The sequence below is a fragment of the Ipomoea nil genome, unplaced genomic scaffold (assembly GCF_001879475.1).
Source record: "Ipomoea nil cultivar Tokyo-kokei standard unplaced genomic scaffold, Asagao_1.1 scaffold3169, whole genome shotgun sequence".
Classification (NCBI taxonomy): domain Eukaryota; kingdom Viridiplantae; phylum Streptophyta; class Magnoliopsida; order Solanales; family Convolvulaceae; genus Ipomoea; species Ipomoea nil.
The window spans coordinates 2,375,857-2,516,053 of record NW_017619597.1 but is presented as its reverse complement, the minus strand read 5'-3'; the positions used below and the strand labels follow the sequence as shown (position 1 = coordinate 2,516,053).

At 34.8% G+C, this 140,197-nt stretch overlaps 11 protein-coding genes and 1 long non-coding RNA gene across 21 annotated transcripts in view; 9 read left to right on the top strand and 3 right to left on the bottom strand.

Moving 5' to 3' along the window:
- Positions 1–18,267: 18,267 nt before the first annotated feature.
- Positions 18,268–19,918, top strand: LOC109167725 (naringenin,2-oxoglutarate 3-dioxygenase-like). The gene is made up of 3 exons (XM_019316833.1): positions 18,268–18,667; positions 18,754–19,182; positions 19,588–19,918. Exons 1-3 carry the CDS (start codon positions 18,296–18,298, stop codon positions 19,786–19,788), a joined length of 1,002 nt encoding a protein of 333 aa, XP_019172378.1. The 5' UTR covers positions 18,268–18,295; the 3' UTR covers positions 19,789–19,918.
- Positions 19,919–23,609: 3,691 nt separating this feature from the next.
- Positions 23,610–25,382, top strand: LOC109167724 (naringenin,2-oxoglutarate 3-dioxygenase-like). The gene is made up of 3 exons (XM_019316832.1): positions 23,610–24,011; positions 24,086–24,514; positions 24,867–25,382. The coding sequence occupies exons 1-3, from the start codon at positions 23,649–23,651 to the stop codon at positions 25,173–25,175; spliced, it is 1,101 nt and encodes a 366-aa protein (XP_019172377.1). The 5' UTR covers positions 23,610–23,648; the 3' UTR covers positions 25,176–25,382.
- Positions 25,383–54,272: 28,890 nt separating this feature from the next.
- On the top strand, positions 54,273–58,993 carry LOC109167476 (calcium-dependent protein kinase 18-like). Of its 2 annotated transcripts, XM_019316481.1 has the most exons (13): positions 54,273–54,437; positions 54,569–55,021; positions 55,501–55,631; positions 55,740–55,781; positions 55,909–56,020; positions 56,109–56,187; positions 56,346–56,515; positions 56,617–56,743; positions 56,891–57,006; positions 57,106–57,213; positions 57,295–57,357; positions 57,636–57,809; positions 58,295–58,993. In XM_019316481.1, the coding sequence occupies exons 2-13, from the start codon at positions 54,617–54,619 to the stop codon at positions 58,439–58,441; spliced, it is 1,674 nt and encodes a 557-aa protein (XP_019172026.1). In that variant the 5' UTR covers positions 54,273–54,437; positions 54,569–54,616; the 3' UTR covers positions 58,442–58,993. The 2 variants fall into 2 exon arrangements, with proteins under 2 accessions (XP_019172026.1, XP_019172027.1); XM_019316482.1 differs by lacking the exon at positions 54,273–54,437 and having other exon boundaries at positions 54,448–55,021.
- Positions 58,994–60,253: 1,260 nt separating this feature from the next.
- On the top strand, positions 60,254–66,152 carry LOC109167702 (DNA-(apurinic or apyrimidinic site) lyase 2). 2 transcript variants are annotated; one of them, XM_019316793.1, is made up of 11 exons: positions 60,260–60,528; positions 61,104–61,193; positions 61,319–61,331; positions 61,577–61,637; positions 61,737–61,852; positions 61,960–62,040; positions 62,218–62,415; positions 63,763–63,914; positions 64,429–65,048; positions 65,434–65,576; positions 65,852–66,152. In XM_019316793.1, exons 1-10 carry the CDS (start codon positions 60,306–60,308, stop codon positions 65,506–65,508), a joined length of 1,629 nt encoding a protein of 542 aa, XP_019172338.1. In that variant the 5' UTR covers positions 60,260–60,305; the 3' UTR covers positions 65,509–65,576; positions 65,852–66,152. The 2 variants fall into 2 exon arrangements, with proteins under 2 accessions (XP_019172337.1, XP_019172338.1); XM_019316792.1 differs by having other exon boundaries at positions 60,254–60,528; positions 61,104–61,331; positions 61,552–61,637.
- Positions 66,153–69,411: 3,259 nt separating this feature from the next.
- Positions 69,412–70,148, top strand: LOC109167703 (chaperone protein dnaJ 11, chloroplastic-like). The gene has a single exon (XM_019316794.1). It carries the CDS (start codon positions 69,459–69,461, stop codon positions 70,008–70,010), a length of 552 nt encoding a protein of 183 aa, XP_019172339.1. The 5' UTR covers positions 69,412–69,458; the 3' UTR covers positions 70,011–70,148.
- A 28,096-nt stretch (positions 70,149–98,244) lies between these two features.
- Positions 98,245–101,438, top strand: LOC109167727. The gene is made up of 2 exons (XM_019316837.1): positions 98,245–100,436; positions 101,110–101,438. Exon 1 carries the CDS (start codon positions 98,491–98,493, stop codon positions 100,408–100,410), a length of 1,920 nt encoding a protein of 639 aa, XP_019172382.1. The 5' UTR covers positions 98,245–98,490; the 3' UTR covers positions 100,411–100,436; positions 101,110–101,438.
- A 1,083-nt stretch (positions 101,439–102,521) lies between these two features.
- On the top strand, positions 102,522–104,347 carry LOC109167728 (ferredoxin--NADP reductase, chloroplastic-like). Of its 3 annotated transcripts, none has more exons than XM_019316840.1 (6): positions 102,522–102,750; positions 103,017–103,102; positions 103,220–103,316; positions 103,412–103,489; positions 103,866–103,923; positions 104,021–104,347. In XM_019316840.1, the coding sequence occupies exons 3-6, from the start codon at positions 103,278–103,280 to the stop codon at positions 104,068–104,070; spliced, it is 225 nt and encodes a 74-aa protein (XP_019172385.1). In that variant the 5' UTR covers positions 102,522–102,750; positions 103,017–103,102; positions 103,220–103,277; the 3' UTR covers positions 104,071–104,347. The 3 variants fall into 3 exon arrangements, with proteins under 3 accessions (XP_019172385.1, XP_019172383.1, XP_019172384.1); XM_019316838.1 differs by having other exon boundaries at positions 103,215–103,316; XM_019316839.1 differs by having other exon boundaries at positions 102,522–102,757; positions 103,215–103,316.
- Positions 104,348–106,159: 1,812 nt separating this feature from the next.
- On the top strand, positions 106,160–107,212 carry LOC109167705 (cold shock domain-containing protein 3-like). The gene has a single exon (XM_019316797.1). It carries the CDS (start codon positions 106,292–106,294, stop codon positions 107,012–107,014), a length of 723 nt encoding a protein of 240 aa, XP_019172342.1. The 5' UTR covers positions 106,160–106,291; the 3' UTR covers positions 107,015–107,212.
- A 4,641-nt stretch (positions 107,213–111,853) lies between these two features.
- LOC109167704 (thaumatin-like protein 1b) lies at positions 111,854–113,990 on the top strand. The gene is made up of 2 exons (XM_019316796.1): positions 111,854–112,919; positions 113,498–113,990. The coding sequence occupies exons 1-2, from the start codon at positions 112,138–112,140 to the stop codon at positions 113,643–113,645; spliced, it is 930 nt and encodes a 309-aa protein (XP_019172341.1). The 5' UTR covers positions 111,854–112,137; the 3' UTR covers positions 113,646–113,990.
- A 188-nt stretch (positions 113,991–114,178) lies between these two features.
- On the bottom strand, positions 114,179–116,955 carry LOC109167706. Of its 4 annotated transcripts, none has more exons than XR_002051898.1 (4): positions 116,797–116,955; positions 116,500–116,600; positions 115,568–116,302; positions 114,179–114,587 (listed from the first exon to the last, which is right to left on the bottom strand). It is a non-coding gene; the product is annotated as an uncharacterized LOC109167706 (long non-coding RNA). The 4 variants fall into 4 exon arrangements; XR_002051900.1 differs by having other exon boundaries at positions 116,801–116,955; XR_002051899.1 differs by having other exon boundaries at positions 115,564–116,302; positions 116,500–116,955.
- Positions 116,956–118,725: 1,770 nt separating this feature from the next.
- On the bottom strand, positions 118,726–120,771 carry LOC109167474 (protein NUCLEAR FUSION DEFECTIVE 4-like). Its single transcript, XM_019316479.1, has 3 exons — positions 120,319–120,771; positions 119,304–120,094; positions 118,726–119,235 (listed from the first exon to the last, which is right to left on the bottom strand). Exons 1-3 carry the CDS (start codon positions 120,634–120,636, stop codon positions 118,749–118,751), a joined length of 1,596 nt encoding a protein of 531 aa, XP_019172024.1. The 5' UTR covers positions 120,637–120,771; the 3' UTR covers positions 118,726–118,748.
- An 18,370-nt stretch (positions 120,772–139,141) lies between these two features.
- LOC109167718 (ribosomal RNA small subunit methyltransferase B) overlaps positions 139,142–140,197 on the bottom strand; it is a 3,693-nt gene continuing 2,637 nt past the window's right edge. For 2 of the 3 annotated variants that reach the window (XM_019316812.1, XM_019316815.1), the window contains exons 6-9: positions 140,170–140,197; positions 139,938–140,005; positions 139,774–139,835; positions 139,142–139,682 (exon numbers count right to left, since the gene is read on the bottom strand). The exon at positions 140,170–140,197 is cut by the window's right edge and continues 104 nt beyond it. In XM_019316812.1, the coding sequence (XP_019172357.1) occupies positions 139,549–139,682; positions 139,774–139,835; positions 139,938–140,005; positions 140,170–140,197 (292 nt within the window). In that variant the 3' untranslated portion in view covers positions 139,142–139,548. The remainder of the gene's footprint in view (positions 139,683–139,773; positions 139,836–139,937; positions 140,006–140,169) is intronic. The other variant, XM_019316814.1, reaches the window with a different exon arrangement.

Below are 140,197 nucleotides of genomic sequence, written 5' to 3'. Positions count from 1 at the left end.
AGATTGATAGATGTAATTCCACTTTTAAATCTTTTATACAATATTCCTCTTTGCTTATAGTATTATTGTGACATTATCATTTTTATTTCCTGATCTATCAACAAACCAGTTTTAATGTCGTTAAATACAAGAAATTTTCGGTATTTAATTATGGATTTTTTTAAAAATTAAACATAAAAATATAGAAGGCCAGGTATACTCACTTTGTATTTAAAAAAAAAGGATCAAAATGTCATTGTATTTAACGGCATTTCAACGATTTTGTTGGCGGAGGACAAAAAATGGTCATGTCACAATAATATTAGGACCAAAATGAAATATTCTGATAAAAATAAATAAAAGTGGACTGTCACCTATAAATGTAGGACGAAAAATGAAATGACTCCTCCCTATAATATGTGAAAAGGTTTGTTTATATAAATATACTATAAGGGTAGTGAGCCAGTAACTAATTTGTTCAAATTAAATAGAAATTCTATACGAGTAGTGAGTTAGTAATTAATTTATTAAAGTGAATAAAGTTAAGTCAAGTTATAAAAAGTTAGGTAAACTTTATCTTAGTGTAAAAACTTGCAAACCACAAACTACACTAGAAAGATCATGCACAACAAGTTTGACCGAATAAGTGTTGACAATAATTAAACTCATGACATTTAAATACGATAATTATGTTTTACCCACGTACTCGATCACTGTTTTGAGGGTAAGTTATGAAAATTTTAACTGATAAAATTAATTAAAACATATATAATATAGTAATGAAATTGATACTTTTATTTATAATAATTTATTAATAGTGAGAAAGCAGTATATGCATAAAATGTTTAAGTGGGGAAAGATAGAGCTTGGGCAGGAGCATTCCAAGAATGTTGATTATATTTACCCCAAAATTAAATTTTAAAAATACACAAATATTAATTCCATTTTTGGTTTAATTATATATGGTGGGCAGGGAGCAGAACATAGCTGGCAAAGTGAGGGTTCCAGACAATTTACACTCACTCCAATCTTTAAAACAATGCAATCTGGACTTGGCCAAGTAAAGATTAGCAGGTACAGATATTACAGGAATCTCTACAACTTGCAATTCAATACACAGCTTTAACAGCTGGCACATGCTTAAATTTCTTTTCGTATATTAAATACCGTAAGATAGGATCATAGAAGAACGTAAGAGCATCTACATCAGTAGATAATATGGGGAGATTGCAATATTAATTCATCCACTTCAAATTTATAACTGATGTAGGGGAGAATTATTCTGGGGAGAATTCATCTGCAAAAACAAAAATAATGTCAAAAAAAGAAAAAAAAAAAAAAAGAAACAAGCTGATGTGCGCGTCTTGCGCACAGCAGCAGCCCTCACGGGCTCGTCACGCGCGCCTTTTTTTTTTTATTTTTTTTTTGAATTAATTTCACTTTTGGTCCCACGACTTTTGATGTTCTATCACTTTTGGTGCACAACTTTAAAATTTTTTAATTTTGGTGCCTAACTTTGTTATTTTTATCAGTTTTGGTCCTTTCGGCCAAATTGACAGCGAAATGTTGTTGGATTTTATATTTTTAGGGGTAAAATCGTCATCATAAGGAAGCATCTTCAATATCTAAACAAAATCACTTAAAATCATATCTATAGGTGTTTGATCGATGAGAATAATGGGGAAGACGGGCAGAAACCAGACAGATCTATGGGATTTATAGTTTCGACCATTGGCAAACTCTTTTTTTCCTCTTAATATGATTTTTCTTTTGTTTAAATATTGAAGATCTTTAAATTGGATGACGATTTTGTCCCTAAAATATAAAATCCGGAAATATTTTACCATCAATTTGGTTGGAAGGACCAAAACTGATAAAAATAACAAAATTAGGCACCAAAAGTGAAAAAATTTAAAGTTGTGCACCAAAAGTGATAAGAACTCAAAAGTCGTGGGACCAAAAGTGAAATTAATTCTTTTTTTTTTTTTATTTTTGTCTTTTTGAGTTTTGTTTTTTTTTTTCTCTCCCTTTCCCACATTCTCTTTCCTAATCACTCTTACATTATCCCACCATTCTCCCCAATCAATGTGGATGCTAGGGTGAGTAATTTGGTTCGATTTTTTTGAACTCAATCGTACTAAACTAGTTTGGTTCAGTAATATATTAAACAATTGAACGCTAATGAATTTTTGTATATTAAATATTTCGGTAAAAAATTGAATCCAACTAAAGTATCATTTGATTTTTTCTTTTCTTTTTTAGAAAATAAATAAAATAATAATAATAATGATAATGACGAGGACAATAATAATAATAATAATAATAATAATAATAATAATAATAATAATAATAATAATAAAGAAGTAAATTCAAGTCCATTGTTGCATGCTCTATCGTTCAACTCCTATTCGATCTCAATGGTATCTCTCTTAAATATTACCCCGTATTTCTTTATGACTTATTCCCTAATGTGCACTTTTGCTTTTGCTACAATTGTTCTTTGCCTCACAATTATCTCTAGCTTGAGTTATTATTACAATATTCGGTATTTTCCTTAGTTTCATGTTTATATGAAATTAATATACTTCAACATCATTCTAATTTTGATTTCCAGTGCACTGAAAATATATTTTACCAAGCTAGCAATGATGGATTGTGTCCAAAAAGTAACTATACCGTATTTGACACTTAATTCTCCAAATATTCTTCCAAAAAGCTGAACCCCAACTCTAAGGGCCCCCCACACCCCGACCCGACAGAGTATTCAAAGTGAGCCAATAGAAGAGTTGGTGGGGAAAAAGCCAACTGATGTTTGGTAATTACTAATTAGTACTTAGTAGTGTGTTTGAATTTTGGATTGCTATTTTGTTATATAATGTTTAGACTTTGGATTTGGACTATTGAATATGTATTGTTTGGAAAAATATGAAATGTTAAAAATTGGGGTTCAATTCTTAAATCGAACCAAATACCGATCCGAACTAATTATGAAATGAAACTGAACTTTTTTCAAATCGAAATGAATTATTATGTTAAATTGGATGGTATCATTTTTTTTTTAATACCAAAACCGAAAAAACTGAATCGAATCTTAAAATGTCCACCCCTAAGAGAATGCACACCCATATGTCGACGTGGTCATGTGAAATTACAAAATGCACTAAAAACATGTACACTTTATGATATGTAAAAGTTCTATTCAAAAAATTTCTCATACATGCTTAGTTCAGGAGTTCATTTTGGTATATTAATTAAATAACAGGAGAACGCACACTCATATGTCGACGAGTATCATGTGAAATTACAAAATGCACTAAAAAACGTGAGCACTTTATGATATGTAAAAGTTCAATTCAAGAATGTGTCTATACATGCTTATTTCGATCAGTAGTTCACTAAGCAATATTTGGAAGAAGATACTAAGATTCGCCTACTGTCTGTTGAGCCATTGAGTTACCGTGATTTACACCTTGTCCCACAAGAATGAGTGCGCTTTGTAATTTTGCGTGATACACTTCTAAAATTTTGTATATGTGATTCACTTTTACGTTCATATGTCAAAGTTACTAATAAAAGAGTAAATGTCAGCCAAGGTCCTCCGAGTTTGGTGGTTTCGCACCTTTAGTCCTAAACTTTCAAATAGACCACTTGTCGTCCTCCGAGTTTTGAAATTGACCTGCGGCCTTAATCCTTCCGGTAACAAATTTCGTCTTGGCCATGAAAAGTAAGAGCAAAACAGTCTTTTTATTTCAACCCCAACCAAAAAAAATCATTTCCCTCAGAAATTAAACATAATCTCCTCCTATTTCTCATCACCTCCTTTCATATCTTTCCCACCTTTGGAAACCTCATCACCTCTTCTTTCTCAACTTTTTGTTTGGCAGTGTACAGTTGTGGAAGAGGTGACCCTTTATCACTTGAAGGCCACTCATTAGGACCTGCCATGGGATTTACACTACCCCCATATGACTTCAAGTACATCTCAATGAAGAAATGAGAGGAGATTAGGTTTAATTTTTGAGGAAAATGATTTGTTTTGGCTGGGGTTGAAATAAAAGACTATTTTGCCTTTACTTTTCACGGTCAAGACGAAATATGTTAACGGAAGGACTACAACAGGTCAATTTCGAAACTCGTAGGATCACAAGTGATCGATTTGAAAGTTTGGGACTAAAGGTGACGAATCCACCAAATTTGGAGGACCTTGACTGTCATTTACTCTGATAAAAATAAGGTATTATATGCATTGGTCATAATATGAATCATGTTCCACAAAATCCTTTGTTCTTTTATAATTGCCATTAATAATGAAAAAAAGTATAATTTAATTAAAATTTAAGAATTTTTTTATTGTGTTAGTATCAATTACTATCATGTATAAAATTAATGTTAATAGTGTACGATATTATTAACACAATAAATTAAGAAAAATATTTCATGGATTTTCAAAAACTTATTCCTAACATTATGGCCTCCGATTAAATTGAGCAATCAAAACATATCAAATCATAAGGAGTAGAAAAATGAAAGTATATGTATAATTGCTCATAAATTAATACATTCAAATAGAAAACTATAATAAGATTGGACTAGTCAAGTTTAAATTTATTGTCTAAAAACGTGTACAAGTCATCATTCAACTGCACACTTTGAATTGGGTGACACATATATCATAGGTCTATGATATATGGAGCAAGCTGTGATGTCAGTAATAATTTTAATAATAATAATTATTATTATTATTAAGACAACAGCAGAGTTTCAGAAGTATCCGAGGTATAAAGAAGAAGCAGCATTGACTTGCACTTTATATTTTATATGTATTATTTAATTAACAGAAATTTAAGCAAGATTTAGTATGCATTTAATATCCGTGCTTCATGGTTACAATGATTCAGCAGTGTTGATTGGTCCACAAATAAAACAAAGTTTGTGTGATTAATCGAGTTTTGATTAGTTCACTGTCAATGGGAGAGGATTATTAATAAGTCTCAACTACCTTTTTTTTTTTTTTTTTTTTTTTTTTTTTTTTTTTTTAATGAAACAAATTAGACAGTGGAACTTTAAACATAATACTCTCTGTTGGGTTGAGCTTCTCTCCTATGTGGTAAATAGCTCATTTGGGACCAAGCCTATTCCACTGCAATATTTGTTAGCTTGATGGAAAAGTTTGCTGACAATTATTTGGGTTGGAGAATGGGTTATTGGGTAGAAGTTAAAGAGTGGATGTTGGGATGAAGTTGTTGGGCAGAAGTTTGCTTGGGATGAACTTGGGAGGAGATTTCCTAAGGGAACTTGGGAAGAGGTTTCCTAAGGTTTATGTGAGGAGATTTCCTAAGGAACTTGGGAAGAGGTTTCCTAAGGTTTATGGGAGGAGATTTCCTAAGGTTTATGGGAGGAAGTTGAGGAATTAATTAACTTTCTTCATTTCCCAAGGTGGTTGCCTGCATCTATAAAAGGAGGGAGAATTCATTGTTTCCTCACCACTACACCAGACACTTCTACATATTACACATATTCCTTTTGTATTTTTCGACAGAAACAGTAGGCCAAAAAGAAAGAAAAATTCAATTTTCTTTCTTTCTCTTTGCACGACCGTATGCAGCAGTTGAAGGAGCAACATCTATTTCTTCTTCTTTTTGTGCTACTTTGTCGTGGGTTTGCCTAGCTTCTTTGGTGGCACGGCGGCGGCGTGTGTCGACAGGTTTTGTCGCACGTCTGATGGATTTGTCGTGAGGTTTGCCGAAGATCTTTGGGGTACTTTTCTTCATCAAATATTTGTAGAGGTCAGTGTTTGTTCCAGGCATCATCGTTTTGGGTAAGCTCGTAATATTTGTATTCTTTTCACCTTGTTCGTGGTGGTTGAATATTTTTGAGTACGAGTTGGTATCCCTTTTAGGCCTATGAACGTGATATATTGTATTTGGCCTAGATGTTGTATTTGATGATTTTTAGGGTGTTTGGCTCGGGTGGTAGCCAGCAACTTTGTATCCCAGATTTGTTATAGTGGAATATTGTGTTGGTGGTGGTCCGTGGTTTTTTTCCGTGATTTTGGGGTTTTCCACGTAAATCTTGTGTCCCTCCCGTTGTTATTTATTTTGGGCTATTGTGTTATCTCGTATTTGTGGACCATGTCGGGTTCTGTGATTTTCATTGTCACAGGAAGTGGGATTTTTCCCAACACTCTCTTTGTCTCATTTTATGTGTTTCATTCTGGTAACAAGATAAAATTATTTAAAAAATAAGTAAAAATAAAAGAATCGATTTGACTAGTAAATAGTAAAACAAAATAGGTAAAATAAGACAAAGGAGGTAACAAATTAGTTACTATGCGCGACTCTTCTCATACAAGACCTCAGTCTTATTTTATACTCCCTTCGTCCCATTTTATGTGTCTAGTTCGACTAACGAGGCTTGACTGGAGTTATTTTTAATTCAAATTTTCATGATATTAAGTTTAGTATTAATATACAAAATTTATATATTTAGAAACTACACTAAAAGTACTAGGCAAAAGGGTCAAATAGACCCATGTACTAACATTGATTGTTCATCTAACACCATGAATTAAAATATGGTCCATCTAAGCTATTATACTCCCAATTATTTATCATTTAGCATTTTTAGCAAGTTTCTAACAAGTAACCCATCTAATTTGCTTACATGGAAAAATAAAATAAAAATTAAACAAAATGCTGACATGTTATTTTTTTTTTTTCATCTAACTTGCTGCTTTTGTCACTTATTTCGGCAGAAAAATTTAAATTTTTTTTTAATGTATTTCCAGATTATGTTGATTTCTGATATGGCTTGAAAGATTCCAACTCCTCCCCTGTTGCGAGTGTTGAGCGTGAAAACACGTAGGGGGTATTGTAAGCGGAATGCATCCATGCTGCTGTTACCATAAATTTGCCCTGCAAAATGTATATTTTTGTCGTGGAGGGGTACCTCATTGCCTTTAGAAACATGACCCGCTTCCCTTGGGGACATAGACAATCTCATTTCTTCGCTGTCTATCCCTTTCTCTTTCTAGTGCTGCACATTATACCTCATAATGCGAAGTTCCTTAGTTTATACTTAAGTCATATTGTGGCTGTAGCTAGTAAACGCAAGCATGTCCTTTTCGTATCTACACTCCAAGAAAGTCAAGTAATTAAGTTACACCTCAAACATTAAATCAATAGTCGTGTTAGTTATTATACCTCAAATGAAGAGCAATATACAGATCATCGTTGTCGATCCCTTAGTCTATTAACCAGTTTTTTTCCAAGCTCCTCAATCTCAGGTGTGTACCGAAGAGTCTCATAAACACACCATCCAAAACTAAAATAAAAACCAATGGCAATAAATGAGTTCAAAAACCACAAAAGCTATAACATACTTATTTCACAACCGATGGGAAAAATAAATTCACTGTTTTTGGAAAATTTGTAGAAGAAATCAACAAAAAAAAATTGTTAAAAAAGTGACAAAAGAATGACATGTCATCATTTTGTTTTATTTTATTTCTCCATGTAAGCAAATTAGATAGGTTACTTGTTAGAAACTTCCTAAGAATGATATATGAAAAATAATTGGGAGTATAATAGCTTAGATGGACCATATTTTAATTCATGGTACTAGATGAACAATCACTGTTAATACATGGGGGTAATTATGTTGTGCATCCGTACGTATGCACCCTGCATGGTGCATACGGATGCAAAAACGACGTCGTTTTGCATAAAACGCGCGCCCTACTTTAAAAAAAAAAAGAATTAGTTTCGATTCCCAGCAACAACATTATGTTATTCACTTAAAAGATAGTTTCTAATTAAAACACTTGGTTCAAGTTTTACTCAGATTGACTTTTTTGGGTCAAAAATTGGTAAATGTACCCGAAACTTATGATTTTCAAAATAGGATATTTCTTAGTATTGAATTTATTTAAAAACTTGATTTAAAATATTTAATTCATACACCATTTTTGGAAAGGTGAAAATAAATATTTTGAAATTTATTAAATAGAATTTAAGAAAAATATTTTTGGGTTTTCACACTCTAGGGGTGGCATACCTTAGCGGACTGGTTTTGGCTAAATGTTGCGGGGGAGGGGGTTCTCCACTAGCGACAAGACGACTCAGGCCAGTTTCGGCTGGCTCTAGCAGACCGCGTGGAGGTTGATCGGTAGAGGGGCGAGGGGTGCGGGTGCACGGGGGCGAGGGTCACAGGGTCTCCATGAATTGTTAGCGTGGAACTTGATTGTGTATTCAATGTGGTGTGTGAAGGATGGTTTGGCAGGAAAACTTTGCACAAGACACATTATATGGTTGGGCCGGGGATGACAGGGCATTGTGATCCATGCACTTATCCACCACAGGCGGTGGCTCTATTAGTATTATAAAAGGGTCGGGGAGGGGGGATAATGTCCAGTTCAGGCCATCATCAACTCTTTTCCTCTTCTCTTTGACTTCTCTCTTAGTCAGCAGAGTAGTGTGCCAATAGCTTCCGCTATTCAATAGCAGTAGTCCACCACCCGCATTTGCCGAGTATGCCACTTTTAGCTGTTAGATACAGAAATACTCTGCATGGGAATTTGGTGACTAAGAAGGGAAAACCGACTCACTCTCTGGGAAGACCGAGTTTATTAAAAGGAGGGAAAATCGACTCTTTGAAAAGGAGAGCCTTGTATACTTATAGGACTTTTTTCCCTTGAATTATTTAAGTAGCAGATTTTTCCCCTGATATGTTAAATGGACATATTTATTCATTTTTTTCTCCAACAAATTATGACCACGATTTGGTTCAAATCGAACAGACATTATAGCAACAAAATCGAAAGGTTCTGATTACAATTTAGAACCGGAACATGATATTTAGAGTTTATTAAAATCACGATTCGGAACGGCCGATTCATGTTCCGAACGGAAAAAATAAAAAACATTAATTGTTGAATTTAGACTATTTTTAAAATAAAATTAAAAATTTAAAAGAAAGTTTGAACCAGCAGTTCAAACTAAATCCGAAACCATTAACCGGCGGTTCAAAATCAAAATCAAATCGCGGTCCCAAGCACCTTGTGCTCGCATGTAGTAACCTCTCCCATGTGGGAGGTCATGAGATCGAGCCTCAGTGAAGGCGTTGTTGACTCTTTGTGCTTCATTAGGTCAAGAAAGTATGTTTGAACAGATACTACAATGTAATAGAGTCAGTAGCATTCAAAAAAAAAAAATCAAATCGCGGTCATATATACGTATTTGTGAGAATCAAAATAAATGCGAAAAAAAAAAACATACACTATTTACAAATATCGTAATTCTAATTTTAAGCTAATGCTAGTAGTTGTTTCGATTCGAACCGTTGGTTCACAGTTCAGGATCTAATTTTTTCGGTTCATAATTTTAATAAACTGAAATTCAAATATTGGGTTCTGATTCTGAATCATAACCGAAAACTTTCGATTCGATTGCTATAGTGTCCAGTTCAATTCGAACCGGACCGTGGTCATCCCTACATATAAGCAATAATTTGTTAGAAAAAATAAATAAAATGTTTATTTTAATGGTAGAAATGTCTATATAATATATCATATCTGGGGAAAAAACTATCACTTTTAAAATAATTAATGGGACAAATGTGGATATATAAATAATTCAAGAGAAAAAGGTGCTACAAGCCTATAATTCAAGAAGAAAATATGTCATTTTTCCTTTTTTTTTTTTTTTTACCCTATTTAATACATACACCTTCCCCCATCTACCAACATTTATTTGTGCGCCCCCATCTACCGACATTTATTTTTGGGCAGATTTTACCAACACCGCAACACGGGTCTGCTTTGCTTTGTTTATTTTTGAAAGAAAAAAGGTTTTCTTTGAGCACCACACAGACCCACACTAATACGAAAGTTCATTTGGGAAGAGAAGAAAAGAAATAGCTCTCTACAGATCTTCATCTTCAGTTAACCAAAACATCCTTTTCATTCATTTTGTATTGTGGTCCCTCTCTTATATAACAGATGTAAGAATACATTTTTTTTTTTTTTTAAATAATTGAGTAGAGTCGGACTTCAGAAGTTTGTTTTATATACTGATTTGAATTTTATTTTGTTTGAGTTAATGAATTTGTTATAAATATTGGCCGTGTTGAACAGATATCCGCTAAGCGTTTACATATAATAATCCAGATTTGGGAAGAAGGAACAAAAATCCAACCATGTATGAGATAATATAAGGTTCTACACATTCTATTTTATGCCGTGCAGACAGTTTACTATACAACCAATTACTTCCAGAGTATAATCTATATCTATATATATATAAAAGTAAAATCCTCCTAACAAATTTTCCCCCCAAAACTTTTGTAGTAAAGTTTATTTGGTAAGTAAATGTCAAATGGAAATTAAATAAAATCTATTAATTGTTATATTACATAATTGGTAATATTATGTATGGTATTATATTCTATAATACAATTGAAAATATTATTATTCAAGTATAATAAAAATCTTATGAAATAATGTAAGCATAATAAAATAAAAATAATTATAATAATAATAATAATAATAATATAAAAATCATGTAAATTTTCCCCCAAAACTTAGCGGCATTTATATAATATCTTAATTTTTTAATTTAATTAATTATCAAAATATTGAAATTATATATTATATATTATTCATTTATGTGTAGACATACTTATTACTGTATATAAAGTAAATTAGGTAAATATATTCTTCAAATATAAATTAAGTATCTATATATAATTTTTTGGTAAGCAAATGTAAAATGGTAACTCTAATTTTAATTGGTAATTGGTAATATAATAAAAACCATAAATGTTACCCTTAATCATATCTAAACACCTATATATACATCACATTCTCTTCAATACAAACAGTACCAAGATATAATAAAAACCATAAATGTTACCCTTAATCATATCTAAACACCTATATATACATCACATTCTCTTCAATACAAACAGTACCAAGTTACAAAGAACCTAAGGGAATATTCTCTGCAACTGCATAGCAATGGTGTAGAGAACAGGGACCTTCAAGAAGAGGAGGAACAAGACCCATATTCTCTGCGTATCCAGAAGAGCTGTTGCACTACACCTACACATTTTGGTAAATCTCTGTATCCTTTTTCAACTCTTTTTTTTTTTTTAATAAAGAATAGAAAATCATATATACCATTGGTGAAATTTAAAATCTATCTACATATATTATATAAACTATGATTATATTGATCATATATATCATCTTCTTCATCATCAATCTGGACGAGTTTGCTCAACCCATTTAAAGGTATTTCTCTAATACCTTATCTCAATCCATTAAAAGTTGTTTATTATTGGACTCTGGGCAGGATTAAATAAGGCACTATTCATAGTGATAGAAAAAAAACTGACCATCTGATTATTAGTGGACTCTGAGCAACTAGATCTGCAGGTCATTTGCATGAGAGGGGACATCATTGAATGAGTTTGGACTATTAATATTTTTTTTCCTGATGTGACGGTCCTTCCAGCACCAATAGGAGTAACACAAGGATTTGGAGCCATGGCAATGTGTTGAGGATCATGAGTAGTGCTCCTTGACAAAAGCCTAAAGCAACAGCATATGAATATGATAGAGATTTAATTATTTTAATTTTTATTTGATAAAGATTATTCTCTAACCAAACAATTAGTAATATTTACGATTTATTGAACCAACCTTCATATTTTTGGTCAAATGAGTACACATGATGGAATATATGTTCATTGCACGGAATCTTAATATTCATTGAGTTTCTAAATCGTATATTGCATAAGAATTATTTTACCATAATATGAATTGTAACCAATTTAATAAATCTAAATATTAACAAGTATGTATGGTAATTTTATGTATGTTAATATTATTTCATATGGACGTAATATCATAATATGATTTATAATCAATTTAAGAAATCTATATTGATAACCAGTTCAAGTATGTATGGTAATTGTATGCATGGTATTAAAAATAATAATTACATATGGTATTATGTATAGTAATATTAGGTATGATATTTATTATGTAATGCGTAGTATTAAATAGGTTGTACATTTATTCTTTTCATATTCTCATATGGACGTAAATCCATAATATGGTATATAACCAATAACCAATGTAGTGTGTGTGTGTGTGTATATATATATATATATATATATATATATATATATATATATAATTTTTCACTCTTTATTATAAAATAATAATTCAATAAAAGTTTTATATAAGTAAATAATCTGTAATATTTATCTTAAGTACAATTTGTCAAATTAATCAGTTTTAATTTGATAATGATTATTTTCTAACCAAACAATTGGTAATATTTACGATTTATTGAACCAATTCATATATGTTTTTTTCCATCCAGACTAATTTTAATGGTCAAATTAATAATAAATTTTATTAGTTATTAATAAGCATAATATTAATTTATTATGCATAATTATTGTATAAAAATAAATTACCGTTCAAATGAGTACACAAGATAATATACATGTTCATTGCACGGAATCTTAATATTAATTGAGTTGTCAAATCGTATATTGCATAAGAATTATTCTTACCTTACTATATACAATTACAAATTTATTCCGAAATTCTGAAAATTAATAAGTTAGAAATCTAATTTTAAGTATGTATTTCCTGTTTTTTTATTTTTAATTTATACAACTAATTTATTAATTTATATACACAATTTTTTGCTGCTTTTAATAAAATAATTCACTACATTTTTTTTCAGTAAGTAATTCCTCTAAGCAAATAATCCGTAATATTCCCTGATATACTTTACACAATTTAATCATTTTTTATTTTTATAATTTCTAATTTATTAAATAATATGTATATATATATATATATATATATATATATATATATAAAATTTAATATAGATATAATTAGATAAAGCTTATTTTGTGACCAAACAATTGGTAATATTTATGATTTATTGAACCAATTCGTAAATGAGTCAATCTATACTATAATTAAAAAAAAAAAAATCCTATTTACTTAATTTCCCACCCAAACAATAGTAAATAGTAAAGATAAATTTTAAAAAAAGAATGGAAAAAAGAACATAAATATTTCACAATAATATTCTACATCATCTGTTAAAATTAGGTAAACTGAAAAAATAACTGAATATTAATAATTGACTGAAAATTAAAAATGAAAAAAGGAACATAAATTAGATTAATTGAAAAAGGAAATAAATATTTATAATTGACTAAAAATAAAAAATGATCCATAATTGACTAAAATGGAAAAGGAAAATGGTCAAATTATTACATTTTAATTTTTTACAATAATATTACACAATATAGTACATCAAATCATAATTATGTCATAAATCTTTCACAATTTTAAAAATGGAACATAAATATTTCAATAATAATATTTTACATCATCAAGTAAACGTAAATTAAAAATGAAAAGGAAATATTTAAATAACAATATTCTACATCATCAATAATAAAGGCATATTCTAATCAATAATAAAGTTAAATTAAAAATGCAATGAAAATTAAAAATGAAACGGAAATATTTTAATAATAATATTCTACATCATCAATTAAAAATGGAACGAAAATTGGGTAAAATATCACTACATCTGATATTCTAATTGGCTAATTGACCAATTGACTGAAAATAAAAAAGAATAATTTGCTGAAAATGAATATGATATTACTAATTAACTGAAAATATAAAATGAAATGAAATATTAATAGTTGACTGCAAATAAAAAATGATCTATAATTAACTAATATGAAAAAAATAAATGGTTAGGTCATTGCATTTTAATTAAAAATTGATGGAAACTAAAATTTGACGGAAATATTTCAACAATAATATTCTACATCATAGATAATAAAGGCATATTTTAAACAATAATAAAAAATTAAAAATGCAACGGAAATATTTCAATAATAATATTATACATAATCAATTAAAACTCGAACGAAAATTAGGTAAAAATATCATTGCATATGATATTCTAATTGACTAATTGATTAAAAATAAAAAAGAATAATTGGCTGAAAATGAATATGATATTACAAATTGACTTAAAATATAAAAAAATCCCTAATTGACTAATATTCTACCATTATATATTTTCACTCGAGTCACCCATCATGATAGACTGAAGGTGTTAGCTATAGACGATGATGGACAAGATTGTGTTGCTACTACCAATGTCGAAAGATGTTTCAATAATGTGTACATACAATCGTTGACATTTTTTTTAAATGACAAATTTGCTATATATCTAGACAAAAAAATATATATCTTCCATACAAATGAATTAAGATAGTAATTCATTCCTATAACTGAGTTGCTTGAGAATGAGCACATTTGACTAATTTATAAAAAAAAAAAAATACTAAACAATGATAAATAAAATCTCCAAAATTACAGCACCGCATGCGTACATCTACACATTAGCTATTAATTTGAGCAATCATTTGCTCAAATTTAAGCAATGATAACATCAAAACACATAAATAATCCAAACCATATGTTCAATTGCACTATATAATATTTGATGTTATAATTTAAATAATTATATATTGATCCAAATATTCTTAATATATTACAACAAATCCATTCTGTGCATCGAACGGGTGAAAATACTATTATTCTAATAATTTTTCTTTCCTTCTTTCGTGTAATTACTATGCTAATGTATTTAAATATTGAAAGAGAATTCTATAAAAAGGATCCTTAACTCACTAAAATTCTATATTATTCTTAAAAACAAAACCCCCATTTCTTACTTACCCGCCCAAACAATAAAAAAAAAAATACCAATTAATAATACTAATAATAATTAGTAAAAAAGTTAGTAGTAAAATAGAAAAAAAAAATCCTTAATCCTTAATTCACAAAAAATAGAAAAGGAAACGGGATTCACTAATTAATTAAAACTAACAATAATCAGTAAAAAAAAGATCCTTAATTCACTAAAAATGAAAATATAAACGGAATTTTTTGATTATGACTAATAATAATTGGTAAAATAGGAAAATAAAAAATGTGTCTTAATTCAATAAAAATGAAAAAAGAAACGTAAGAGTGTGAAAAAAAGGTCATAATAAGGATAATAGTAAAAAAAAAAAAAATTATACCAAAAATTAGAATAATAAAAAAAGTTTCTTAATTCACGAGAAATAGAAAAGGAAATGGAATTCACTGATTAATTAATAGTAATAATAATCAGTCAGAAAATTAGCAGTAAAATATGAAGAAAAAAAAAGATCATTACTTCACTAAAAATGGAAAAATAAACGAAATTTACTGATTAATACTAATAATAATCAGTAAAATTGAAAATAAAAAAGGATTCTTAATTCAATGAAAATGAAAGATTTTTTTTTAAAAAAGGGGTCATAATAAAAATAACAGTAAAAACAATCCTACAAAAAAAAATTAAAAAAAAAAGATTCATAATTTACGAAAAATAGAAAATGAAATGGAATTCACTGAATAATTAATACTAATAATAATCAGTAAAATTAAAAGTTAGCATTAAAATAGAAAAATATAAAAGGATCTTTAATTCACTAAAAATAGAAAAAGAAACGAAAGTCACTGATTAATACTAATAATACTCCGTTAAATAGGAAAATATAAAAAAATTCTCAATCTATACCATTATTAAAAAGAAAATCCTTCTTCCTTACTTTCACACCCAAACAATAGAAAAAGAAAAAAAATCTATAATATAATTAAAAACAAAATTCTATTTACTTGATTTATCGCCCAAACAATAGTAAATAGTAAAGGTAAATTTAAAAAAAAAAAGGATGAAAAAAAAAAGAACAAAAATATTTCACAATAATATTCTATATTATCAATTAAAAATGGAATGGAAATTAGGTAAATAAATAAGTATCTATTCAAACATATTTTCTTAACCAACAGCTTCATTAAGGCTTGATCTCATGACTTTTCACATAAGAAAGGTCACTACATACCATCTGAGCACAAGGTGCTTGGCAACAAACATTAGGTTAATTGAAAAAGGAAATAAATATTAACAATTGTTTGAAAATAAGAAAATATTCATAATTGACTAAAACAGAAAAAAAATGGTCAGATCATTGCATTTTAATTTTTCACAATAATATTACACAGTATAATACATCAAATCACAAGTATGTCATAAATTTTACACAATTTTAAACAATAGAATGGAAATATTTCAATAATAATATTCTACACTATCAAGTAAAGGTAAATTAAAAATGAAAAGAAAATACTTCAATAATAATATTCTACATCATCAATACTAAAGCCATATTTTAAACAATATTAAAGGTAAATTAAAAATGTAGCGAAAATTAAAAATGAAATGGAAATATTTCAATAACAATATTCTAAACCATCAATTAAAAATGAAATGAAAATTTAGTAAAAATATCATTGCATTTGATATTTTAGTTCGCTAATTGATTAATTGACTAAAAATAAAAGAGAAGTAATTGGATGAAAATAAATACGATATTACTAATGGATTGAAAATTTAAAAGGAAATGAATATTAATAATTGACTGCAAATAAAAAAATTATTCATAATTGACTAATATGAAAAAAATAAATGGTTAGATCATTGCATTTTAATTAAAATGGAAGGAAAACTAAAATTGAACGCCAATATTTCAATAATAATATTCTACATCATAAATAGTAAGTGCATATTTTAAACAATAGTAAAGGTAAATTACAAATGGAACAGAAATATTTCAATAATAATATTATACATCCTCAATTAAAAATGGAACACAAATTAGGTAAAAATATCACTCCATGTAATATTCTAATTGACTAAAAATACAAAAGAATAATTGACTGAAAATGAATATGATATTACTAATTTATTTAAAATATAAAAGGATCGCTAATTGACTAATATTATACCATTATATATTTTCACCGAGTCACCCATCCTGATCAATTGAAGGTGTTAGCTCTAGACGATGATGGACAAGATTGTGTTGCTACTACCAATGTCGTCTACAAAGAGGTTTCAACAATGTGTAAATAAAATCGTTGATATTATATTTTTTAAATGACAAAATTGTTATATGTATAGACAAAAAAAATATCCTCCATACAAATGAATTAAGATAACAATTCATTCATATAACTGAGTTGCTAGAGAACGAACACATTTGTATAATTTATAAAAAAAAATACTAAACAATGATTAAAAAAAAAAAAATCTCCAAAGTTATAACACTACATGCATACATCTACATATTAGCTATTAATTTGAGCAATTATTTGCTTAAATTCATACAATGATAATATAAAAACACATAAATGATCCAACCCGTATATTCAATTGAATTATATAATATTTGATGTTCTAATTTAAATAATTATATATCGATCAAAATATTCTTAATATATTACAACAAATCTATTCCGTGCATCGCACGGGCGCAAATACTAGTAAAACAAAATAGAATTTGTGTTATTATTATTATTATTGCTTTGGTTCCAGCAATAATACATATTAAACATTTTGAGAGTAAAGACTAGAAATCCTGTCTAAATATACGAAATTAATTAGTTTTTTTTTTTTTTTAAATCACAAGGTGTCTTGAGCAGGCCTGCCTGGAGGCACTTTTGTTTGAATGATTAGAGAAACTAAGGGTGTGTTTGGTTGACGGGTTTTGCTCACATGAATGGGTATGAAAGTGATTGTTATTGTTTGATTGATAAGTTTTAACACTACTATGGGTTTGAAATACCCCATTACTTGAAAATCCTATAACCAAATAAAATAAGGGTTTCATTCCCTTATTCATTCTCATGCACTACTATAACCCTACTACCAAACATGTTAAATACTTTCACCAAAACCCATTACGATTACCCAAGTATTTGATACCCATTCCGATTCTGATTCCGATTCCTGTGTACGAACCAAACACACCCTAACTGTAGTTACTATATGGGGATGAATTTTTCATTAATGGAATATTCCAAACCAATAGTAGTGTTCTAAAAACCTGCTAACCAAACAATGACAATGACTTTCATACTCATTCCTGAATCCTAAATCTTCAACCAAACACACCGTTACATTAATTACGTACTGCTCGAAAAGATTGAGGTGGTAGTTGAGTTGAATGGCGAGTGCTACTGCCACGTTCATGCACTACCATCCATGAAAGCCATGCAACCAGTTTACTACACTACGACAGTACGTACACCTTTATATACCGCGGGAGACTCTTAGCTCCCTCCATAGCCAGAACAAAAACATACAAAATAAAAGCAATTAAGATGGCGACGACGTTGTCAACCTTAATGGCGCTAGCAGGGGAGACGGCTCTTCTGCAATCGAGCTTCGTGAGGGACGAAGACGAGCGTCCCAAAGTGGGTTATAACGAGTTCAGTGACGAGATTCCGGTGATATCTTTAAAGGGCATTGACGACGACGTCCATGGCCGGCGAGTACAAATTCGCGACGAGATTGTGAAGGCGTGTGAAGATTGGGGGATCTTTCAGGTGGTTGATCATGGGGTTGACGCCGGGATGATCGGAGAAATGTCCCGCCTTTCTAAGGACTTCTTCTCCTTGCCGCCGGAGGAAAAGCTCCGGTTTGACGTTTCCGGCGGCCAGAAAGACGGCTTCCGAGTTTCCAGCCATCTCCAGGTACTTCCTTTTTTTCTTTCTGATACATTTATGTTACGTTTCAGCTTCCATCTCACTAATCCTAAATAAATTTTTTTCAAGTGTAGGGTGAAGCAGTGAAAAATTGGCGAGAATTCATGACGTATAGCTCATACCCGGTGAGGGCAAGGGACTATTCAAGGTGGCCGGACAAGCCAGAAGGGTTGAGGGCAGTAACGGAAAAGTACAGTGAAAAGTTGATGGACTTGGCATGCAAACTGCTGGAGGTTTTATCAGAGGCAATGGGATTGGAGAAGGAAGCATTGAGCAAAGCCTGTGTGGAAATGGACCAAAAACTGGTGGTCAATTTCTACCCAAAATGCCCCCAGCCTGACCTAACCCTTGGCCTAAACCGCCACACAGACCCTGGAACCATCACCCTTTTGTTGCAGGATCAAGTTGGCGGTCTCCAAGCCACCAAAGATGGTGGCAAAACATGGATCACTGTTAAGCCAGTTGATGGTGCTTTTGTTGTTAACCTCGGTGACCACGGCTACGTAAGTCACTGCTAGAAATTATCGAATTTCTGACCACCTGAAAGTGAAATGGTAGAAAATAGAAACAAAGGTTTTTTCTGATACCTAAAGTGGTCGAACAAAACTTTTGACTTAATTTAAGATCACACTTACATGTGGTCGAAAATTTCATAATTTCCAGCAGTGAATAATCACATTTTACAAAGCCCGGCCTTAGTGTTGTGACCATGGTGGTAAATTGTAGATAAAGACACAGGATCAAACTTGACTACAGTACAATCGTTCTCTAGAACCACTAAATTAGTATAGTTTACACTCCACTATGCTGTCGGGCCAGAGAACCTAGACCCTAGGCTAGGGAATTTGTGGGCAAAGTATGTTTCATTATATTGATAACTAATTAGGTTTGTTGATTTGGGCATGCAGTTTCTGAGTAATGGGAGGTTCAAGAATGGGGACCATCGAGCGGTGGTGAACTCAAAATGCAGCCGGGTGTCTATAGCGACGCTTCAGTATCCGACGCCGGAGGCGAAGGTGTACCCATTGAAGGTTCGGGAAGGGGAGAAGGCGATTCTGGAAGAGCCCATCACGTTTGCAGAGATGTACAAGAGGAAGATGAGCAACTGAGCAAGGATGAGGGATGTGGAGCTTGGAAGGAGCAGCAATAGCAACTGATCGTAAAGGCTGCTGCAGATACCAACTTAATTGGAAACTAAACCTATTGAATAAAGGAAAATACTTGGTTTATTCCCTCTCACATGTGTTTGATGTTGACATCTTTCTTTGAATCCATATAATGAAAATGATCAATCCTAGTTTGTCACCCCAAGGAGTATAAGTAAGGGAGTAGAATTTGGAAATTAGTATTTGCACAGGCACAATCATATAAGTAAAAAAAATATATATTAAATGCTCAAAACATAAGTAAATAAAAGTAAAAATATATGCTCATATTAAACAGAAATAAATATTACAAATTATTAAAAATACTATTTTCATCCGTGCGATGCACGGTATGGATTTGTTATAATATATTAAGAATATTTGAATTGATATATAATTATATAAATTATAACATCAAATATTATATAGTGTGCAATTGAAGATATCTTTTGGATCGATTATGTTTTTTATGTTATCCTTGCTTGAATTCCAGCAAATAATTACTGAATTAATAGTTAATATGTAGATGTATGCATGCCGTGCTGAAATTTTGGAGATTTCAGTTATATGAATCAATTGCTATCCTAATAATTCATTTGTATGGAAAATATTTTTTTTGCTCCGGAGCACAGCAGGAGATCCTTCATGCGAGGTAACAATTGGATCTTGTCCTCATAGCAACACTTTGTGTATTGTGACAATCCAAGCGTAACATTTTGATTTGAGCGCTCTTGCCGCTAAAATAAAGCCCCACAATAATTACATGAATGAGCGACATCTCCAAGGTCAAAATATCAATCTGGTAACGTAAACAATTTAAAGTTAACGCATATTATTTATGTTTTGACTAAAATGAACATAGCAAACTTTTGTATTTATAAAAGAAACAATAGACACCATATTCGATACTTTTAGTCGAGACCTGTACGAATTTCATGTTTAAATTTCTCTCATTTTCAATGAATTAAGGATCCTTTTTTATTTTGTTATTTTACTGTTGTTGTTGTTATTATTATTATTTAGTTAAATTCATATCTTTATTATTATTAATTAGTAATTTTTAGTAGAATTTTCCCTTTTTAATGATTAATTACAATTAATAAAGGATCTTTTTTTAAAAAATTTTTTTTAGTCAATTAGTAATATGCGTTTCTTTTTCCAATTTACATAATTTTCATGCCTTTTTTTTTATTAATGATCTAGAATATTATTGTGAAAGATTTATGATATAATTGTGATTAGCTTGTCTTCAATCTTAATCAAATATTAGTTCACGCTGATCTAACTATTTCCTTTTATTTTCAGTCAATTAGAGATTTTTTATTTTTTTATTTTATTTTCAGTCAATTAGTAAATGAAATGTTTTAAATTTAAGAATAGCCTAACTAGGTTTCTGACTAAGAAATAACATAGACATTTTATTGAAAGAGTATAAATGGTAGTACTCGAATTACCTTTATTCTGCTGAGCATATTGTTTCCTCTTCGATCCTATAAGTGTTGAACTTGTAAGTTTCTTCATATCTCTGGGTAGAGAGGTGTCCTTAAGCTTGAGTAGCAAATTTGAAAGAAGTAGGCTTTTGAAAAGAGAATAATCGGGCCTTCTTTAATAGTGGTAGATATATAATTGAATTTTATTGGAATATAGTAACAGTTTTATGTGGCCCATTAATGTTGTTCGTCATTAATTAAGAACATTTCTAATTAATCATATTTAGGATGGTTGAGAATTTGTTCCTGATTGAGGTTAAAACTAAGAAAGGTATTATCTATCCTACAGTTAACACTCAAACAATTGGGCCGGGTGGTGAGGATGTTGTGCTGGGCTACTTGATATGTAACTTTTGGCTTTTAGTAGCATATATCATTTTTTTAGCTTCTTCATTATGTTTGAATTCAAGGAATTGTTAAACAACTTAACGTTCGAACTAAGTTGTCTTTATTTGTTTTCGTTAATTTTATAAGAAATGGGAACACCACTTTTGCAATTAGTCTGCAAGAGCTCGGCAAGTTACCTTTGCAGAACTACTTTAGGTATGTAGTATTGTCTATATATGTTAGTTCATATAACACTATTTTATATATAGATTTTTTTTTTTTTTTGTATGTTTTAATAAGATGTTCAAGTTACATTTGCAGGATGTGAACTATTAGCATATAGCATGTCCTATATGAACCTGCAGACAATAATCATTTCATAAGGTATATATGTATTACTATACATAGAAAACTGTGAGAGTCAACTGAAGATGGCGAAAGGTATGCGAACTCTTTACTTAATGTTATGACAAGTTATATAATTGCAAGCTTATAATTACTTAGGCCTGAAACAAATGCATAATTCTTATTCTTTGCAACCATTTAAGTTTAAGAATAACAAATAGCCATAAAATTTAAGTGTAGTAAATCTAATTTTGTTATATAAAGATACCTACACAGATAGTACATTTTATACTACACAATTAAATCAAGTCTTTTCAGCAATCAATAGATATTATGTTGTCAAGAGTAACAACAATAAATGGTTGCTATATCTAATGTACTGAAATGCCAGTAAAGCTCACATATCCAGTCAAGCACATTTACAGAAACACTAACACTTTAAGGCTTATATATCAATCTCAAACATGATGTCTTTCTAAACATAACACTTGTAAGTCATTGACAAGTACAAATTATTTCTTATACATAATGGCTTGCATCAAGGTTAATTCATAGTGTTTACCCTTGTTGAATATATGAATATACTTTTACATATGTTTTTTGAGAGTATCACTTAACATGATTTTCTCCAAACAATGGATCAAAAGAAGACAAACAGAAAAAAGACACTTAATAACATTCACCCGTGACACATCAAAGGAGCCTTATACGGCTTTTCCTCGTCTTGGGGGATAAGTTGGAGGCTGAGAGGAAAAAAAGACTCTATTAGTGAACGATGATCACGTTGATAGAATTGTTCACTATTCAAATTACACTAACATTTAATTAAATAATTTTTTGGAAGAATAATGTAATATATTTGGGGAAGGGATTAGGTGCATTGGAGGCTTCCCGTACGGTTGTGCGGGTGGACGCACGTTAAGCATTAATCTGATGCACTTAAAGTACACAACACACGCACATTAAGCACAGAAACCTCACGCATGTTAAGCACAAACCTTACACATTTTAAGTACAAATCTCACGCATATTAAGCACAAGCCTCACGCATGTTAATCACAAAAACACACGCACCTTAAGTTTCAAAAACAACTCACATTAAGTACACACTCACGCACATTAAGTACAAAACTCACGCACCTTAAGCACACGACTCACGCACATTAAGCTCAAAACTCACGCACATTAACCATAAAACTCATGCACTTTAAAGTTCAACAAAAACTCACATTAAGTACACACTCACACACAAGACTCACGCACATCAAGTACAAAACTCACACACATTAAACATTACACACTCACGCACATCAAGTACAAAACTCACGCATATTAAACACAAGACTCACACACATTACCTACAAACGTGCACATTAATCACCTGCACAACCACACGGAAACGTCTGTCTGTATATATATACTTTGTCAACATATTGAATATATTTGAGTAACCTTAAAGTTAATTAAATTAATTACGCACTAGAAAAGACTGAGGTGGTAGTTGAGTTGAACGGCGAGTGCAACTCCCACGTTCATGCAATACTATCTATCTCACAATAGCCACTACCAAACTCAACCAACCAGTTCAGTAGAGTACTGTACAGCTTTATATAGCGCGGGCGACCCTCCCTCCATAGCCAAGAAAAACAAAATTAAAGCAAGATGACGACGTTGTCAACCTTAACGGCGCTAGCAGGGGAGACGGCTCTGCGATCGAGCTTCGTGAGGGACGAAGACGAGCGTCCCAAAGTGGGTTATAACGAGTTCAGTGACGAGATTCCGGTGATATCTTTGAAGGGCATTGACGACGTCCTTGGCCGGCGAGTCCAAATCCGCAAGGAGATTGTGAAGGCGTGTGAAGATTGGGGGATCTTTCAGGTGGTTGATCATGGGGTTGATGCCGGGCTGATCGGAGAAATGACCCGCCTTTCTAAAGACTTCTTCTCCTTGCCGCCGGAGGAAAAGCTCCTGTTTGACATGTCCGGCGGCAAGAAAGGCGGCTTCATCGTTTCCAGCCATCTCCAGGTACTCTTTTTTTTTTTTTTTTCTGTAACGCACCATGAAAGTTTTCTGAAAGGTTAAATTTTTGAAAAGTGTAGGGTGAAGCAGTGAAGGATTGGCGAGAAATCGTGACGTATTTCTCATACCCAGTGAGAGCAAGGGATTATTCAAGGTGGCCCGACAAGCCAGAAGGGTGGAGGGCAGTAACGGAAAAGTACAGTGAAAAGTTGATGGACTTGGCATGCAAACTGCTGGAGGTTTTATCAGAGGCAATGGGATTGGAGAAGGAAGCATTGAGCAAAGCCTGTGTGGAATTGGACCAAAAACTGGTGGTCAATTTCTACCCAAAATGCCCCGAGCCTGACCTAACCCTCGGCCTAAAACGCCACACAGACCCTGGAACCATCACCCTTCTGTTGCAGGATCAAGTTGGCGGTCTCCAAGCCACCAAAGATGGTGGCAAAACATGGATCACTGTTCAGCCAGTCGATGGCGCTTTTGTTGTTAACCTCGGCGACCACGGCCACGTAAGTAAAACCCTAAGCAGTTAGTTAGATTGCACATTAATGACTATATGTTCACACGTCCCCTCATGTATGTATGCGGTGGGTCCTAAGCTGATAGTTAAATTGCATGGCTATATGCAAGTTTGCACATTAATGACTATATGCTCACACGCCCTCATGTGTGCAGTGGGTTTTAAGCAATACGTAAACCGTAGTAACTTACCTTTGGTGCTCTGATACCAAATTGAAGCATGTGCTCCATCTCAACTAAAAGCCTAAACACACATTAATGCTATATGCTCATAGTCATAGATTGTAGATTGTATATATGTTTCATTGATAATTAATTAGGTAGGTTTGTTGATTTGGACAGTTTCTGAGTAATGGGAGGTTCAAGAATGCGGACCATCAAGCGGTGGTGAACTCAGAACACAGCCGGATGTCTATAGCGACGTTTCAGAATCCGGCGCCGGAGGCGAAGGTGTACCCGTTGAAGGTGAGGGAAGGGGAGAAGCCCATTCTGGAAGAGCCCATCACGTTTGCAGAGATGTACAGGAGGAAGATGAGCAAGGATCTGGAGCTTGCCAGGATCAAGAAGTTTGCAAAGGAGCAGCAAATGATAAAGGCGGCTGCTGGAGATACCAACTTGGAAACTAAACCTATTGATCAAATTCTTGCTTAATAATTCATATAAATTCGGCTGCTATTTCCATCTGTTAACTAATTATATATGCAGTAAGGACACTCAGTATATATATATATATATATATATATGCAAAAACTCTGTGTTCTTTGAGAAATAAGATTTCCTCCCAAAATCACACTTCATTGATTTTATGTGGAGGGTTTGGTTAATGAGTCTTTTGATAAACCCCTGTGGTTGGCGCGACTAATTGTACACTCCGCATTTGTCATTAATTGGGTCAATACGGTGTGAATCGAAATTAGTCAGAATTTGATATCGGCACTAAAAAACGAGTCTTTGATTAAAATTATTTACAATTAATATATGGTCCAAATGGAAATTAGTCAAAGTATGAGTCACGGTTACTCAGTATATACATTTAAAAATTACATTATTAAACATAAAAAATAAAATTTAAATGTTAATTGAATTAAGCAAAGAAGAAAGAATAGTAAGACAAGATAAAATTTAAAAGAGGTAGTATCATTTTCCATCACCTAATAGACTAGAATAGTCAAATTATTCTTTGGACTCGGGTCCAAAGATATATAATGTACATATTAAATTTTCATAATTTAGTTTTTAAAATTTTAAAATTTGTGATGATCATGTTAAAATTGTATTTACAAATTCTCAAAACTTATAAACACAATTTATATTATAAATGCTAACAATTTCAATATTAAAAATACACAATTTAAGATCAAAATTCACTTTGCAAGATGGACCTTCCCTATTTTTCCAAACCCCAATTGAAAGACCTGTTGATGGGCCTAGGACAATGAAGCTCAGTCCAAGAGATGCTCAAGTCCATTGTGAAAAATGTTATTTGGAAAAATAGGAACCAAGAACATGGGCAAATTATTGTGCGACCATAATCTCAACATCCTTATAAGATATCTCTATACGAATAGTTATGCTGTGCATCTGTATGCACCATGCATGCAAAAACGACGTCGTTTTATTAAAAACGCGCGTCTCCCCTTTAAAAAAAAATCCAGGTTCGATTCCTAGTAACAACATTATTTTGTTCATTCATTATGGAATTTTAGTTCATGGATTATGGAATTATAGTTCATCGATTATGGAACTATAGTTCATCGATTCTGGAATTATAGTTCATCGATTCTGAAATTTTAGTTCATAGATTCTGGAATTTTAGTTCATTCATTCTGAAAATTTTAGTTCATAGATTAGATTATGGAATTATAGTTCATCAATTATGGAATTATAGTTCATCGATTATGGAATTATAGTTCATCGATTATGGAATTATAGTTTCAAACCTTTTTTTTTTTTTTAAGGGGAGACGCGCGTTTTATAAAAACGACGTCGTTTTTGCATCCGTATGCACCATGCTTGGTGCATACGGATGCACAGCATAATTTGCCTCTCTATACAATGATAATAAAATTAATAAGAGCAAAATTTAATATCAACACTTTGAAATAGTGTCTTTTACTTTTATTCCTAGTATGTTTAAACAACACTTTGAAATAGTGTCTTTTATTTTTATTCCTAGATCAGTGAACAAGTTCGCTCGTACTTTTGCTAGAGGTGCTCATTAAGAGTCTGGTCCTTCTTGTTGGGTTCATTCTTATTCGCATTGTATTGCTCAATTGATTTAATAAAGTGATATGCTTTTCCTTTCAAAAAAATAATAATAATAAGAGCAAAATTAGTCAATCATGTAATACTTTCTTCCCAACTTTCATGAAAAACAAAATACTATCCCATCCCCAAAGAAAACTTTTTTTTTCTCAAAACTAAAGAAAATATTTTCCTGTAAAAAAAATTCCATGAAGCTAACAAAAGAAAATTTTATGCTATTTTCTTCAAATTAAAAAAAAAAAAAAAAAAAAAAAAACTTTTTCTTAAGTGAGACTTGACATTTTTTATCCACTAATAAACTAATGTTTTGGGATATGATGAACTCTTCCTAGCTTGAGTTTGAGCAGGCCGGTATGATAGTGTTATTGTTGAAAGGGAAAGGTAAGTGCGGAGCCAATGAAAAGAACATATATAACATCATGATGTGCTTGCTTCAGTGGAGTTTAGCTAGTACGCCCTATTATATTATTGAAACTAAGTAATTAAAGTTTATGTATGGTGTAGTAGTAAGTAGTTTATATTTCTCACATTTTTCAGCTGCTTTAATTTCTTTCAATTTCCCTAGCTATCTTGCATGAATCTCATTTAATGGTTTCTAGAAACAACTTCTTTTTTCTTTGATGGGATGGAGGGGCCGGTTAGCCTCAAAAAATTAGTAAAATCTTCTTATTATAGTCACGTTTTTTGTGTCTTTTTCCATAATGTCTCCAAGACCTTCGGGAGTTAGTTTGATCTAAGATCTTTGTACCACACTCGCTATGCTGTCCCAAGTTAGCAAGAAAATCAGTACACTAATTCCCTTCTCGTAAGATATACTAAAAACATAGAAATAGATATAGAGATAGATACTTGCTGGCATCTCAAAGTTTACATCTAACTAGCTAATACTAATCATAGTAAAAGAGAAGAAAAAAATAAGCTAAGGCGGCTGGGTTTGTCATAGAATAATGAGTTCCATATTTGGCTGGCATGGCGCGCAATTCACATGGATCCTTAATCCAACATTGGAGTTGTTAACATACGTTGTTTTTTTTTTTTTTTTTTTTGAAATTTTTTATTTAATTGCATTCAAGTGAAATCTTCTTTCTAGTTTCTAATTTCTAGGCACGAATTGGAGGTTTACACTTTACACATTAGTGCGAATCCACCGTCCACGTGCGTGCAGTAGCGCACGTTATTTTTCTGCGCATCTTGCCACCAAAAGTTTGGCGATTGTGCGTTCATATTACATTATTATTACGGAGCATTATTATTGTTGAGAATGAAAATCACACCCCTAAACTTTAGATCGACAGATTTTAAGTTTCAATAAAAAAAAACGTATTTTAAATTCTCAATTGAAGAACTGACACACTTTAAGTACAAAAATTACGCACTTTAAAAAAGAAAATCACACACTTAAAATTTTAGACCGACGCAATTTAAGTTTCAACAAAAAACGCAAATTAAGTTCTCAACTAAAGAACTGACGCACCTTAATAAAGAAAATCATCACCGCATTTTTTTAATCTGTATTCAATTTAGATGGTCCTTTTAATGATATCAACGACTGTCATTCAAATGCATCTTTCACCTGGACACAATATTCGCATGTGATCTCTATTATATATATATATATATATATATATATATATATATATAGAAGAATGCTCATATGTGGTCATGTCATTAGGTGTGGTCGTGTGGTCGTATCTGTGTCGTTGATTGAATCAGTTTAATCTAACGGCAGTCGTAATTTTGAGGATTTTCGCGCATTTTGATAAGTGGGGGTGTTATGGTAATTACAGTGGCCATTTATAGCGGGCGGGTTCCAGAATACACCAATAGTGTAATAAAACACACCACAGTGAAACACACCAATGGTGTATTCCCGTGTTATGGCAATTACAGTGGCCATTTATAGCGGCCGGGTTCCAGAATACACCAACAGTGTTAACAACATGCACCAATAGTGTAATAAAACAGATAACAATGTAATTTTTTATATTCCGGTATTTTATGACGAGTTTACCCTTGCAGTTCGCTGGGTAGGAGAATGTGCGCGAAAATACTGAAAAAATCTTGATTAATATGATTCATTGGATCTATATAATCTAATGGCGTATAATTGACCATATGACCGCTCCTAACAACATGGCCACATGTGATCACCCCTATATATATATATATATATATATATATATATATATATATATATATATATATATATATACTCAGTGAAATTATTCAATTAAAACTTTTTTTTCTACATATAATTAACTCAATGAAATAATACAATGGCAACTACAGTCGATGTATTTTACCCTCGTAGAATTGCATGGCGCTTGATTAGAAGGAAGGAATTAAGGGGAAAGGAATTATAATTCGGTGGGAAAAGAATAAAGTAAAAAAATTTAAATTAGATTATTTTATAGGGATGAATTGAATTATTAGAAATGAGAAGGGAATAAGTAGTATAAAGTCATTTTCCTCCCTTTTCCCTTTCCTTTCCCCATTAAATTACAATAGGAGGGTATGAATTATTGTAATTCAACAAAATGAAGAATTATAATTCGGTGGAATTGCAATTCTCTTTAACCAAACACTGTAATTCGAATGATTAAAGAATTAAGTTGTAATTAAATTACAATTATATCTAACCAAACAACTCATTAGTTCAGTAGATTGAGAAAGTAGTTATGAACAGATACTACATTGTAATAGAATCAGTAGCATTAAAAAAAAAAAAAAAAAAAAAAAAAACAACTCATTAGTTCGAGCGTTTAATCGTCATGACATTCATCTTTAAAATAATAATAATAATAATAATAATAATAATAATAATAATAATAATAATAATAATAATAATAAAGGGAAAATGGCACTTTTTCCCCCTATGTTATATACTTATAGCACTTTTTCCCCCTTAATTATTTAAGTGGCTCTTTTTCCCCCTGAAATGTTAAATGGACATATTTACCCTTAAAATAAATATTTCATTTATTTTTATTCTCCAATAAATTATTACTATAATTTGGTTCAAACCAGATACTATAGTAACCAAACCAAAATATTTCAATTACAATTTATAATCAAAACGTGATATTTAGAGTTTATTAAAATCGCAAACTGGAATGGCCGGTTCATGTTCCGAACTGAAAAAATAAAATACATTTATTGTTGAATTTAAACTATTTTAAAATAAAAAATAAAATTTTAAAATAAAGACGGTTCAAAATCGCGAACGGGATCCGGAACCGCCGGTTCATGATCCAGTTTTTTTTTATTCTTAAATTTAATAAATTGAAATCCAAATATTGGGTTCTAGATCTGAATCATAACTGAAAACTTTTAATTCGATTGCTATAGTGTCTGGTTCAGTTCGAACCGAACCGTGGTAATCGCTACATATACGCAATAATTTGTTGGAGAAGTAAAATAAATAAAATGTTTACTTTAAGGGTAGAAATGTCAATTTAATATATTAGGGGGGAAAACCATCACTTTTAAAATAATTAAGGGGGCTAATGTGCTTACATAAATAATTGAGGGGGAAAAAGTGCTATAAGTACATAACATAGGGGGAAAAAGTGCCATTTTCCCAATAAAAAATAAATAAATAAATAAATAACATCATGACTTTCACTCTGTGAGTCTGTGGTGTCTTTTTCGTTGTGTGAAGTGCGGGGTCCATTTCAGGTTCCCGTTGGCATGTAGCGGCTGCAGAAATCCACTATAATTCAACATCATTAATGTTTCCAGATAATTTTAGCACTTAACTTCTAGCAAACTAGACCAATCGTTATACCCTGCATCAGAGCGCATATAGTACTAGGCGTTTTGCGCCTCCCAAAATGACGTTGTTTTGGTAAGTTACATAAAGAATTGACGTGATTATGTGTATTTGTTTATACAATGTGTAATTTGTTTATACCATTATGTACATTTTTTATACAATTATGTACATCTAAAATAGGAAATTTATGTGTATTTTGTTAAGAGTTTATTGCATTATGTTAAAAGTTTGTGTATTATGTATTATGTATTATGTATTATGTTAGATTATGTGTATTATCTTTTTAAAAAAAGTATGTGTATTTTGTTATACAATTATGTACATTCATGTATACAATTGTGTATACATTCTAGTATAAAATTATGTACATTTTTTAACATTGAGATTTTTTTTTAAAGAAAATTAACCGTCAACACAGGATAGCGAAATTTTAAAAAAAAAATAAAAAAAAAATAAATTCTGAAACAACGTCGTTTTGCATAAGGGCGCACAATGCAATGCGCACCCTGGTGCACGATATAAATTGCCAAACTAGACCTCCTTCGTGTCCTACGGGCTGGGTTACCTAAATTTATTATTATTATTATTATTATTATTATTATTATTGTTATTATTATTATTATTATTATTATTATTATTATGGTTGCAGTAGGCGCTAGGCGCCAGTCGGGCAGTAAAGTAGCGCCTAGCAGCTAGAGACCCTAGACGGCTTAAGCGGCTAACTAAAAGAAGAAAATATAGTACACGTGTGTGAGTGCATATATATATATATATATATATATATATATATATATATATATTGCAACAGTGATTATTATTATTATTATTATTATTATTATTATTATTATTATTATTATGAGAAAAGACTAACAATAAAACAAATTTAAAAATCACAAGAAACGTGAATGACTATATGATCATGTTAATAATACATGCAACCAGTCATTAATAGTAATCAAAAAATTATTAAAAACATATATACTGTTAACAAGTAAAACTTCTACTGTATATTTTAATTTTATTGAAGAACAAAAATGAAAGAGATACAAATTTTGACTATTTTTTTTTTTAATTTATCAGAACATGTCACATTAAGTAGAGCGTATAAATAAAATGGAAAAAAAAAGTCAAAAATGTATGTAATATTATTTATATTATGAAGGTTGAGATATATATATATATAGATGTTTGTAGTAGGTAACCATCTAGTATGTGAATTAATTTGTTGTGCTTCATGATATAACTTACGGGTGTGTTTGATTCATGAAATGTTAAATTATATCTTAGATATATGTTAAATTGTTGGGGATGTTAGATTACTCGGAATATAATATTAAATTCTCGTTTTTGGTTAAAATTTAGGTATGTAATATAAACATGTTTGGTTTAAAAGTTATCTTATATGTTATAATTATTGTTTTACATGCATACTTTAATACCATTATCTTATTTTCATGTATTTCAATAAACTATAAATTAAAATAAATAAATGAGACAATGGTAACATATATAAGCACATGATTTAAATACCACTCTTGACTCTTCTATAATTACCATCCATCAACCATGCTGAGTCAAACCTAAATTAAACCTCTTGCTAGCCTCACGAATAGATACCCCGGCTGTTAGATATATTAAATATATTTAATATATCTAACATTTGGTATCAGAGCCAGTCAACCTTTCAACTCCGAGATATTGTTCGTAGTGAAATATGGCTACAAATTTCAATATTGTATGGACGGGTCCCAAATTGGACGGGAAACTCGATTACAATTATTGGCAAATTATGATGTCCACACATTTGCAAGCTCAAAATCTTTGGAGCTTTGTTGATCCCGGTCTACCCGAAGGAGCTGATGCAGCCGCTATACGGCGAGATAAATTGGCCTTGGGTCAGATTCACCAAGGTGTTCATTATTCCATTTTTGGGCAATTAGCTCGTGCTCAAACAGCAAAACAAGCTTGGGACATCTTAAAGGTGTCACACAAAGGAGTCGATCGGGCACAGAAGTCTAAGTTGCAGTCGTTGAGAAGGTTGTACGATAATTGTGAGATGACCTCTACAGAAACAATAGATATGTATTTCACTCGTCTTATTGATATGGTGAATAAGATGAGGTTATACGGAGATATGATTGAAGATGGTGCAGTGGTTGAAAAAGTTCTTCGAACTATGCCGATGAAGTATGACCATGTGGTGGCTTCAATCACAGAGTCACACAAAACCGAGCTCTTATCAATTGCAGAGCTGAAAGGTATGGTAGAAAGTCATATTGACAGGATTGCGTCAAAATCGGAACCACTAGCAGAAGAAGCTTTGAAGAGTCAAGTCACCCTTAATGTGACTGGCACTAATCAAAGAGGTGGAGGATCTGGTAGAGGTCGTGGAAGAGGAAGAGGAGGTTCTAGTGGAAGAGGTCGTGGTAACTTCAACCAAGGAGGAGGACGTGGTAACTCCAACCAAGGAAGAGGTGGAGGTAATACCAAACAAGGTAAATTTCCATTTCATTGCTACAATCGTGGCAAGTATGGGCACAAGATTGCAGATTGTTGGTATAATGAGGACAACAATCGTGGAAATCAAGCAAACATTGCTGAAAATACTGCTGAAAAGTCTGGTGAGAATTCTGAAACCTTACTTTTGGCCAGTGATAGTTTTTCTGCTGATAAGAACATATGGTTCTTGGATACTGGGTGTAGTAACCATATGTGTGGGAAGAAAGAATTGTTTTCCGAACTAGATGAATCAGTCCGGTCTGAAGTAACGTTTGGCAATAAGTCAAAGGTGCCAATTTTGGGAAAAGGTAAAATCTCTATTCAGTTGAAGGATGGTACTCACAATTTTATATCCGATGTGTTCTATGTTCCTGAACTACACCAAAATTTGTTGAGTTTGGGTCAGTTGTCAGAAAAAGGATATAAGATACATATTGCTCAAGGGTGTTGTACCATTGAAGATGCTAAAGGAGTTTTGATTGCAAAGGTAAATATGTCCCAAAATCGACTATTTCCTTTGAAAATTAAGCATACTCTCCTTGATTGCTTTTATTCTGAAGTTTGTGATGATAATTGGTTATGGCATATGCGGTTTGGGCATTTTCATTTCTCTGGATTAAACTATCTTGCGAGAAAGGAACTTGTTTCTGATTTACTTGTTGTGAATGTCCCTGATCGTATCTGTGAGATTTGTGTGATTGGGAAGAAGCATAGAGATCCCTTTCCCGTGGGCAAGTCAAGGAGAGCTACAAAACAGTTGGAGATTATTCACTCAGACCTGTGTTCGTTGGAGGTTCCCTCACATGGAGGTTGTAAGTACTTTATTACTTTCATTGATGATTTCAGTAGAAAAACATGGGTTTACTTTCTGAAGCATGTGATGTTTTCAAACAATTTAAGGCTTTTGTTGAAAAGCAAAGTGGTTATGAAATTAAAATTTTGAGAACTGATAGAGGTACAGAATATATTGCCTGTGATGATTTTCTGAAGAAAAAGGGTATCCAACACCAGATGACAGCTAGATACACTCCACAACAAAACGGAGTGGCTGAGAGGAAGAATAGGTCTATCATGGATATGGTAAGGTGCATGTTGAAATCCAAGAATCTGCCTAAGCCTTTTTGGGCAGAAGCTGTTGCTTGTGCTGTCTATGTGTTGAATAGGTGTCCAACTAAAAGCGTCCGTGATAAGACACCCGAAGAAGCGTGGAGTGGGAGAAAACCCTCTATCAAATATCTCAAGGTTTTTGGATATTTGGCATATGCACATGTACCAAATCCGTTGAGAAAGAAGTTGGATGATAAAGGTGAGAAGTGCATATTCATTGGTTATAGTGACGCTTCAAAGGCTTATAAACTCTACAATCCTGAAACTAAAAAGGTTGTTATAAGTCGTGATGTCACTTTTGATGAATATGGTGCCTGGGATTGGTTAGCTAAAGATGAAAGTTCAGTTGTTATTCCTGTTGTTGAAAATATTGTTGATGAGCAACCGATTCCAAATCATGTCCAGTCTCCTTCACAGCCAGAGTCGTCAGTTCGGCGATCTCAGCGCGAGCGCCACTTACCGGCTCGCTTGCAAGATTATGTTTTGGGTCATGATAGTGACCTGTCTGATGAAGAGATTGTTCAATTTGCTCTCTTTGCAGATTGTGATCCTTTATCCGTTGAGGAGGCTGCTACAGAAACTCATTGGCTTAAGGCAATGGATGAGGAGATACGTGCCATTGAGAAGAATGGTACTTGGAAGTTAACAGATTTACCTCCTGGAAAGAAGCCAATTGGAGTGAAGTGTGTTTACAGAACGAAATACAAGTCAGTATATCCAACTTGAAGACGAAGACATTTCTTAAATTGAAGAAGGAAATTGGGATGACCAATATATCCAACTTGGTTTAAAGGAGGCAATGTTATAATAATAATGCTATTATTATTATTAGTAATATATTAAACCAAGTAGTTAGCAGTTAATTTGTTAAAAAATAAAAGGAGGTGTGTGAACGTGGATGCATGCATAGCACTACGTGAAATGGAGTACATGGAATCATGGCCTCTAATTACTTCCTAAACTTTAGCATTGTTGCTTTTCTCTTTCACTATAAATATGTGGCTTTTGTTTATTCATAATCATCAAGTGAACTAATAAACATTTACTTCTATTCCTCTCTCTCTCCTCAATATATATAAATATAATATATATACATATTATATTTAATATATATTATAGATATATTATATTATATTTAATATATATTATATTAAATATATTATATTTAATATATCTAACACCGGCCCCTCCAACTCTAGGAAGATGGCACAATGATCCAAAGAGAGTGTGAGGATATTATGAACCATTACGTCTTCTTACAAGTCGTAGCACCTTTATAAGTTAACATGATGTAATAAAAAAATATAAAATATATAATTAAGAGAATAATTATATATATATATATATATATATATATATATATATATATATATATATATTGGTTCTTATGAGAACTGGTCTTCCCGTGCGGTCAATGCAGCATACACCATTAAGTATGCATAAATGCATCATACAGTGTTCGAGAATACACCAAAATGAAATGCCAAAAGATGCACCACACAGAAAAAAATACACCACACATAATGGTGTATTTTTGAACACTGTGTGGTGCATACCTAATGGTGTATGCCACACTGACCGCACGGGAATACCTGTTCTCACAGGAATCTAACCCTATATATATATATATATATATATATATATATATATATATATATATATATATATATATATATGTAGAAGTTCCCGTGCGGTTGTGCTGGTGATTAATGTGCGCAAGTTTTGTACTTAATGTGCGTGAGTATTGTGCTTAAGGTGCGTGAGGTTTGTGTTTAATGTGCGTGAATGTGTAATACTTAATGTGCGTGAGTTTTGTACTTAAGGTGCGTGAGTCTTGTGCCTAATGTGCGTGAGTTTTGTGCTTAATGTGCGTGAGTGTGTACTTAATGTGAGTTGTTGTTGAAACTTTAAAGTGCATGATTTTTGTGCTTAATGTGCGTGAGTTTTGTGTTTAAGGTGCGTGAGTCTTGTACTTAAGGTGCGTGAGTTTTGTACTTAATGTGCGTGAGTGTGTACTTAATGTGAATTGTTGTTAAAACTTAAGGTGCGTGTGTTTTTGTGCTTAAGGTGCGTGAGTTTTGTGCTTAAGGTGCGTGGAGGTTGTGCTTGAGATGCGTGACTTTTGTGCTTAAGGTGCATGAGTTTGTGTTCTGAATGTATTTTGTTTGTGTGTTTAATGTGCGTGTGTTGTGTACTTAAAGTGCGCCAGTGTAATGCTTAATGTGCGTCCACCCGCACAACCGCACGGGAAGCACCACCCGCATCTGATCCCTTCCCTATATATAAAGGTAATTAACAAAAAATATATTTTCTAATAATTAGAATTCAAAGGACAAAAATAGTAAAAATGCATGGGAATGTTAAATTAGAGCAATACCAATAGCAAACTTTTGGTGGTTTTTGGAATAGTAAAAAATCAATGGATTGATTTTTAACAAATGGGAGGGGTGATTTTTTGAGTATTTGTCTTCTACAAATGTGAGTTTTTTGTGGGCACAGAAGAGAGAGAAAGGAAGGCGAAAACTACTAGAAAATTCGCGTGTGGCACAAATCTTGCGTCAGTCGGGTACATGAAGTGCATTTTTATTATTATTAGTGTATTATAATTAAGATGTTATAAATATAATAATGTGTGTAATACAATTCTGTCACAAGTAGTAATATGGATGCCAATGATGTAATAATTGTATGTATCAATGCTATTATTAGGTATCCCGAAACAAAATGAAAGAGATAGCAAAAAGCTGATTAATGGATTGTTTAGCCGAGTACGTCAAGTAGTCTATTAATAAGGCAACAAATTAAACATACCATAACATCGTAGTGGTCCATCTTACACTTAATAGATATTTTGAGTTTCATCACAAGTTTTAGAGAAAATTTCAATTTTGATCCACTGACTATTGGGGTTGTGTTAATTGCAACACTTGACTTTCAAAAATGTTTATTTAGTACCTTGACTATGTAATTTCTATCAATTTTGGTCACGCCGGCCAAATCTCACCGGAAAAATTTAATAGGTCAATTTATGAGGGTATTTTAATAATTTTACTCATCTTTTTTCTTCTCCAACGAGCTCCTCAATTTCCGGCGCTTTCCGGCGACGACTTCTTTCTTCTACGATGTGCTTCTCTCCAAACCGCCGGAAAAGGAAGAACTGTAGCAGCTGCTCCAAATCATGTTTCTCGAATATCTGTTTCTCCAAAATCATCTCCACCATTGACCCTTTGAAATCTTCATACGGGTCCTTCGATGTCTTCACGATCGGAAAGCTATCCATCACCTTCCCCTCCACGCTACATAGTATCAGCTGCTTGAACATCGACAACCTCGCCGGCACCTCGCCATTCGACAACGCCGAAGACCTGAATGTTCTAGAAGCTTCGCCAATTCGATTTTCATAGCCGGAGGAGGAGGACGCGGTGGTACACTGTCCTATGGCGAGGGAGGTTTTCGGCAGGAGCGTTGGGGCTGATGCTCCAGTCGGTGGTTTTGGGATTCATGTCCATTGCAGTGGAGCTTCTGGCACGTCAGCTGGCCAACGTGAAAATGTTGTGGGGTGGTGTTAACTTTATTTTGGCCATTGGTTTAGCCTCTACAGTAGCCGTCACCAAAGCCGCATCACACTCCAGAAGTCAAGCAGCTGATAAATTGACCTTTTCCGGCCGTTTGGAGAGAAGACATCGTAGAAGAAAGAAGTCGTCGCCGAAAAGCGCCGGAAATTGGGGAGCTCGTTGGAGAAGAAAAATATGAGTAAAATTACTAAAATACCCTTATAAATTGACCTATTAAATTTTTCCGGTGAGATTTGGACGGCAATTTGGGCGGCGTGACCAAAATTGATAGAAATTACATAGTCAAGGTACTAAATTAACATTTTTGAAAGTCAAGTGTTGCAATTAACACAACCCCAGTATTCAGTGGACCAAAATTGAAATTTTCTCCAAGTTTTAAGTAGTCCATCTTTAAAATACAATTGATAGATATTTTAAGTTTCATTACAAATTTTTCAACCAGGCAATTAAAATTATACACTAAGACTTATTTTATTCGTGATGAGTACAATTTTAGTATAGATATTTTTAGTGAGTTTGTGTATTTAATAATAACAACTGTTTATAATTCAAAATTATAATCGTTTTTTTTTTTTTACTTATAGTTTAAAAGTTTATTGGACCATTTTCCTTAAACTTTATATATGTCAATTATAGTGCATATATGTTTGATGGAATATATGATGACTTTTATATTAATACTAGTCTTTTTTATGCGTGATGCGTAAAAACATTTGCATAATATTTATACTTTTAAAAATAACTAACAAATCATTACTAATTAAAATCTATATGAAATTGAATTTATTTATTATAGTAATCCAATATATAATGCCTTTAAATATTGTTATCATTAAATTTGATACTGCTAATTATACGTAAGCAATATGAAATAACTCGAGACCAATTAAAGCAAGTAAACGTCTTTATTGATCACGGTAAAGGCCCTAAGTACAATCTACTTGGTTGCTCTGAGTACCGACTGACTGCGGTCGGGATTCTCTAGCAACAACCTATCGATCGTCCAAAAGTCCTCTACACTGTAGCTACTGTGGGTATTTATAGCCGTTATGCCGGGGACAAGTCTCCAGCCGTTCGGCATGTCCTCCACGTAGCCACCACGTGTCACCCTTCCGGGTGCCCTGCCTGTCGTCGTGAAGAGCCGCCACGTGTCCTTCGTCAGCTCTCTCGCCAAAGGGCTACCGCTCGGTGGTTGACATCGTCGTTCGGGCAACTCCCGGTCGGACCCCGACCGGGTTCTTCACAAGGAGCCCGACCTGTTACCTGCAAAGACAAAGAGAAAAGGACAAAGGCTTCTCGGTCGCGGTGAAGCCATGTCGGTCGGGATATTCCCTACCAAGAGCCCCCCAGCCCGGGCCTTTTTGATCGTCCGGGAAAAAATGGGCCGGGATGAAGAAGCCCAACCGTCGGCCACTAAACCGACCGGCCAGCTGTCATTCCCCTCCTCGCCACGTGTCGGCCACTGCCGGCCTCTGCGACTGCAACCGTCACCTCGGAGTCAGTGCTGGTCGTGTCACGCAAGTGGATGATTTTCCCGCCTAAACACTCTCCTATAAATAGGCCCCTGAGGCCTTCATTTGAACTTTCCTCAACCTTCTGAAGCAATCGGTACCCTCAGAGAGTCCCGAGCATCAGTTCAGCGAACCAGTCGAGCAAAGCCAAGCTTCAAGTTCTCTCCCTCGAGCAAAGTACCAGCAATCGGTAAGCTCTTGATCCCTCAGCTTTTTACTTTGTTTTTAGCTTTGCGTAGGAGTAGGATAGGACTAACTTTGAGCTAACCTCCCGACCCTGTACTAACCCCGACCGACCTTTAGGTAGAAAACATGTCGGATTCGGACAGCCAGAACGTCTCGATCGCAGACTATGACGACGCAATCGAGCACAGCAGCGAGGAGGTGGACATCACGTCCTACTCCCTAGAGGTCGAACAACGCCCACAGCCCATTCCCGACCGAGCCCCCGAGCCAGCAGGGTCATCAGGTTCGTTAGGGACTTCGGGGTCGAGTTCCAGTGGGTCGGGGAGCGAGGCAACGTCCACGAGCGGACGAAGCCTCCCGGACGAAGGCGTTAGGGAAACGCCTACGAGGGTAATAGGGGATTACCCTCGAGCCGAGCCTGAGGGCGGAGACCGGGCCAACAAAGCCGAAGCGGATGAAGAGGACCCGACCGGGCCGGCGCCACCGGGCGGGGACGGGTTTGAATTCCTCAACAGCGAGAGCGTTGGAGGCCAGAAGAGCTTGCTGACAAAAGGAGAAGCAAGCAAAATTGCGGCAACTCTTGCTGGTCGGGTCGAGTTCGATACCAGCAGACAGCTCGGAAATATCATCGAGCGGCACCAGGGGAAATGGATCGGGCTGCATTACGATTCGCTAATGGCCCCGATCACATTCCCCTTTTCCAGCCTCCTTACAGCATTCTTGGGCTACTACCAAGTTATGCCCGGGCAGATTTGCCCGAACGCGCATCGGATTATCGCATGTTTTCCCCAGATCTGCAATCGGCACGACGTATCTTGTACGATGGAGCTCTTCAACTTTGTCTACCAAGTGAAGGTGCTGGCGGCCGCGTATGGGGGTGGATTTCTGATGATACAATCCCGAGCGGATAGATGCTCGATCGAAGGGCTGCCCGGGAACAACCGGGGGTGGAAGAACCGGATCTTCTCAGTGAAGTATGATCCGTAGATCCTCCCGGTCGAGAGGGTCTGGAGCCAGCGTTTCCGGAAACAAGTCATCCCAAGCGAGACCCAGGCCCTTATAGACGCCGTCTCTAAAATCTCGGGCGAAATCTACGAGTATCGAATCTTCAAGACGCCCGAGTCCCTCGAAGCGGCTGACTTGCCCGAGCCTGTATATAATATACCCGATAAATACAAGCCCGAGCCCCGGGGCGTCACGATCGCAAAGATGCCCGCCCGGGGCAAACGAAAGGGCAAAGGTGCGACGTTAGCCCTTTTCACCGATCTCAAAAGTCCGGCTGAGCCTTTAGCTCGACCTAACCTACTTTGTTTTGTTTTGCAGGAATGACCGGTTTCGGAGATGAGGATGTCCCGGTGCGCCCGGTGGCCAAGATCTCCCTTGGCAAAAAGAAGGGCCAAGCCAAGCCGGCCGGGGAAAAGGAGATCCCGGTTGCCCGACCCATTGGGGCGTCGACCATCACCACGACCGAAGGCTTCGTGGTGGACGCCTCAGAGGTCCTGGTCTCCCGAGTGGCGGTCGGGAAGGGGAAAGAGAAGGTGGCAGAGAAGACCACCTCAGAGACCGGGGCCTTGAAGCGGCGCCGGGAACAACACAGCCCGACCCCGTCGGGCGGGGGCAGCAGAGGCGGATCTTCGATCCTTGCTCGGATCGGGAACGCCGGGTCGGCCAAGGAGGACTTCTCCAAGCTGACCCCGAGCCAGGTAGCCGAGAAGATCGGCTACGACTTAGCTGAGGTAAGTGTATTTTCCTTCTTCTGAATTTTCTCGAAGTACCACTGTCCGGCTAACACGGTCGTTCATACGTGCAGATCTCCCGGGCGGCCCAGTTTCTTCAACAACGGGCCCTTCAGGCCAACGAAGCTGAGGCCTTGAAGAAGGTCGCCAACCGGCGGCTACAGGAGATCCGGGATCTGGAGGCTCAGCTAAAGAAGGTCAAAGCTGAGCGGGACCTCTCCGAGCAGGTCGCCCAACAGGCGATCGGGGAGGCAGCCGAGCTCAAGGCTCGCCAGAACGACTCGGATAAGCTCGCCCAGCATCTTTTCCAAGACACCAAATCGGGCGCTCGCTTTCTCCAGTCCGTTCGAGGCACAGAGGTCGGGGAGAAGCTGATATGGACGTTTGGCCGGTGGGCTTACAAAACCGGTCAGCGGAAAATGCGTGATCAGACCAAGAAGATCATGGAGCAAGCCCTTGAAGGGGATGATCTGCAGTTGGTCTTGACCACCCTCCCCGATGAAGTAGCCGACCCGGGGCCAGCGCCTTTTGATCCAAAGGATCGGGCCGTGGCGAGTGGGGCTGAAGCCGGCCCGAGCGGGGAGGAAACGCCGAGGAAGGGCGATGCCGAGGCGAAGAAGTAGAGTAGTTTTTAATTCTGCTTCTTTTGTAAGTGACATCAATCGGGAGCCCGGTCCCGAATTTGTACCGGGCACCCCTTTAAATCAATGAAATTCATCTTTTGTTAAACTTGCGTCGCTCGTCCCTCTTTCTGTATCTTTATTTTTGTTCATGCACAGGCCGACCCTTAATGCTCGACCTCATGGCCTTTTGGCCCGGTCCTGCATTACTCGACCCGCTCGACGTTCGAGATTTCGACGTCCAACTGGCCAACCTGATCGGGTTTACCCGATCTTTAGGCCTTGACGAAATATCTCCAACTGGCCAACTGGCCAAGCCTCTACGTCTGGGATATCTCCGAACAACGGACTTAAGTCAACGTCATATTGGCCAACACGATCAGGTTTACCCGATCTTCAGGCCTTGACGAAATTTTGAAAAACAGGTAAGCCCCCGATAGCCGAGTTTTCCCGAGCGAGGGGCCTACGGACACTAAGCCCCCGATAGCCGAGTTTTCCCGAGCGAGGGGCCTACGGACACTCCCTTATCCCAGCCCCCACACTATTGTGCTCTCATGGCACGAGTGAGTGCAATAGTGGACAAGAGGTGAACAGATCGGGGAATTATGCTGTGTGCTCCTGGCTTCCCCGATCAGTGGCGTGACTTGCATGTCCGCCGATGTGGAGCGCATTTGACCGGATGATAGATACGCACCGAAGGTAGAGAAAATAACCGACCGGGCCGCCGCATGCAAACGGTCAAGCAATCACCGATCGTATATACATTAAAACCTTCCCGCTCGCAGGCGGTTAAACAAATATTTACAATCATAAAGCTTAATTACAACCGACGACCGGGACCTACTCGCAGGACAAGCCCCCATTTCGTCAAAAGTTACAAAAAATAGGCTTAATGCCTAAACATAACGAGGTGCTCGGAATTCCAAGTCCCCTCGATTACCCGACCGGTTGTCGTCTCCAGTCGGTACGTGCCCGGCCGTATGACCGCGCTAATGATATACGGCCCTTCCCAGTTTTGAGCTAGCTTTCCGCCCTCTAAAGGTTGACTGGCCTCCCTTCGTCGCAGAACATAATCTCCAACCTGAAAATAACGAGGGTTGACCCGAACGTCTTTAGAACTCTTAACACGCTTCTGGTATTCGGCCATACGCCGAGCGGCTAGCTCTCTTTTTTCTTCGACCGCATCGAGGTCTACGGCCATCGCATGCTCATTCTCCTCCGCATTGTAAGTTCTCTCTCGATCGGTCGGGATCCAAGCTTCGATCGGGAGTCGAGCTTCGGCTCCATAAACCAGGGCGAAGGGGGTCTCTAAAGTAGCTTCTCTCGGGGTCGTCCGATAAGTCCACAGCACATATGGCAACTCATCGGCCCAACTACGACCAGCCGAATGTAGCTTCTTTTTCAAACCTTCCAAGATCGTCCGGTTAGCATTCTCCACTTGTCCGTTTCCCTGCGGGTAAGCCACCGACGATCGGATGTGAGTCGTCCCGATCGTGGCCAAAAAGTTCTGGAAGTACTGGCTTACGAACTGGCGGCCATTGTCACTGATGAGATGTACGGGCACGCCAAAGCGGGAAACCACATTTCACCAGAGAAAACGAGCACATTGCTGAGAGGTGATCGTGGCTAAGGGCTCGGCTTCTATCCACTTGGAGAAATAATCAACGGCGACAATCACGAACCTTCTTCGACCAGAGAGCTGAGGGAAGGGGCCCAAGATATCCACCCCCCACCTAGCGAAAGGAATTGCGGTCGAGACTGGTTGATAGAAGGTTGCTGGTCGTCCAGGCATCCGGGCGTACAGTTGGCACGTCTCACATTCCCGAGCTAACTTTTCACAGTCTAGCTGGAGGGACGGCCAATAGTACCCGATCAGCATGATACGACGGGCAAGCGATCGGCCTCCTTGATGCGAAGAGCAAATTCCCGAGTGAAGTTCCTTCATGACTAAATCGGCCTCAAATGCGGTCAAGCAACGCATGAGAGGGCCTCCATACGATCACCTGCAGAGACGGCCATTCAAGACTTGGAACCTCGGGGCTCTCAACTTGGCCTTTTGAGCACGCTGAGGGTCGTCTGGAAGTCGACCGTGCTCGAGGAACTCCTTCAGATCGGTGATCCAATTGTCTTCTGCCGATTGGATTGGATTGACCGGTAGACGATGGATGCTATGTCTCGGGATCACCAAAATCCGAGCTATCTTCGACATGTGTTCCGGGGCGTCTTGAGCCAATTTAGATAAGATATCCGCGTCGGCGTTGTCCAATCGAGGTATATGACGGACGGTATACCCCCGGAACTGAGCAAGCTTCTCCATGGCAAGGTCTCGGTATAGCTGCAAACGCTCTCCATTGACTTCATAATCCCCGAGAACTTGCCCGACCACGAGTGCGGAATCCGTTTGAGCCCGGATGTATTCAGCCCCCAAATCCCGAGCACACTGTAAGCCATTAACAAAGGCTTCGTATTCGGCTTCATTATTGGTCGGGTGGAACTGATACATGAGAGCAAAATAAACCTTGAATCCTTCCGGGCTCGTGACCACCACCCCTCCTCCTGCTCCTTTCTTGCTACTCGACCCGTCAGTAGCCAACGACCACCACTCAGCCTCGGGATCCGCTACCTCGGGGGGTTGGGTATCCCGGGCGGTGCACTCGACCAAGAAATCAGCAAGGGCCTGACCTTTGATAGCTGGTCTTGGTCGGTATTCGATCGCGTATTGTGTCAGCATTAACGCCCACTTGACTAGGCGGCCGGATGATGAAGCGGTTCGGAGGACTGGCCCGATCGGCTGATCGGTCAACACGCGAATTGCTCGACCTTGGAAGTAGGGAGCCAACTTCTTCGCGGCAATGTATAAGGCGTAGACGACCTTCTCTAGCCGGGAGTACCGGAGCTCGGGACCATGTAGCGCGTGGCTTACATAGTACACCGGTCGCTGGACCCCTTCCGGATCGGTTCGGCACAACACTGCGCTTACTGCGCGATCGGACACGGCGAGGTACACGTCTAGCTCTTCTCCGAGCTCAGGCTTTGAGAGCACGATCAGTGACATGAGATATTCCTTCAGCTCATCAAAAGCCGCTCGGCACTCTTCGTCCCAGACGAATCTATTAACCTTCCGCAATACCTTGAAAAAAGGTAAAGCGCGCTCGGCTAGCTTGGAGAGGAACCGACTGAGGGTTGCCAACCGGCCGGTCAATTGCTGGACTTCCCGAACGGTGGAAGGTGGTTGCATGTCCAGAATCGCTTTTACTTTGGCCGGGTTGGGCTCAATTCCTCTCTTGGTCATCATATAGCCGAGGAACTTGCCGGTCTGAACCGCGAATGTGCACTTGGTCGGGTTCAGCCGCAACTGGTACTTCCTCATGATCTGGAAGCACTCCTGGAGATCCCGGGTGTGGTCGGATCGGTCCCGACTCTTGACCAGCATGTCATCGATGTAAGCTTCCATCGTTCGGCCCAATAGATCGGCAAAGAGCATGTTGACCATCCTCTGGTAGGTCGCCCCTGCGTTCCGGAGACCGAACGGCATCACTCGGTAACAATACAGCCCGTCCGGGGTCACGAAGGCTGTCTTGCTCTCATCTTCATGGTGCATCATGATCTGATGGTATCCCTTGAAGGCATCCATGAAGCTCATTAATTCAGCCCCCGCCGTCTCGTCGACCATCTGGTGAATGCTCGGTAAAGGATATGGGTCGAGCGGACAGGCCTTGTTGAGGTCCGTAAAATCAATGCACATCCTCCATGCTGGGGGCTTAGGAATAAGAACGATATTTGCCACCCACTTGGGATAAACCACCGGACGGATATGCTCGATCGCCGCCATCTTTTTGACCTCTTCTCTAACAAATTCGCGGCGATCGGAGGAAAGGTGTCGCGTTTTCTGCACAACCGGCTTGGCTGCGGGGTCAACAGCCAGTTTGTGACAGATGACCGATCGATCAATCCCGGGCATGTCTTCAGGCCCCCACGCAAAGATATCAGCATACTCCCGGAGTATGGCCAAAACTTCCGCTCGAAGCTCGGGGGTGAGGGCTCGGCCAATCTTGATCTTCCTATCCGGGCGGTCCTCGGACAGGGGAACTTCTTCTATTTCTTCGGAAGGCTCAGGTTGTTCCTTCCGATCCTTAGCCTCCTCCTTGGCTATGGTGTTCACCCGGGAAGACGGACCGGAGTCGCGTCTATTAACCGCTCGGGTGTAACATTTCCGGGCGGATTGGACATCGCCACGGACCACACCGACCCCATTAGGAGTGGGGAATTTCATGCATAAGTGGGGCATAGAAATTATCCCACCGATCTTCATAATGGCGGGTCGGCCCAAGATAATGTTGTGGACGCAATGGAGGTTGACCACAACAAATTCTAGCTCCGTTTGGATCGACTTTGGAGGTGCGCCGATCTCGACCGGGAGCATTATTTTTCCCTCGGGGTAAATGAGAGCCCCGGTAAATCCTGACAGTGGTACACCGACCGGAGTCAGCTCCTTCCTGTCGAGGCCAAGCTTCTCAAAGACGTCCAAGTATAGGACGTTCACACTGCTGCCCGTATCAACCATAACCCTCTGGACGTCTGTCCCCTTAACGTCGATCGTGACCACGAGCGCCTCCATGCCGTGGTCACTGCTGCTAGGTTGGTCTTCAAGGGTGAAGGTTATGGGCTCCATCTTCTGCCTCTTCCCGGTCTCCCGGGAATCCACTATAGCGACCGGGCAATTAGTCCGCGGTCGGGAAGCATCTTCCAGTCCGCCAAAAATGACATGGATGGTAGGCTTTCCGGACGGGCGGCTACCAGACGGAGGGTCAGGGTCCCGTCGGTCATCATGACGATCATCCCTTCGATCGTCTCTTCGGTCCTGACCTGGTTGATCGGAGCGGTGATGAGAACGCCTGTGATCTCTCCGATCGGTATTCCTCTTATTGTCTTCTCTCTTCCCCACGCACTTGTCCAATTTTCCCATGTTAAGCAGATCTTCCAACAATTGGCGTAAGTGGGTACACTCCTCGGTGTCATGCCCGACGCATCGATGGTAAGCACAGTGCTTACTCTTGTCAAGGCCGTCTCGATCGGGATGGGGGAGTTTGATGAGATTGCAGGACTGGGCGTACTGCATGGCCTCCGCTTCGGATCGGTTCAAGGCCGTAAACTCGCCAGGCCTGGTGCGGGATCGGGGATTGTCATCTCCCGACCGATGTTCCGCCCGGCCGGCCGGTTTACGGGACGAATAGCCGACCTCCTGCAAGCGCTTTACGGCGTTCGCCTCGCCGGCGTTGGCATAGTCTGTGACCCTCCGAAGGGCCTCCTCGTAACTGGTCGGGGGGTGTAAGATGAAGTCTTGATACAAATGTCCCGCCCGGAGAGATATGTGAAGCATATGGGTGGCGGTCGCGTCGTCCATAGGCTCGACTTCCCCGACCGCTGCCTTCCACTTGACGAGGAAATCGGTCAGGCTTTCCCCTTCTAGCTGCTTGGCCTTTTCAAGATACATGTAGGACTTTCTCACCACTTTGGAAGTAATGAACTTCCTCACAAACTTGATCGCCAAGGTATCAAATCTGTCGATCGAGCCCGGTTGTAAGGTCCGAAACCATTCTGCTGCTCGACCGGTGAGCGTAGAGTAGAATGCCCTACACATTACGGCGTCTGAAACGCCCTTCATCATCATGTTGCTGTAAAAATCATTCACATGGGCTTCAGGGTCTGCCCGTCCGTCATAACTCTTCTCTCCAGAGACCTTCAAGTCGAGCGGGTAAGGCTGGGCCATTACCGCTGCTGTGAAAGGCGTCTGGTGCAGGGTCGATTGGTTGACCGGGGGTGTTGCAGGGTACGCATTCCTGAGCTGCGCAACTTCCGCCTGGAGGTTATAGAGCAATCCTCGGGTTTCGTTGAGCTCGGCGGCTTGAGCGGCTTGGGCTGTATCCCGAGCGCGTCGCCGTCGGTGAGATCTCGACCCGCTATACCCAGATGAAGCCTCCTGACTAGCCTCCTGCATCTGTATGTCTTCTTGCCCGCGGTTCGGGTCTTGGGGTCCCAAACGCTGGCGCATCTCCGGTCGAAGACGATCAAAACCCGCCGCCCGGGCAGTTTCTTCAGGGTCCTCCGCTTGGACGGCCTGAACTGGTGCCTCCATCGCATCAGCACCCCCCGACCCCAACCGCGAATGAGCCGAGCGTCGAGCCCGAGATGCGGACTGACGCTGCGGCTCTACCTGTGCGGTCGGTTGTACTGGAGGGGCGGCGGCTGGAGCTGTATAAGCAGGCGTATATGGTGGATAACCAACCGGGGGAGTGTAGCACATCGATTGGCCTGGCCAATACCCGTACGGCGGAGGTGGGACCGGGTACGGATACTGGCCGGGATACATCATCGGCTGCTGCTGGTATGGCTGACCGGGTGTTGGGTATCCCGGTTGTATGTAATTCACCGGCTGTTGGGCGGCCGGGTATGCATTTGATGGATGCGGTGGTGAGAGGTTGGGGTTTAGATCGACCGTCTGACCTTGCTGTTGGGTAGCGTGATGGTCAGATGAGCTCGCCACATCTGCTTGGTCGTCGGCGAAGTTGTTATATGCCCACGGATACATCGTTGCGAAGAGGCCGAGTGCTCGTCAAGACGTAGCTTTGTTGCCTTCGTGTCCCCATAGACGGCGCCAAAATGATACTGCTAATTATACGTAAGCAATATGAAATAACTCGAGACCAATTAAAGCAAGTAAACGTCTTTATTGATCACGGTAAAGGCCCTAAGTACAATCTACTTGGTTGCTCTGAGTACCGACTGACTGCGGTCGGGATTCTCTAGCAACAACCTATCGATCGTCCAAAAGTCCTCTACACTGTAGCTACTGTGGGTATTTATAGCCGTTATGCCGGGGACAAGTCTCCAGCCGTTCGGCATGTCCTCCACGTAGCCACCACGTGTCACCCTTCCGGGTGCCCTGCCTGTCGTCGTGAAGAGCCGCCACGTGTCCTTCGTCAGCTCTCTCGCCAAAGGGCTACCGAATCGGTGGTTGACATCGTCGTTCGGGCAACTCCCGGTCGGACCCCGACCGGGTTCTTCACAAGGAGCCCGACCTGTTACCTGCAAAGACAAAGAGAAAAGGACAAAGGCTTCTCGGTCGCGGTGAAGCCATGTCGGTCGGGATATTCCCTACCAAAATTAAAAAATATAATAAAATATATTGTGGATGCATGTGCATGGTAACAATAATAGAAAAGATAACGGAAGTTATAACGGTAGGGGTATATTTGTCCAAAAAATTATATAGTACAACTCTAAAAGTACAATATACAAAATGATAGTACTAAAAATATAGACATAAATTAGAGATATAACTTTGATTGAGACTTATTATGTTTTTAGATATATCAATTAATAGCTTTCACAAATTATTATTGATGAGCTGTATATATGTTGAGTGATTTGAACATACGATGGTGTGGTGGCACTCAAGCACAGGGAGCTACTGCAAGTGTGAATAATATCTAAAAGTAATGTGAATCATATCTATGTTCAAAAAAAAAAAAAAAAAAAAAAAGTAATGTGAATCATATCTAAAAGAGTGGTCCTAATTGGGTGCAGTAAAATATTTTGGTTAAACGTGCCTATCATGCTTTTACACATAAGGTCCCCTTTGGTTCGGAAAATATTTGAGGAAAAATAGAATTGAAATTTCCATGAAACATAGATTATTGAGAAAATTAGTTACATTATTTAGTTGGTAGAAAGTAAATTGCTGGGAATATCGATTCTATTATTTGATTGAGTTTAGAATTGTAAAGAATAAGAAGTATAAAGACAATTATACTACTACATAATAATAACAAGGAATAAGGATCAAATAGGCCATCGAACTGCACACAATAATGCAATTAGGTCACTGAACCTAAAAAAGTTACAATTAGATCCCTAAACTAACCATTTTTATGCAATTAGTCTAATTTGTAAGTTTTCTAGGTTGCTAGCATGTCACGTTTAATTTAAAATATTTATTATTTAAAATTTAAAAAAAAACTCCCGCCATGGATTCGTCTCTATGGCCGGAGACGTCTTCGTAGAAAACAAAATACCAAGGGGGACCATAAAAAAATATTTTCTTTATTTTTGAGGAAAATATTTTCCATGAACCAAACAAAGGAAAATCATTTAAGGAAAACATTTAATTTTTATTTGAAAAATATTTTTCATTAACCAATGAAAGAGAAATTTTCAAATGGTAATACTTTTTTTTGTTTGGAGTACTATTGACCGTGTTATCAAATGGTAATACTTATTAATATTTTGATTTTGAAAATATCTTTTCACAACATTTTCTCACGCAAATGTATAACATGCGATTATTATGAATGGCAATTTCTCTTGACTTGTGGACTTGTGGTACTCTCTCATATTTTTGTATTCTTTTTTTTTTTTTTATAATAATAGTATTTGAGAAGATTATTTGTATTATATTTGGATATTATATGTACTAGTAATTCACTCACGCGATGCATGTGAAAAAATGATGTTATTATAAATATAAATAAAAAAAATAGAAAAAATTAAAAATATTTTAAATTATTTAGTATAATAATATTTTTGAGCTTTCATCGGTCAAGTATTTATTATTTTTATAAAATACAAAATTACAATTAAAATTAAAATTAAAATTTTGTATGGTTAATATAATCTCTAATTATATACATATTCAAATAAACTTATAGAGAGAATTTACATAATTACATTGATTTATTTTTAATTGTATTTCATCTATATTATAATTTTCACAATACAAATAATAACTAAGATAATTACATTTAGAAAGTAAATTTTAAATTTTGTATGAGTAAATTTAAAATAAATGTAATTCTTTGTTATGGAGGAGAAAAAAATAGCTATTTTATTTTTCAAATGTTGTGCTTTTTTTTTTTTAATAGTAAAGGATGTTGTGGCTATTTTATAATAATAATAAGGATAGAGATAATAATTGTAACAATAATTACTCACCAAAATAATAATTGTAACATTAATTACTTCACAAACCATATAGCTTTATTATATATATATATATATATATATATATATATATATATATTAGCATTTTGTGATTGGTGTTCTTATTTGCATAAAAGATGTTTGCAATTTGTATTTGATATTTCAGTTGTGATGGAATAATAGAAATAGAATTGGTTGAACATAGGTTAACCCAAAGTTTTGAGAGAATAATTGCCCAACGGAAGTCCCCAGCTAAATACTCGAATAAAAGTCAACGAGTACGAAAAATATTAGAAGTGATTAATTATAAATGGGCGATAAGCGGCAAGTAGCTCTAATAAAGGTTAACTAGTCAAAGTTTAGGGCATAATTGCATATAGGTAATGATGATTCACTATGTTGAAAAATAAATTATTTAAAATATTGATTATATTGTTTGATTTGTGGAAATTAAGTTATATGTTGAGAATAATTAGTACTCCGTATAAAGATTCAAATGCCCTTTCATAATGCTAGGAGAGGAGAAAGGGGGAAAAGTAGGAGAGAAAATTAAACTTACACTCTCAAAGTAGCATGCCAATTTCAGAACCAAATAATAAGAATTTTTCAGAAACCTTTCAACCAAATGTCATGACTAGCTCCCAAGCATTCCGAGTTGTGACCTAAACCTATCAGATTGTCATTGACAATTTAATGAATATTTAAATATTTTAAATTAATAATTTAATATTTAAAATTTTTATTTAAATATTAAAAATTATACTAATTTAACTAAAAATTGACATTGTCTTCAAAAATTTTCATCACGACAGAAATGAAGAGATATTCATTTTTCCTACGGAAAATTTGATGAGATTTCAAGGATAAGGATGCAGAGTAATGGAGTATACTCCCCTTCCAATTGCTATCCCAAATGTGACTTAAATGACTTATTTTGGTTTCCAATGAACAAAAAATTGATAAAAGGGACAATATATAATGCGTTAAGGATTTTAAATCATGCATTAAATATTTTAAAAAATGAAAGTTAATGATCAAATATGGAAGTGACATCTAACATCAGTGGTGGGGTTCAATGTGAATAAAAAAATCGTGAAATTTTTTATTGGCTATTCACTTCCAATAGGGATAAAATGGACAACGGTAACTGTATAGAAATTATTTCTAAAGTGAACAGATCCCTTACTGTGCATCAGTATTTAGTCTTGTATATTGAGTCATTAAATCATAATGATTTAACATTATTTTAAATGTTCTGTCAAGTTGGAATATGATGTGCTCTCGAAATTGAGGATTCAATTTTTGAGAAGAAGAAAAAGTACAAATGTTCAGCAGCCAAAGGAATATTGAGGGTGTTGCTATTTGCATCACCCTTTGGTCAAAAGTAAGTATAAAGTATCTTTAAATTGTAAAAAGGTGAAAACTTTCAATAATTACATAGGTGGTGTAAATAGTCAAATGGGAGTTCATTTTGCTATTTGCACCACCTTGGTCAAACCTCATTTATGAGGTGTAATTAATAATTTTTTAATTCAAAATTTAATTAAGAGAAAATGATATTTTCCGCCCTAAGTTATATACTTATAGTACTTTTTACTCCTGAATTATTCATGTTAGCATATTAACCCCCTATTCTAAAGTGACGATTTATATTAAATTTACATTTCTACGCTTAATGTAAATATTTTATTTATTTTTCTTCTCTAACAAATTATTGCGTATACGTAGGGTTGGCCACGGCTCCGTTCTAACTGAACTGGACACTATAGCAATCGAATTAAAAATTTCCGGTTAAGAGAAAATTGTACACTTTTTCCCTATGAGTTATATGATTATAACACTTTTTTCCTCTAAGTTATTTGTTTATCCACATTTGCTCCCTCAATTATATTAACAGTGATAGATTTTCTCCATTTTATGTTAGGTGAACATTTTTACTCTTAAAACTAAATATTTCATTTATTTTTGGAAAAATAGCACTTTTTTCCGCTGAGTTATATACTTATAGCACTTTTTCCCCCTGAATTATTCAAGTAGCTATTTTCACCCCTAAAATGTTAAATGGACATTTTTACCCTTAAAATAAATATTTTATTTATTTTTCTTCTCCAACAAATTATGATTATGATTCGGTTCAAACCGAACAGACACTGGCAACTAAACTGAAATATTCTAATTACATTTTAGAATCGAAACCTGATATTAAGAGTTTATTAAAATCACGAACTGGAACGGCAGGTTCATGTTTCAAACTGAAAAAATAAAATACATTTATTGTTGAATTTAGATAATTTTAAAAATATAAAAAAAATTAAAATAAAGACAGTTCAAAATCGCGAACCGGATCCAGAACTGCCGGTTCACGGTTCAGGATCCAATTTTTTTGATTCATAATTTTAATAAACAGAAATCCCAACATTGGGTTCTGTATATGAATCATAACCGGAAACTTTCAATTTGATTGCTATAGTGTACGGTTCAGTTCGAATCGAATCGTGATCATCCCTATGAATAAGCAATAATTTGTTGGAGAAGAAAAAATAAATAAAATGTTTACTTTAAGGGTAGAAATGTCAATTTAATATATCAGGGGGAGAAATCACCACTTTAAAAATAATTTAGGGGGCTAATGTGCTTACATGAAAAACTCAGGGGAAAATGTGCTATAATCATATAATTTAGGGGGAAAAAGTGTCATTTTCTCTTTATTTTTTATTCTCCAACAAATTATTGTTTATATGTACGGATGATTATGGTTCGCTTCGAACACTTTTTTATTTTATTGCCAATTCAAAATTTATTTATTATAAATTCTATTTCTTATTTTTAAAATAATATAAATTCAATAATTATTGTATTTTATTTTATTTCATTTTTTCGGTTCTGAATCGTAAGTATAAGAAAATAAACCTTCACAATTAGTTATATTTGTTCTATATTTTCTTAAATATTTTTAACCCAAAGAATCTAAGCTTCATTCTCAAAGTTCAGACCTATGACCATTTATTTGAAATGGTAATTAAAATGTTATCATATTACATGATAGTTAGCTTAAGCATATTATATATAATAATCATATAAAAACTAATTACTGTTAAATCAAAATAATTGTAAATTACTAGTATATTTTGGGGTAAGATTACTAATATATATGTCCTCTAATGAAATATCATCATATTACTAGGCTGTGATCATACTCGTTGACTTCTCAATGGTCAAGTCATTTGTTTCTCCCCTTTTTTGTTTCTTTTTTGGAAAGATTTCCCCCTTCTCTTTTCCCATTTGCTGTCGTGGCTAAAGCTTCTATATTTATTATTATTATTTTTAATTTGCAAATTACTGAGTACAAAATACTTTATATTCTAAATTTAAATATCATAATTTTACTTCGATATATTCTGAAAATTTTATAATGTAACTATAGTATGCACGGGATACCTTAAATTACAACAACACTAAAACAGACAAAGAAATACTCCGTAGTAAATTTCTTGAAAAAAAAAAAAAAAAAAGAAAAAAAAAACATTGTATCTCTCTCATCTTCTTCCAAAAGTCTTTTTTGACCTCCGGCGCCACCTTCAATCTTTACCCCGTCTTCATCCTTTCTGCTCCAAGCTTTCCTCTCTTAAATCTCATTATTATTGGTTTCGAAATTTCTCTGTGAGTATATTAGTATGCATATGAATTCGATTGCCGCTTAAAAATAAAACAAAAAAATTAATCTTTGCATATGATCATTCCTGATAATTTCTTGGGTTATCTGATAATTGTGAATCTTGTGATCCCTAAAGGAATCTGAAGAAAAGTTTGGAGCTTTATAGTTATAGACCTTTGGGGAAATGGGTAACTGCTTTAGCAAAAAATCCAGTGGCTCCAATAGCAATAACAACTCCTCCTCCTCCTCCTCCGCCAATGCCGCCTCGAGAAACGGCAAGACGACCACAAAGCCGCCGTCTACCGCCACTGTCACATCGAGGAAACAAGATTTTTCGAATTATCTTTCACAAAAGGCCAAAGAAGCATCATCCAACAAAGCCAGAAATTCGAATGTGAAGGTCAGTTCCAAGAAGCATAGTGGGGTTATTCCTTGTGGGAAAAGAACAGATTTTGGGTATGATAAGAATTTTGATAAGATGTATTTGATGGGCAAGTTGTTGGGACATGGTCAATTCGGGTACACCTATGTTGCCACAGACAAATCCACCGGAGAATGCGTTGCTGTTAAGAAAATTGAAAAGAACAAGGTAATCTGTTTTCCTTAATGTTTTCCCCTTTTTGTGTGTGTGTGTGTGATTTGATCTCCTCTCCCTGTATTGGAAATGGGATTTCTGTTCTTTTGGTGGTATTTTTAATGTTATTCTTTAATTTACCTTTAGAAATTCCATGTTCATTTACATTCTTGCCCACAATTTATCGCACAGGAACCAATTGAGCTGTCTGTACGGACAATCAATTTACATTCTTAGTTATTGATATGGAATCCAGCAAGTCCCTGAAATATAATGTAGTGCCATTTTCAGAAGAATATGTTTTTTGTTTGTAATATGAATTGAGATGCTACTAATTACCGTACTTGTTATATTGGTAGAAATGTGAAGGTAGAAGCATGGCTTGTGATTTCTGATCAGTTACAATTCTGGCTTGTGAATTGCATTGTTTTAAAGTCTGTAACTTTCCAGCTACCTTGGTTGCAATTATCATAACGAGTCCTGATTCACGACAGATGCACCTTCCCATTGCGGTTGAAGATGTCAGGCGAGAAGTTAAGATATTAAGGGCCTTAACTGGTCACGAGAACGTGGTTCAGTTTCATAATGCATTTGAGGATGACAATTTCGTGTATATTGTTATGGAGTAAGTGACCTTTTTTGGACCTCTTTTTTTTTTTTTTTTTTTTTTTTTCTATGTTTCTTGATTTGGAAAGTATGTGGCTTATTCTTGAAATTCTTTTATATCTTTTAGGTTATGTGAAGGTGGAGAACTACTGGATCGTATCTTGGCCAAGTAAGTATTCCTCAACTTTCGGGACAATAAACTATCCACGGGTTGCAGTCTGAGCTCTAGAACATGAATTCCCGAGTGAGCATAATTGTATAGGTATAGGACTTAACAATATTTTTTCTGTGATCAGGAAAGATAGCCGTTATTGTGAAAAAGATGCTGCAGTTATTGTAAGACAGATGGTAAAAGTTGCAGCAGAGTGTCATTTACACGGTATGGTACATCGAGATATGAAACCAGAGGTATGGACGATAAGTTTCGGTTCTTTCGACTGGATCCTGCTGCATATTCTGCTTCGTTTACAATTTTACGTGCATTTCTTTGATGTAGAATTTTCTTTTCAAATCAACGAGAGAGGATTCTTCATTGAAGGCAGTTGATTTCGGTCTTTCAGACTTCATAAGACCAGGTGATTAGATGTCGAAACTCGAAATCATATACTCCGTAGTATTTTTTATCATTCTAGTTTACATTCGTTTAGCTCTTGAAGTCGTCAAATCATATAGGATCTAGATTTTATCACTTCCGTAATCGAAGTTTGAACTTCACGAGGAGTAATGAATGCAGGAAAGAAGTTTCAAGATATTGTCGGGAGTGCATATTATGTTGCTCCAGAGGTCTTGAAGCGTAAATCGGGCCCCGAGTCAGATGTATGGAGCATTGGCGTAATAACCTACATTTTGCTTTCTGGTCGGCGACCCTTTTGGGACAAAACGGAAGATGGCATATTCAAGGAGGTGAGTTTCCGAGGCTCTATCCTGAGATTTTCTTTGCCCTTTTTGCCCTTTCATGTACTCTATAGTATTCTCGGGTATATTCTAATATATGTGTGTTATAGGTTCTAAGAAACAAACCTGATTTCCGTCGCAAGCCATGGCCAAGCATAAGTAACAGTGCTAAAGATTTCGTTAAGAAAATACTGGTGAAGGATCCTTACGCTAGACTTACTGCTGCTCAGGCCCTTTGTAAGTATTACTATTACGATCACTGGGCTGTCGATATGAAGGTTAATGAGAAGCAAAGATCTTTTCGACATTTTTTTTATCCATTCTATCGTTTTTTAGGTCTTATTTTATTTTTATAATGTCATGAATCCGATGATTCTTTTGCAGCACATCCGTGGGTGCGAGAGGGAGGCATTGCATCGGACATCCCTCTTGACATTTCTGTTCTGTCCAACATGCGACAATTTGTTAAATACAGTCGTCTAAAACAGATTGCTTTAAGGGTAAGTTTATACTTGCTCCATACGAGCTTTCCGTGAATCAAAATGCTCGTTTTATTTATGGTACTTATTTTTTTTACGGGTTGATGCATTATATTCCAGGCATTAGCGACCACACTTGATCAAGAAGAGTTGTCTGATCTCAGAGATCAATTTGAGGCTATTGATGTGGATAAGAATGGCGTCATTACACTGGAAGAAATGAGGCTGGTATGTTTTTACAGTCACGTAGATTCTTGTGGTTGTTGAAAATACGCGAATATTTTACGTGCGTGTACGACTTTAATGCAGGCACTTGGTAAGGATATTCCGTGGAAAATGAAAGAGTCGCGTGTTCTTGAGATTCTTCAAGCGGTATGTTCAGTAGCATTATTTTTGTTGAGCATATAACTATTAATGTGCAATCCAACTATCAGCTTAGGCTTTTAGTTGAGATGGAGTACATGCTTCAATTTGGTATCAGAGTCATGCCAAAGGTCATGCATTCGATTGAATCTCAGCGCCACCCGATAAAAAGAAAGAGACTACTGCTTCAATTATTTTCAGCAGTTTCAGACCCGCTTATTGGGTTTCAATCTCTCCTTGTGCTTTTATAGTTAATTCCTGATCAATACTAGCTATATGATTGGCAGATTGACAGCAACACCGATGGACTCGTGGATTTTGAAGAGTTTGTTGCTGCCACTTTGCATGTGAATCAGATGGAGGAACATAATACCGAAAAATGGCACCAAAGATCGCAGGCTGCTTTTGAGAAATTTGATATTGACAGAGATGGATATATCACTCCAGATGAACTTAAATTGGTAAGTTTTACGATCCTGTCCTGCTGAAGTGAGTCAAGTGACTAATGAGTAATGACCTCACACAACACGCGAAGAACATCTCGATCAATACATAGATTTAATTACTTCGAACTTTTTAAAAGCATGCCAATCATAATGTGAAATATGCATCTTTCCCTAGCCGGCAAAGGACCACAAGGAAGTAAACCAGCCTAGATTGCTCACAGTTGACCAGGTCGAATCAAGAAGGCCAATAGGCCGCTCCTGCTGGGAGTCAAAACTTGTAAATTTTAACCTTGTGGTTACTAAGTCAACAGCATGACCAATTCGGCTAAGGTTGCCCGAGGGTGTCTGTGTTAGGTCACTCCTACTGAAAGTTGAACTTGTAACCTTATAGTTACAGAGTTAACAGTCTGACCAACTTAGCTGAGGTTGCCCGCCCCCGAAATATGCATCTTGAGTTGCTGGTAGATGGCTGTGGTTTACACAATACTAATGTCTTGCAGCACACGGGCATACGAGGCTCCATAAACCCGCTTCTGGACGAAGCAGACATAGATCGAGATGGGAAGATAAGCTTGACAGAATTCCGCAAGCTCTTAAGAAGTGCAAGCCTGAGCTCTTCCTCCCCATCTGTAAGACACAGACATTAGAAGTGCATGTTAAACTTCCCAGCAAAGATTTTTTCGTCGTCGTCCAAAGATCATCATCGTATAATGGTTGTTAACTGCTTCAGTTGGCTGGCTCCAACAGATAGCGGCGTAGCCATAACTGCCCCCATTCTTATGCTGCTCAATATGGAACCACTGAGGGTGCAGTTGCCAGCCTGCCTTATCCAAATCAACGACCAACAGCATTTGTATATTTCGCGGAGCTCCTTGTATTAACTGTTTATGTGAACCTATTGGTTTATGTGAACCTTGGTGGACTTGTTGGGAAAAGTTATGGTCAAATGACAACTATAAAAGTTGGCTCTATTTGGCATTAAACAACAAGTGAGAGAAATCACTGCATACTACCACATCCCATCAAGCTTTAAATTGACTGATAATCAGGTGTAGGCCCCTGTTTGATAAATGGCTATTAGCTATTAGTTGATTGAGTTGATTAGAGGGTCTAATTAGTTGGTAACATTAGCTTATTGTGAAAATGTGTTTGGTAAATTAGTTGTTAGCTGATAGCTGTTTGGTATAATTTCTTTTCTCACAAAATTAATTGAAAATGTTGATTTGAGTAGTTTTTTGAATTTTAGCATTTTAGAGTTACAAAAAACTAATTAACCTAATACTTATATTGATTTTTAACCAAGTCAAAAAGTGAATGGTGGTCAAATAAGTCAAAATTGACTTATATGTTAACTATTTTACCAAACAGGGCCGTAGTAATTTTATCTCCTAGTCCAACAAAATTTATCACTGAAAATATTATCAATATCGATATTGATTGAAGCTATAAAAAAAAAAAAATATATATATATATATATATATATATATATATATATATATATATAATTATTATGTGGTATAATTCATACTCATTTTTTTTTACTACTATTGACTTTGTTACAATGCAGTATCTACTCATAACTACTTTCACAACTTATTAAAGCACAAATAGTCAGTATCGCCCCACAACCAACTATATAAGAGAGCAATTTGGTGTCAGACCACAATGTCTTTTTAAACTAAAATTCATACTCTTTATATTATAAGTGGGAAGAGAAGGAGAGAAAATAAGAATAAAAAGGTAGTGTTTAAACAGACCCACTACCCGTATCAAAAATATGAATTGAACTCTCGAACTTAAAAACATATCAAAATAATCATTGAACTTGTAAAGGAAAATATAATTAAGACTTTTTAAATAAGTTACCTAAGGTAACATAATAAACAGTGTTGACATGTCAACCATGTATACATTTAACATTGATGTTATATCTATCTGTTATATTAATCTCGTTAACTAATATTTTCACATTTGAAGTAGAAGTAACGTAATAATCGTGCCAACTATTATGTAATGTGATTACTTATCATTCTAAATGAATAGTCACAGGGGCATTCACCAACCTTCTCATCTCCAAGACGGACGAGGATGAGAAGGAGAAATTATTACAAATTAATTTAAAAAAATCATCTAAAGAAGGAAAAGATGAAATCGGAATATGATCTCTTTAGCTAAACACCTATGCCTTATATTTTATTTTTGGTTTTAGTTTATAAATTTAAAAAAATTATATGTTAATGCCATGTAGTGTACCAAATCAACCATTACTCATTTAACATGAAAGTAACTTTGTAAAAATGACATTATTTCATTTTCTTTTCAAGTTCAAAGTTTTAGAGCTTAAATATTGATTTTGGAATATTTGAAAGGTCTATTTGACCCTTTACCACAACCTGGAATTTGCTTCCCGGAAAAAGTGAAGGAAGGATTTGAGCGCAGTGGCAAAAACGAAACGAGTTAGCGAGTGGACTCAGCACTGCGTTGCTGCTGGAACTCCGAATGAATGAATGAATGAAGATAGTGACGTACAACGTGAACGGCCTAAGGCCTCGAGTCTCACAGTTCGGTTCTCTTCCCGGCCTTCTCGATTCGCTCGACGCTGATATCATCTGCTTCCAGGAGACGAAACTATCGAGACAAGACCTGCGAGCCGACTTGGTTAGGGCTGAAGGCTACGAGTCCTTCTTCTCTTGCACTCGCACTTCCGATAAGGGCCGCTCCGCTGGCTATTCCGGTTTGTTTTTTCCACCTCTAGCTCCCTTCCTCGTCTATATTCACCATTTGCCTAAATTTCATTCCGTTTCTTCAATTTTACATTGTTCATCTTTCAAATTTTGTGCTAGACTTCACTGGTTATGCGATTTTGCGCCTTTAAAAGAGATTAGCTTATAGACCATTTGCTGTTGGCATGTAAACCGATCACTGTATTGAACAATCATTAAGTAGTTTATTAAGCTCAAATTGCTGTTGAAATTGAAGCTTCTAAGGTTTTTAGGTTGCTATGCAAGTCAGACAGAATATATTGATGGTAGTATTTGTCAATCTGTATTTAACTAGATTATTTTAGATCATAAACTAGATAATATACTTTTTACAGGTTTCACAAAGATTATTCTCAAAAGAAGATCATAAATTTTTTATAAGATTTAAAAAAAAAAAAAAAAAAAAAAGCTTATTTAAGCTGATAACACAGGAATAATGTGAGTTGGTTATGGATTATTCAGACAATGGTCAAAATTCCTAATCAGGAGCTCTTCCTAAGTAGCACAACATAGATGAGTAAGTTTGTTATTGTAATGGTTTAAGCAGGTGTTGCTACATTTTGCCGTGTAAAATCTGCAATTTCGAGCAATGAAGTGGCCTTACCCATTGGTGCAGAGGAGGGATTTACAGGACTTCTTAAGGCTTCTCAGGGATGTGGATCTAGAAAAGATAACAGTTCTCTGATTGCACAAGGCCTTGAGGGATTTTCTAGGGATGAACTTCTTAAAGTCGATAGTGAGGGGCGTTGTATAATCACAGATCATGGGCATTTTGGTAGGTAACATGCACTATTTGATATGCAAGGATTTGTCATCTAGTGGCATCTAGCATTTCAATGGGATCTCATCTAGCAGTCTTATCTTTGTTATGGTTCAATATTTGAAAGTACTGATATTTTATGATTCTAATGTCTTGCTGAATATTCACATCTACCTTCACAATGCACTGGAACTTATTTACTGCTTTTTAACATATGGTTGTTTGGAATTGACAGTTCTTTTCAATATATATGGTCCCAGGGCTGGTTCTGATGATTCCGAAAGAATCCAATTTAAGCTTATATTTTTCAAGATATTAGAGGTTATTCAATCTTACTTGGGTATTTGGCTTCTTGGTCTTTAGAATTTGAGCTTTGCAGCTTTTGACCATGTAGTCTTCTTTGAATATAATTTGTTTTAGAGAAGGTGGGATTGTCTACTACGTCAAGGACGGAGGATAGTTGTTGTTGGGGATCTTAATATTGCTCCTGCTTCTATTGATCGTTGTGATGCAGGACCCGATTTTGAGAAGAATGAGTGAGCTGTTATTTGAATTTTATGCCCATTTAGTTTATTGACTTTGTTATCTTAATAAAAATTGTAGTTCTCTTATTCCTTGTGATTTGTTGATTACTGTAAAGCAGGTTTAGAAAATGGTTTAGATCTTTATTGGTGCAAAGTGGTGGGAGTTTCTTGGATGTATTCAGAACAAAATTTCCTGATAGGTTGGTAGCTTACTCCTTTGCCTTTAGTGTCTTCAAGTGACAAGGGAAAAGGCATAGACCTATTAATTGTGTTTTAACTAATTTTCTATTATACTCGGAAGAAACTTCATGGGTCTATGGTTCAGTTCAAGTGATTATTTCATATTCAATTTATCTTGTTCTGGGATGTCTTTGCAGAAGAGAAGCCTATACATGTTGGTCAACTAGTACTGGTGCTGAGGAATTTAATTATGGGTCAAGGATTGACCATATACTTACTGCAGGGTTATGTTTACATGAAGAGCACAATCAAGGCCATGACTTTGTAACTTGCCATGTTAAAGACTGTGACATACTGGTGCAATTCCGAAGGTGGAAACCTGGAAATACACCAAGGTAAATTGTAATTATGTCTAGACGATGACCATATGATTAGCTATGGATTTGCATGAAAATGCCCTTACAAAAAATGAATGGTATGTGGATTAGATGTGTCTATGTTCATGTTGTGCAGTATGTCTCTTGGAAGTAGCTCAACATGCATTTATGCTGAGAAGCTAGGATCACTAATGAAAAATGTCAGATAACTTTCTGCACGTCACATAGCATCCAAAAAGCACTCCAGTTGATGATCTTGATTAGATAATAAACATTGAATCCCGGTTCCTCTATTTCCTTTATGAATTCAAATAAAAGATTAAGGGGATGTTTGGTTCATAGAAAATGTTTTCCAAAGGAAAATATTTTCCTTAAAGTGGAGGAAAATGTTGTTTTTTGGTGTTTGGTTCATGGAATTCATTTTCCATTGGAAAATGAATTCCTCAAATTTGAGGAAACAAAATCCTTGGTTGGACCAAGGATTTTGTTTTCCATGGAAGATGGGAAGAAAAAGTGATATGGTATGACTATTTTACCCTTGTTTTCTTTCTTAATTATATTACTCTTATTAATTTGTAGGGGCATATAGGTCTTTATACTCATTATTCCTTACAATTCTAAATCTAACCAAACAATAGAATTAGTATTCCCAGTAATTCTTTTTCTACCAACCAAACAATGAAATTCATCTTTCTAGTAATTGTTTTTCCATGGAATTTCAATTCCAATTCCCTTAAAATATTTTCCGCGAACCAAACGAGCCCTAAGGGTAATACTCTGTGTGTTATAGTATGCATAATATAATTTACAGAGATAATTTCACTTACTCTGAGATTTAAGCTAGTAACTGGAACCCTCTTATTTTTAGAAATTATGCCTGAATCCCTGAGTATCATTTTCTATTTCACTTTAGTCCATAGTACATAATACTACATATCTATTTCCCATCATACTGCTAAAATTTTCATTCCCACTTATTAAAAATGATTGGGAAAAATGCAAAATGCCAAAATAGAAAAAAAAAAAAAAAAAAAAAACTTGTTTTTTTAGTGTTGATTGATGTTTTAGGTGTAATTCTTCAAACAGGAGGGGGTCCAAGTAAAATTATAATCTGTATGATTTATTATCCAACTCATTGCCCTGGCTGCGTCTTTTGAGACAAGTTATTGCTGCCAGGCTGCCACCTTTTTTAATTTCCCAAAGATAGCTTTAATAGAATGAAAATCACAAGCTTATATGCTTCAGCAGTTCAGCATAATAAACAGTACTGATGTATTCAACTTTCCATCTGGGATTTTGACATAAACTGCCATATTTATACAGAGAGGAAGCAATAAGTCCACTTACACTATTCTGTATCTGCAGATGGAAAGGAGGAAGAAGTATCAAGTTAGAAGGTTCTGATCATGCTCCTGTTTATATGACATTAATGGGAATCCCAGAAGTATTACAGCACAGCACTCCCTCATTATCTACCAGATACCATCCACAGGTCTCTGGGTATCAGCAAACTCTTGGTGCGCATTTCTTGTTACCTCAATTATGAACACGTTCTATTATTCAAGTTTTAAGTCCCCATTTTCATTTTGACTTGATTTGTCATTTGTGACTTTAGTTACTCATGGCAATAGTTTACCATTTGTCTTCTCAGAATGTTACAGCAATTTTGGTAAATAAGGGCAGTAAATCTTCAGTTTATCTTGTTGTTTGAATAGTTGAACAAATTGTTGATTTCTTTTCAAAGGTGATGTAAACTTGAAAATGTGCACTTAGCAAGTAGCTAATTCTGGTTTTTAAATAGCTTTTTTTCACTAGTACTAAATGGGAATGTGAAGTTCTCCTCAGGTATTTGGTGTGAATATCCTATACGATGTGTGTATTCCCTCTTGTGCCTTTAACAGAATTGTTGTTTAATTGACTGCATCTCAAGTTGTAATTTGTAAATTTGTATAGTCAAGGTGTAGTATGGGATTCATTTTAACTTATGCATTAATTTTTAATTTTTTTTTTTAAACTCTGCTTTATATGCAGTGTCAATGTTAATGAAAAGGGAATCATCCAATCGAACTGAAATTAATGGTGGACCCACTTCATCACCAGATGAAAGTATTATTGATCCAAGTATTCCACAGGATAGTCCCATATCAAGATTAGAGGAGAGCTATGAGTGCTCCTCAAGTAAAGATTCTCACATGGCAATGCATAGTTTAGGAAGCACTGCTAATTTATTGCCTTGCTCAGAAAGCAAGAAAAGAGCACGAGACAGTCGGGGGTCTCAGCTCACACTAAAGTCATTCTTCCAGAAAGCTTCAAGTGAAAGTGAAACTTTAGATAACAATTGTGTGGTCAACAAGCATAATCAGAAGGATATGTCTAATTCCCTTTCAAATTTATATGGTGATAATGCTGCTGAAAATGGTAACCGTAACACAGAGAATGCATCTGCTCAGGAGGTAGGTATGCTAGATGCATGCAACTCTTCAGACAAAGAGAAGAGGGCTGATGCATTGCAGGAGTGGCAGAGGATTCAACAATTTATGCAGAATAGTGTACCACTTTGTAGGGGCCATAAGGAGCCTTGCGTTTCTAGGCTTGTTAAGAAACCAGGCCCCAATTTGGGACGCAGGTTTTATGTCTGCGCTCGTGCTGAGGTATGGCCATTTATTTTCACTGTCTATCTCCTATACTTCACTGTAGTGTACTTGTTCTTATATTAGGATTATAATTGTTTCCATAACTTATCATAGGAACATCTTGTATGGGAGTGGAACATTTGGAATTCTTGGTTTGTGCTTGACAAATGTTGAGCATCCAATTCTTTAAACACACCATCCAATTCTCTTCACCCTTCACACACACTATGTTATGGATGCTCAATTGAGTCTCATAGTTCTTGTCTTTCCTTTATGAATGAGTAATTAAGCAGGCTTTCAAGTTACATGCAAACACAATGACACACATTGTCATTTAGTCATTTATGTTATATCTATAATTTTTTCTCCTATATTCTAAAAAATTCTGGTTTCCTTTTATAAGGGACCTGCATCTAACCCTGAAGCAAATTGTGGTTACTTTAAGTGGGCTGCTTCAAAACCCAAGGGCAAAAACTAGCAGTATTTGCTTCCATACGAGACAAACGACCATGAAAGGCATCTAAACGTAGTGCCTTCAAATTTCAGGTCAGTAAAATTAAGAAATCTTCTCTCTAGACTCTATAGCAACACCCCTCTTTGAGTTTTATTAATGTTTTTCTTCATGTATCTACCTTTTCTATAGCTAATTGCCATTTGCATTTTTTGTAAATATTTTCTAACCCCATATATTAGCCTTAAGGCAAGTTTCTGTGATTGAATTCGTATTTTGTCAAAACGGGCTCATTTTAGAGAAATACCTGAGCTTGATGTAAGGAAAAACCTTTAGTTGTATGCCTAAAGAAAGTTAATTTGTTATGAAGGTAATGGATATTGAGAACTTTGAAGTTTGAACAACTAAAGGATATATATTCAATTGATTGATCTTACCAACAAGGGCATGTAGACAAAGCTCATTAATCCTTAAGGACTCAAGAGATGATGTTTGCTTTGAGGATTAGTCTGATAAAATGCCTGATAAAAAAGTTGGTCTGTGCAGCTTTTAGTTTTACAATTGTAATAGTATGTGACCAGATCTACCTTTGAAACACTAAAACTGCAATCCAAGTGTATTTAATTGTGAACATTGGCTAACCAGTGACTAAGTTTCAGAAGTGCTAATTCCACTAGATCTCTACCTAAGTTGTTTAGACTTGGTTTAAAATGTAAATGCTCCTTGAGAAATTATCCAATTTGTAAAATTACTTTTTCAAGTCCAGACTCCAGAGATACAATTTGCATTCTTTTTTTTATCGATGACAAAATCTAGATAAATAACTAGGAAGTTTGCACCTTAAAAAAGATTCTTAAAAGAGTTTTTACATTATTACCTTTTTAGTGTTATTTCCATTTTTCTTTACAATAACAGTGCTACCTCCAAAAATGATGGACCAAATGGATTTTTATCTCTTAATATAATCAAGTGGTGCACTTGGCGTTGAGAGGTCTTCATCCTAGTGACCACTATGATTCCAAGGATGTGAAATCCCTTGTGGCAGTTAGTGGAAAGATATATCTTTGCAAGAACTCCGTTGATTTATGTTTTTAAAGAGACAGGGATGGTCTACATTTATTGTTTTTTTAGAGATGTTAAATCATCAAATTGGCAAGCGTTAGTCTTCACATATTTTGCAAGTCCTGTCCTTCGATTTGGAAGGTTTCTTAACCAAATCGAAACGGAACCTTTGGGAACAAGTGGTCACACTAGCACTTAGGTCCAGATTTATAGCATTGTTTTTTGAAGTTTTCTTATTGGTCTCAACTTCTAGCTGATGATATTGGATAAGGATTCAATAAGTGTGCCCACTTTGATTAAGAGCTGTTCCTTGATAGGTACGTGAAGATAATTATTTAAACAAAGTTTACCGTTTAGTGGCTTAGTGCGTGACCCTTGGATACAAGGAAACGATGATTAGAGGAAGTGTGACAAAGCTCATTTACTTGGCAAGTAGCCTAATACTTTATCTGTACCCCCTGGTACTAATTGAAAATTTAAAAGTCAAAGCTTTTCAAGAACATCATATTATGGTCATGTTTGGTAACATAGGTAGCTTATCAGTTAATTTTGACTTATTTGACTACTATTAGCTGTTTGATTTGGTTAAACAACTAATATAAGTGTTTGATTAATAAGTTTGTTGTAACAGTTTATTGCTCCAAAACCCTAAAATTCAAGAAGATGCTCAAAACAGCTTTTTCGATAAGCTTTTTGAGAAAGTTATTTTGCATGTAATTAGCTAACAGTTAATTTATCAAACATCTTTCTACAATTAGCTAATGCTATCAATTAATTAAACCTACTAACACAATCAGCTAACAGCTATTTATCAAACATTCTCAAGTCTAACTCTTTATTTTGTGTGTAGTTGTAAGAAACTTGGTCCCCACAATTTTAAAAAACTTAGTTAAATGTTATAGAAACCCATGTCTCGTCACAAACAATCTGATGTGATGAAAATGCTTAATTTACAGAGTGTCACATTATGTGAATATATAAATTTGTTAATTGGGGCCGTATATGACGATTCTTTGTTCTACCGATGGAGACTGATTTTATTATTATTATTATTTTTTTTTTTGAGCTGATGGGGACTGGTATTTATTTTTGTCAAAAAATAACATGTGGATACGGATTTTTTTTTAATCTCATTAGAGCTTCTTTTTTTTTTTTTTAATTTTTTTTTAGTAGCCACGGATATAGTTAGTAGCACAGATGGTGATGTACAGAGGAGAGGAATATGTCTTTTTGCAGATTTAGAGTGCATTTCTAATTATAAGAATGTGCAACTTATGTTCGTAAGCATATTTGAGACTTTTGAGTAATTATATTAATACATTAAGGTGCTGTTTGGTTCATGGAATATTAGATTACCTTAAAGAATGTTAGATTCATGTGTTTGGTTAAAATTGAGGTATTGAGGTATGTAATATAAACCTGTTTGATTTAGGGGTTATCTTTTATGTTATAATTAGTATTTTTATTTTAATACCCTTAACATATTTTTGTGTATTTCAATAAATTTTTAAATTAAAATAAATAAATAAATAAGATAATGGTATCATATATAATTACATGATTTAAAAATAATTAACTAACCTAACTTGTGAAACAAAATTATTTTATAAGTTAATATAACGTAATAATAAATAAAATAAAATATATAATTAGAAAAATAATTAAAAATGATGCATATAATAAGTCTGCATAAAATATATTTTTTATAATAATAATAATAATAATAATAATAATAATAATAATAATAATAATTAAAAGGGTAAAATGTTTAAATATGTATGGTAATCTTGGATATCTTAAGAAATGTAACGGAATCACATTCCCTTCAAAATCCTATGTAGAGGGTATGTTGCATTCCTTTAGGAATATTATATTCCCTTGGAAAAGTAAGATAACATGAACCAAACGTAAGAATGTAAATTTAGGAATGTCACATTCCTTTAGTTATATTGTATAACTTGAACCACACGTGCGGTAAGAGATGTATGTAGTAAGGCCTTCCTTCCATTTATGCTGGGGCAATTTCCACCGTCGTTGCTATATCCTCACTTAATTTGGACCCCTTAAATAGAAATTAGGTTAGATATTTAGGTTTTTAACATGCATGTCTACGCTACTTTTTTTTATAGCCACATCGCACTCTAACTCGGTTAGTGATTGATTAAAATACCTACTAGTTGGACAGGTGTAAACAAATCAAACTACGTAGGTTTGATTGGATGAATATTTAAATTTGATTTGGTTATTATTGAGTTGAGTTCGGACGTGGTTATTATTGCCCTTCATAGTGGCTCCGCCCGGAGTATACTGGTATTTATATAAATAAATAAAAGAAATGAAATTAATTCAATTGTACTTTGGTTGGCCATCCAGTGTGACCTGGTCGCCAGCAATCCTTATACCACGGACTAAGATTTACAGTGCAATGTGCACCCTGATGTCTGTATATATTTTATGTTGTAAGTTTTTATGTCTTGTGTTATAAAATTATGTACTTTAAGAATATGAATTTTGTGCTTAAAATAAATTAATAATTATGTTTTATGTTATAAATTTATTATGTCTTGTATTGTAAAATTCTGTGTTTATAAATACAAATTATGTACCTAAAATATATTTAAAAATTAAATAAATATATAATATGTATATGTGTCTTATATTGTGAATTTTGTACCATATCTTTAAGTATAGCCAGTTCCCAACTGGCCAGGCACAAGGGATAAGCATTCCCTACATAATAAAGCCAATACTGATAGAAGCCCCTGCCCGCTACCGTTAAAAAGCTAACTCCGTTAACCACAGTTAAACCCCTCCCTCCTTTGTCGTCAATTCTCTATATATACACCATTCTCTTTACTCTTTGACTCCCAGTCCCACTACACATCTCTGATTGGTTTAAATTCCAAAGCTTATCAATGGCTTCATTTTCCGCTCCCTACAATTCTCTTCTTCCTTCGCCTACACAAACGTCTTTTTTCTCGTCGGAGAGCTCTGCTTCACCGTCGTCAGTCAAATTCCGGCCATCAAGTTTTCCAGGCGTCGCCGCGTCCGCCACTGCTACCTATGCTGAATTCGAAACAGAAACAACTACTGCCTCGTTTTCGTCGCCTCCGAAGTTGACCTCTCCTTCTCCAACGTCGTCGTTTTACGATTTGCTCGGAATTCCGGTTGGCGCGACGAGCGAGGAGATCAAGGCGGCGTATCGGAGACTTGCTCGAGCTTGCCATCCCGACGTGGCGGGGACTGGTCAGAAGGAATCGTCGGCCAACGAGTTCATGAAAATTCATACGGCGTACTCCACTCTATCGGATCCCGAGAAACGCGCCGACTATGACCGGCGCCTCTTCCGTCGGAGGCGGAGTGTCAAAGTGCAGCACTCCGGCATTTGTACTTCTTCGGCGCCGGAAAAAATGTCGAGATTCACCGGCTACACTCGCCGGAATTGGGAGACCGATCAGTGCTGGTAGCTGGATATATTTTCATTTTCCTAGCTATTCTAAATATAGATTAGAAGTTAGAACAGATCCCTTCGTTATATATGCAGAAAAGCATAGCCGCAGTTACTGGACGATAATTCAATTTTTAACATGATTATTCTTCGGTCTCTTCTGGATGACAATTTTAATTTCAGCTAATATTTACAGCTTCTTTTTAATTTTTCTCTTAAAACTATTTTATACTCCGTAATAAATTAATCACTTGCGACCCTCACGAACCGATCTTCCGTGTTTAGATTGGGAAATGATAACCGATAAGTCTTTGAAACTTTATAAATCTGATTTTATTCGAACCAAAAAAGAAAACGAAATTATGATTAGTGTCGGAGTTAACTTTTTTGATTTTGTACTCCGTATAAACACTCTTCTTGTTTTGCCAGCCTTCAGTTTGATTGGATGCTTGAAAAGTCAGAGCATATACTATTGGATTTGGAAAATACTGGATCCCACTCATTTCACAAATTTTTGTTGTAGATATTTTTTTAGGGATAAAAATATCCTATCATTATTTGTCATATCATTGAGTAAAAATCAGGACATCCTTATTAGTTGAGTTTTTTTATAAAAAAATTTTGATGAGTTTTTGTAAGTGTGATTAGGAAAGAGAAAAAAAAAAATCTGTTTTTAAAAATAAAAAATTTCGTAAATGATGTCATAAACGCGCACAGTTTGTGCATGCAATTCATGTGCAACTGTGGCTCTCACGGAATTTCAGTGCAGCTGTCATTTATTTGTGGCTGGTCTCACTTTCTGCAAAGAACCCTATATTTGCAGGACTAACTTTCATCTTCTCTTACTTGTTTCTCTTTCTTCTATGTTGGCATTTATTCCTAAATAATTGTGAATAATCCTCCTATTGGGGATGCTCTTATGCTAAAAACTTATGTGAGACCGACTTACATATCCTTTTTCGTGAGGCAGATCGAGTCAATGATAAAATGTAATACTTATACACACAAATATAATACTAAATCATGAATAAAATATTTATTATTTATATGAAAAAATGTAATACTCATGTAATAGTATTACATTTTTTATTTATAAGTAACAAACACTTGCTAACATTATTTATAAGTAAAAATATAATATTTTTGATAAAAAATAAAACTTTTATATCAAAATATAAAAATATTATATTTGTCATCAAAAGTATTACGTATTTTCTTATAATTAACAAACACTTTATTCTTAATTAATATTACATTTTTCAGTATAAGTATTATATTTGTATATGAGTTAATTCCAACAATGGTCCTCTGACTATATTGATTTTCCAAAATTAGTCCTTGACTTTTAATTTGGACACTTTAGGTCCCTTGACTTTCAATTTCTTTTCAATTGAGGTCCTTTCGTCAGAATACGGTTAATTGAATTTTAAATGAAGGGGTAAACTCATCATTTCACCTGCCTATGTATTATTCTTAGTATTTCTCCATTGTATACGCGATATATATGAAGATAATCTTAGTCGAAACCCTAAAATGTTCCTCGTCGTTCTCCATTTGCTGACTACTCGTGTGTGCGTTTCTCTATTATTGAGATGTTTACAAGGTATAACAGCGAAATACGAAGGGAGAAATACGAAGAATAATACATAGGCATGTGAAAGGACGAGTTTACCCCTTCATTTAAAGTCTAATGAACCGTATTCTAACGAAAGGACCTCAATTGGAAATAAATTGAAAGTCAAGGGACCTAAAGTGTCCAAATTAAAAATTGAGGACTAATTTTGAAAAATCACTATAGTCGGAGGACTATTGCTGGAATTAACTCTTTGTATATTAACTATATCCAACCCAATCTGCCTCACCTAAACATATACGTGAGATGATCTCACACTTAAGTGAGAGAGTATATGCCTAGTAGAACAGTAGAACTCCTTGGGTTTTGGGGTAAATTGGAAGAAAAATTATGTGGAATTTTATTTTTTTAGCAACAAAAATTGCGTCAATTTTGTTACTATATATATATATATATATATATATATATATATATATATATAAAGGTAATCAGTGTTTCGTGATACATGAACATAACCACATGGATTGGCTGCGACACCCCAACATATTAACGCCTTAATAAATAGAAAATGATACTCCCAAACAATATAATATATTATATTGTTGAAACTTTTTAAGTGTCGTTGCTTAGGGTAACCTTACAATCAGGGACGGAGTCAGGAATTCTGTTGAGGGGGTGAAATAAAAATAAATTCATAAATTTTTTTCAGGAAATGCAAAACATTAAAATAAAAGAGATATTTAAAAATAAATAAATAAATTACCTAAGAAATATAGGTGTAAATATTGTTGGATATAGGCGAAAAATAAAACACATCGAAACTTTATAATAATATTCATAACAAAATATGAAACATAATTAATTTGATAAAATAATTTGAATATATATATATATATATATATATATATATATATATATATATATATATATATGTATGTATGTATGTATGTATCAAATATTAAAAAAACTATTAAAACGTGACTGTGTTAAAATCATAGGGAAAGAGCCAAAAAAAAAAAAACTATAAAAATATATTAACAACTATAAGATTCAAATCCCTAACCTTTATTATCACCAAATGTATGCTCTACCAACTAATCTAACTCATTTTTTATTAATAATTAACAGTTTTTATATATTACTACTAAAAAATGTACTATATATACATATATACATACAAAAATTATGTATGAGGTGGGGTGGGGTGAAGGGCAGCTGACCCCCTTGCCCTTTTGGCTCCGTCTATGCTTACAATATATTAAGTGCACTTAGGATACCTAATTACCTACGAAACTAATAGACATACTCCATTTATTAATTAGTCATATTAATTATGTGGTAATTGCGTTTTTTTTTTTTTTTTTTTTACCAACCTCCAAGCAATTTTTCATCTTTTTTTCAAAACACTATCACTAAGTTTAATTTGCAAATTATGCTGTGCATTTGTATGCACCATGCATGGTGCATACGGATGCAAAAACGACGTCGTTTTAATAAAATGCGCGTTTCCCCTTTAAAAAAAATCAGGTTCGATTCCCAGCAACAACATATGAACTAAAATTCCATAATCGATGAACTATAATTCCATAATCGATTAACTATAATTCCATAATCTAATCTATGAACTAAAAATTCCAGAATGAATGAATTAAAATTCCATAATTTATAAACTAAAATTTCAGAATCGATGAACTACAATTCCATAATCGATGAACTATAATTCCATAATCAATGAACTATAATTCCATAATCTATGAACTAAAATTGCAGAATGAATGAACAATATAATGTTGTTGCTGGGAATCGAACCTGAATTTTTTTTAAAGGGGAGACGCGCGTTTTTTTAATAAAACGACGTCGTTTTGGCATCCGTATGCACCATGCATGGTGCATACGGATGCACAGCATAACGATTGCTTAGGATACCTAATTACCTACGAAACTAATAGACATACTCCATTTATTAATTAGTCATATTAATTATGTGGTAATTGCGTGTTTTTTTTTTTTTTTTTTTACCAACCTCCAAGCAATTTTTCATCCTTTTTTCAAAACACTATCACTAAGTTTAATTTCTTATTTGAAAAAAAGTATATGCATATTATTGGAATTATTATACATTGGTCTTGTTTTTGGATATTGAAACAATATTGTGAGTATAACTATCCTGAAATGAGTAAAGTCGTTAGTTGAGCTAAGTGAGTCAATTCCTGTTTGGTAAAATGGCTGTTAGCTGTTAACTGATTGTGTTAATTAGAGGGTATAAATAGTTGATGATATTAGCTGATTGCAGAAAAGTGTTTGGTAAATTAGCTGTTAGCTGATAGTTGCTTGGTATAATTTCTTTTCTCAAAAAACTAATTGAAAAAGTTGCTTGGAGTAGCTTTTTGAATTTTAATCTTTTGAAGTTGCAAAAAGCTAATTAACCAAACATTTATATTGATACTTTAACTAAATTAAACAATTAATAGTGGTCAAATAAACCAAAATTAACCTATAGACCAATTTTTTACCAAACAAAGCGGTTGGTCTTTATCTCACGCCACGATGACATGAGCTTCCTTGATTAACCTTTGCTAGCAGAGCACAAACAATTGTCTTTAGAATGAAACTAGTCGATATTCTCACTTAAATTGTTATACCTTAACTTTCACGACACCAATATAATGGGTTACTTAAATACTTGTGTTGAGATCACTAGTTCAATTTCCATTAACACATACAAAATTCAACACAATACTACTTAGAGAACATTATTAGTTAGTTGGGAAGAATGTGGGGAGAATGTAAGTGTGATTAAGAAAGAGAATGTGAGAGGGGGAGAAAAAAAAATCAATTTTAAATAATATATATATATATATATATATATATATATATATATATATATATATATATATATATATTATGATTGTCAGGCGCGCCTCACTACATGCACCCATTGGGCGAATGACAGCCACGCGTGACTGTCACCATTGGTGTGAATATTGGTGGGTCCCACCAATTCTGAATTACTCCAACCCTTGTGGGAGAGTTCTTTTTTAATTATTTCCTTCCTAAATTAGCTTTGCTCCTTGTTTGGAAAGAATACATTCTAAAATAACTTGAAATTATCCAATATAGTGGATGCTCTTACACTCAAGACTCTTAACGTCAATTCAAAACGTCAATATATGCAAGGTTGAATAATCCTGAAAACAATATAATGTCAGAATAGTGTGTGGTCACTAATCCATTTTCAATCTTTTCTTGTTTGGTCCATACTTAATTAATACTCGATCTTCAAAATAATAATAATAATAATAATAATAATAATAATAATAATAATAATAATAATACGTGTCAGTCCATGATGGGTGTTGTCGCATGCATCTAATTTATTGATTGTTAAAATGTGATTGGTCATTAATGGTGTAGTGTTCTGTATAGTGTATATCCTGGAGACCACAGAAAGAGGTTTGGAAGTTGGAACAGAAATTCTGGGGGCAGAACTTAGATGCAAGCTAGGTTGAAGCCGCCCCCAGGTTTACATAAAGCCCTCTTTCCGGCTTTTGTCTGTTTTTCACTTTTTCCTAGAATGCCCAGCCTGCTCACGGTTTTCTTTTTCACTCTCTACCCACACATCACACATCTCCATAAGTAACCTTTCAATTTTACCAGTAACCTCGTCAACCTTATTTGTATTTTGTACTATCTTATAAAGTTATGTTTTTTTTTTTTTTTTTTTTTTTCTTAACAACATTGAATTAGAGATAATCACAGTTAAATTTAAATTTAAGCTAAAAACCCTAATCATAATTAGAACCATCAGTACAGTTTCGATTATGGTTCGAAAAATTGTCTGTATAGTTTTGATTACGATTTGAAATCTGTTAGTGTTTTGATTAGTTAGTTAAAACTTCACCATGTAATTGACATTATTATTATGACAAATTAGAATATGTTGTAGATCAGAGTTAGTCTGAAGTTTGAAGTTTGAAGACCTGATTGATCAAGTAATCCATCAGAAGCGAAATTTTAAAGCCTATTGGAAGACATTTCTAAGAGGAGCGGTTATGGCTTGAGGTGAAATTACAAGAAAGTCCTTATTGATTTGTGGAGGTTATTATGATCCAAGGGTGATGTCTTAAGGAGAGGCAGTATAGAGGCGTCTCTAGATACTTGACAAATGTACGGCACCAAATTGCTTTCATTCTTGGCCACACAGGTGTCTCTCACTACCTGGATGCCAACAATCTTCACACGGGTAAATAGAGCATCTTACTTTCTTGTACATGAAATTTTGAGTGGCTTGGGTGGTTGGTATTTGTGTTGTTAAGTGGGAAGTTGTGGTTCCGATACCCCCGGGTAGTAGCTCTAATATTATTTTGCTCCAAGCTTCATTATTTCCTTAGCAATAAAAATGAACACCTCGTTTGAGCCAATACTTTCTCAATAAAATAGGCCCCGGGGTCCCATGTCCTCATCATAAGTCCCCCACTTTCTTTGGTTGTCTTTGATGAGCAAAGAAAGTATAGACACTCTCGACCTTCTATGGGCTTTGACCTTCTCGACTCTAGACACTTTTGACCTTCTACGCGTCTTGACAATCTCGACTCCGGGTCTAAAAAGTCCTTCTCTCTTTCAGATAGCTTGGGGGTCAGTCCCTACAGCCTTCCCTGCATGCTATTCGTCGGGACTTTTTTTAGCTCTCACTCATAGAGTCATACCCTGCAAGAAAAAAAAAAAAAAAAAAGGAAGAGATACTTGTTGCATACTCGCATTCCCTTCGCGCGGACTCACTAAGACGCCTCCCCCAGAAGGGTAAATTAGCGGTCCACTAAGAAGCGGAATATACCAACCACTGAGATGCAGGATTTAAATGCATCAACTGTTGTGAAGCGGAATAAGATATGTTGACCGCTGACAAGCGTGATAGAAATATGTCGACCATTGAGAAGCATGACAGAAGTACGTCGACCGCTGAGATGTAGGATAGAAATATGTCAACCGCTGAGAAGCGGGATAATAACATGTCAACCGCTGAGAAGCAGGATGATAATATGTTGACCGCTAAGAAGTGAGGTAGAAATATGTTAACCGCTGAGAAGAGAGATAAAAATATGTCGAGCCTTGAGAAGTGAAATAATAATATGTCGACCGTTGACAAGCGGGATAATAATTTGTCAAACTGTTGAGTAATAATAATATTGGGACAACACTTTCCCAATAAAATCCCCCCACCCCCCACCCCCCCGGGGTCTCATGTCCTCATCATAAGTAATGTTGGCAAGTGTTTGTTACTTATAAAGGAAAATGTAATACTTTTACATCAACTTCAAAAGTATTACATTTCTCCATATAAGTAATAAACATTTATTCCTGATTTAGTATTAAATTTGTTAATATAAGTATTATCTTTCATATTGACCGGACTCGTTTCATGGACAAGGATCCGTAAGTAGGGGTAACCGCTGATTCTGGTTCCGCAAATGGCCAAACCAAACCGGAACCTTATAGTAACGTTTCGATTACAGTTCATGAACCGACGATTTCGGTTAGAACCGGCGGTTCTAACCGGATTAAAAAAAAAAAAAAAAAAAAAAACCTATGATTTTTAATTTTTGGTCCATGGCCATGCTAGGCCAATAGCGGCCAGTGGCCTGCTGGCCTAGTTTTCAAATTTCAACTTCAATTTTTTTTTTTTTTTTTTTGGTTTGGAACCGGAACCGTCCGGTTCCGAACCGAAATCGGCGGTTCCGATTCCTTTATTACAAGAACCTTAATCAGAACTGTACGGACGATTTGGTTCCGATTCGACAGTGCACGGTTCTGTTCGAACTAAATCGTGATCATGCTTATCCGTGAGACAGTATGACACAAATTTTTCCCAAAAGTTAAATTAAAATTGACCTTTCCCTCAAGGTTGTTTTATAACTAAATGTTTAATCATAAAATTGGTTTAAAATAAAACTCTTGAAAGTAGAAATTAAAATTTTAGAAAGAAAATAAAAAGGTTCAAACCAGATGAACCTTTTCTATTTAATAAAGGTTTTGATTTTGGTTCCTTGTAACTATGATATGAAATTGTTGATTTAAAATCGAAACTTAAATAATTATGGTTATTTTTGCATTAGAGCATTCTCAATAGTTGATTTGGGTACATTTTTGGTGAGGTAGAGATAAGAGAAGATAAGAGAGAGAGAAAAAATAATAGAAATATAAGTTTTTTTTAGCCGTTGAGGAAAGAAAAAAAAAATGAAAGATGTTTTCCATTTTACAGAGATTTTTTCTTTGAATGCTACTGACTTTATAATGAAGCACAAAGAGTCAACAATGCTTCCAGTGAAGCTCGATTTCATAACTTCCTATATGAAAGAAATTATTACATGTCATCTGAACACAAGGTGCTTGACATTTCACAGAGAATTTTTAATTATTGTTTTATTTCTCCTTTTCCTCCTCCCTCATCCAAAAAATCTGAGAAATTTCAATAACTTCTTAGTTATCCTCTTAAATACATTTTATTGTTAACATTCTTAGCTTGATAATAATATTATTTTGATGTTTTATAATGGGATAAGAAGAATCTAGCGTTTGCAGCGATGCATATGCGTGGCAGTTTCTAAACTGGGGGCTGTGGTCCACCCATATCACTGCTCACCCGCCCACGGCTTCACTACTACTAGTATACGTGCATGCATGGGGATGGGGTAAGTTTAAAATATCTCCCACAATAATCAATCACCAAATCTGTGCATTCATAACCGTAGATCAATATAATTGTATGGCCTAAAATTGTCCACACTTATCATGTGGAATACCATCCTCACTTGAACAAATCTTAATTTTACATCTATAAAAATTGAATGGATCATGCATATCACATTAAAAAAAAGTAAAAATTTGTCACCATATTTTTTTTAAAATTTCATTAAGACCGTATAATTTTTCTAAATATAAGGCTAAGATTTATTTTTATTTTTTTCGTTAAAGTTTGTTCTGATATGACTATTTCTTATATAGAGAGAGTGTGAGTGAGATTTTAAAAAAATTGGTGCTTTGTATTAGAGCGGTGAAAAATGATAAGAGTTGTGGTTAGTTGATTTTGAGAGTGAAGTTGAAATTTTTGGACTGTGTTACACGCGTCGCGACCAGAAGGAATTGCGATCAAAAAATTAATGATTTGTGAATAATAAAAAATGAGTTAATTCCAGTAATGGTCCTCCGACTATAGTGATTTTCCAAAATTAATCCCTGACTTTTAATTTGGATACTTTAGGTCCCTTGACTTTCAATTTCTTTCCAATTGAGGTCCCTTCATTAGAATACGGTTCATTAGACTTTAAATGAAGGGGTAAACTCGTCCTTTCACCTTCCTATGTATTATTCTTCGTATTTCTCCCTTCGTATTTCGCTGTTATACCTTGTAAGCATTTCAATAATAGAGGAACGCACACACGAGTAGTCAGCAATTGGGGAACGACGAGGAACATTTTAGGGTTTCGACTAAGATTATCTTCATTTATATCGCGTATACAATGGAGAAATACTAAGAATAATACATAGGCAGGTGAAATGATGAGTTTACCCCTTCATTTAAAATTCAATTAACCGTATTCTGACGAAAGGACCTCAATTGGAAAGAAATTGAAAGTCAAAGGACCTAAAGTGTCCAAATTAAAAGTCAAGGACTAATTTTGAAAAATCAATATAGTCGGAGGACCATTACTGGAATTAACTCAATAAAAAATTGTGAGGAGAAAGGTTAGCCGTCGAAGATTAGACTTGAAAGTTGACGTTAATTATCACGGGAATAAAGAAGAAATGATTGAGGATGGCTATATGCGGTGAATTTCATTGAACCAATTAACCGTGTCGAGTGGTTAAAGTGGTAACCCTCGTGGAGCCTCCATTTCACTATAATTTTCACGATATAACCACTTGATAACACTGTTTACGCATTTTTCACAAAATTAACTTTATTCTAGCTATTTATACCGTCAAATTGTGTGGGTGTGTATATATATATATATATATATATATATATATATATATATAGGAAAGAGATCAAGTGCGAAGAGTTTTCAAGATGAAATATGGGGTGAGATATAAATTCTTGATCAAATCTAGACCAACAACTCAAATCAATGAATTCTTTTTTTTTTTTTTAAATACATTCCTTGATTCTCCTCATATCATTGTTGAACTGATGTACCTTAACGCACTTTTAGTGTTGAATTGGCGCACCTTAAGTGTTAAAATGATGCACCTTAAGTGTTAAAATAGCACATCTTCAGTGTTAATAATGACGCAACTTAAGTTTTAAATTAAAATGACGCACCTTAAGTGTTAAAATGATGCACCTTAAGTGTTAAAATGGTGCTCTTAAGTGTTAAAATGATGCATCTTTCGTGTTAAAAATGACGTACCTTAAATATTAAAATGACGTACCTTAAATATTAAAATGATGCACCGTAAAGTCGTATGTTCTTTAAAAAAATTCTTACTTTTCCATAGTGAGATTTGCTAGAACGTTGGTTAGTATTTGTCCATGCTTTTCAAATAAAGCCTTGCTCTAATTTGAGTGGACCATTATTCTATAGACTATGATCTACACAGTTGTATGTATTACAAATAAATAAATAAATAAATAAATACATACATACATACATACATACATACATATATACATACATACATACATACATACATATATATATATATATATATATATATATATATATATATATATATATATTATTTGTGTACATAAAGTACGTTATTTTTAATATACATTATTTAAGTACTGAAAGTACATTATTATGTAAACTATCAAACAATGTATATTTAGTACATTATTTTATATACTATCAAACATTGTTTGTACATTTAAATAATGTATTTTTAATATATTAAAAATGTACATTTTACTCATGGTCTGCGCAGCTGTGTAGCCATTGTACTGCCGCGAAATAGGCATTCTATTGTAGCAAATTCTACTTGGACCAATCTACAGTAGGCTAGGCCCAACCTACCAGAGAATACAATGAGCTGGCAATTTATATCCTACACCACAGCGCGCGTTGCACTATGCGTCCAAATGCAAAACGATGTTGTTTTAATTTTTTTTTTTTAAAAAAAAATTCCCGCCCCAGTGAATGGCAGCAGTTTTTTCTTTAAAAAAAAAAACCCGTTGTTCAAGAATGTACATAATGTTATACTAGAATACACATAATTGTATACATGAATGTACATAATTATATAACAAAATATACATACTCTTTTTAAAAGATAATACACATAATCTAACATAATACATAATAAACATAAACTTTTAACATAATACACATCAACTATTAACATAATACACACAAATTTTCTAATTCGGATGTACATAATTGTATAAAAAGAATGTACATAATTGTATAAAAAATGTACATAACTGTATGAACCAATACACATAACTGTATGAACAAATACACATAATCCCAACAACTTCCTACCGTGCCTCCCAAAACAGCCCCAAAACGACGTCGTTTTGGGAGGCGCGCGGCGCACAGAGTAGGGTATAACGATTGCAATGAGCTGGACCAATCTACAGTGGGCTAGGCCTAAATTCCATCTCTATTTCACAAACGGCCCAACTTTTCCATTTTATTTAGTAATTGGGCTCCAGCGCAAAATAATGTGAGCCCAAAATTTAAGTGGGCTTGTTTAGCTGTTTCAACATTTCATTATATTTGTTATTAGGTAAAACTAAAATTTATAGTGCCTTATAAATTTACCAACAGACCCTCCGCAAATTATGACGTGCAACCGCGGTTGTAAAAAGGCGTCATTTTGATTAAAAATGACATGTTTGACTTAAAAAAAATTCATTTTCGATTGCTGTTAACGGCATTATGTTGTGCTATATATCCAGAATTAATGAATTATATATTCAGAATTAATGAACTATATATCCAGAATTAGTGAACTATATATCCACACAGGTTATTGGTACTTTGTTTTGGCTTATGGCAGTTCGCTTGGTCTGTGTATTCAGAATGAATGAACTATAAATTCAGAATTAGTGAATTATATATCTAGAATTAATGAATTATATATCCAAAATTAGTGAACTATGTATCCAGAATTAATGAACTATATACCCAGAATTAGTGAACTATATATATCCACACCGAAAATGATGGAAATCTCGTCCCGTCATTTGGAGTTTAAAAAAAAAAAAGATTGGTGGAGTTAAATGGTGCCACTAACGGCACCGTTACTCCACAATAGTGAAACGGCGTCGTTCGCAACCGTGTGCACCATGCATAGTGCATACGGTTGCACAGCACAACGATTGCAGACCCTCTCACTGATGTCTTAAAAGGGTTGACTAAGAGGGTAAAATATGATTTTTACATAAGGTCATGAGTTAACTAAACTTCTACCCCCTCCATCTCATTTTATATATTTGATTCGGTTAACAAGATTTAACTGTAATTATTTACAATTTAATTTTTTCATAATATTAAATTTAATCTTATTATATAAATTTTATATATTTAAAAAATACATTAAAATATTATTAAACATACAAAAATAAATAAATTTATAGATACTAAGGTACTTAAAAATTAACAAATAAAAAAATACTCCATAATTTACTTTGTCAATGAATGAATAGTAAAATAGTAAACATGAAAGGTAAAATTAGACAAATAAATTATTAATTACTACTCCGTAGTTTGTTGTTCATTTTAATAATTAAGGTCGAAATAATTTATGTAATAAGTTATGTGCCAATTATTCGTGATGGGCATGTTCAGGTTGCTTCACAAGATTCTTGGACTCTATACAACTATTATAAATAATATAAAATAATGTCCAAATATTCCATCTAGCCTAAAAAGTATAAAGTAAATTTAAAAGAAAATATTCAAACAAGCAAAAAGTGCAAAATGGATTATTAGCCGATTTGACAGGAAATTCCACCCGTGACAGTGCCGTTCGAAATAAAATGAATTAAACACATAATACTAACTTTTGGTTGGGGTGTGAGAATTTGAGTAATCAAAATTCGAAGCTCGAAGTTCGTGCTCAATCAAGTTATAGTTTTTAAAAAGAAAAGTGTTAAATACATCACTAAATTTATCACTTTTGTGCAATTGAATCACTGAATTTAAAGTATAATTAAATCATAAAATAAGCAAAATATGTACAATTAGAAAGGGAAAAAAAAAAGTTAGGTTACCATCTTATGCACCCACTGGGCGTATGCAATTGGACGCACGAGTTGCAATAAGTGAGGTGCGTTTATCCAATTTCAAAAATTGTGCACATACCCATATTAGTAGGAAGCACGGGATTTTCTCACTCTAAAAAATTACACTAAAAAGAACCATCAATGAGGATTGTCCTAACATAATTTAATAATATAATACATATTTATTATTAATGTTTTTCTAATATATAAATACCAATATACTATAACGTTTGAATTCTACTTGATTTATTACTTAAACTACTTGAATTTGAAATCGATTTGGCAATAGTTGAATCAAATTCAAACCATCGTAAATCAAAATAGAGAATTTAGGAGTAAATCGAAACTGAAAGTTTAGGAGTAGTTTGATGTGCTTACACAATTACTTTTGGGCATGTATGTACTAACTTGTGAGAATGAGCAATAATGATTAATGAAGATGGTGAACATACTCAATCGATTCAATATAATGACAAATAGTATAATTACTATTTTTGGACATGGAGATGCGTTAGAAGACTGCACTTTCCATCTACCCAATTTTGGCTAAACACAAGAGCTATACTAGCATCCCCATGCATGCCATTTAGAACACAAGTAGATTCTATTATGTACATGCAAACTCTATATGGAATAATTTAATTGGAAGAAGATAATAATAATTATAGGAAAAATTTTATTATTAAGCAATTTAATTTACAAAGTAAATGAAGAGATGTATTGTTGAGATTAACCAGAACAATAAAGCAATAATAATAATGGCAGAAAGGGTAAAGGAGGCAAGATTTACGTGGTTCGGCAATGTGCTTACATCCACGGGAGTGAAACAATACTTATATTTATAGTGATGGTGATAATGGTGACACACAACCCTTTAGGGATACAACCAATATATTTATAGGCATCCAATCCCTATACAATAAGTCTACCCGTTTCACTCCTACTCCTAGTATGAGACAAACACTTATTCCGGATTTGTTGAGATTAACAAGAACAAGAAACAATAATAATGGCAGAAAGGTAAGGAAGACAATATTTACGTGGTTCGGCAAAATGCCTACATCCACGGGAGTGAAACGATTCTCTTATTATTCATAGTGATGGTGATAGTGGTGACACTACCCTTTAGGGATACAACCAATATATTTATAGGCATCTAATCCCTGTACAAAGGGTCTATCCGTTTCACTCCTGTGGATGTAGGCATTTTGCCGAACTACGTAAATCTTGTCTTCCTTACCTTTCTGCCATTATTATTGTTTATTGTTCTTGTTAATCTCAACAAATTGGTATCAGAGCATAGTTGAGATGGCTAGTTCAAGTACAAAATTCGAGGTATCAAAGTTTGATAGTATAGAGAATTTTGGGTTATGGCGGTCTAGGGTAAAGGATTTGTTGGCATATCAGGGCCTTCTGAAAACCTTGAGGGTGGAAAATCCAGCAAATCTGGAAGAGGCTGATTGGAAGGAGTTGAAGAAGCAGGAAGCTACGGACGTGGTACATGCTGATGAATCTTATTATAGTGAAGGTGATGTTCTAGCGGTAACTAGTAACAAGTTCGAACATTGTTTGGACTTGTTGGGCGTTTCTAGATGCTAGATGAGAAGGTGGTGAGGGGCGTTGTAGTGTTGGGCAGCGCGGATACCAGGAGGGGTCGTGGACCTGGTATCGGTATGGGCTGGGCTTGTCATGAGTCACAGCTGGTATGGGCCAGGCTTGGCGTGAGTCACGACTGGTATGTGCTGGGCTAATATGGCTTGGTGTGACGGATTGCTTGCGATGAAGCAGTTCGTGAACATGCACGGGGAAACGTTTGATGATGCGTGGTGCGTGTTGCTGACCAGTGGCAATTGCTGGTTAGTGGAGCATTGGGCAAGGCACACAGGTTTAGTGTGACTTTGCAGGGGCGCTGTTGTGTTAGGGGCAGCGTGGATACCAGGAGGGGACATGGACCTGGTATGGGCCAGATGCAGAAGGTCAGCTAAACGGGCAGTTAGCATGAGTCGCGGCTGGTATAACAAGTCGACGGCTGAGGGCGAATGGCTTGTGACGAAGCGGTTCGTGTACATGCACTGGGAAACGTTTGATGCTGCGTGGTGCATGTGGCTGGCTAGTTGGGATGAGCATGGTTGTTCCTACCCATGTGTATATGTGAGATAAGTCTTTTTCTCCTAAGGGGCATAATTGTGAAGGTGGAGATGTTGAGATAGGTCTTTTCTCCTAAGGGACGTATTTGCGAAGGTGGAGATTTGTTGAGTTATCTTTTTCTCCTAAAGGACATATTCGCCAAGGTGGAGATAGTCTTTTCTCCTAAAGGGCATATATGTGAAGGTGGAGATGGTGAGATAAGTCTTTTCTCCTAAAGAGCATATTCGTCAAGGTGGAGATTTGTTGAGTTATCTTTTCTCCTAAAGAACATATTCGCCAAGGTGGAGATTGTTGAGTTTGTCTCATATATGGATTAGGAATAAATGTTTGTCTCATACTAGGAGTAGGAGTGAAACGGGTAGACCTATTGTATAGGGATTGGATGCCTATAAATATATTGGTTGTATCCCTAAAGGGTTGTGTGTCACCATTATCACCATCACTATGAATATAAGTATTGTTTCACTCCCGTGGATGTAGGCACATTGCCGAACCACGTAAATCTTGCCTCATTTACCCTTTCTGTCATTATTTTTATTGCTTTATTGTTCTGGTTAATCTCAACATGTATATATTTCTAAGAATACAAAGAGTCACAGATGAGTAATGATAAAAGGTAGATTCACAATAATACGGGGAGATGGAGAAGGAATTATTGACCTAGTTTGGTAAAATAGTTAGCATATCAGTCAATTTTAGTTTATTTGACCATTATTAATTGTTTGACTTAGTTTTAAAAAAATCAATAAAAGTGTTTGGTTAATTAGCTTTTTGTGTTTCAAAAAAAATTAGCTTTTTGTAATTTCAAAATGCTAAAATTTAAAAAGCTGCTCAAAGTAACTTTTTCAATTAGCTTTTTTAGAAAAGAAATTATACCAAGCGGCAATCAGCTAATTTACTAAACACCTTTCTACAATCAGTTAATGTTATCAACTAGTTATACCCTCTATTTAACTCAATCAGCTAACAGCTATCAGCTATTAGCTAACTGCCATTAACCAAACAGGGCCATAGTGTGACTAAAATACAAAGTCATAATACACCCCCACAAGCTTAAGGTACTCTAGAGAGGATGTTAAGATTGTCCATTAGATCATTGAACCTTGTTTTAGTTAGTGTCTTGGTAAAATTGTCTACCAGTCGGGCTTTTGTAGAGATGGAGTTTACTTGTAGTTCCTTTGATATTAGCAGGTTGGGGAGTAATTCTAGGAGTAATTTGTAGAAAAATAATAATAATAATAATAAGAATTTCGCACTTCGCAGGTTTAGGAGTAAACAGATGCTAATATTGAAATTACTTAATTGTCCATCTATTTACCATCAAATTGCCGAAATAATAAACAGATGACTATATTGAGTAAAAGCACAAAAATTTGTGACTACATTGGATCACCAAAAACGTTTAGACCGAAATTAAGAAAAAACCATTATATTCACTATTTTGGGTATTAACTCTTATCAAAACAATAGTTAGTGATGTGAATTCCCCAAAACCCGCCCACAGTTCACCACAATAAGCATTAACACATATATATATGGAAGAGATTAATCAACCATGGCCTCTGAACGAGTCGAAAGATCAAAGCAAAAAATAATAATAATAAGAAGAAATGATAGTATTGTAATTTACATATAGATATGCCATGAATAGGGTATTTCTGGGAAGCATCAAGTTGCAGGAAGAAGCCAAAAATGTACGTGCATGGAAGTCAGACCACCACATATGTATATATGCATGAATGATAAGAGCAGTGAACAATAAGCAAACGTAAAGCTCTGCAACCAATTCTCCATTGCATCATTTTATAATCCCATCACGGCAAAAATCCAAAACCTATGTACGTATTCATGTCGCCAGCCAACACACATTTAATATGTGAAACCGTACTATATTGTCCGTCATTTTTTTATGGGAAAATGACACTTCTTCCCCTGAGATATATACTTATAGCACTTTTCCCCTCTCAATTATTCAAATGGCTGTTTTTCTCCCTGAAATGTTAAATGGACATATTTACCCTTAAAATAAATATTTCATTTATTTTCCTTCTCCAACAAATTATGACCATAATTTGGTTCAAACCAAACAAACACTATAGCAACTAAACCGAAATATTCCAATTACAATTTAGAATCGAAACTCGATATTTAGAGTTTATTAAAATCGCGAACCGGAACGGACGGTTCATGTTCCGAACGAAAAAATAAAATACACTTATTGTTGAATTTAGACTATTTTAAAATAAAAAATAAAATTTTAAAATAAAGACGGTTCAAAGTCGCGAACCGGATCCGGAATCGCCGGTTCACGGTTCAGGATCCAATTTTTTTTATTCATAATTTTAATAAATTGAAATCCAAATATTAGGTTCTAGATCTGATTCATAACCGAAAACTTTTAATTCAATTGCTATAGTGTCCGGTTCAGTTCGAACCGAACCATGGTCATCCCTACGTATACGCAATAATTTGTTGGAGAAGTAAAATAAATAAAATGTTCACTTTAAGGGTAGAAATGTCAATTTAATATATCAGAGGGGAAAACCACCACTTTTAGAATAATTGAGGGGGCTAATATGCTTACCTAAATAATTGAGGGGGAAAAAGTGCTATAAGTATATAACTCAGGAGGAAAAAGTGTTATTTTCCCTTTTTTTTTATCAAATGAATAGACTTTCTCTACCTATTAAAGCATAATAAAAATGCCCTCATCAAAGCTTAAACTTGTGACCTCCCCATTTTAGTTTGATTTTTTTTTTTTTTTTGTATATCCAGTGTTTTAGTGTATCTCTTTTCTGTGGGATAGCTGGCCTAGAGATTTAAGGCTGCTCTATTCTCAAAATTAAGAATCAAACATTTGACCTTTGGTTAAAGGTGAATAAGTCCCTTACACTCAACAACACCCTACAGGGTTCCTAGTTTAATACTTCTACTAATTTAATATTCCAAATATGTTAGAAATTTGCTCGATTTGTAGGGCTAGTTGGAGTAATCATTTCTAGAATCATCTCGTTCGCTTCATTTTTACGTACTAATTGAAGGGGAAAAAAACATAATATTGTTCCTCAACGAAAATAACATGAAGAATAATTGCATGGACTACATTTTTTTTAAAGGATAAATCGCAATCAATATTCTAGGAGTGAACGGGATAAACCCTTATGTCTAATAGTTTACAAATTATACAAGAAAATTAAACCATACTTAAAAGATCATGTATGCGATGCTTAACCAAGAGGATGTTCGGTCAAGTTGTACCATGGAGAAGGTTGGTCAGCCACGATGACAATCATTATACTGTACACCATGGTTCACATTGTAAGGTGAAACATTGACATAAAATTTATTTTTAGTATATTGAATATTTTTTTAATATATTGAAGATTCATTTTTAGTATATTACTTAAAAATAAACTTTCAATACATTGTCAACTACTATGCAATCCGGTAAGGAGTTAGGGACATTGATTCTTTAGGCTAAAAAAATTGAGAAAATATAAATCTTCATTACATTAAAAATGATTATTTATTAAAATTCACCTTGCCATTTGGACTACATCTACAATAGGAATAAGGTTCAAATTGGCCACTGAATGTAACCTAACAGTGCAACTAGGCCACTGAATGAAAAAAAAAAAAAGTGCAATTAGGCCACTGAACACTCCAAATGTATGCAATTTCACCTGATAGTAGGTTATCATTAATTTTAGCAGGTTATCTGCTTACGTGGCAGCTGAATTGGCACTTTTAATAATTTTTAAACAATTTTAATAATAATTTTTTTAAAAAAAAAATCAACCTGCTAAAATTGATAGTAACCTGCTATCAGGTGAAATTGTATATATTTGGAGTATTTAGTGGTTTGATTACACTTTTTTTTTAGTGTTCAGTGATCTAATTACATTTTATATGTTCAATGGCCTAATTACATTTTCATGTGTCCAATTTAATCTTTATTCCTCTACAATATAATTTGTCTCAAAGTAGCTGAAAGAACGGACAGGATTCGATTATCTTTTATTGGCGTATCAAGTATCAACTATTCACCTCTCTTTCTCAATCTCCTTCCTTCTTTGTTGCTTAGGGGAAAGAAATGGCTTGTCTTGTAGATGGGGACCACTGACCACATCGTCGTACTCTGATCTATCAAGCTTTCATCAAAAGCAACCTTAAATATTCCCCTCAGCCCCCGCACCATAAAAGGAGATCAGAGGAATAAAGTAAGCTTTGTTTCTCATAATAATCAGAAACGCCTAAGTAATTAGGTTATTGTCTTCTCCCACCAAGTTGAATCTCTAACTCCCCCCTATACCTCAACTCGACAAAGTATTTGGGAGGATGTAAATCACGATTACTCAATGACTTAATATATAGGATAAAATGTAGGTATGTACAAGAAATTTGTTCACTTTAGACATAATTATCACATTGCCGCCGTCGAAGTTCAAATTTTGATCTCTTTTCCCAAATAATATTTACTGAACCAATAAGCTAAGTCTGTGCAGGTGTCTATTCACTGATTGCACGTGTTTCATTTTACAAATTGAGTAGGAGAGTCAAGTTTATGGGGTTATTGGTGTTATAAAAGTTAGAACTCAAAATGGTTGCTCATGCCTTAGCTAAACATGTAGGAGCGGTTCATGCACGCTCAGTCTGGAGGGAGTCTCTCCCTTCTTTTATTTCTTCTGATTTAAGTTAATGCAATATATGAAGTTTTTGATTTTCAAAAAAAAAAGTTAGAACTCAAAATGGGTATCGGATCGGGTATCACAGGTGATGGTATAGGAAAGAGAAATTAAAATTACTACTTCTGAAATGATTGAGACAAAACAAATAAATAAATAAATATTGAACATTTTTATGTGTCATTTCTTTTTGGTAACAAGAAAAATTTACGATTATTATATAAGGGTGTATATGTATGAGGTAAATTTAACTTTTGTGTAATATTCACAAATCACACTTAAAAAATAATTATACATTGTGAGACAAAGAGTGGGGACAACTTAATTGTTTTTTAAACTAAAATTGAACAATTAAGGTGCCATTTCTGTTTTATTATTATTATTATTATTATTATTATTATTATTATTATTATTATTATTATTATTATTATTATTATTATATATATATATTGTTTATTTTTAGCTTTTAATTTTTATTATATTTTTTATTTTAAATTTAACTTATTTTTAAAATATTTAATTGTATTTATTGTTGGTATATTTAGTATTTAAAAATTTTATATTTGCTTCAGAATGTAAATTTGTTACGTAGATATGATTTCGAATGGGAATCATAATTTATAAAATTATATTTTGATTAGTTTATGAAATTATATTTTATAATATAATTTAAAAATTATTTTATTATGTTATTTAAAGCTATTCTTATTTAAAATTGAAAGTTAAAATTATAATTATAAAGTTTAAATTATTAATTATTAAAAAGAAAGTGAATAAAAATAGATGACATGTATTAATGTAGTGTCCACATAAAGGGGAGAAAAATTAGAAAATGATTAGAGGAAAATAAGGAAGGAGATTATATGGTGATTTAGAGGAATTAGAATTACATAATGGGGAGTTAAAGGAGATAAAGGTTGGAGATGCCCTTAAAACATTTATATTAGTGCGAAGTAGTTTTTTTTTTTACAAGCATTTTGTGTTTAGATGGAATCTTTGTGGCTCCTTTTAAGGGAAGGTCACAAGATCGAACCCCGATGGTAGGGTATTGACTCTTTGTGCTGCAATATCTAAAGAAAGTATAGAACATATACTATCTTTTGTGCGTGTAATAAGTTGTATTTTTTTTTTTTTTTTACTTTTCATATTTTCTTGTTTTTTTTTTTTTTATTTTTTTCCTACCCACTATTTTACATGGCATCTAGAAAACTCAAAAAAAAAAAAAAAAAATGCAATTGATCAGGATGTTCTTAAAACGAGTATTTACCCCTAGTGCTCTAATTAAACGTCAGTAATGACAAGACAAGACTACCCGATGTTAAGAACATGTCAAACATAAAAGCTATCAAGCTCCTATTGGCTTAAAAAAAAAACAAAAACAAAACAAAACAAACAAAAGTTATAACTCTTTATTGTTATTATTTTTAAATCTCGGGATAAAGGTGAAGGGTCAAATAGGCCCTTCAACTATAAACCAATGTGCAATTAACCTCATAAACTAACAAAAGCTCCAATTAGGCTCTTCATCTCTTCACTTATATGCAATTAAGTCCATAACTTTTTAAATGTGTGCAATTATTCCAATTTGCAGGTAAACAATAGCATGTAAAATTGATTTTAAAAAAAGAATTTACAAAATAATAATAATAATAATAATAACTTAAGGACGGAGAAGTCGGTCGGTCGCTGAACTTTTTTTTTTTTTAATTTATTAATTTATTTGAATTAAAAATACATTTTTTATTTTATTTAATTTTTAATTGTTTAAAAAAAGAAAAAGAAATTTACTTGTGACTTAAATGTAACATGTTAATTAATTTAATTGCATAAAAGTAAAAATATGAAGAGTTAAATTGAAACTTTTATTAGTTTAAGGAGCTAATTACATTTTGACATATAATTAAAGGGTCTATTTAACCCTTATCGCTTAAATCTTTTAATGAAATTAAGATATTACAGTGAGAGTAATGATCTATACATATCAAGAATGAGGAGTATAATAAGCAATGGCGAGTTGAAGAAGAAAGTAGAAAAATGTTGGGAACCAAAACATGGCATAGGCGGCGTTGATTGCGCCAGACTGTCAGAGTGAAAGTGACGATATGATTAATCAAAGGAAGAGCTTTAATGATGTTATCATATTATCCTTAATCGGCTAATTTGCTATCTCATTCCCTATCAATAATTAATCTTACAAACCAATCACAAAATCAAAACAACCATGCATTGCAACTCTCAACTTCTATAAAAATCTGACAGACTAAGAATATAATATTCTTAATTAACCTAGATAACATAAACTCGAGAAGCGAAAACAAGAAAATAAGACACATAGAATGTCACTCATATAGGGAAATAACACATTATTTTTGTTTCTAATTAGACCCCAAATTATAAAACAAATTTTTAAATACAAAAAATATATATATATCCCCGAAATATATATATATATATATATATATATATATATATATATATATATATATATATATTTACGATTTTACATGCTTTTTTAACAGAAAACATGTATGAAATACATAAACACTTCATTTAGAGAGTTTCCTTAGATCATCTGCACTCCTAAAGGGTGTGAATGAAATTTTTGCTGGCATTGTCACTCTAATTTTTTATTTTTTATTTAAAAAAAAAAATTAAAACATTGTTTGAAAGACTTAAAATTAAGCTGACTCGTTTTTGCGCTTTTTAAAATGAGATGAGAAATTGGTGTGTATTGAGTTGAGATCCGGTCAAGAGAAAATGTGAAATGCCAGGTAAACAATGAGATATTGGCTGTGTCCAGAACAGACAAATATATAGAATTAATTGACGTGTTCCCCAATATTTAAAATTTGGTGACCAACAAAATAAATAAATTAATAAATAATGAAGGAAAAAGAAAAAGAAAAAAAGAAAAAAAGAAAGAAAGAAAGAAAGAAAGAAAGAAAGAAAGCTCTAAAAGAAGGATGACGGAGTAGTAATATAATTGGACAGCATATTTTTTTTCAAAAAAAATTGGACAGCATATGATTAGTCTACAATTGTTTATTTAGTTCTAAAAACAAAAATTCATACCAACCCCCACAAGTTTGTGAAAATTTTTAAAGTCGGACCATATTTACATCTCATTTGATTCGTTGGAAAATATTTGAAGAGAAATGAAATTGAAATTTCATGGAAAATAAATTCTTGCAAAATGGGTTCCATTGTTTGATTGGTGGAAAATAAGTTATTGAGAATATAAATTTCATTGTTTGATTGGATTTAGAATTGTAAAAAATAATGAGTATAAAGACAATTATAGCCCTACACAATAATAACAACAATAGTGATAATTGAAAAAGTTGATGAGAGCATAATTGTCCTCTTTATTTTTTATATGGAAAACAAAAATACCAAGAAGGGCCAAGGAAAATGTTTTCCTCATTCTTGAGAAAAATATTTTCCAATGAAAAATGTTTTCCATTCAACCAAACAAAGAAAAATCTAGTTTTCCTCAAATTCAAGGAAAATACCATCCAACCAAACACCTCCTTAGAGTTTTTCAAGAAAATAAAAATATTTTTTAATGATATTTTTAGTCAATTAATTATTAAGGTGGTATTTGGTTGGAGACTTTTACATAGAGTTAGTTCCCAAAATGGTCCTCTATGGCCTTTTCTCAAATGGGTTCCTTGACTTTTAATTGCACTCAAAGTGGTCCTCCGACTATTGAATTTTAAGTTAAAATGGTCCTCCGTTAGTTTTGATTTTAAGTGGGTGTTAAAATGAGGGGTAAATTTGGTAATTCAAGATTTTTACTATAGTCAAAAGATTACTTTGGGTGCAATTAAAAGTCAAAGGATCAATTTGAGAATAGGTCATAGTTAGGGGACCATTTTGAGAATTTTTTCTTTATAGTTCAAACATAATTTTGTACTCATTTTGATTAAAAGGGGTTGATCTTGTACTTATTTTCATTTTCTATCACGTTTTGAAGTTTTTTTTTTTCAAAATTTTCGCCTCCACTGATCGACATTTTTAGTTTTGCCCATATAAGTCAATATTGTCTTTTAGTAATGAACAATGATTTTTTTTTATTATCTTTCTTATCTGTTTGTATTTAACTGTAGTCTTTTTTTTTTTTTTTTTTTTTTAGTAAGCAATGGTTTATGTCTGTTGTCCATTTGTTGTAATTTTTCACAATAGTTTTGTCATTATATGTATGCATATTTATGATCATAGAAAATCAAAATCCAAATACATAATACAAGCATTCCCGAATAATAAAGAGTTAATTGAAAGTTAATGTTAGTTTGTACAACTATATATAAGTACTAGGTTAATAATCAAAATTATTATTCTAAGTTATTTTTTAAAAAATATTTTTTTAGCTAACAATTAAAGTAAAAAGATTGTTTATTTAGAAAATGAAAATAAGTACAAGATCAACCCCTTTTAATCAAAATGAGTACAAAATCATGTTTGAACTATAAAGAGAAAATTCTCAAAATGATCATCCGACTATGGCCTTTTCTCAAATTGATCATTTGACTTTTAATTGCATACAAAGTAGTCCTCTGACTATAGTGAAAACCCTGAATTACCAATTTTACTCCTCATTTTAACACCCACTTAACACCAAAACTAACGGATGACCATTTTGGCTTAAAATTCAATAGTCGAAGGACCACTTTGGGTGCAATTAAAAGTCAAGGAACCAGTTTGAGAAAAAGTCATGGTCGGAGGACCATTTTGAGAATTAACTCCTTTTACATATTACCATATTTGATACTCATTACCATATTTGTTTGCTTACTTTTATTATCCTATTATTGAGATCAAATCTTTTAGTAATTACAAATCTCATTATTCTTTACTCATTTACTTTTGAACAATGGAAGAAATAGAGCATTTCATAAAAAAAAAAAAAGGAAGAAATAGAGAAAAAACAATAAAAGGTCATTGTAAATGCATTAAATATGAAATTTTAACACACACATATTTTAATTTTAATGATTTATTTATTTTTATTTCAATTCTTATTTACTAACAAACCAAGTGACTCGTTTTATTTAAACTCATTACTGTTACCAAGTATTTGATCCGTATTATGTCATTATCTTTATGATTCCAATGTTTGAAACCAAACACACCCTAAATTATCCTATGCAAAGGCCCTTGTGAAATCAAGGTCACCAATTACAAATTGTTATGCTGAAATTATATTATCCTCATCGAGGATTTATTTTTATTATTTTTTGAATTTTTTTGCTTGTGCGGAGGAAATAGGGTGTAACATGGCTTATAAAAAAGGCGAGGAAAGAAAAGAAAAGAAAAGAACTAATTTTTTTTTTTTGAATGCTACTAGCTCTATTACATTGTAGTATCTGTTCATATACTTTCTCAACCTACTGAAACACAAAGAGCCAATAACGCCTCCACTGAGGCTCGAAATCACAACCTTCCACTTGGAAGTCCACCCCGGATACCATTAGACCACATAGTCCTGGTCAATTCAATTTTTTTCCCTCGAGTTTTCTAGAAAAAAAAAAACTCGAGAAAAAAGTTCTTTTTTTTTTTTAAGAAAACAAAATTGGTGTGTGTTATCCATACCAACACGCGATGGAAGAGTTGGTTGGTTACTAACTTGCGATCACCTTACTTTTCTTCTTCTTCTTCTTCTCCTCTACCCTTGCTAAGGGGGTGTATTCAATCATGACTCTCATTGAGTTTTAAAGACTTTTATGAACTTTAAAAGTTTGGAGGTATTCAATTCACACTTTTAGAGAGTCTTTAAAAGTCAGGCGGTATTCAATCACGATTTTTGAAGAGTCTTTAAAAGTTATGTGGTATTCGATTAAGACTTTTAGAGAGTCTTTAAAAGTCATGTGGTATTCAAAAAGTTATGAACTTTTGTAGACTTTTTAATTTTAGGACTTTTGTAGACTTTTTCTTCTCAAATATAAATAGTTGAAATCCGACCATCAACCCCAAGATTTCAAAATTTTCTTTCTAACAACTTTGAATGTTTTCTCTCTCTATTTAAACTCTATTTTTTCTCCATATTTAAACTTTATAAAACTATCTAAATTTAATAATAAAAAAAAATTCTTCTCATTATCCTATATTTTCCTCATACCTAAACTCTACCAATTTTTCTCTCTCCTAAACTTTACAATCTTTCTCTAAAAATTCAAAATAATATTATTTTACTTCATTATTGCTTGTTTATATTGATTTTTTTTTCTATGAATTTTTTATCCATAACTTTCTCTAATTCTCCCTAAATACATGAACACAGCAAATTTTTCATCGTCAAATTTTAGTATATGTTTCATAATATTCATATAACTACTAATATATTTTGATTCTTATATATTCTTTTTATGTTTATATTCATAATATATATTTTTTCTTTTTTTTTTTTTTAACAACAGGTTACTACGAAGAATTTTATGATATATTATAAACGTTTTGTAAGAAAATTATAAATGATAAGAATCAAAATCATTGAAAGTTTGTAAGGATGTATTCAATTTAGAATTTCAATGACTTTTGTAGACTTTTTAAAATAAGAAGTTGATAAAAGTCTATGAATGTTTTTTATATAGACTTTTATAGAGTCTTATAAAGTTTTAAAAAATTTTGAACGACTCTATAAAAGTCAATCAAAGTTTATTAAAATCTATCATTTTAAAAGTTTTTAAAACTCTACAAAAGTCATGATTGAATACACCACCCTAAGTGACTTGACAAAAATCCAAAGCAATAATCTTAATCTAAAACTTGTTTAAGTAAATATTTATATTTATGGCAAACATTAAGAGGCAATAGAAGGGTAATGTGTGGTCATGTTCAACCCACCTCATTGGAATACCCTGCTATGATTTGATGACAAATTATACTATTAATCACTAATAAACGTTCATTTTTAATATACTAAATGTTTCATTTTTAAAAGTATTATATATTTATTTAATTTTAAATAATATATTAATAAATACAGAGTAAAAAAATAACATTCAATATAATAGTGGAATTAACTGACAATTGAAAGTTATTGTCATCATAAATAAAAAGAGATATTGCGCACAGAAGAAAATTATTCTTAGTCACATATTCTTGCGGTCTAAAAGCTAAACATATTTCATCACTTTATTGTCCATTAAATTTCAACCAAGGTCCCTGTGCCTCACATTTTTTTTTTAATACAATTCCACTCCCTATTCTATTTTTATAGCTTATTTCATATAATAAAAATAAACAATATTTCATATGAATCATATTAATTAAAATTTGTGCTACTACATAAATGATGTATACCACATTACCACACAACTACTCATTACAAATTGCGTTATTTGTATCCTTAAAATACTCCCACACTTGAGAACAACAATCCTACATCATATGCTGAAGGACAAAGACCCCTGGCCAATGCGTTGGGCGAATGCAGGGAGGTGGTATGAACGAGATTGGGACATTGAGATTATGCATGTTTATCGGGAACAAAATCATATGACAAGGTTAGCTTGTAAAAAATCCATCAAGCGCCAACGAGAATTTATGCTATTCTAGTGCTTTGAAAAGTAATGAAAAGCTATAGTTGCATAGATTGGGGTGTCCCCCCATATGAACTATGAACTTCAAAATAATAATAATAATAATAATAATAATAATAATAATAATAATAATAATACACACTTTATAAAAGTAGATTTTACTACTATATCATTATTTTGTTAATCTATTCCTTTTTTTTTTAAAAAAAATGTATTTCAATAATTCCAATTCGTTATCAAAATATAATATTTTTTTGAGTATTATATATTGACTCTATTACAAGGTAGTATCTATTTTATAAATATAATATAATAATACTAAAAATAACATTTAACTTTTTTTTTTTAAAATAAGCTTAAGGAGATTGATGGTTTTAGATTTTGCCATCCTTACAATACATCCACACTTTTTTTTTTTTTAATATTGTGAAATAAACATGTCAGCTTCCATTTGACACTCATGACAAGTGCAAAGATACTCTTAAGAAATTAAAGGAGTGGTTGAGTTGCCAGAGTATGACTCTTATACCTAAAGGTCACGACTTTGATTCTTGTCAACATCTTCTTCGTCAAGTTCGTTGCACATGATATTTTTAATGCAATTTACTTTTCATGTGTCATTTGTGGGTTGTTACACAAGCACGGTGTTTCCCTAACACACACCTTGTGTGATTTGCGAGCTATTATGTAAGAGCAGAGTTTACCCATTTCATATAATTTGCAGGAACAAAAACATAGTTTACTCAATACACATCCGCACATAAAATTAAAAAGAAAAAAACAATTTATATTAATGCATTGAGTTGCTAATATTGGGAACCTAGCGGGGGACCAAATGAAATTCCTTCATTAAATTTAGTTATTTAAACATAAATTTCTGAGTTTTTTTTATACAAAAAAAAAAAAAAAATCTTTGTATCTCATAAAAATATCTTCAAAAAATCAACAGTGGAATTGTGATATAACTAAATTTAATAATCAAAAAAGGACGCACCTAATTGAATAATTATTCAATTAAGGACGCACAGAAGGTATATTAACAGCTACGAGTAAGGCTTATAAAATGAAGAAGAAAAACACGCCTTTGACCTTGTAAACCCCGTCTTCTTCAAACTTCAAAGTCACCTCTGAACAACTCCATTGCCTAACCTCTCTAATCTTTCCTCCATTTCAAGGATCAGACACAAACCCATTTCCAATTTTCTCTTTTTCTTTCACTTCTTTCTGATTCTTGAAATACTCAAGAACCGATTCTGGGTTTGAATTGGTGAAAAGTTGGGGTTTTTTTTTTTTTGTTTCTGGGTTTTGCTCTGGGGCCTTTAATGGCGGATTTAGTGAAGCAGATCTTGGCGAAGCCGATCCAGTTGGCGGACCAGGTGACCAAGACCGCTGACGAGGCTAGTTCGTTCAAGCAAGAGTGCGCTGACATAAAGTCCAAGACGGAGAAGCTGGCGGCGCTGCTACGCCAGGCGGCGCGTGCTAGCAACGACCTGTACGAGCGCCCCACGCGGCGGATCATCGACGACACGGAGCAGGTTCTGGAGAAGGCTCTGGCGTTGGTCCTCAAGTGCCGCGGGCACGGCGTGGTGAAGCGCGTTTTCACCCTCATCCCCGCCGCCGCCTTCCGGAAAATGCAATCCCATTTGGAGAATTCCATCGGGGACGTGTCGTGGCTCCTCCGCGTCTCCGCCTCCGCCGACGACCGCGCCGACGAGTACCTCGGCCTCCCTCCCATCGCCGCCAACGAGCCCATTCTCTGCCTAATATGGGAACAGATTGCCATCCTCTTCACCGGCTCCCTCGACGACGCCTCCGACGCCGCCGCGTCGCTGGTTTCCCTGGCCCGCGACAATGATCGCTACGGGAAGCTCATCATCGAGGAAGGCGGAGTCGGGCCACTCTTAAAGCTCTTGAAGGAAGGCAAGCCGGAAGGCCAAGAAAACGCGGCGAGAGCCATCGGGCTACTCGGCCGCGACGAGGAAAGCGTCGAACACATGATCGTGTCCGGCGCCTGCCAGGTGTTTGCGAAAATTCTCAAAGAAGGTCCGATGAAAGTACAGGCGGTGGTGGCCTGGGCCGTGTCGGAGCTCGCTTCCCATTACCCAAAATCCCAAGACCTCTTCGCCCAGAACAACGTAATCCGGTTACTCGTTAGCCATTTGGCCTTCGAGACCGTCCAGGAACACAGCAAATACGCCATTGTTAGCAAAACCACTTCAATCCACGCTGTGGTTTTAGCCAGCAATAAAACCACAAATGTCAATCCTAATCTGAAGGTTCATGAGGATGATGAAATGAAGAAAATTACCAATCCTCTTGGGAACAAGAAAGCCAGCAATTTCCAGAATGTGATTGAGACCACAATGGCAATGAGAGCTCAAACAAAGAACCCCACAAATGGGGTTAATGTTAATGTTAATCATCAGCACCAGCATAGTCTTTCTGCTGGTTTAGGGTTTAGTCAAAAAGGAAGGGAATTTGAAGACCCTGCTACCAAGGCTTACATGAAGGCAATGTCTGCAAGAGCCCTTTGGCATCTTGCTAAAGGGAATTCCTCGATTTGCCGAAGCATTACTGAATCCCGAGCTCTCCTCTGCTTTGCGGTTCTTCTCGAGAAAGGACCTGAAGACGTGCAGTATAATTCAGCTATGGCGGTGATGGAGATCACCGCTGTGGCCGAGCAGGATCCCGACTTGAGGAGGTCTGCGTTCAAGCCCAATTCCCCCGCCTGCAAAGCGGTCGTTGATCAGCTACTCAGGATCATCGAGAAAGCAGACTCCGATCTCCTCATGCCATGTATAATCTCCATTGGGAATTTGGCTAGGACCTTTCGAGCAACCGAGACGAGGATGATAAGTCCATTAGTAACTCTGCTCGATGAGCGAGAAGCAGAGGTGTCTAAAGAAGCCGCCATTGCTCTAACTAAGTTCGCCTGCAGCGATAATTATCTCCGCCTCGATCACTCCAAGGCGATCATAGGCGCTGGCGGCGCAAAACACCTGGTTCAGCTCGTGTACTTTGGAGAGCAGCTAGTTCAGAGCTCGGCACTCGTTCTGCTATGCAACATTGCAATGCACGTCCCCGATAGCGAGGATCTTGCACAAGCCGAGGTGCTGACAGTGCTCGAATGGGCATCGAAGCAGGCAAACCTCTGCCACGATGAGATGGTCGAGACGTTGTTACTCGAAGCCAAAAGCCGGTTGGAACTCTATCAATCCAGAGGGTCAAGGGGATTCCACTGAATTTACCAAAGTGAAGAAATTCTATGGTATTGTAAAAACTTCTCCCTTGATTAATTTTTTCAATTTGTTTGTTTTATGGAGTGTATATAAGATAGGTCCTTTTCTGTAGCACGATTTAAACAAAACCAAAAAAAAAAAAAAAGTCACAATTGATTACCAACTATTGTTACTTGAAATTTTAGAATTTGTATGTTTGGAGATCATGTACCATTCAATCTTTGAGGCAAAGGGAAACATGCCTTTTCAGTTTTGGAAACTTGGAAGAAGAAGTCACATGTTTAGTGCCAAGAATTCAGCAGAAAATGAAAGTTCTTTAGACCCAATGTTGTGTATTGGACACAGCAAGAAAGCTTTGAATAAAAGGCAATGGTATTTTGTCACACACCTTTTGCAACAAGTGTTCCCATTCCTATTATCCCCACAGAAAACAAGAAAGACATTCTATTTGGTGGAAAGGCTGAACCTTTCAGCTTCCCAGCCTGGATTATATTCTGATTGGTTCTGTCAAACTATGTTGTTTCTTGTTGAGATTAACGAGAATAAGAAAATAACAATGTCAGAAAGTAAAGAATACAAGAATTACGTGGTTTGGCAATGTGCCTATGTCCACGGGAGCAAAACTATTCTTTTATTAATTGTGATGATGATTCCATAGGCCTGCTCCATTCCTTATATGAGACATAATCAACGTTTTTGAAGGGTTTGTGGCTCAATACACACTAATGGATATATTGAGAGCGGGTTGGGAGCAAACCGACTTGAGGAGGCAGAGCAAGGCAACCCAAACCAACTTCCGAGGCCAAGCGCCATGCTTGGCTTCGGCCTCGCCCTCGGCGCCGAGTGTGGTGAAGTAGGCGGACATGGTCAAAGTGCACTAACTGCCCACCCATTTCTCATGGACAGTTACGGATGAATTTAGTATATATTATCCCATTGTCTTGTTAGGACATCATCACCTACATTATAATGACATTAAGATACTTTGCCATTATCATTTGTTCCTTTATTATTGATATTGGTTAATTCGGGCTACCGGGGTTAATTAATTCCATCACACGGGAAAGGAATGAAATCCAGCATCACAAAGTCAAATATAGACTAAACATAAACCATATGGGCATTAAACAATGGCATTCTGGTTGGTGATTGTTTAGTTAAAGAAAGGTGTTGGTTAGAAATGATTGTCCTTTTTGTAATGACTAGTGAAGAACAGATTCAGGATGCAAATGAGGCTTAGGCCTCTCTTTTACAAGTTCTCTTTTCTTTTCTTTTTTTGGATTGTCATTTTACTATGCAGTGTATAGAATCTTAGCTGTTTTTTTTTTTTTTTTATTCTTTGGCCAGTCTGGGCTTTGATATCCATGTATACATGTTGGCCACTTCTGTTTTGTGCATTCTATCCTCTCAATATTCTCACTTTCATTGTTCTGATTAAAATAGGCATTAAACAAACAGGCAATCTTTTGTTCTGTAAGCCAATACTTAATGCAGTCAATGGTTGTTTAGCAGTTCAAACCTGAAAATCTACTAAACAAAAACAAAAACAAAAACAAAAAACAAAAAACAAAAATCGAGAGAGGGTATAGGATGCCCTACTAACTACATCTTTCACCGTGTACTTGGGATACAGATTGACCAATCCAAAAAAAAGTGATAATCTCCTCCACCAAGGCTCCAGCTAACAGCAATAGCACTCTCGAGATTGTGATGTAATACTTTTTTTTACATCTTTCACACCTTCTCCTGCAGTAATTCAGCAAGTGGAAGCCATGTAAGAAAATAAACAAGAATCTGACCCCAAGACAGGAGTACATTTTGTTCCATTTAAGATTCCTCAATCAACAGCATAGAGAGGAACTAGGTTCCAAAGCACCTTTGTTCGCTGGAGCACAACAAGTCCCCATTCTTGATTCTTATGATGAAATGCAAATGAAAATTTTAACATCTGGACACTGCAAGAACACTAAAGTTGCCCATACACTTTCCTTGTTTTTAACGTGTAACCACAATGTTACAAGTTCGACTTGGCCTTCTTGGTTTGAGAGTTGGTCAGCTAGGTTGGTTTACTTTCTTGTGGTCCTTTAACAACTAAGGTCACAAGATGAGATTTACCCAGTGCACGCTCTAGCTAGGGTAGTGGTTGCGGGTTTCTCTGGTCATCCAAAAAAAAAAAAAGGCTGTTGGCATTAAGCTTTGATTAATGTATATGTTTGGGGTATTTTATATTTAGGGGAGGTTCCATATAGAGAAGGAGAATCTATTGGAGTTGATGCTAATGGGAAGCCTTACAAGCTGAGGTTGTACTCCATTGCTAGAAGTGCCATTGGAGACTCCAAAACTGTATGCTGTAAATTCTCTTCTTAACATATATAATTCGAGATTATCTCTGTGGATCATTTAATTTGATGGGTATTAAGTTACACGGATTCTAGGATCTTGCATGTTTAATTATAGTATATTTAATTTGTTCCCATTTAATGTGATCGATATTCACTATATATAGCTTGCTGATATGCAATCGACATAAGATTTTTGTTTCAAGTCTGCTCTTTAATTAATTAGTTTCCTGTAAATGGAAGTGGTTCATGTTTAAGGTGTGCACGCAGGTTTCCCTTTGTGTCAAAACTCAAAAGGCTTGTCTACACGAATGACAAAGGCGAAATCGTTAAAGGAGTTTGCTCAAACTTCTTGTATAAGAACCATTACATTAATATTCATGGACCCTTAAATCTTTACACGTACACCAGAGATGAATTCACTTATTTTATGGCAGAAAAGGAGTAGTTTCTGGTGTGGATTGTGCAGCCATGTAGCTTGAGAAACCTGGAGCAGAAGTGAAGATTACTGGGTCTGTTGGCAAGGAAATAATGCTGATGCCCAAGGATCCCAATGCCACTATCATAATGGTATATATATATGATCAAGTCAAAAAGCATATATTATATTCATGGTTTTCCTTAGTGTTGTTGCCTTAAATTTGGAATTTTTTGTGTGTTTGTAGCTTGCTACTGGAACTGGGATTGCCCCTTTCCGCAGTTTCTTGTGGAAAATGTTCTTCGAGAAGCATGAAGATTACAAGGTAGTTGCACAAACATTAATGTTTTTCCTTAGTTTACCATCCTCAGTATCAACACTCCCAGTCAAGTTGTAGACTTGATAACCACAATATTACAAGTTTAACTCCCCGTAAGAGTTGGCTATTGGCCTAGTTATGAAAGCTGACTATTGTGATTTAAATCGGTCAACTATGGTAACCCACCCAGATTGGATCAATTATGGCAACTCAAGACTGTTTTACCTCCTATTCTTTGTTAGTTAAGATTATAATGCTAGATTTACCTTCGGTCTTTTGTTAGTTAAAGCCACAAAATTGAATTTACTCGGTATACATTTAGAGGAGTGATTGTCAGTTTCCTAAGTTTTAATTGACTGGGTTTTTGAATTGGGTGGTGTAGTTCAATGGTTTGGCGTGGCTTTTCTTGGACATTATGACTTCACTAGCTGCTAAAGATGGTAACAATATGTCGACATTCTAACACCATTTTCCCTTCACGTTTCATATATGCTCAAAAACGCATATAAATTCATCGTTCTCATATTCAATTCTTAGGTATTGGCTGGTTTGAATACAAGAAGCAGTTGAAGAAAGGCGAGCAATAATGTTCTTTTTGGGCTTTCTTGTACAAAACTCCACCCAACTCTTACCTGGATGGTTTTCTCCGAATTCATGTAGATAGGTAACTTTTTTTTTTTTTTTTTTTTTTTTTGTAATTTATTTTCTTTAAATTTTTTCCCATTTTCTTCAATTCTAGATCTTGAAGGAGCTTCCATTTTTATGCGAATTTTAGTTCTTTATAATTAAAATTTTTGTATACACTTCTTAATAAATATGAAGTTATTTGATTTGTAGACTAAGTGTATATTTATATGATAAGTTTGATAACATGGTGGGATAATACAAGTTCTATGCTAGTTTTGTATATGAACTCCATGTAATCTAAACTCTAATAGTAATGTGTTTACTTTTTAAAACTTACCTTCAATTTCTTTTTTAAAAAAAAAACTTACCAAATTATTTATCATCTATAATTGAGGAAGTATATATATATATTTTTTGAATGCTACTGACTCTATTACATTGTAGTATCTGTTCAAATATACTTTCTCAACCTAATAAGCACAAAGAGTCAACAACGCCTCCACTGAGGCTCAATCTCATGACTTCCCACATGGGAGAGGTCACTACATGCCATCTGAGCACAAGGTGCTTGGCTAATTGAGGAAGTATATAAATGGTGAAAAAAGTAAAATAGGTTGTGGTTCGATGACATCACATTTACATATTGTATTTGAAAATTTTAAAATATAACATGTTAATTTTATGTTTTAATTAAAATTTTGATAATATTATATTCAAGCATGAGTTTTGTATATAAATATAATGGAGTCACTTTCAAATTGTTACACATTGATTATTGAAAAGGGAAAGGCTAAATAAACCTTTAAATGATCTAAATTATGCATAACTTAAAAGGGACAATTAAGTGAATGAAACATGAGTATTGTATTAAAGACTATAGTAATATGAAATTCCCTTTGTTAGTTCGTTTGATTGGAAGGGTATTGAGATTCTCAAATTTTATTTTTAATATGTTTTTTGTAACATTCATGAGAATCACATCTCCTCATATACTACTTGGGTTGATGTATATATGCATATATAATTAGAATATTACCATTAATTATCTATAGAGCATATGAGAATTATCCTTTTACACTAGTATAATGATATATAAAATTTTACAACATATATATTTTAAATATTTTTACTTTTAATATTTTAAACTATTCATAACTCAACTTTTTCATTGAGCAAATTTCATACTTTTAGTCATAGATTATTATGACGTTGTCATAGTTAATTGTACTCCTTGAATTTTATTTTATTATTACATCTTCAACTTTTATTTGTTTGTCACAATTAATAATACGTCCAAATTTCTATAATTTATCATTCAATTTAAAAAATTTTTACGTGAGAGGGGGAGAAATTATATGTTGGGACAATATATAGATTGGAAAAATGACATTTTTTCTCCTGAATTATAGGCTTATAGCACCTTTTCCATTGAGTTATTTATGTATCCACATTTAATACCTCAATTATTTTAAAAGTTACAGCTTTTCTCTTTAAATGGACATTCATACCCTTAAAACAATTAGAGTTACAATTATTTCAAATATTTTTCTTCTCCAGCGAATTATTGCTTATATGTAGAGATGATTACAGTTTGATTTGAACCGAACCGGACACAATAACAATCGAATTGAAATAATAGGGATGGTTCTTGTTACGATTCAGAACTGGAAAAAAAAAAGTAAAATTTATTTTTTATATAATAAGCAATATAGTATTGTACCTAATATAATTACACAAGTATTATTGATTTTATATAATATTGTTGACATTCATGCTAAGTGCTGATAATGTTTATGCCAAATATAATACAACACCAATGTTGATTAATACTTCAAAATATTTCTTTATGAATAAACATCTTGAGTCAATTAGACTGATGCAAATATGGAATATTATTTATTTAAGTTAGAGATTTATTATTAGTAGTAGTTTGAATAAGATTGTGAGTTTTGTTGGTAATTAATTAATTTAAAGAATAATGCGTAAAGGAATTTAATTTAGGGGGGAATGTTATTTTAGAAAAAGGGGCCAAAAAAAAAAAAAAAAAAAAAAAGAGGCCCATATTAGGGTTTGGATCAGCCGTCTATATATTCGCCCCGAGTGTACATACAGATACATACACAAACAGAAGCACGCGCACAGCTATTAGGGTTTTGAGGGTTGTGGTTGATCTGTTGATCAATGGCTGTGGAAGTGACGAGGATGAGAGGGACGGTGGTGATGTTCAGTAACCAGAAGGGGTATGGATTCATCAAGCCGGAAGGCGAGGGCGAGGGCGAGGCTGAGGGCGAACAGCTCTTTGTGCATCAGACGGCAATCAAATCGGAGGGCTATCGGACGCTGCACGAAGGCCAGGAGGTGGAGTTTGATGTAATCAAGAAGGGGGATAGGTTTCAGGCCATTGATGTGACCGGACCTAATGGCGCGCTGATTGAGGATAGCCGTGGCGGCGGGGGTGGCAGGGGGAATAGCCGCGGTGGTTTCGGCTTCGGAAACGGTGGCGGTGATGGTTATAATCGGAGGAACGGGAATGGATACAGAGGCGGTGGCGGCGGAGGAGGCGGGGAGTGTTATAATTGTGGGCGGACTGGACATTTAGCCAGGGACTGCGACCGGAATAGCGGCGGCGGCGGAGGCGGAGGTGGCGGCGGTTGCTACACGTGTGGTGGATACGGTCACATGGCGAGGGATTGTCCAAGTGGCGGTGGCAATCGTGGAAGCGGTGGTGGAAATTGTTTCAAGTGCGGCGAACGAGGCCACATGGCTCGGGACTGTCCCAGCGAGAATGGCGGCGGCCGTGGAGGCGGCGACGGTTATGGGAGGTTTGGCGGTGGCGGGGCAAACAAGTGCTACCACTGTGGCGAACCAGGACACTTTGCTAGAGAGTGCTCCAACAAAGACTAATTTTATCTGGTCATCTCTTTTCTATCATCTTCCTCCGAATATTTTGAACATAATATTTTTTCCCGTTTGTTTCCCAACCCTTTTGGTTGGTTATAAACATCAGTTATTGGCTTTTCAGAATCTTCTTTTTCATAAGTGGCTTATCAGAAATATTGCTGTCTGTTTTTGCTTTGCTTCATGTTCTGCTATCTTGTCAAAGAATGCTTTTCGTGTAGATTAATATACAACTGAATGTGTTCTGTGTATATGTATTTGCTCTTAATGGTTCGTGAGCTTAGCATAGCACATTAGACTTGATAGGATGACACACTCAACTCTCAATTCTCTACCTTGTATTGTTGTCTCATTTGTCATTCTGCACAATGCTACAATAGTGGTTTGCTTTAATATGGTGTTTTCAATAGGGGCTGCATTTGCTTGGGTATATTTGATGGCAACATAAAACATCTTTAATATGATGTTTTGAATAGGGTGGCATTCACATGGGTATGTTTGGTGGCAATGTAAAACCTCAAATCATATGAATAGAAGATTGGTGATAAGTTGTGTCATATTGTTATAGGGGTATATGCATCATGTAGGAAAGGTCTGAACTTTCTTATCATGTATAAGGTGTTGTATACTATTTGAGGCAAGTACTATCCCTTTTATGATATGAATGGTCTAATTTGGAGTGTTAATAGTGTTGGGTTGGGTAGTTAAAGCATCATTCTGAAGTTATACTATGTTTTTTTTTTTTTTTTTTTTTTTTGGTTTGGAAGTAGTTTCTGGTTATGTACCCTGTCTGGTTCCAATTCTAAGGATTGAAATAGTGATTTTAATGTTATTACAGTTTATAGTGTTTCATTTTAGCTTTTACTCATAGTATAGGCTCCAAGTAGCTACTCAACATAGCTACCCAAGAGTAGTGAGTTATCAAAGTCACAACTTGGATTCCTTCTTAGTGTCTCCTTCACTCACAAGTTCATTGCCTAACCCTGCCCCTGACTTGCTTGAGTGGATAAAAGACCTGGAGTTAGAATGTTATGAAGCCTTCTTTGCAAGGCTTTTTGTCTGGGCTATTGGGAGGAGCGACTTGGGGTAGCTACTATTTGAATTGGCTCCGTTTGTTATTATTATTATTATTATTATTTGTGACAGATATTTCTATTTCTGAAAGCAATACCAAATTCACTTCTTCCAGTAGTGTCAAGCTGTTATTGCAAACCCCTAAAGGGCCTATTTTTATCTATGTTTTGATATCAACCAATTTCAAGTTTTTTGAAAGGGTCCATTTATAGAAACTATGCTCCCATCTCTGCTTTGATTCATATGCAAAGTTTTTTGTTTAAAGTATTCAAGCTTCAAATATTTATAATGAAAACTAGTGGTATTCTGTGCATCCTGGTTCATTGCATTCTAATCCAAAAATTTAAATTGCCTTAAAGAACACACTTTTGCATAATTGAATGCATCTACGAACTTTTGGCATTGAAAAGGGGGGATATGGCAGGTATGTGAACTTGGGTTGTGGCTGGTGAATTGACATTGACCAGGCTAACTTGTCTACATGTTTAGTACTGCAAGGCTAACTTAAATCAAAGTTAACCCAGAGTATGAACACAAACAACCATGTTAGTTTTACTTTTTTCTTCTGGTAAATAATATTTGTCCTTTGGGGAGTGTCTAAGTCTCTAAGATGGGCCTGCTTGTGTTTTCCCTGATCACTAGAATGAGTAAAGCCTGCTGTTTTTTCCTTGAAAAGTGGTTTCATGTTATGTAGAACCTTTAGTAAACTTCAATTTAGGAGATTTCTTTAAAAAGCCTGAAGAAAGGGCTTTAGAAGTTACAGATTTCTGGAAAAAAAAAAAAAAAAAAAACTAAAGATAAGAGACTTTAGCAGGTTTTGTATTTATTTGTTGTTATTACCTTTAAAATTACCTTTTAACTCAATTCACCTGAAATGTTTCTTCAATTATTACTGAATTGAGTAAATTTTGTATTCGTTTTGAATCCTATTACTATTATTCAATTGAGTAAATTTTGTATATTCGAGGGATCATTTTGAATCATATTGGATTGGATAGAATGAAAAGGGGAGGGGTTATACCTAAGAAGATGAGAAATTCAAGGTTTAGAATAAAAAGTGGGATGAACTTAAAGTGCACATGTTATGTAATACCCACTCAGAAATTGAATGGTATGCGTTTGTGTTGATTATTCGAGATGGAGAATGGAAGAATTGATGTATGCAGGGGAGAATCATACATATTAAAAGGGAATTAGAATCACTTTTCTTTTTGCTCTTTAAGTAAGCAATGGTCATTAGTGGGTCAAACCCTAACAATGTCTAATAGATCCCTCCACCACTTGAATGCTGTTTTTTAATTTCTACTACCAATGTTGTACTATATCTTCATTAATTAATTCATTAAAGCAAGTTGCAGAGGATTTAGGTTTTAGGAATGCCTTGAAATCCACACTAAATGTCCTATTTTAGCTAGGCAATTACCCTAATCATGTACGGAGTAGTAATTATCTAGTTATTACCTTGTCGAATCAACAACAATTTCACAAACTTTATTGCCTTTTGCGACATGGAAAATGTTATATGTACTTCCATTTTGTACTCCTAACTTGTATTTCTATACACAAAATCTTGATGTAGACACTTATATTCAAACCCACATGAAAAAAAATAGCTTAGTAGGGTCCGACAAAGTATTTGGAAAGATGTAAATTATGGTAATTTAGTATACATAGTTAAATATCGGTGTGCATAAGGGGACTTTAGGCATATTTTCACGTTGTTAGTCTTGAAGAATCAAATAAGCCACTTTATTAAGTGACAGCTTAATGATAGAAATAGTGTTCCTGAATGATTAAAATCGTCACTTCTGCATGAAAATAAATTGTAATTAAATTAAAAAGGTAAACTTTTAAATATAAATAGGTACTAAAAACATGAATTTAGTTCTTCAATTGCGGCTATATTTGGCAAACTTAGTTGAAAAGGTAGTTGAAAGCTCAAAAGGAGCTGAAAACTGAGGAGCTGTTATGCTTGAAAGTATTTGGTAAAATTATCTTTTTTGATAAGCCGATAAATGTAAAAATAAAAAAAAATATCTTTATAAAATTTGAATTAGTTTGTCAACATATTAAAATTTAATATTCTATTTTTTTTTTAAAGTTAACATTTTGAAATAAAATTATTAACATAATCATGATCTAGCATCTCATAATGAAATAGCAATATTATTGTGAATCTCCTTCATCTTATAATAATAATAATAATAATAATAATAATAATAATAATAATAATAATAATAATAATAATAATAATTGTGGTGAAAGTTGCGGGAAGAAGAGATAATAATTTTAATTGAGAAAGATAAATGATGTCATTTCTTTAAAATAATAAGGATAAAGATAGAAAAAAGTGTCATTTCTTTAAAATAATAAGGATAAAGATAGAAAAAAAGTTAGAAAACTACTAACTTATTTTGAATCTTTCAAAATAAGTTTTTATTTTAAACTACAAGCTTATTTTAAAAACATTATCAAATAAAATTTATATCTTATTAGTAATTTAAAATAAGCTATAAGCTCAATCAAACAGACTTTGCGTATTGGAGGAATCTACTTTTTGATTGTGTTCTGTTTTTGAGGACCACATTAGAGCGAGTAGTTATGCTGTGCATCCGTATGCACCATGCATGGTGCATACGCATGGTGCATACGGATGCAAAAACGACGTCGTTTTATTAAAAACGAGCGTCGCCCCTTAAAAAAAAGAATTCAGGTTGGATTCTCAGCAACAGCATTATGTTGTTCATCCATTCTGGAATTTTAGTTCATTGATTATGGAATTATAGTTCATCGATTCTGGAATTTTAGTTTATTCATTCTGAAATTTTTAGTTCATAGGTTAGATTATTGAATTATAGTTCATCGATTATGGAATTATAGTTCATCGATTCTGAAATTTTAGTTCATATGTTGTTGCTGTGATTCGAACATGAATTTTTTTTTTTAAGGGGAAACGCACGTTTTTAATAAAATGACGTCATTTTTGCATCCGTATGCACCATGCATGGTGCATACGGATGCACAGCATAATTTGCCCATTAGAGCAGCTAGACTTGAATTGGGCCGCCATTGGCAATCAATTTGGTATGTGACCATCCAGTAAATTTTTTATTTTAATGTTATAAAATGAGAATCTACTAAAAAACAAAGAGAATCTAAGTAATATGTATGTATGTTTGCGAGGCGGCAGGCTGTAGCTGAGGGTGAGCTACATTGCACGAGGGTTCAACTTGCCAATGCACAAGGGTTTAATTATATGGACCCCACCTCCCCTGCCCATTACCCTTCGTTCTTCCCAAGAGCCCCTTCTGCCCTCTGCCATCTTCACCCACTATTTTTAATTTCATAAATATAAATATTTAATATTTACACTTGTTAGATATTTTGACCAAATATTTTTGGTAACCTATTAAATATATTTATTGTAAAAATTTAATAAATTTATAGGTCTAATTAAATGTCTTTTTGCCAAGCACATTGTACTCAGATGACATGTAGTGACCTCGCTTATGTCGAAGGTCATGAGATCGAGCCTCGATGGAGGCGTTATTGATTCTTTGTGCTTCATTAGGTTGAGAAAGTATATTTGAACAGATACTACAATGTAATAAAGTCAGTAGCATTAAAAAAAATTAAATGTCTTTTTATTTTATTTTAATTTAATGATTTAATTACAACTTGAAGTACATATTTGAGCCTCCAAAAATAAATAGTAATATTTGATGATGTCTATATAATCCCACTCGCCAGCTTCCTTGGACATTGTCGAAAACTGAAGACATTAACGAACCACCTTAAAGCTAATTAGCATTATTAATCTTTCCTAATATCAACTCCTTTCTTCCTTATTTCTCTCCCTCCATACCTGACACACACCCACCGACCTTGTTCGAGTCGGTGTTTTTCTCTCTCCCTCTATCTCTATAAATATATACATATTCATCAATTCATTGCTCATATATTCACGTGATTCATCCATATATATATATTATTCTCTTGAAATATACATACAGATTCGTCTTCTTTCACGTTTTTCCAGATTCATTCATACACCAATGGCAAAGCTTCTGATTTCTCTTCCTCTTCTGTATTTGTGCTCTGTTCTTTCGTTTTCCGGCGTGTTTTCCGCCACATTTACGCTAGTTAATCAGTGTAGTTATAGTGTTTGGCCTGGGATTCTGTCCGGCGCCGGGACGGCTCAGGTTTCTCCAACCGGGTTTTCTCTGGACCCGGGTCAGTCGGTTCCGGTTTCTTTTCCCGCGGCTTGGTCCGGCCGGTTGTGGGGCCGGACGCAGTGCTCTCAGGATTCTGTCACCGGGAAGTTCGCCTGCGTCACCGGGGACTGCGGCTCCGGGACCGTGGAATGTTCCGGCGGGGGAGCCGCGCCGCCGGCTACGTTGGCGGAGTTCACGCTCAACGGCGCGGGGGGATTGGATTTTTACGACGTGAGTTTGGTTGACGGTTACAACTTACCCATGCTGGTGGCCCCACAGGGTGGGACCGGGGCGGGGAACTGTACGACCACCGGATGCATGAGCGACCTCAACGGCGGGTGCCCGGCGGAGCTGAAGATGATGAGCGGCGGCGGTGCCGTCGCCGCCGGCGCCAGCGGCGAGTGCGTGGCGTGTAGGAGCGCGTGCGAGGCGTTCGGCGACCCGAAATACTGCTGCAGTGGAGAATACGCGACTCCGGACACCTGCAAGCCCAGCTCTTACTCGCAGTATTTCAAGGCTGCTTGCCCACGCGCTTACAGCTACGCTTACGACGATGGTACCAGCACCTTCACCTGCGCCGCCGCGGATTACGTCATCACTTTCTGCCCTTTTCCGTCCACCAGGTAAACAATTTACTCTCTCAGTACCAAAATCTGATAATTTTTTTAAATGACAATTTTATTGTTTTTTTTATTATTATAAATGTTATTTTTTGTTCATTTTAAAACTAATAATATGAGTAATTGAAGGATGAAAATTATTATTTTTTTAATAATTCAAAAAAGAAATGTCATTTTTTTATAATATTTTTACTCACATGATCGCATGATCACCTTTATTTGATACAATTAAATATATTATTGAGATTGTAGTTTTACAATGGCATGTGATTTGTAGTGTATCGCCATCTTGTAACGCAATGATAACCATATTATTCGTCACAAAAACTGGGTCGGTTTCATTTCATGTCTCATATTACATATGCATCTCACGTTTCCACCACCCTTCTATTTACAAATAAATATTTATTTAACTTGTCTGTATCGTAACAGAAAGAGGCACCGACCTTGTAACCATTTCTCCTACTTGACACCATATCTTAGTATATAATAATATATTTGCTTACGATCTCATCTAGCCCTTATTATATTGCATTAATTATGTTGTTAATGCTTCTCTTGATTGGTCATTGTTAATGCAGCCAGAAGTCATCCGGAGGCCCAAACTCCGGTGCCGCCACCGCCGGTGTATCATTGGCCACCAACGCCGCCGACACCCCATTGCCGCCGTTCTTTGCCGTTTTCGTCACCGTTTTAGCAGCCGTTTTTCAATTAAAGCAATTGCACTGACCCTTGGCTTTTATCATAGAAAGAATCTCTAGGGTCTGATTTTGGATCGAATCGCAGCCCTACACGTGCCTGTTGTGTCCAGCTCTCCTTGCACCCTGAAGGAATATGCGGCTTTTGCATGTGACCCAAACAGACCAGTTTGGAGTTCTGTGAAAACCTGCAACAGTTTGAGTTGAGGTCCATGTGCTTCTGATTTTTTAAGGTTAAAAGAAAGTGTCGTCGTCTAGGAGCAGAGATCAAAAGGGTTGAAGCTGACATAATTCTATTTCTAAATTTTATGATTGGGATCGCAAATCTTTGTAATATAAATAAAATGTGGTCCATGTTTTCTCATTAAGGTATCAATTTTTTTTTTTTTGCAATTTTACATTTTTTTTTCACTTCTTTATTAGCTTTATAAGGTGTAAATTTGCCTGCCGCTTCATAAGCTTAATTTAACCAGGATATGATACGGAGTATTCATTAATATAATTTATCTTGTGATTCAAACTGTCTACCCAGATTGAGAAGAACAGACAAAATAATAACCAAAAAAATAAAAATGGGTGGCATATATTTCAACTATGACAAATAATACTATATAGGTGTACGCTAAATGAGTTAAGGATAGTTACAGTTGTCGTGGGTGAGCATTTACGTTAATGTCAATTTGTAGTTGTAAGAAGAAAGAGACCAGAGAATGGAAAATGAGAATGCAATCCTACCTAATAGAAGAAATACTAGTGTTAGTGTACCAAACTGTGCATTATGGATGAAATTAAAGAAGATAGATGAAATATGAATATTTACCTGACTCGAATTGAACACAGGAGAAGGGAATGAAAATGACAAATACCTTCAACTCAGAGAACATATCTTTATCTCTACAAGTTTATCTGTGGGAGAAAGTTGCATGTGCTGCTTCTAAAAAGGAACACTCCATTGACTTGCAATGTTTGACTCCTGCAAAGAAGAAAAATTAATCTTGTTTTGCGGTTTTGCCTTTGAGGATTGTTACGAAAGTAAAGAGAGGGAGGGTTTCTAATGTGCTGTCATATATTGTCTCAAACTGTCATTCTAGAAAAGACATACAAAGCCCTATAAATAGGTGTTAGAAAACAAGTTTCCATATACCCTACCTTCCTAAATCCCTAAGACTGTCTAATCTATAGGGATTCTATATATATCAAATATATATTCTATATTCCATAACAAGGATGATTACAAGATGATGATCAATGCCCGCTTTACTTTTAGTATGAGATAATAAGCTCTAAAGACGCTAAGACTCATGCACTTTTTTTTGCATGGTGCCTACTTTTTGATACCATAACATATGGTATCCTGTAATGATATTGGACTCTAGTCTAGCTGTTATTGAATCTATTTCTTGTTTTATTCATAGCACTATTACTACTATGTGACTGTGCACTGGATAAAGAAGTCGGACATGCATAAAGAGGAAAGCCAAGGTAATCTACAAAGGGTCAAGTTGCTATTCCTATTCCAATTCCTGCAGATAATGCAATGATAGGATAAAGTTATTCATCATTATCATCAAACTTTTCTCTCTTCCATCAGCACCCATTTCTAGTTCATGTGCATTTGTGAGCCACTTTAGTGATAGAGCTCTTTTATCAGACCAAGATGGTGGATAAGGACAAGAACATTCGGAAACTCACAGCCGCTACCATGACTTCACAAAACATATTGCAACTATCCTTTTCCTTAGATTGTCATTTTACAATTCTTTGCAGCACATCATATGTTTCATGACCTCTAATTAACAGAAAGAGACATAATAGATAAGCTCAAGTTTGAATAACTATATGGGGTCATTCATCGGCTATTTTCTTGATTTCTTCCATATCAGGAGAACTTGTGTTTCAAAAGGCTTTCCATTCACCATGTCTAAATAAATATTTGAAGGGTCAGAAACATACCGTTTGTACAGATGAACAGATGACAAGTGGGACTTGATCATATAGCCTCCTCTGGTAAATCTGATAAGAAGGTCCACACACGTATAAATATTCATCGGAAGTAAGAGAAGATCCTGACATCAAAACTTGAGGAGTTTCTTGCACAAGCAGTGTCACTTCAAATACTGAAAATATGTTCAAAAATCCCAGTCATTATGTCAGATTTACTTGGAAATTTGGAATAAGTTCATTGAAAAATATGAACTCTGTCCAAGAATGACGTGTTCCAAGGAATCTGTGATTTAAACAAGAAAAAAGTGACTAAATGTGTTTGAGGCTCCTTCTGATCAGGCAACATACTTCAAGCACTGGGTATCATTGTGGACAGTCTGGCACTGGATTGAATTTAGAAGCACATCCAACACTGTACACATGTATAGTTAGCAGAGAATCCACAAACATCGAAGAAATGATGACTAGAGGTGGAGCTAGGAGATCCTATGGATGATCTCAACCCTCAAGTAGGAATGGACGTTGGGAGGCAAGGACTCTCGGTTTGTCAATTAAAAAGCATAAAATGCCCAAACCTTATCCAAATACAAATTTATAATGAATTACAAATTTAGAATAAAAAAAGACCAATCATTGTGCCAAAGTAAATTATCTCCTAGCCCTAGAAATCCAGACCTCATGCAAGAGCTCGAGTGTTTTTGGAACTCTCGTGTTCTCAAGAGCCTTGGCTCGAGTGTTTATATACTGAAAAAATGATATGATATAGATCAATATTGGACCAAAATAATATAACAGAGTGAAGCATCACTCAAATAAAAACCATTGCAAGATGAAATATAAATGCAAGAGATACAAAAGGATTTAAAGAGAACAGGATAAATGCTTAGCATTTAATTTGCTCAAGCTCAGCTACTGAAAAACAGAATTAGAAGTAAATGAACCTTGATCCTCATCATCAAGAAATGCTTCATCTTCAACATCAAGTCATACTGGTCCCGGCAACATTATCACATTCCAAAGCATCAAAGCACGCCAAAATCGGCTATGCCAACAGGACAATAAAACTTGTTCAGATCAAATTCAAGCTTTATTATTATTAGTATTATTTATTTCAACTCAAATTTGATCCTCCATTTCTGTTAGGACTTGAATCTCCAAAATAATAATAATAAAATGCAACGTAAAGATCCTCGACTTCAGTTCGACAAAATTCGACTCCTTTACTCTAGAATGCTTACCTACCTGTGCTCGATTGTCAAGCGCAGCAGCCATTTTCGAAGCAATCTAACTGGAGCGCACGCTCAATTCAACATTTCATCATCCATCTACGAAATTGAGAATTAGAAAGAAAAAAAAAAAAAAAAAAGGAAAAGTGAAATTAGGAAATTAGGGTTTAAGACGAATTTCAGATTAAAGAATGGTGAAACACACTCTCCAACTTTTAATTAAGCTATTGAACTTTTAAAAGGTGCAATTAAGTATATTAACATGTGTTTTAGTGCATCGTAACTCAAAATTGGTTAGTGACCCGTTATAGAAAATTGTTAGGGTACTGACAATACTCTAGTTACTTCCGCGGAAGAAACTTGCATTCTTCGATGGAGGCGGAGAATGTTACGGTTATGGTGATGTTCCGGGGGAAAACTAACAATCAGATCACTGATTTCCCAGGAGGTAGTCGGAATGTCGTCAAGACCCTAACAACTTCACCAATCGTGATATTTCAATGCACTAAAATGACATGGTGATGTGTTTAATTACAACTTTTAAAAGTTCATAATCTTTTTTTGAATGCTTAAAAGTTCATAATCTAATTCTTTACTTCTCGTATAAAGTTGGAATGTGTATTTGACGTATATGTGTCTATGGTTCAATTTCGATTCTGATCCGTTTCTACCGTATTCGGTTCAATTCGAACACAACGATTTGATGTGAATTGTAGTCATTCCTAACTTGACTCTTTTCTTTTGTTAAGAAGTTTGTAAATTATTTAAGAATTATGTAGATAGATCCGTTAAGGATATGGATTGCAAATGGTGTGAGGAGGTTTACATTTGTTGCAATCACGTGAGTTGCGCACTTCTCTTTTGTTAATATTCTAGAGCTTACATTCCTATGTTTGGTTCATATTATCTGAGGAAATATAACATTCCCAGGGAATGAAAGGGAATCACATTCCCTTCAAAATAGGGAATGTAAGATAACCTTGGGGGGTGTTTGGTTCACGGAATCTTGAATTACCCCAGGTAATAGAATGATTTTGGGAATGTAAAATTACCTTATGTGTTTGGTTTGGATGGTGTAATATAATATTACCTTGTTTGGTTCAGAGTTATATTTTAGGTTATATGGATCAATTTACAATAATGTCCTCAGTAATATATATATAATGTCTGTGTATTTATTTATATCTATGAATGAACCAAACGGACGCATTATTATTATTATTATTATTATTATTATTATTATTATTATTATTATTATTATTATTATTATTATATAAGAATTCGTTAACAAGGGCAAAGTTGGAATAATTCAAGGTAATCTAAGATTATCTTAATAAAAAAATGGGGGTAATCACATTACCTTGAAACATTACTGCCACATCAGCTTTCAAGTAATATAACATTACCTGATATTTCCATAACTTGAACCAAACAAAGTAATATAGCACTACTAGACCCAGATTACCTAGGTAATCTAAGATGACCCGAACCAATTAAAGGCCTCCGGGATATTTATAAATTTTGCCATATAAAATAATTTTATTTCTCAAATTCAAGATTTTAGTTAATATTCTAAAATCATATATGATACTGTTATCTTATTTATTTATTTTTATTTTTAAATTTATTAAAATATATGAAAATATGTTAATAAGGATATTAAAATATATGAAACTACGTAAAAGATAATCTTAAACTAAATATCATTATATTACATACCTCAATTTTAATCCCATACAGAAATCTAATATTCACAGTAATCTAATAACACATGAATTTAACATTTTCAGTAATTTAACATTCCCTAAGATAATCTAACCTTCCCTAGGGTAATCTAATATTCCGTGAACCAAACGGTTACTCCATGTATACAATTGTTCCACCAATGTTCTTTAATTTCCCGGTACAAATATATACAAATTACAATGTTTTATAACGTGGAATTGTAACAAAATTCAAAACGATCAGTTGACGTAGGAGGTTGAAGGCGGCGCAGCCAACGCCTGGAACTTCTTGCGCTCAAACATCTTTCTATACACTTTCCTCGTTCTAACCACCAACACCATATCCAACACAACCCCAAAACCGCAGGCGGCGGCCATGATCACAAACACAAGCCGGTAACAATGCGGTCCCGTGCAATCGTTCCCTCCGTCGCCGGAGCTGACAGCCTCGGCGTCGTACAAGTAGCCGGCGAGGAGGCCGGAGAACAGGAAAGAACCCAGTGGGAGATTGAGGATGAGGATGTTGTACAACAGACCGTAACATTTGAGACCAAACAAGTCAGATGTTACCGGGACGGTGACCGCGATTCGAGCTCCGTAACACATTCCGACCAACATGGAACCTATGTGGAGGGAACCGGAAAATCCGACGGCCATTACAACGTAGCCGATGATCATCAGGAGTCCCGACACCGCATTCCAGATTGGTCTTGGCATCGCAACTTTCCTGCACAATTCACAATCTTTTCGATTCTGGTTCAGAAATGGACAAAATCAAGAAAGTTATTAGCGTACCCGATGAAATGCTCGGAAGCCATGCCGGAAATGATGCGACCGAAGAAGCCCCAAATGCTAGTGAGTGATATGAAGATGGAGACATCGCCATAGCCGAGAGCTGCTCCCATCTGTCCTAGGTTGTTTGACACGCAAAGACCAGTGCCCACTCCGCAAAGAAACGACACAAACAAAACCCAGAAATCAAACCTCAACAACGCTTCACGAATCGTATGATCTTCCCCGATCATCGGCCGCAGTCTAACCTCATCAGAAACATCATCCTCTGCCACCTTAACATTGACCAAAAGTGGCTCCTTTGTTAGCCCTTCCGGATCTGAAATCGACCCTGATTTAGCTACCATGAGGTATACAGGGACAACCAATGGCGAAACTAGCAGGACTAATAGCCCTATTGCGAACACCAAGGAAACCAATTTGCCGTGGCTGCCGCTAAGGTCAAAGACAGACAGATACACAGCAACTACGAAGGCAAGGGCGTTGAAGAAATGGAATATCTGGGACTGCCGCGGATCCTCCGCGGCCGTGGGCGGCGTTTCGCGGAGGAAAAAGGCGGCGATGAGGCAGACGACGGCGGGGGCGATGGCTAAAGTGAGCAAGAAAGCAGAAGGAGAAGAGGAGAAGAGGGCGGCGCAGAGGTCTGTGAATATGGCAGTGCTGAGACCCACATATCCCTTCAAAATCCCAGAAACTGGACCTTGGTTATTCTTGAAATTCCTCATGCAAGTCACCAACACTGCAGTGTTCATCCACGTCGTGCTGTTCCCTCCCATGCACAGAAACACACACATCTGTGAAAAGAAATGCAAATTTTCCATTTTATATTTATATAGGGATTCACTATTGGAAATTATGAAATTTCCGGCCACCTAAAAATGATCTTAAATCAAGTTAATACCAAAAAGTGATCGAAAATAGCAGCAAAAGTTTAGCTTTCGTCACTTTGTCAGGTGGTCGGAAATTTCATAATTTCCAGTAGTGATTATATAATGAACAGAAGAAATTAAGTACCTACCTGCCAATAGGGGAGGGGTTGAATTCTCTGGCTAACGACAAGCCATTGAACGCCATAACCGATGAGGCCTTCGACTCCACCTATGAGGAGTATAAGAGACGTGGGAAGACGGTCGGAGGCGAGGCCGGGGAGGAGGCCGAAAGCCTTGCCGACATCTTTGGCGACGGAGAGGTTGTTGAGTTGAAGCTGGGAAAGAAACATGAGAGATTTGAGGGCGTTGGAGTAGTTGGAAAAGGTGTAGTTGTTGCCAGAAACGACCTGAACCCAGATGGCAAAGACAAAGCCTACCCATTTTGATGGCACAAATTGCAGACCCATTTCCAAATTCCAAGTTGTAACAGAGAACAAGAAGATCAAGATTATTTATTATAGGCTTAGGGTGTAAATTAAAGGTGTTTGTGTTCTGTGACAAAGAAGTGGATCGGATAATGGTTGGTTTTTACCATGTTGAGCGTATTTATAGCGTTATGTAATATATTTGGTTGATAAAGATTAAAGAGGAAATTAATATATATTGAACATGGTTTTCATGGCTGTTAGTTGCTACTCCATGTTTAGGTTGTCCCTGGTTTAGACCTAGTGGATGGTCCCTGTCTAAACAAGTTAATCTGTCCAAACATAAATCATTGATGTGATCATTTACATTGAAAGTAATACATTTTAATCGGATAATGATTGATCGTGGTTTAATTTATGTTGGGAAATAGGAAAACAATAATTTTATTTTACTTTTGAATGATAAGGAAATTTACATCACTATTTGAGGGCCGGGTGTATACGGATAAATTTTGAATTGTGACCCTAGACAGCTGGCACCGTATATATAGCCCTGCAAAATTTTTTCACCTTTCAATATTAAATATCAAATTGCCACTGAAAAGAGTGTAACATGCTAATAAACAATACTTGGCCGATTTTGACTCGATTGGTCATCTGTTACAATAGACAAACGTTGGTGATAAGGAAGGATGAAGCTTGGCAAATGGCAAGAAGGGCCCTCACTCACTATTTTTTTAGAAGCTTCCAATCCTCAAAACCAGGTGTGCTTACTGAAACAAGGTACTAGCTTAGGAATGAATTGGAACACAACTTTCATTTCAACTTTCAAGTATCGCATTCTTCTGTGAAAGAAATTTATCACGAGATATTTCTTATAAAGAATTTCAAACTTGAATCATTAAAGTACAAAGTTTTAGATAATTTATGTGTGTTTCAATCAGTTTTTCGATAGTATGTGCACGTCATCTACTTACACTGACTATGTTCATGTGTTAGTACATAATATAATGTACGTTACTATTGATCGATGTGGGAGTTGCTAGGGTTAGACCAATGTATGGTTTGACATGATTTATGCATCAGTTGGCCCGAGATGGGAAGGAGCTGAGGGCGCAAGACATAACAATAACACATTTATATGTTATAGTGCTAATAGATTGATAATATGATAATAACATGTGATACAATCTAAATCGTAATTGTAGAATATATATATAATATTAAAAGGAAAGGGTCAAATAGACCATTCAACTTTATAAGAGAAAGCAATTAAGTTTTGAAATTGCAATTAAATAGTCTAATTTGTCATTTTGGTACATCTGCACCCAATAACTTATCATTAATGTTTCAGAGACTGACGAACAATCGTCGATCACTATAGTCATTGAAGAAGGCAATTTGACTGGCCACTTTCACTGGAGAAGGTGACAAGCCAATCGCCTTCGTTGATCAAAGAAGGCAACCGATGCAATTACCTTCTTCAAGAAGTTGGCCACAGATCGCGGAGACAACCAGCCATCTCGGTTCTTCTGAAGTTAATGTTCTTGACCTTCATGTAAAAGGATTCATTATTTGTTTAATTTTTTTTGACTTCTTCTAAATTGTATGTCAAAAAATTGTTTTTTTTTTTGGATTTAATTTGTGAAGAAATATGGATATTTGAAATTTTTTTGGATAACAAATCTATGGAATTATTTATCTCAATTAACTTTGGATTTTCAATTATTTGTTTTTCTTTTATTACTAAGTCAAATTTTGTGTTAAAATTTTCAATTAATTTTGATACATTTGAAATTTTCTTTTCTTGTTGTTCTATCATAGTTTTTAAATAATCAATTTGTTTTAAAATCATTTTGTTAGACTGATTCATTTTAACAAATTATTCTTGCTATGCAATTTTCAATTTCACCTAGTATTTCTTTTTTAGCTTCATAAGTAGTCTGCATTGTTTTATAAAAAAGGGAAATTTGGATCATGTTATAAATATATATACTTAGTGGACATTATTATGTAACGGACGTAACGGTCCGGTAATTAAGCATACCATTATTGTATCTGTTATACTTGCATTGTATATATACTTACATATGTTGTATTGTTTGGATGCTAGTGAAATGAAACTTACTCTTCCCCCTATCTCTCTATACTATGTTCTTGTTTTAGCTTATACGGAATACTTTGAATACTATACTCAAATCACCGGTTAGGAGCTAACGGGCACAAACAATATTACATTACAACACGTTATCAGCACGCTCTTCATCGGTGAACGGTATTATTTTCCTAATTGCTAAAAACCATCTTATCTGTGCTTTGTTTCACTATCCGCGCACGAATATCTATAGTGTTACATTGATTTTCTAATTCGACATATTATAGTTTCTTTGAAATTTATGCTTCTAATAGTAAATATCATAGTTCCTTGTATGCTGATGATATGACTAAAATCAAAGTACACGACGGATCATTATCTTGATGCCTTTTTAATGACATTTATGCAAATCTATGCTCTTAATAGATCTATTGCAAGAACATGAAATGTAGATAGATTAAAAAAATTTTCGAATAAATATATATATTTATATATATTGCTCCAGTCCATATCAACCTGTTTGTATACATCACTTTGTATATATATATCAATCTGTTTTTTTTCGAAAAAAAAGAAGAACAACAATCATCAATACCTGTTTTCTTTGGCCGATCTGTCACCATTCTTTTCTCCGATCGGCGATTGGTACGTCGGCGATTGCTACGGCGGCGCTGCTTGGCTGGCCGCACTCTGATGGACGGATGCGGCGGCGGCATCTTCTCTCCGCCAGTTGCATATGCCTCTAGTTATGGCGGCGTTGTGCGATCGCCCGGCATAAAGCGGAGGCGCGGCACTCCGGCAGAGGGCCGCGGCGTGGAGTTCCGGCTGAGGGCGGCAGCGTCTCTGGCTCTGCGGATCGTATTTTGCCGTGCCTCGTTCCGGCTAAGCCTTTTGTTTTTTTTCTAAAAAGCTTAATTCAGGCTTGTTTTTTTTAGGCGCAAATCAGAATATTATAAAATGGGTCATTCGATTTTGAGCTTAAAATCTGATCTTATTTCTTTTAAAAAGGATTATAATGTTTTGGGCTTCTCTTTAATTGATTTGGGCCTGCAACTTAATTCTTGTAAATGATATATATACATGTATAAATTGTTTTGGGCCAAGTTTTGGCATCAGTTCTGAATATCATTTTGGGCCAATCTGTGATATATTTACCCACATATTTTACTTGGGCCTGATTTATTCTGATTTATATGTATATAAATTGTTTTGGGCCAGCAATTTGTTTTTTTAAAGCATTGAGAATTATATTGCTTTCAAATTGCCATTCAATTTATTATTGAATATGCTCATAAATTAAAATTGCTATTTTGTACAATTTATTTGGATCATATGATTTTATGAATTTCTATGCATATTATGTTATATTAGCATAATATTTTTTTATTATGCATTATGCTTTACAAGTGGACCTTCGGATTTAGCCAGACTTAGTATGCATAGATTTGAAAGTTATACATCCTGGATACTATTACCACAATTGTTCTGGACGGGAGTGATTATTTCATCCGGGCTCTTGATATTCAAATTTATCTCGATCCTACGTCACTTTGAAGACATGATCGTTGAGAAATCCATGAATGACGCAGCCCAGAAAGCCAACGCTTTATTTTCTTACGCCACCTGAATACCCTTCCTACAAAGGACCATTATGCCTTATAGAAATCCCCGAAGGATAAATTTGACTAGCACATATTCATTGGTCCTTTCTAAAATCTCAGTTAGACTGCCTTATCTTGATCTTTCAAAACTTTAAATCAAATTCCTGATTTTAAATCAACTATACGCAAAATTGTGTCCCAACTAAAGTTGCGTAAGTAGAATATTTTTTTTCTGGCACGAATTTGATTGGCGAGCCCTTGTCTTCTTTTCCACACCACCCTCCTCCCATGAGTGTAGAAACACAACCACATGTTGACGCAAATCTATAGTGCATGCCCAGTTGGTTCTGCACCGGTGCCCGAAGCACACGATTTCACCTAATTGTGCAACACTAAGAGGGGGCTGAGGAAGAAGACGGGAAAGAGATAAGGCCAAGGTGGCAAGAACAATAACTCCCGAAACCAGAATAAAAAGCAAAAATGATCCAACTCGTCAAAGTCATAACTTTGGCCCAACAGCAAGTTATGTTTCACGTATGGGTATAAAAGGCACTACTCACGTGTGTTTTCACACCCGAAGCATTTTGCTGAAATCTGAATGAACAGCACTATGTTGAATCCAACAAAGTTTCCTTGCCTGAAGCAAAGCAAAACTTCCACCCAATAGACACATGTGTGGCTGTTGTCAATTACGAACAAAACAATTGCCAAATTTCTGAGCAAACGTCATTTAATTAAATTCTCCGTTTATCCTCTTAAGCATATAATGATGGATAATGTTTGGTGAATTCAACTTGTCAACTTTTGACAATTGTTATATGGAATTAGGCATTATGATAAAGCATCACATGCCTTGTGACCACACCTAAAAGGGTTTAGCTGAATCTCTAAATTTAAATTACTTGCTAAACCATTATTTTTCAAAATTCCAATGTGCCGGATACTTGGTGGGGAAATGCAATATTTATGCTAAAAATTTCGGCACAATGCATATCCTTATTCCCCCTTACATCTAATACGTGGTTTTCAAACAAACATTTCCCAAATCTGCGTTTCTATTCATATGAATGCAGTCCAATCTATTACATGACCACCATAGAGTATCCATCTAAACCTCCAACTATTGTCTCCAATATTTAAAGCCCCTGAGAGAGACGCGATGGATACGCTGACTGCATGAAGATCGGTTCACGGCATTAGGGGGAGATATGATCAAAATTGAAATAGAATGCCGAGAAATTTCATGAAATGATCTTCAAAAATCAAATCCACGTACCAATTAGACTGAACTGGAAGTTCAGAAAGAAATCAAACATATCTGTCAAATAATCTTTTTCATAAAAAGAGTGACTAGGTCCCATACATATTCCCCAAAATTGGACCATATATATCTATCAATACTCCTTGACGCCAGAAGCGCGGGAGATTCATTGGGATAGAAAAATAAAGAATCAACTAGATCTAGTAAAGAATTTATGTCACTCGTGAAAATCTTAGAGCTCTTGAAATATTAAAAAGTTATATCTTTAAGACGATCGTCCAGACGACGAGAAAAAGCCCAGTAAAATTATTGGTGCACCAAATATTCATAATACTGGGTTGCGGAACAACCAGATATAAATATCCTTGGGAAATGGCTATAATCTGGTTAACTTCGAAAACTACTTCTATATATATGGGAGAGATTCTTAAAAATATTGTAAGTTGTCGACAACACAGTTGCCTTCAAATTGCTCATATTATATGACAATCTGGATCCAGAACTAGGTGCAAGAAGCGCCTAGGTTGATTAATATATAAAGAGAGCAATTAAAGGCATATACAGCTCAACTCGCTAATATATTCCTTTTGTACACCATTGAAGTATTAACCCTGTAGGTTACAAATGGTGTTTGTATGAAGGAAAACAAAAATGATAAGGTGGTGAGATATAAAGCGAGTCTGTAGCCTAAGGGTTCACGCAGAAACCCAGAATCAAGTATACTTTCCCATGATAAATATTATTAAAAGTTCCGCTACATGATTGGCAGAATAATTCTAGATATGCAGCTTATTAAAGTCATGACCTAGAAATTATGGGTCATTAGACACTAATGTTTATATGAAAATCCTTGATGGATTTATAATTCTCAAAAATGAAAGAAAATAAATATCACAACACGTTTGTTGTTGAAGTACAATTGCTTTACTCAAACTTAAAATAGTGAAGCAATTGATTGAGTAATTTCCTCTTAAAATAGGAAATTATAGAAATGAATATGTACCAATAGGTACTTATTAAGGGGCTTATTGGAGATGGAGAATCAAGTATTACATCGACCTGTAGATCGAGCATTTCCTTAAAAGGAATTTTACATACTATTTAGTCTATGTCCAAATAATCTCCCGAAGTAGATAAGGACCATTTTTACCTAAAAGGATACTTCAGGACCAGAAGTCCACTGCTTCAAAACGTCAGTTTTTGAATACCTTTTCTTTGAGACATAAAATTCCCAAATTCACATATTATTTTTGTAATTTGTAAAGAGTGATTTGGTGATTCTCCTAGAAAGAAAAGGAAATGATGTTAAATAATATCCTTAAGGTATACAATACATCTTTAGAGAAGTCATTTGAATATTGGCATTATGTTAAACGGCATGACTTGGATTGATATATTATAAATCAATCTAAGCTTTAAGCATCTTAAAGCCTAAGGGATAATACTTGTTCTTATAGATGTATTTTGTATATTATCATCTCGTTATTACTTTCCCGCTTTGTCATAGCGACTGTTAAGTTATGAGATGAAATAAGGAATAGCAAATCAAGGTACAAATATTCATATTGATGCTTTTGACATGAAGTCATCATACTTCGGACAAATAAAAACGTATATAGTTTTTTATGATATAAAATACCTTGATCCACATGAACTCCAGAAGAGTGATAAAATATTTGTCCAGAAGATTTGCTCCAATGACAAGTTAGCAAATCTATACCTACAAAATATCTATGAGAAATCCCTGATGGATTTATAATTTCCGAATGAGGATTTATTTAGTATTATAAAGTGTCATTATTTACTCTTTAAAGAGTTGCGAATGGGGTTATTATCCTCATGTAGAAGGAATAATATGTACCATTATGTGCTCAATAAAGAGTTGATAATGGACTTATTTATTATCTCAGTCAATATTGATGGTGTAAACATCAATGAAATATATAAAGAGTTTGATGATGTCAATTCATCTTTAAAGACTGAGATCGATTTTTAAAATAAAAGCTTGTGAAAGCTATAAGTATTATCTCGACTTGAAGATCGAGTTTTTCCTTGAAGAATTTTTATACACCAGTCAGCCTACATCTAAAAATGCTTTTCACATGTCTATATGCATAAGTGTCATGTTTTTATCAAACTAAAGGTTGCCTAATAATCTCTTGAAGCAGATAAGGAACCATTTGGACTCGAAATCCCTTACTTCATTATCGTTGGAGCACCATTTTAGAACCAGAAGTTCCATAATCGCAACAGGCATATGATATTTGCGATGAAATTGCTAGCAAAATCTAGTGCTTCTCCTACAATGAAGTACTTGAATAATGATTAACATATCCTCCGGTATCTTCAAGATACAAAGACATGATATTTATGTAAGAAACTGTGATACGGTTTTAATAGGCTACTTAGGTACTGGCTATTTTGTTTAATCCCTGTAATGCCAAGTCCAAACTGGTTATACACTGAATTTCCCTAAATGATCAAAATGAGGACAATAACACTTGTGTTGCACAAATGTTATATGAGCTCTAGAAGGGCCATAAGATTATTGTACACTACTCTAGAGACAATCCAGAAGATTTGTCCAATCCACCTCTTCAAATTTTGAAATATATGTAGAACTTGAAGATTGTTATCTTCAGGGGGAGACGGGAAGTATATTTACTCGAATCAATTCGGAAGATTGGACGTAAAATCGTGAAGATTAAGTCATAAAAGACTAACAGTTGCGCACTATTTGCAACACAACGGGAAGTACATTTACTTGAATCAATCCAGAAGATTGAACGTAAAATCCTGAAGATTATGCGGTTTGCGCCAGTCATAAAAGACTAACAATTGCGCACTATTTGCAACGCATAAATACATAAATATCATGTACTCTTTTCCTCACTAGTTTTCTCCCATTGGGTTTTCTAGTGTGGTTTTTAACGAGGCATGAGTATGATATAGTAATGACAATGAGGAAAAGTTGCAAAATAATTGGTTAGATGGACAAACCCCAAAATCCTGAAGATTATGCGGTTTGCGCCCTGAAGGCTTATGGTTGTACTCTTTTTCCCTTAACTAAGTTTTTCCCACAGGGTTTTCTTAAGTTAAGGTTTTTAATGAGGCGACCAAATACAATATATTATTTTACATATATCATGTACTCTTTTCTTCAACTAGGTTTTTCCCACGTGGTTTTCCTAGTGAAGTTTTTAATGAGGCATGAATATATTTTCTATTGTACTCTTTTCTTGTCTAGGTTTTTCCCACCGGGTTTCCTAGCAAGTTTTTAACGAGGCAAGACTATGGACAAATAATGTCCAAGGGGGAGTGTTATAAATATATATACTTAGTGGACATTATTATGTAACGGACGTAACGGTCCGGTAATTAAGCATACCATTATTGTATCTGTTATACTTGCATTGTATATATACTTACATATGTTGTATTGTTTGGATGCTAGTGAAATGAAACTTACTCTTCCCCCTATCTCTCTATACTATGTTCTTGTTTTAGCTTATACGGAATACTTTGAATACTATACTCAAATCACCGGTTAGGAGCTAACGGGCACAAACAACATTACATTACAACAGATCATAATTTTTCAATTCAGTATCTAACCATTTTTTAGATTCTATTATTCTAACTAGTATTTTCACCCGTGCGATGCACGGAATGGAATTGTTGTAATATATTAAGAATATTTAAATCGATATATAATTATTTAAGAGTTAATTTCACCAAAGGTCGTTTATCTTTCCTGACAATTCCAAATTTAATCCTAGACTATAGTTATTAATTATTACAATTTATTCTATGTTACAACTCTTATGTTAATATTCTTACTATTATTATTAACACTTAATTACTTTTAGATATTATTATTACCACTTATATTATTATTATTATTATTATTATTATTATTATTATTATTATTATTATTATTATTATTATTATTATTATTAGTTTCTTTTCAAGTACTGTTAGTATATAATGGTCGTGAGGCACAATAATAATATAACCATAATTAAATATTCTTGTATAGTATTACAGAGTTAATGTCATTTTTGGTCCTAGACTTATTGAGGCATTGACACTTTTCATCCTCTATAATAAAAATTGCCACTTAGTAGACACTGTTATTGGTCGTTGGACAATTTTGATCCTCCGTCAATGAAGCCGTTTGTTGACCGTGAATTAGAAGGGCTTTTCTGTCTTTTTATGTCTTATTCTTCTAATCTTGTTTAGGTCAGCACTGTTGTGACTCCTGTGAGGCGAGATGGCGAGACTTGGCGGCTAAGTAGTAACCGTCGGTAGTGAGTAGCTGCGAGGTTCTTCTCCGGCGAGTTGTGGGTACGGCGGCGAGCATACGAGGCAGTTACTCCTTCCGGCGACCGACCAGTAAGGCAGATTTGGCGGTGCAGCAACAGATCTGGCGAGGTTGGGGCCTTCACCGGTGGTCTTTGGTTCCGACGAAGCAGAGAGGGCAGCAGGTCGGCAAACCCTCCTATGGTAAATAGCAGTTGTAGTTGTAGATGGCGTGATGTAGAATTTGCACCTGTAAGTCCTCCCTTCCATATTGACCACAAATATCCTTCCCATCTCTCTCTCTCTCTCTCTGACAACAACTACTTGGTGCACAACCTCAAAAACTCTGTTATTCTACCTTAAATTCATTGAAGTTTCAAGCTGAAAATGTGGAATCCGCCGCTCTCCAAAAATCGCATTGTCTGAGGTGTTGGTAACACTGGCAATGCTTTGATAAAACCCTGATGATAAAATTCGTCTTGGTCTTAATCCAAGGATCATATCTAAGGTTGCTGATGACTCGCATGGCGAAAGAATACTTGATGAGCTTGAAAGGGATGGTGTTGATACATCTTTTATGGTGGTGTCCAAAGGAGGAAACTCACCATTCACATATGTCATTGTTGACAACCAACAAAAAAAAAAAAAAAAAAAAAAAAACTCGCACGTGCATTTTCACTCCAGGATATCCACCCATGATATCTAAGGGTCTACATACCCAAATCAAAATTGTCTTCAGCGCTTGGAGTAAATATTGTCTACTTAGATGGAAGGCTACCTGAGACTGCTTTGATTGTAGTGCAGGAGGCAAAGAGTAGGGGCATACCTATTATAGTTGATGCAGAAAGGTTAAGGGAGGGGTTGGGTGATATTCCTGACTTTGCTAGTTATGTTGTATGCTCGACAAAATTTCCACAGGCATGGACTAACGCCCTTTCTATTCCAACTGCACTTGTTTCCATTATCTTGAGATTGATGTCAAATGTAAAATTCGTGATTATTAGTTGGGTGAAGATGGTTTCTTAATGTTAGAAAGGACTGAAGCGGATAACGAACCTCAGTTTGAAGAAATGGATGTAGCAGTGACCAATGGATGGAGAAATACAAGGATTAGAACATAAAAAGACAGAAATACCGTGAGTCACAAAATAATATAACAATAATTAAATATTGTTCAATTCTATATTCTTCTAGGATTTCTATTACCATCATTAATTATTCCCAAATTTACCATAATTAAATAATTTGACCAATTATAAAGAAAGATTATTAAATAATGCACGGGACAATTGTTTAATTAAAAATTTAAAAAATTCATTAATAAAACATAAGGTTCTCATAGTTTTTCTTAGAAACTCTTTAATAAAGTATTTTTTTAGAAATTGGTGGGCCAAACCGCCAACGACAGTTTGCGGTGGATAGATCTCGAAAAAATACGCGATTTCAAAAAAACATTTGTCCAAAACAGACAACGGAGTAAAAAGTTATGTCTTGCCGAACTTTTGTTGTACGAATGGTAAAGTAGAAATCAATATATTTTATTAGGAAGAGAGATTTTTTAGGAATTGGGCGGGAAGTTAAAATTTCAGGATTTTTTTTTTTTTTTTTATATATAGTATAGATTGTATTACACTATTTTATAATATTAGAATAAAATTTTAACGCAGAATTATTGTACGAATGGGAAAGTAGAAATCAATATATTTTATTAGGAAGAGAGATTTTTTAGGAATTGGGCGGGAAGTTAAAATTTCAGGATTTTGATTTTATATATAGTATAGATTGTATTACACTATTTTGTAATATTAGAATAGAATTTTATTGCAGAATTATTGTACGAATGAGAAAGTAGAAATCAATATATTTTATTAGGAAGAGAGATTTTTTAGGAATTGGGCGAGAAGTTAAAATTTCAGGATTTTGTTTTTATATATAGTATAGATTGTATTACACTATTTTATAATATTAGAATAGAATTTTAACGCAGAATTATTGTACGAATGGGAAAGTAGATATCAATATATTTTATTAGGAAGAGAGATTTTTTAGGAATTTGGCGGGAAGTTAAAATTTCAGGATTGTGTTTATATATATAGTATAGATTGCACACTATTTTATAATATTAGAATAGAATTTTAACGCAGAATTATTGTACGAATGGGAAAGTAGAAATCAATATATTTTATTAGGAAGAGAGATTTTTTAGGAATTGGGCGGGAAGTTAAAATTTCAAGATTTTGTTTTTATATATAGTATAGATTTTATAAAATTTTTTATAATTTTAAATGTAAAATTTTTTCAAAGAAATTCATGCTAAAATTTCAGTAATATAGTTTTTAAGTTCACGAATTTTAATAAGAGCATATTCATAATTATTATAAGAGTGTTCATATTCTTCCCAATTTTGAGAATGACAAAATTCTTGCATTTATGTTAGAAAATTTGAAGATTATATTCATGCATTCTAAGTTTCCAGATGTAAAATTCTAAACGTGGGTGAATCATTTTAATTTTTCAGAATCGTAATAGCTCTGATACTAAATATGTGGGGGAGATGCCTCCACGGAGGTTTAATTGTGGTAAAATAATGTGAAAAGAGTGTGGAATAGTGTATTGTATAGGACATAAATAATTGAGGAATGAACAGTTTCGGTGTGTGTACATATCATTAATATAATTGAGGAATGATTAATCAATGACATGTAGTACATATCATTAATAAATTTTGAAATAGTTAGATAATAGTAAAAAGTAGAATAGTAGTTTGAATTTATTAATTCGGAAAAAATTTTGGATGAACAATTTGGGTGTGTGTAGGAGTTGAAAATTAAATTTAAGGTGTAGGAATTTAAAAATGACAGTTGAAAACATTTTTAATTTCAAAATTGCTTAAATTATTCAATTTCAGCTCCATTGTAGTAATTTTTATAATAATCAGAGTCATAATTTATGGGATAAAGAGGAGTTGAATATCTGTAAGATTCTCCTATTTCATAATTTATGTGTGCATGTTGTTGATGAAATTCTGCTTCAAAATTTTTAATGTGTTTTGATTGAGAAACTAATTCGATTATTTCTTCAACCAAACTATCTAATTTTTCTTCTTCAAAATCTATTTCAAATTGTTCTTGTAATTTGTCTAATATAAATTTTTCTTGGAATGTGAAAAATTTTAAATACTTAATAATTTGTTTTACCAAGTCTGGGTAGGGAAATTTCTTGAGTAGATAATAAATTTTTTTCATTAAAATTTGGTATATTTATTATATATATTCAAGGAATTCTTTATCTTTAGATTTTTCATCTAAATAATATGTCGTAAATATGTTTCTAAAATTTCTTTCTACTTGAAAATTTTCATTTTTTGCCAAAATAGACTCGAATAAATTTTTTGTACATGTTTTCAATTTTTTCTAGAAATTGTCTTTTCCACAGACGTTGTTTTGAGAATTTATATTTCAAAATTGGAATAAGGGTCAAATAGACCATCGAACTGCACACGATAATTCAATTAAGCGACTGAACCTAAAAATCTAACAATTGGATCCCTAAACTAACCAATTCCAAACAATTCTTCTAATTTTGAAAGTTTCCAACAAGTAAACAGGTCATCCTTCCAAATTAATAATTTTTTAAAAAATAAATTTTAAATAAAAAAAAAAAAAACAGGACCCGCCGGAGTCTTTTTTAAAAAAAAATTAAAATAATTAATTTTTAAAATTTATTTATTTTTAAATAATTAATTTGGGAGGATGACATGTTAGAAACCTTCAAATTGAAAAAATTGTTTGAAATTTGTTAGTTTAAGGACCTAATTGTTAGTTTTTTTAGGTTCAGTGGCCTAATTGCATTATCGTGTATAGTTCGATGGCCTATTTGACCCTTATTCTTTCAAAATTTTACTCTTTCAAGCAGTTTTTCAAATTTTGCTCCTTCTTCTTCTCTTTACTCCTGCCAGATATGATCTTTTGAATCTTTCTTCATCTTATCAGTTCATGTTAGTTTTTATGCTTAATATTTAATCATATTTTATCTAAAACCCTCACTTTTTCACCCCTATCCTACTACTGGATTTCTCCGTTTACAATCCTAACAACATCTATGAACCTTATTTGAGTACTCTTTTTCGTTTCTGGTACTTCTTCCCCAAAGGTTTTCTAGACTACATGGATTGCTTCGGCTCAAACAGGATTTACGTCTGTTGGATAAATATAAAATATGATTAAAAAAAAACAAAAACAAAAACTAACATAAAGTAATAAGATTAAGTTGTGAGCATACCCTCTTAGTAGCAATTTGAAGAAGTTGGAGCAAAGGAATTTAGTGTGAGAATTTAGAGCGTATGAACAAAGGGATATCCATTAGGATGCATAAGTTAGTTGATTGTTGTGTGTGTCTACGGAGAAAAAAAGGGTTATTGATGAAAAGTTGAAAACCTGTGAAAAATGTAACATTTGTACATAGTAGCTGATGAGATAAGATTCGTTCTTATCTTCATCCTGTATATAGTAGTTAGCTGTATATCCTAGAACCTTCAAATCTGTTGTATAAATAGGTGTGATGATCTCTCCGTAAACACACACAACAATCAACTAACTTATGCATCCTAATGGATATCCCTTTGTTCATACGCTCTAAATTCTCATACTAAATTCCTTTGCTCCAACTTCTTCAAATTGCTACTAAGAGGGTATGCTCACAACTTAATCTTATTACTTTATGTTAGTTTTTGTTTTTGTTTTTTTTAATCATATTTTATCTTTATCCAACAGACGTAAATCCTGTTTGAGCCGAAGCAATCCATGTAGTCTAGAAAACCTTTGGGGAAGAAGCACCAGAAAGGGAAAATAATACCCAAATAAGGTTCATAGATGTTGTTAGGATTGTAAACGTAAAAATCCAGTAGTAGGTTAGGGGTGAAAAGGTGAGGGTTTTAAATAAAATATAATTAAATATTAAGCATAAAAACTAACATGAACTGATAAGATGAAGAAAGATTCGAAAGATCATATCTGGCAGGAGTAAAGAGAAGAAGAAGGAGCAAAGCTTAAAAAACTGCTTTAAAGAGTAAAATTTTGAAATATAAATTCCCAAACCAACGTTTGTGGAAAAGACAATTTCTAGAAAAATAAAATTGAAAACATGGACAAAAAATTTATTCGAGACTATTTTGGAAGCAATGAAAATTTTCAAGTAGAAAGAAATTTTGGAAACATATTTACGACATATTATTTAGATGAAAAATCTAAAGATAAAGAATTCTTGAATATACAATAAATATTCCAAATTTTAATGAAAAAATTTATTATCTACTCAAGAAATTTCCCTGCCCAGACTTGGTAAAACAAATTATAAAGTATTTAAAAATTTTCACATTCCAAGAAAAATTTATATTAGACAAATTAAAAGAACAATTTGAAATAGATTTTGAAGAAGAAAAATTAGAAAATTTGGTTGAAGAAATAATCGAATTAGTTTCTCAATCAAAACACATTAAAATTTTTGAAGCAGAATTTCATCAACAACATGCACACATAAATTATGAAATAGGAGAATCTTACAGATATTCAACTCCTCTTTATCTCATAAATTATGACTCTGCTAATTATGAAAATTACTACAGGGAATGAAACTGAATAATTTTAGCAATTTTGAAATTAAAAATGTTTTCAACTATCATTTTTAAATTCTTACACCTTAAATTTAATTTTCAACTCCTACACACCCAATGTCTTCATCCAAAATTATTTCCAAATTAATAAATTCAAACTACTATTCTACTTTTTACTATTCTCTAACTATTCCAAAATTTATTAATAATATGTACTATATGTCATTGATTAATCATTCCTCAATTAATACTTGTCGTACACAATACACTATTCCACTCTTTTCACATTATTTTCCCACAATTAAACCTCTGCAGAGGCGCGCGCACACACACACACACACACGATAAGGAAATGCTTTTATTTTACTACTCTCGTCACCTAAAAAAAAAAAAAAAAAAAAAAAAAAAGTAAACAAGTATGAATACTTTATGGCATGGGTATGTAGGTGGAAGAAAGTGATATAAGAGCTGTTTGGATGGGGGAAGTAACCAAGTACCTGCCAATACAATAAGAGAGCGGTTGAATCCTGGCGCTGACGACAAGCCATTGAGTTCCATAACCGATATGATGAGTATAAGCGACGGTCGGAGGCGAGGAGGCCGAAAGCCTTGCCGACATCTTTGGCGACGGAGATCGAGGTTGTTTGGCTGAAGCTGGCCTGGGAAAGAAACATGAGAGATTTGAGGGCGTTAGTTGGAGTATGTAATTGGAAAACATGAGAGAAGGTGTAGTAGTTAATCAGCCATTTTGATATATGCTGCTGGCCTCTAACAGACAACAGTTTAGGACAAATCACAAATATAAAGCTGTTCCTACTGTTTTATATTCCAGAATTATTGGTTTCACTGTGTCTTCGACATATTTTTGGGAACTGTACTATGTTCAGATATTATTGGGAAGACTCAGTGGGTTTCTACTTTTTTTTTTTTAATGTAATATTTTGTGAGTTCTACTTCAATGTACTCTTTATTTTTATTTTTACTTCTTATCGTGACAATTAATGAGTAATTATTTTTATTCTGTGCATCCTAATAAAAATATCAACATCAAAATTGTGTGAAAGGAGATAAAAGTTGGGAATAATAGTAGTATTTTCCATATTTTGTTGATTGAGATATTGGACCAATTGGGTCATTACTCATTAGCTGAATCATGACGGTCAATAAAATTGAAACCTAAACTCTTAGGGGAGTTTGGTTCACGAAATGTTAGATTTTAGCGACTGTTAGTTTAGTGAGAGTGTTAGATTTCTATGTTTGGTTTAAAATTAATATATGTAAATAAGACAACAGTAATAAGATAAATTGATTAAAAAATACAAAGTCCAACATTAATAATAAGACACTGGAATGTGAAATTACCTAAAAATTTTGAGGATATCTTACATCACTTCCAATAACTAAAAACTTAATGCGGATGTTATCTAACATTTCTTGAAAAAGTTACATAACCTAAACCAAACATGTGAATCTTATATTACCAATATAACATTGGTTATCTTATATAACCTGAACCAAACGCCCTCTTAAAATAAAACTCTTATTAGATATTATGACTGTATTGATAGAAAGAAAAAAAAAAATACTCTGACCCACCATTTTAGGTTTTTTATTTTTATTTTTTACGCTCAAACCGACTTATATAAAGAATTTCAATGACCGCGGGACATGGGACGAGGATATTGTTCGTGACTTGTTTGTACCCGCCGATGTAGCCCGGATTCTGGCCACGCCGGTGAATGCTCATTTGCCAGACTGTTGGAGGTGACCGGGGGACATTAGAGGCTGTTATACGGTCAAGCATGGATATCGGCTCTTAACTAGTGTGGAGGGACAAGCTGCGTTGAATGTGGAGTTTCGGGCATGGAAGTCCCTTTGGGCATTGCCTATTCCACCTAAGGTGAAAAATTTACTGTGGAGGTGTGCTCGGGACATTTTGTCAGTACAAGATAATCTGAGAAGGCGCAGAGTGTGGATCGGTGGTGGCTGCCCTCTTTGCGGGGTTGACGACGAAACTGTAGAGCACCTTTTTTGCACCTGTGCTTTTGCTTTAAGTGTTTAGGACGTTACGGATGTGCTGCAGGGAAGACGTCTGCTAGACTTCATGGAATCCATGCTCAGTACCCGCACAGCAGGTCTGGCAGTGAAGATGGCCGCAATTTTCTGGGTAGTGTGGCAGACACGCAATGACGTTGTGTGGAATGCGAAAACACCTAATACGGCGGCAGCTCAACAACAGGTGTTATGTATCCAGGCTACGTGGAAGGAGGCCTTTTCGTCACCTATGCAACGAGATAGCTGCCCAGGCTCGTGTGCTCAATGGACACCGCCACCTTCCAATACCGTCAAGTGCAATATAGATGCCGCTATGTTTGGGAGGGAAGCTGGGTTTGGAGCCGTAGTTCGTGACCATGCCGGGCGGTATCTCACAGCTAAGTGCGGCCATATAGGAAGTGTCGGGGACCCCTTAATGGCGGAGACGTTGGCAACGAAGGAGGCCCTTAGCTGGTTGAAGAACTCACACTATACAAACATCGTGCTTGAGTCAGACTGTTTAACTTTCTGTAATGCTTTCAATTCTTGTACTTTTGATTATTCGTATGTAGGTTTATTTGTTAAGCAATGTCGTTCAATTGCTAATGATATTGGGAATGTTTGTGTTTCCCATGTTAAGAGATCAGCGAATTGCGTAGCTCATGTATTGGCTAGGGCGACCGGTTCTATGGCTGGCTCAGGTGTGTGGGATGATAGTCCCCCTGATTGTATCGCCGATTTGTTAAATGATTAATGAAAGTCGTTTCGTTTTGTTTAAAAAAAAAAAGGAATAAGGGTCAAATAGGCCATCTAACTGCACACGATAAAACAATTAGGCCATTGAACTTAAAAAATCAACAATTAGGTCCCTAAACTAATCAATTTCAAACAATTCTTCCAATTTGAAGGTTTCCAACAGGTCAACAGGTCATCTCCCAAATTAATTATTTTTTTAAGATATAAATTTTAAAAATTAATTATTTTTAAATTAAATAAAATAAAATAAAATAAAATAAAATTAAAAAAAAAAAAAAAAAAAAAAAAAAAAAAAAAAAAAAAAAACTGGAATCTAGCCGGAGACGACCGTCTCCGGCTGGAACCAGTTTTTTTTTTTTTTTTTTTTAAATAATTAATTTTTAAATTTTAAATTTTAAAAAATAATTAATTTGGAAGGATGACCTGTTGACCTGTTGGAAACCTTCTAATTAAAAGAATTGTTTGAAATTGATTAGTTTAGGGACCCAATTGTTGGTTTTTTAAGTTCAGTGGCCTAATTGTTTTATTGTGTGCAGTTCGATGGCCTATTTGACCCTTATTCCAAAAAAAAAAAAAAAGAATTTCGAATCTATGTTACTAGATTATAACTTATAAGGCCATTAACCTTTCACACAATTTTAAAATCAATAAAATTTAGTACTTGACGTTTAATAACGCACCCATTTAGCCTTAGTAGATATTAAATACAGTACCAAATTTGGTTCTTGAAAAAGTTATAAATTTTCAAAATCTTGCATTTTCTTTCCTTTTTTTTTAAACTTGATTCTTTACAAAATAATATTTGTTATATATTTTCTCAATTTTTTTTCAGCTCAAAGAATCAATGCTCTCACCACCGGAGTTCAATCATGTGACCACCCATTTGGAATGGTAACAGATGTGTCATCACACTACATCGTAATTGGCAAAAATATAATAATTAAAGTACTGAAATTGAAATCAACACTGCAGAGAAATAAACAATACTTGGCAGATTTTGACTCAATTGGTCATCTGGTAACAGACAAACATTGCTGGCAATAAAGGATCAAGCATGGCAAGAAACCAACCTAAATCATTTGCATTTTATCCATGGATCTGATCTATGCTTCTTCGTAATGTGCTGCAATCTGATCCATGAAGACGGCGCTCCACCTCCATGAACAATCTGCAGAGATCCCTTCATTCTCGAGTTGATAATATCCCGACATAACACACATTGAATCACTGTAAGATCGAGTGATAATGACATGCACCAGAAAACTATGAATACTATCGGGAAGTACCATTTGTCCTAAATCGCTAGTTTTGTGAACTTTGCAACAAAGAGTCCACTAGTGCAAGATGTGAGAGGATCAAAGCGCAGGGTTTTTGGTATCCGCCCGCTCTTACATGGCCAATTCCTGGCAGCATCAATCTCAAGCAACTCTGCAAGAATCGAGCGAGAGAATTGTTTGCACAAAAGATAGGGTATAAAAGAGAAGCATTGATGCAAGTATAATCAAAAGTACAAATGTACCCGCAGAGCTCTTCTCTGAAAGGAACTTATCCACTACATCTTCATTCTGTGCATCAGTTAAACTATTTCACAAACAAAACAGAAAAGAGAAGGTTTGTGAGTGATCTTTAAGAATGGCAACAAAAAAGGAAACTGTTACTCAACAAACAGGAGTAGGTGGATACCTGCAAGTGCTGTAGACAAGGAACCCTCCCACTTTAAGCAATTTGAACCCATTTGTTAAAAGTTGAAGCTGCAAATGAAGGGTAAAAATGTAAAAATACATGAGAAAGGGCGGGATAATCAAAACAGCATAGTGAACACCAGATAAAAGAAAAGAGGTAATTCAGCGGTTTATGGTGGTAGAGAAAAGAAAACGAATTTAGCAGGTTATATAATAACAACAAATTTTCAAACCTGAAGGATGGCCAAGTCATCAGTTCTC

Excerpts from the sequence above, each read along its gene's own strand:
- LOC109167474 (XM_019316479.1), bottom strand. The coding sequence starts at position 120,636 with ATGGGTCTGCAATTTGTGCCATCAAAATGGGTAGGCTTTGTCTTTGCC. Across the intron at positions 120,095-120,318 it reads AACCCCTCCCCTATTGGCAG|ATGTGTGTGTTTCTGTGCAT; the intron begins GTAGGTACTTAA and ends TTCTTTTCACAG. Across the intron at positions 119,236-119,303 it reads GCTTCCGAGCATTTCATCGG|GAAAGTTGCGATGCCAAGAC; the intron begins GTACGCTAATAA and ends TGAATTGTGCAG.
- LOC109167724 (XM_019316832.1), top strand. The coding sequence starts at position 23,649 with ATGACGACGTTGTCAACCTTAACGGCGCTAGCAGGGGAGACGGCTCTG. Across the intron at positions 24,012-24,085 it reads TCGTTTCCAGCCATCTCCAG|GGTGAAGCAGTGAAGGATTG; the intron begins GTACTCTTTTTT and ends TGAAAAGTGTAG. Across the intron at positions 24,515-24,866 it reads ACCTCGGCGACCACGGCCAC|TTTCTGAGTAATGGGAGGTT; the intron begins GTAAGTAAAACC and ends TGATTTGGACAG.
- LOC109167728 (XM_019316840.1), top strand. The coding sequence starts at position 103,278 with ATGCTGATGCCCAAGGATCCCAATGCCACTATCATAATG. Across the intron at positions 103,490-103,865 it reads AGAAGCATGAAGATTACAAG|TTCAATGGTTTGGCGTGGCT; the intron begins GTAGTTGCACAA and ends TGGGTGGTGTAG. Across the intron at positions 103,924-104,020 it reads TTCACTAGCTGCTAAAGATG|GTATTGGCTGGTTTGAATAC; the intron begins GTAACAATATGT and ends TTCAATTCTTAG.
- LOC109167476 (XM_019316481.1), top strand. The coding sequence starts at position 54,617 with ATGGGTAACTGCTTTAGCAAAAAATCCAGTGGCTCCAATAGCAATAAC. Across the intron at positions 55,782-55,908 it reads CTGGATCGTATCTTGGCCAA|GAAAGATAGCCGTTATTGTG; the intron begins GTAAGTATTCCT and ends TTCTGTGATCAG. Across the intron at positions 56,021-56,108 it reads ATCGAGATATGAAACCAGAG|AATTTTCTTTTCAAATCAAC; the intron begins GTATGGACGATA and ends TCTTTGATGTAG.
- LOC109167727 (XM_019316837.1), top strand. The coding sequence starts at position 98,491 with ATGGCGGATTTAGTGAAGCAGATCTTGGCGAAGCCGATCCAGTTGGCG.
- LOC109167703 (XM_019316794.1), top strand. The coding sequence starts at position 69,459 with ATGGCTTCATTTTCCGCTCCCTACAATTCTCTTCTTCCTTCGCCTACA.
- LOC109167725 (XM_019316833.1), top strand. The coding sequence starts at position 18,296 with ATGGCGACGACGTTGTCAACCTTAATGGCGCTAGCAGGGGAGACGGCT. Across the intron at positions 18,668-18,753 it reads GAGTTTCCAGCCATCTCCAG|GGTGAAGCAGTGAAAAATTG; the intron begins GTACTTCCTTTT and ends TTTCAAGTGTAG. Across the intron at positions 19,183-19,587 it reads ACCTCGGTGACCACGGCTAC|TTTCTGAGTAATGGGAGGTT; the intron begins GTAAGTCACTGC and ends TTGGGCATGCAG.
- LOC109167704 (XM_019316796.1), top strand. The coding sequence starts at position 112,138 with ATGGCAAAGCTTCTGATTTCTCTTCCTCTTCTGTATTTGTGCTCTGTT. Across the intron at positions 112,920-113,497 it reads TGCCCTTTTCCGTCCACCAG|CCAGAAGTCATCCGGAGGCC; the intron begins GTAAACAATTTA and ends TTGTTAATGCAG.
- LOC109167702 (XM_019316792.1), top strand. The coding sequence starts at position 60,306 with ATGAAGATAGTGACGTACAACGTGAACGGCCTAAGGCCTCGAGTCTCA. Across the intron at positions 61,638-61,736 it reads TATTTTTCAAGATATTAGAG|AGAAGGTGGGATTGTCTACT; the intron begins GTTATTCAATCT and ends AATTTGTTTTAG. Across the intron at positions 65,049-65,433 it reads ATGTCTGCGCTCGTGCTGAG|GGACCTGCATCTAACCCTGA; the intron begins GTATGGCCATTT and ends TCCTTTTATAAG.
- LOC109167705 (XM_019316797.1), top strand. The coding sequence starts at position 106,292 with ATGGCTGTGGAAGTGACGAGGATGAGAGGGACGGTGGTGATGTTCAGT.